This window comes from Daphnia pulex, chromosome 6 (genome assembly GCF_021134715.1).
Source record: "Daphnia pulex isolate KAP4 chromosome 6, ASM2113471v1".
In the NCBI taxonomy this organism is placed as follows: Eukaryota; Metazoa; Arthropoda; class Branchiopoda; order Diplostraca; family Daphniidae; genus Daphnia; species Daphnia pulex.
In genome coordinates, this window is record NC_060022.1 from 6,823,199 (window position 1) to 6,964,684 (window position 141,486).

The following is a 141,486-nucleotide window of genomic DNA, read 5'->3' on the forward strand; positions in this document are numbered from 1 at the left end:
CAACAAACAACAGAACATAGTAGCGAACTCCAAAAATTGCACGTGTTTCTAGTCGAGCAAAACCTTGCATAAATATCTAGTAGGGGAGCAGACATATATACACTTTTGTATATAGTAAAAAGCCGTCCATATCAAATGGATAACCGACATTTTTTCCCTTTTCAACTGCGAAGGCAACGAGAGAGAGAGAGAGCCTGGCGAACATCTTATTCTTTTAGTTTTTTTCTTCTATACTTTATGCCGAGTATAGAAGGAGAGCGGGCTCGTTTCAGATCTGCAGGAAGAGAGGCGCGTGTATAGAAGAGCCGAAGCCGAGCGCGCATAAAGAGTGGACGTGCCTGTTCAATCGTCGCAGGGCTTTAAAGACTGAATTCGCCTTTTCTTTATGCGCTCCTTTTTCCTCCCCTCTCTCTGATGCTAGCTGCCCCCCTTTTTTTTTCTTAGCAAGAATAAGGAGATAGACGACGGCTAAAGGAGTAAAGGGACTTCCGAGTCCGTACTAGACTACTTCGTGCTTTTAATGCAACATAAGGCTAGACTACATTTATACACATATTTTTTTTCTATCCCCCTTTTTTTTATTTATTTTTTGATATTTATTTTGTCTGTGTCTGCGTGTGTGCCTCGACTGGTTCGACCACGCAAGCAGCACAACCGATCGATTTTTTTCTTTTTATTCTTTTTTCTGTATAAATAGGTCGAGGCTGTTGACGGACGCCGCTACACGCTATGGGCCGCCAGTGGCGCCGGCAATATCAATAAACCAAGATTACGCGAGTGACCGAGTTGAATTTTCAAATTTCAAATAAAGTTGGGCATTTCCTACCTATGTAAAAGAAGATTACCCAAAGAAATCGTCAGTGCATATAACTCCCGATGAATTTGAACATGCGACTGTATACCGGTGCTGGTACAGCATTAGTAGAGAAAAACATAATAGGTCATAGGTGGAAGAAGAAGAAGCGTACGGTATTATAGGTGCGGAATAATACACGTATGCGTTATGGCGTGGGTGTAACATATAACGGAGCCACAGAATAATAAATCATGATGCGTGGTGTGTGTCACACATAAGCGATTGGAAATCAGCTGATGCAATCTGACACTGTATAATGGTTTTTGAAAAAGTCTCGTTTGGATTGCGTCGTCGTCGTCGTTGCTTTTCCTATTATCTCTGGTCTAGAGGCGACCGCTTAAAAAGTCGGAAGAAAAGCCCGACCGGAAAGAGCCGAAAAATTAAAAAGTGTATAGGAATCTAATTAGCGACTACAGCTGCGGATCTAAGCTGCTGTTGACTGCATCAATAATGTTCCTTAGTATATAGATGGCAGTGGGGCTGACAAAGCCAGCCAAATCATATCACAGGTCTTTTCTCTTATATAAAAAAAGCTGCCAGGTTCCTGCCAGGTTCCTGCCTGGTGTGACATCGTCGTCATCATCGTTGTTCTGGGGCCAGTTGCTGTCCTGGCCTCCAGTCTCTCCTTGAGACTCAGCCTCTGCCTCCCTTAACACCCATTGCACGCGCCAACTATATAAGGTCCTTGTCACAGTGTGACTTTTTTCGCCCGACTTTATCTACGCGATCACCTCTCGCTAAATCCTTCCTTCACACGAGCACTCTGGGATTGCGCTTTTTTTCTTTCTTCTTCTTTCTTTCTTTCGACTTTTTTTGATTTTTTCGTCGTTGTCGCCTTTTTTTCCACTGCACCGGGATTCAACGCACCATCAATTTTTGCATGCATGTTTTAAGAAAATATCTCTTCTTCTCGAGAGCTTTTACCAATAAGCGGCGTCGGCGGCGTGATGCTCAGCCGAGTTAGACACCGCGGTAATAGTTATAGGTTGAATCAGGGGGGCTTCTTTATCTTCAAAGTTCAAATAAGAAAACACGAACGAGCTGCCGTGTGTGCTAAAATGCTATATACTAACCACAATTGCAGAAGAAATAATATTTGTCGGCGGTAGGCCTCCTAATAGTTGTTTGTTGGAGCGCTTCTAGCAGCTTTATGTATCTTCGTATAATAGTATATGTATCCGCCTTATAGCAGGGGAAGCCGTCCATACTGGCATACTGTAATTAACGACGTCAATTTATCTTTTTTTTTTCTATTTTCAGTCTAAACGAACACGACGGGTAAAAAATCGGGAAAGTTACATAATAAGTGGAGACAGAATTTCAATTTCCTAGTTGCCCATGGTCAGGACTCGATTTTTAAAATGCGTCATTTGTATGCCTTTTCCATATTAAAAATTGGATTAGTTAATGTCAATTAACTTGGTGACTTTAAAGGTAATGGCGTATTGAGGAGGAAAAAAAGGGACTAGAGGAGAAGCTCTAGCGCAAAGATGTAAAAGAGGGTCGAGAGTGAGGAGGAGGAGGTGACGAGTGATGGGAGGCTGGCAGCTATGCCTGTGATCTATTTCTCTTCTATTCGGCACTGGCTAAGGATCTCTCAATTTCCCTGGAAAAGATTATTTTCTCTCCCCTCTTTTTTTTTCCTTCCTCCTTTTTTCCCATTTTATTTTGACATATCCGACCGGCCATTGGTGCGCGCTGTGTATCTCTCTCGTGCCACCCTCGCATTGACTGGCCTATACTATACTCTTTACTATGCGGATGGTAAAAGTCTTCTTCTTCTCTTTCACCCCCGCTCTCTTCACTCTCCTCCTCCTCCTCCCACCCTGCCTCCCCCGGCCGACATCCCATCCACTTCATCCGCCCAAACACATTTGGCAGCAGCAGCCCCTCCTCTGACATATTGGTCCCCTCTCGTCTCGTCTAGATCCTTTTGCGCCCGATCCCGTCGCCATGGATACAGCCTCTTCCGTATCCATCCACCAACTTAGACTTATATACATCCACCATATACTCTCCATCTATGGATTCTCGTCCACAACGAAATATACGCCGCGCGTACACGCAGCCCAATGGCTTCGGCTGGATTTGCTACTTTTTCCCCCCATTTTTTTTTCCTTTTTTTCCTTTTTTCTTCCCTGCCTCCCTAGGGTTTCATCTCTCCATTTGATTTCAACAGAAAAGAAGAAGAAGAAGAAGAAGAGGGAAAAATGTTAAATTCGCTTTGATTAAATACCCTCCACCCAAATACTTTTTTTCCCCTTTAAAGAAACGAATATTTATAAATGTACATGTTTCCTCCTGACTGGATAGAAGAAGAAGAAGAAAAAAAGGCTATCCGAACATTATAAAAGAGGGGGGGGTAGGAGGAGGAGAAGACTGTGTTGTTGTGGTTGTTGTTGTGGAAGTCTAGAGAGAAATCGAGGACGTGCAACATCCAAGTAGCATGTATCTAGGAGCTTTGCATCGCATTATAACAAGAAAAAAAAAATAAATTCAAAATATTAGATTTTTTGAAATAAAGAATAAGAAGAAAAAGGGAAATATGGCGGGGGGAGAGACTGGCTAGTGGGGGGGTGTGGTGCAGGCACGTTCGACCATTTTCAACAAGAGCTTTTAAGGGTTCTGAAATCAAAAAAGAAAAGAAAAAAGGGAAACAAAATAGACATAATAAGACGGCAAGGCAACTGTCAGCGACATGATCCGATTCGCTTCTGCCCTTCCAACGACGGTCTCTTATAATCTTCTTTTCTTCGCCGGAGAGAATATAGAAGAAGAAGAAGAGGGGAAAAAGAAGAACTGCAATAAATAGATGGACGAAAAACATCATCGGGAGAGAAAAAAGTACAATCAACTCTAGTGCAGTAGATTCACGCCCGTTTGGCCGGGGGGCCTACATTTCGTGGAAATCATCTCACCATATCGTCAATGGGCGACTGTCAATATTTTATTAAACCCAAGCCAAACCGCGCTCGTGTGTGTGTGCATTGTGTAATTCCTGTAGCTGCTTCGTTAAAGGCACACACATCCATCGGGCTGATGAACCAATAGGGACTCCAGCAAAAAGGCAGAGTTGATGTAACGGTATAGAGAGAGAAATGAACCCATCGACTAGGCTCTAAGGTTTTTGTGATTGTTTCTCCAACGAGTTTGTGGGTTACCGTGGCGACGCGCCGACTGACTTGTTCAGACTCTTAATGCCTATATACCCCAGTATACCCTATCCGTACGTTCCGGCCGAATCTGATTTCGTGGATGGATATTATTCTTCGATTGGCTGTTATGGTTTTTGTGGAGCACGGCGACGGATGGCTCGGCGGCTGACGATTCGATTCCGCAAGATCTGCGTAATTGGCCATGATTATACGCATCCTCCTCTTACAGCCAGAAGAAAACAGACAGAGACAGACGTCAACTACGTACGCCTTTGTGGAGATGGAAAGAAAATAGGGCAATTTGAAACTCGTCGGCTTTGTAGACGTCATTAATGTAATCCTATTCACTGCTGGCTACATATTCAATGGTGCCATTCCGGCCCAAAAGCTCCTCCTGCTTCTCTGTAGAAGCTAGACGACATGTAACATGGCTGGTGTTGTTGTTGTCGGCCTTGTGGGACGCAATGTCAGCGGACAGTTCAAACTTCTGACTCGCCGGCGCTGCCCTGCACGGACCCTCGTTAGACGCATAGACATCCGTTCGGCCGCATTATCTTCATTTGCAGCAGCAGCACAATGCACTTTATTCTCTCCAAACTGCTGATGCTGCGGGCTAATCCTTGTCGGTCGGCCATGGACGGCGTGCAGCCGAGGTGAGGATGAGGTCTGCGAAAGCCGTTTCCGTGTGGTTCCCTGAATTACTGAGGCAAGAAAAACCATCGCAAAAGGCTTTTGTCATCGGCGCAAGTAATTGACCAGCAGCCAAACGCACTTAAGACATTCCCTCGTTTCTTTGCACTTTATCCTGTGTGCATAATGACGCAGTAAGTTGTATAGCGGTACTACATGATAGACACCAACTTTTGATTGCTTCAATAATCAATATACGCGCGCTCTGTTCACTCACCGTTAATCAGTTACTAGTTAATGCCAAATCTCTGTGATTCTATTGGCGGAAAATAGCTTCGGAATAATAACAGCCATACTTATGACCACTGTAATCATTGATTTGCTGGTATTGTCTGACCAATAAGACATGATCGTTGATTGCTTTGAAAAGAAATCTAAGTGGGTATTGCTCAATTCGAAAGATTGATATCATCTTGATTGCTGCGCTGTCTCTTTTTGCGGAAGAAATGGCTCAACTATGTGCCAAGTGGCTACACTATTTTTATCGAGTTCTTTTTTACTGTGTGTATATGCCGTCGTTTCAATGTGTGGAATAAGTTGGAGAAGGAGCAAAAGAAGCGTTGTGGGCGTCAAGGATATGGCGATCAATAATTCAGCCGGCCAAAAGACCCACAGAGGCTTCCATTTTTCACGTGATCTCCCATTTTTTTTTTTTTTTTTGCCTCCCTCCCAACCTTTCAGCGGCCATTTCATACAAGTTCAATTCCTCTTCTATACTAGAGAGTTGCCTTTGGAATCGCCCGCAGACCCAGAGGACCAGCTCTGTTGAAATGGGAGAATTCAAAGAAATAATAATTGGTGCACGATGCTGCGAATGATTTCATGCGATCCGTTTCCAATTTCGTTAATACATATTTTTATATGCACATTTTTTTTTCCAAGGAAAAAAGTTGGTATATATAAGAGTGAGTGGACAATGTCTGGTCCAGACAGGCGCATGCGCTTTCTTATCCGGCATTTTTCCCCCAATAGATTCTTCCGGTGGAGCCAGTATGGCGCAGCTCGCAACGCCTCCCCTTTCATCCCCCCCCCCCACACGTAAGGGCAAGGAGAAAACTCGGGAGGGATTGACCTCAAAACTTGTTACATACGATACAATGTATATGCTATCTTTTTCTTTCGATACATCGTTCCTTATGGTACACATAAAACAAGTATTACATATTGTACTCTCTATTTATATGTCGCATTGGTCCATCAATTATTCCAGGCCGTAACCCTTTCTCTTTTGCCTGTTGTCTCATCAATTTACCCTAAAACAGGTGAATTATTACAAGTAAATCCTGTAAACCCAGAACGAACCCCCCAAAAAATGGAAACGAATATTTCTAATCAGCTGTTGATGTTATTATAACCGCGCGAGTTATCGAGAAAAGCATAGCATTAATTGTTCAAGTGTGTCAGGCCAAAAATAGAACCTTCAATACTCATCTAAATATAACTTCATTAAAAAAATCAATGAAATAGACCTATAATTATAACTTGTTCACCTCATCAACGAGTCATAAAGCGGAAACTTTACTGATAAATAATAAAAAAGCGATTCTTTTCGTCTTCCGATAACGGGTTCTTATACTATTCTTTAATCTAACTACGGTAATCATCTATTACTTGAGAAAAAAAGGTGTAAGAAGCTGTTGCCTTACCATGAAATGATGCGCTGATTGTCGGACGAGGTTTCTCGGCTGGTTATCCCCCCCAAAAAAAACTTTCTGCGCATGACACTGTAGCAGAAGACGAGTTGAAACGGCGTGCATGACGACGGCGTGGGTTAATACGCACACGGGGAACACATCGGGAGTCACAGGGCGGCAACACAGAGACCAACACTGGCTGGGGAAATGATGCGGCTGGCGCTCACTCATTAGACTCACCGTCGACTGTCGAGTCGTCAGGACGCGTCGAGACGACTTCCTCTCTTCATCAGACGCTGGAACCCTTTTGATTGCGAAGACTTTGCTGCCTTTGCTCCCAAAACGCCATCACACAAACCGGCGACCTCCCCAGCCCACAAGGTGGTCTCGCTCATTGTCTGAGCACGGTAGTACAGACCTTGCATATGCAACCTCACCGTGGCTGCTCTACACATAACTCTAATATAACTTGAATCGCATCGCAGAGCTAAGGCAATCCCCTCCCTGTAGGACGCGGCGGGGAGAAAAAGGGAGGGCGAAATGAGTACCGGAATGGTTGGATGCTTTCACGAGCACAGCCCAGCCCAGCCGCCCGGAGGATTGCGTATTACGCCTTCCCTTCTTTTTTTTTTATTTTCCAATCTCTTCTCTCTCTCTCTCTCTCTCTCTCTCCATGTTGGATATATCCTACACATCGTATATCTATCAATATATGATGTACGTATAGGTATATGTATAGTCATATAAAGAGAAGACATCTTTGCATGATAATGGATCATGTTTAATGAAACTCGAACCCTCTGCTGCGCTGCCTCATATGCTGCTGGTTGTATTTTTTGATGAAATGAAAACGCTTCAAAATCAAAAAGAGAGGGGGAGAAGTTTTTTTGTGTGTGTGTGTTATTGAAGGAAAGGAAGGAAGAAGAAGAATGTATGAGAACACAAGAGGGTCCCCCATATATGCACGTAACCCTTTTTAACAAAATCTTTCCCCCCCCCCCTGTCCTTACCGTTGACTAAATATACAAGACCGGTAGAAGAGCGTCTCTACTGCCTCCCTAGGTCTACAATATCCACAATGAAAAATTGAAAAGGAAAAAAGGAAAAAAAAAAAAATTGGACAAAAAAAGGGGGGTTATCTTTGTGTGTGTCGTCATGATGAAAGAGAGGGTTATATCTGCCGGCTTGTTGTATAGACCCCAGGTTGATCGAAGAAGAAAAGGTGAGCACCCAGAGAAGAAGACGAAAAAAAAAATTGCTGTGGGAGAATTTTTTTATTTTTTTTATCGAGGGGGCACCGGGCACCCCATGTACATAGTAGCCCGGCCTGTCTCTCTTCATCTCATCCTTCTTCTGTTCGATAGGTTTGTTGTATAGTTGAATTAACGGCACCACCTCATAGCCTTTACCTCTGTGTGCTCACATTCAGGAAATAAACCCACGATCACAAAAGCGGAAACGATCATCCGTAATTGAAATTGACGTACAAAAAATGTCTCACACAGATCGAAACATTATTTATTTTTATCCTTGTTTGCAATCAGGAACATATAAAATACGCTTATTCTACTTTTACAGCTAATTGCAAAAACAAAGTGTTCGTTAGAGTTTGTTCCGTATAGTTATTAGTCACCGCCACCTACGACAACGTCCATCGTTGGCGCCGCCGTGATGTCAGAAGGATGGAAAATGGTCCCCATAGCGATCCAGCCGTTCAGTATGTATAGTCTATACGTTGGCATTAATCGCCACCTATTATACAACGCCAGGAAGTTGTTGTGGCGCCCTAACGAAAGGACTCGACAGCGCCGAGAATGAGCAGGAAGTGATGAATAGAAGCGATGAATAGCCAGACGAGTGTTAATTCTCGTTCTTTACTAGTTTCAGCTATTCGATGGAAGGGAAACTTGTACGAGAGGGGAAAGAAGAAGAAGAAGGCGCATCATCATTTGGGAGAAAGAGAGAGAGAGAAAAAATGATTCGGCTGAGGGTACTTTGCTGATGGGTGGGAACAATGAGGCCCAAGAACGACGATCTCTACTATATAGGGCTACTTAATAGATGAGCTAGAGCCTGCCTGCTTGATGGGTAATACGAGACGAATCAAACGGCATTCATCAACGATGGTCCACTCTCTTTTTCGACAGCCTGAATGCATATGTCCGCCTATAAAGGCAAGGATATGAGGACTCGCAGCGTGTTACCAACCTCTTGACATTCACACGTGTTCCGAATAGACCCGGAACCGCCTTGTTTTTCCTCCTTTCCCCATTTGGATATCTAGCTGTTATATAATACAATCAGGGCCCTGCTCACACGTCGTACAGTCTGATGTATATGCACATCAATAGGCCTACTACTTATTAACAGATCCCTCAATTGAAAGTTCATGAACTGCTGTGTCTCTACATGAACTGGAGCTTTTTTTGTTCACATGTGAAAAGCAACCGAGTTCCCATTGTGCAACTCTTTTATTTTTTTTCTAATGGTACTTGAACCACCCAAACTTGGACTGGAAATAAATTTCCTGAAACAGATGGGTGCAGCACGCCTGCTCTATATTCTCCAGCAAAGGGATTCCCCCAATATCTATTTCTTTTCTATCACTAAACGGCTGAAGAGGCGACGGGATCCGCCGCTAAACTTTCAAAAAATTTAAAAACACTTTTTCACGCTCTCGTGAGTTTTCGATGGGCCGATGTAATATTTCTGTTCAGCTGTACATTCACTCATACCGTTGTGGAATTACTCAATATAAAATGAAAGCAACATAAAATTTAAAAAAATGTCTGATTCAGTTTTGTTTTTTGTTTGATTGGAGTGAAGTATTTCAAACAAATATGTGTTATTTAATGCTCTCCCGGTAAACATTTAATTTTGGATATCGTCTACTACGCTAATACCACAAAAAATTCGATCGCTAACACTATTCACTGTTTTTATACCTATACTGGCTATACGGCTATATATTGTGAAATTGATAAGATGACTGTTATGATTTTCATCGCCGGTCTAATCGTCTCTCGGCAAGGGCCAGTCATGTGTGTTGCAGACGCGCGTGTTGTCACTCTCGATTCGTTTTTTCCCCCCTTCAGACAAGTGACTGCGAGAAACCGGTTGGTTCGCGTTGGTTATCCCAGCGAAAACAAAAACTCTAATAGGATTGTTGTAGCACTACCTGACATGTATGGTGAACTGTCAAGAAGAAGAAGGTTGGGTGCAGCAGACAGGAGGGCAAGAGCCGACCTGATCTACCGAGCCGTTCAAATGTCGCATAGCAAAAGCATCCCGCGATGTCAGCTTATTGATAGCACCACAGAAACATCGGTAGGGAAAAAGACACCGAGACAATGTTCTCTAAGCAACAACTGTAAACTGTACAAATACAGTCACGCGCATCTACAATCGCAACGTTGCTCACAGTCAATATCCAGCAAACCGAGTTGAAGTTTGATTCAGAACACAACTTTTTAGCCGCATTTAATGTAATAAAAACAAAACTTTGAGTGTACGAATTCCAGTATCTAAAAACAAACAAAAACTATAAGAACAAAAAAATCAGCCAACATCGAAAGTAATTATAAATCAATGAATAAAAGGCCTTGTCATTTTTGGAAATCAGAAATAATATTTTGATCCTATATACGTTTGAAGAAACGTGCAGTTTAACTTTTTTTTAACATATTTCTAATTAACACAACGCTCTTGTGTTCATATGCATGTTCACATGCTTCCATTTCGGTTGAATCTTCTATTGCGGCTTCCTCTCCGCTCCGCTTTCTTTTATTTTGGATTTCATCGATATGACGAGTGTTTATTCTGTAATTAAAAATATATTGGCCATACTTGCACCGCCCTGTTAGAGAGAGGAATAGGGATTGACAAAGCTTGACATTTCCGCATCTTTTTCCTCACCGCTATTCACCCCTTTGGAGCCCGGCAAACTAAGTTTGAATAAAGGGAATCGGAGATATGTATTTTCCAGTTAAGAGAATGCGGGCTGTTAGAAGACCGTTCAAGAGTTGGCGGCTTTGGCGCTAACTTTGATTCGCGTATACAGCCCTTGACGGTCTTGTATGGAAAGGGGGAAAGTGTAATGAGCCGCAAAGTTAGCAAATAGAGTGGATTGAGTTGGCTGATTATTGGTCCGATAGGGACATGTCTGTGCTCACTCTGTAATATAGGTGCCGTAAGAAGATGTAGGAAAGAAATTCTTGTTAGTGTTGAAACAAAAGAGTCACTACCGTTATCATTGCTGATGGAATCTTTTATATAGTGTATGATCTTATAACTCTGCTTTCAAGTTGTCAAAATGGTAGGGAAAGAAGACGCTCAAGCTCCTCTTGGTGTGCGTGTATAACTGTACATCTCTCTCCTCTCTCTATACATATGTGAATGCAGATTGTAGACTGTTTGCTGTTCTGTTTGTATACAGCGTGTACTGTACTAGTAGTGGATACCTTGTTGGTCTTTTATATATGCCATGACATCTCGCTTTCCCTTCCCGTCACTGCTTGAGATAACACAATGCCAATTTTTGACTTTCTTTTGATATGTTGTGACAGAAGAGACTCTCTTCCGCCTCCTCTTTCATCACCACTACAACACCACTATCCTCAACTTACAGCATTGCCCTATTTATCTCGACTGCATCAAGTCATGTTTGTTAAGTCGCGCTTGATTTTTCAAATTCTAAAGTATTCAGCGAATACAAAGATCTGGAAATTGAACCTTCACATTTTACCAGTCTAATATTTGGGGCAATAGTTTGAATTTCTGAATTTTCTTTTGTATTATCATAGAGATGATATCTTGTTTAAAAATGATTATTTTCCCCTTTAAACCTGCTATACATTGTCTTGTGTCGGATTTGGCACGGCAATCACATGGTTCGATTATAGTCTATTGGCCTTTGGCAATATATCCTGCTTTGAAACCGGCTGAACACGCGTTTTTCGGTTCCAAAGTACGCCATCAAGTATTCTTTTTATGCTATTGGGTACGTTGGTTATGGTTGGCGGGTTTTTCGAAACCGTGTCGTGTAAACATAAAAAAATGGCGATCATTGTCATGTGTGATGATAAATATGGAGGCTGCACGTCTTGTTTAGAGAGGTAAACTGGCTTTGAAACGAGCCCCGTCCTATCCATGTACATAGTATCTTATTACGACAAATAAAATCACGCAATCCGAGATTCGGTACGCGACCCTCGTTGCGTCGTTCCAGATAGCACGGCGCACCCGGTGCGACGTTTTTCCAGCGCGCTGCAATACGTGCCATAGTAGTACGCGTACATTGTGTCACGGCTGTGCATATGACGTTATACCGAGTTGTGAGTGCGATCAGAGAGTCGCCCACTCGATTTTCAAACGAGAAGAAAAGAGAAAAAAAGAGAAAAAAAAGAAGAGAAAAAAGTTGAACGCACAAAACGCCGCCTATAGTTTTTTTGGGCACGCCTTTGATACGGTTGGTTCAATTGGCATGTGGCAGGCGGGCGGCGTCATCCTTTGGCTCTATTTGGGATTTTCTTTTTCTCTAACCCCTCTGGTTCTTTTATCTTCTTTCGCCATCTTCAAAGTGACGTGTTCCGTCATGGCACTTTCTTATTGAAACACTGCCGTGTGGTGATGCAGTCAAAAGCAGTCGTGCACTGGCAGATCGCAATCGGATGGAGATGATGAAAAGAGACGCGACGACCTCTCTTCACTCAGGAAAGAAATCATTCGCCAGTTCAATGCAGGATATTAGACTTATATATATATCGACGCGCGTACAGCAACATCCTCTGCCACTTTTCTTTCGTTTTTCTTTTTCTTTTGGGGCTCTCCTTTGCTACCCGCTCAAATTTAATAAATAATACAAGGGATCCAAGGCAAAGAAACTAGAAAAGAGGAATCGGAAAAGAAGAAGGAGGAGGAGGGGGAAAAAAATGATTAAAATCACCCAGCCAATGCAATGTGCCCATGTGGCAACCAAGCAGAAATAAAAATCCCTCAATCACATATCTACGCTATCAAATAGGAAAATATACATAAATATAAGCTTCTTTTTTTTTCTTCTTCTTCTTCTTCTTTGAGTTCCGAATCTCTTCCTCACCCTTCTTCCTCTCTCCTATAAGGTTGTTGGGTTACGCATTCTTCCGGCTCTTGTGTGACTCTCTTCCGCGCTTTACTCGGTCACGAACGATCGACCAACACCGAGCGCGGTCGTCCAATTACTACATTTGACGTAGCCGACCGAATTGTTCTTAATGTTTCAGTAATTCTCTCATACCTTCTCCTGTTCTCCTGTTTCTTTTTTCCTTTTGAAAAATAAAGGAAAGAACTTTAAGTTGAGAGTGCAACGCGTGACATAACGACTGGGACGGACTGCTGGATGGTATATCTATCAAAGAGGAACGACGAATTCGACATAATGGGCGAGAAGGTTTTCAGAGAACACGTGTATATATAGCCTCTATAATTTAACGATGGATGTATCTATTGAGTTAATAGAGGCGGCTGCTGCTGGGAATGAAAGCAGCAGCTTTGATAGGGACACAAAACTGCTGTCGACGAGCGTTTTCACCTGCAAATGCAAATTCGAAGCCATTGAGACTTTTACTTGGATGAGATAATGCTGCAGATGTTTCAGCTGATGTAACCCTCTCGATTCTTTCCGGGGAGGTTATCCTCTCCATCTCGTGCCGTGCCTAGTATTATGTTTATGTATGAATCGAAAGAGAAAAGAAACGTAGGCCTATTTAAATTCGATTTTTTTATGTCAACTTTTTCAATCTTGTGTAGGCTCACATGCAAACGACAGAACCCCCTCCCCATGCGTCGGTCTATTCAAATGCCGGCGAACAATGAGCGGCAGCACGACTCTCTCCCGGTGTTGTTCCCCTTGCCTTACGCTTGTAGCCCTCTAGCAGCACAAGGATATGCAAGGCTATATAGGCCTCTCCTCCTGGCTCTACACACGGGGTTAGAAGGATTGAAGCTGCTCTAGCTCAGGATAGACGATGGAAACTCCATTGTAACTTGTTATATAATAGGTCATTGAAGAATTATGCATGATTTTTTTTTTTACGCTACGACCGTTACGACTTTACGCATTTGAATTTTTGGATCAAACCATTTTAGATCGCAGCCAATTCAAATAACCAGCTGTTGCTACAATTTCAGCACGGTATAATCATTTTTTTTCATGAGTTACAGAATGCGTCGATGGAATAAATTTTTTGTAACGGGTTGCTTCAGTTAAATACCTGCCGGACGCGTTTTGATTCTACTTCTTTTTAGTGTATCTTGATTGTCGCAGACTAATTGAGCGTTCGAGACTCGTGAGGAAAGCGTACAACACTTACCCATGCGACATAATCTAGACATTTAGCTGCAGAAGCCTATCTGCTCGTCGTCAGCCAGGATCTTATATAACAGCTCATAGGCTGGCGCATAGGCCTCCATCTATTATAGAAGAGGCTATATGCTCTTCAGTCTTTCCATCTTCATTCCACAGTGCAACTATATGGAAAGGCATATAGGCCTTTCCACAGGGAAGTGATGGGGCTAGTCGTTCAATCAGGGAGAGGGTAGGGGCAGTCTTATTCGATTAAAAAAAAAAGACCGAACGAAAGTAGAGATCGTTTGAATTTAGTGAAAAATTCAATAGAGCCAGAGGGGGTCCTCCATTGGCAAATGCATATAGCCTGGCAGCACGTCAAGGGTTATCTTTGCGTTAGCCCATAGATATAGTATGTACATACTACTGTGCAGTGCAGTGTGCGGCAGGCAGTCAGTCTATAGGGGAGGGATGATGATTTTAATGACTATTTGGTCTGTCGGGTAGCCATTGGAAAATAGACGCTACCACCGGGGTCTTGTCTACGTGTTAACTTCGCCCCATCGAGATTGCTCCCCCTCTGCTCTCCTATATACATCACGGCTCTCTTTTCTTTCACTCTTTTTTTTTTCTTTTTCTTTTTCTTTCTCTTTTACCCTCCCGTCAGGCCTTCGCTTTCATAATTTTTTTTCTTTTTAGACTCTCGTCCCTACCCCGTTTCTTTCAACCCTTTTGTCCGGCCATGACATTTTTCATTTCACGTCGGAAGCGAAACAATGAGCCATAGACCCAGAGGCAGCAGCAGCAGTTAACTCTCCCTGGGTGCGCTCCACGAAATGAAAATAAGTGTCGACGAAAAAAAAAAAGAAAAAGAAAAAAAAAAAACATTTATTTATCTGATTACTATTCGACGATTTTTTTTTCTTTTCCAATTCTTGTCAAAAATGATATGCTGCAGCAGGCGTGGGTAAACATGGCTTTTTCTGTGTGCTAACTGCGCACTCTGTATATTTTGAGGCTGGTATAGACCATACAAGTACTTATATACGTATAGAATATAATTCGAATTGGCTGTGTACATTATTTGGCGTTAGATTTTTTGACTTTCGAATAAGAAACCTAATTCATGCAGTGACGGTGGGTGAGGTGCTGCTGGCGCTGATTGAATCCATCCCATCGATCCGATCCTGACATTCGCCGTATTTGACAAAAGAATTCCGGCAAACTTTGCGGTTGACGAGAAAAACAAACAGCGCACGAGCGAATTACCGCGCGCGCCTCGCGCATCATCGCCGTTTCACCGCATCATATTGCACGGTGTTTGGAAACCAATTGAAACGGAGGTGCACCACATTGATACACAGCAGTAGGCGTGCAATTTTGTTTATTAAAAAAGAAAAGAATAGAAAAAGAAAGTAGAAATAACTTCCATCAGACACATGACAACAGACAAAATGTCGCCAATCCGAGAAAAACAAAATTTTTCAACTGGCGATTTTGAATATAATGAAAAGGAAATGCATCAAGCGAGTGACTATGAGTCACCGCTGGCGCTAGTGGTGCGATCTAGACTGTATCTAGAAGTGAGAAATATAAGAAACGAGCCAACGAGGGCGTAGGTAATGAGCCAATTCATTAATCATTGCAATCATTGACACAGACGGCTGTAAGAGTAATTCCTTTTTGGATATATAAAGGAGTAAGCCAGACTGGCGACTGAACTGGTAGCTCAAGCGTGATGAAGGAGGCCGTGCAATGCTTGCGCTTCTGTATATACATGTTGAATTGATCGATGATTGGTAGCCCTCTCGCTCTTTCGTGGGTCTTCCATTTTTCCCTTCTCGCTGTGTTGATCGATTTTGACGTCCAATCGGCACAACACGAAAGCAGAGCCAGTCTCACTCTAGCTGTGTGTGTGTGCCAGTGAAAGAGGAGAAAATCTACATTTTTTGAACGACCAAGGCTCTAATCTCGGCCCAACCAGGCGCCTCTCGTCAACGTTAGCACTGTTCCCTTTTTTTTTCACGCAACGACTTTCCATTTGCAGCCAACAAATATCTTCACATTTCGCAGAGAATTTTCTTTTGGTCATTTGATCGCGGCATTCGTTTGCCACTAAATCTGCTTGTCATCATTGTCGTTGTTCCGATCCGCCTATATCCTGCTAAAAAATAGTTACGCCATCGCTTGGCTGGATAGGGCCTGTATACACTCTTGTCATTTAGGTCTCTATTCATCACGAGTTGGATGTTTTCCTCTCACGTGACTCGAACAGGAACGAGGAAAAAAAAAGGGTTTTCAGAAGTGTTGGTACACGCGTTTTAACTGGTGAGGTCGTCGAAGAAGATATGGTAGAAAAAGCTCAAGCATTGTTTGAATATCGACGCCTTTCTTCGCTGATAATTGGCACATGTGTACAATTGTACAGTATAATGCAGAAGACTGCAGGTCTCGTTTTTCATTTGCGTCGTTTGGCTCTCAATTCTGCCAGGCATTTGGAAATTAAAAAAGAAAAAAAAAGAGAAGCTCTGATAGCTTATATAAATACAAGTTGGCGTCATTATGCTGAGCGTATCGATCGCGTTTTTACGCTTCTTCATTGTTTGAATTGGGTAGACACGCTCGGTATCGGTGTGTTGATCAATTTTTTGGCCCGCAATTTTCCTTTGACGTTTTCAATATTGTAATAAGTTTCCATTATTCTGGGCCGCTGTGCATTCGGTGACGAGTCTATACGCAGTTGTGTGTCCACGACGCGGTTCTAACTTTTCACACGCCACCGGCCTCCGCCAAGACTATTTCTCTATCTGATTTGATGCTAGAACGTTTTATTTCCCTTTATTGTCAATCACGTGCGCTTTTTCAATTTTTTCCAATCACGGTATGTCAACAGCTTAGATCTGTTTGAAATGAGATAAGAATCGCCACGACGCAGCCGACGAAATGCAATTAACGGCTGACTTGACAAAATCTCACCCCCCGTTCGACAATAAGGCTCCCATGGTTTTTCTTTTATTCAATATCCTACGAATTTCTTTTTTCTACATCTCGTCAAAATATTCCCTTGAATATTCCGAATCCAACCGAAGAACAAGTATTTTCTGCCAGTCTTTTTGTTAACAAAGAGGAAGTTGGTTGGCTAGCCCCAAAGCTTCTTTGATACTCCATACACAGCAGGCCTAGCCTATATAGATACACATATAAATACTGCGCAGCATATAGTACACGAGGCCGCGAACAGCGTCTATACTTTTTCTCTTTTTCTTTTGCTAGAGATAACCAGAAATAAACAAGGAACAGTATAGTGGCAGCATAGGCAGAGTTTTCTTTAGCCTCCTTTAGCGCAGATAGATAGATGCCGAGGGAAGTAAGAGTCACTACTCACCAGCATCCCAGCACATCTAACAGCAAAAGCAACTCTCTCTCTCTCCCTTTTTAGAAGAAATAAAATAAAAAAAAAGAGGAGAGAAATGTACAAGTCTGGTTAAAAGTATCGAAAAGAGAGATATGGAGAGTATATAGAGAATTGCCAACGGCAAACTCGTGGAATCAACCGAATTAAATTGTGTGTTTCAAACCAAAGGGATGGCATAGAGTGGGTGAAAAAGAAGGAACAACTCCATCCCCTAGCCACCGGATCCATGGCATATTCTCCGTTGTGTCGAAGGACACAGTATATATAGAAAGAAAGTAAATAAATAAATAACGAAAAAGAAAAGAAAAGAAAAAATAACACTGGAAAAGGAGAAAACGACTAGATGCTGGAGCAATGTAAATATAAAGTTTTCTTTCTCGACATGTTTGCTAGGGCCTGGTTAATTCAACAAGGCGTGGCTGAGATCCTCCTGTTTCTTTTTCTGACAGCTCTTCTCTCTCTACTCTCTTTTCCCCCCCCCCCAGTTTTCTAGCAAAAACTTATTTTTGTGGGTGATCAAACTAACGCATCTTTTTTTTCTTTTTCCTCGCTGTGTATGTGTGCGTACAGCAGCCTTTTATTTTGCCTACACCGCGTCTCTTATTCTCGCCCCCTTTTCCCGTTTCTATCGGCGTTTTTCTTTTTTTTTTCTCTTCCATCAATAAAAGTTTTTTGTTGTTGTTGTAGGTTGAATTACAACCCATCTCCACCCCGTTGTTGTATCCATACCGATAAATAACAAGCTCTTCCTCCATACCTCTAAGCGATCCAGCGCCGCGGAATAGATTTCCTGGCACGGGGAAAAAAACATTTTTGTTTCTTTTATTTGGGTTGTTGTTGAGTTGTTCCATTCTTCGCCGTCGATCGAGTGTCGGATCATATGGCCATTTATTGCGATGACAGCTTTTTTAATCTCCTTGAGCTGTGTACTGGAGTAATCTAATACACACACACTATGTGGCTAATGATGGAAAGATTGCTTACGCACGCGACACACGTCTAGCCTTTGTTTAGACATGTACCTGCTGTGCTTATTAAAATGGGCGCGATTTTTGGGTTTATTTCACTTTAATATTTTGACAGATATTCAAAACTATATTGAAAAGAACAAAACAAAATGTTTTGACTAGAAGTCTGATCTGAAATCAAGAGAGTGTGTCGACTGTTGCACTGGTATATAGTATCGTCTGGTTCCATCTCCTGTCAAATGTAAATATAGTAGGCTGGTTGTCTGGGCGGGCGGATGGGGGGGTTTGTTGGAAAGAAGAAAAAAAAAAAAGATCCCGCCTCCCCCACATGACAAGGGCAACATTGTGTGCTGAGCTGGCTGGCCTGGTGGCACATGCTGTGTATATACTAACATATATAGCGAGAGCCGGCCACCACCCCCCCCCTCTGGAATAAAGTAACGGAATAAGCGACCAATAGCAACCGAGTCTGTTGGGCCAATGGAACTGTATCTTTCCATTCTTTATCTCTTTGCCGACCCGGTTGGACTATCCTGGTCAACGTCGTATCCGGACTGGCCGCCTAGTCAAGCGGAAAGGCCCTTTGGTCCCCGTCCAAAATCACAACTCGTTCGGCCATGCGTCGTAAAGCACGAAAGGGTCGGTATATTATACTGCACTCAAAATGTTACGTAAACACACACATATTGATGGCATGATGACAGCATAGCGCCTCACTGTGTATAACATTTGTACATTTGATAAAATGGTCAAATCTGCCAAGAATATAGGACTCGTGCGCATCATCTTCAGTGCGGTTTGCGTGAACTTCTGAATTAGTTTAACGCCGTTTCGTCATCACTGCATAACTCCATAACATATTTTGACTGATGAATAGAATTTGCTGTGAAAAGTGTGGAATCTGTAGAAATGACGCAATGTGTATGTTGAAAAAAGTAGGGGGTCGTTCATGACATGCACTCGCAATTGTAACCGATGTTATTACATTAGACGATTGCACACGATTAAAAAAAGCTGTTGTAGGGCTGTTGATTCACTCGTCTGAAGGCTGATTGGCTCCCCCCCCCATATTTCTCGTGACTTTTCCTTCTTTTTAGAAAAAGGTGTAGGCAACCCTGCAAGTTTTCTCAATGATGCCTTCCATTTCATCTACAAGTTAAATATCATATATATGTCATACTTAATTTACTTTTGCTAGGATACCCTGTCGAAGTTCATAAGCGCTGGTAACCTATTGCTTTTCCCTTTGCAACAGTTCAATTTTATTTGATGCATTTGATAGCTTTTTTACCTCGTCTTTACAATGAGACTTTTTCATTCGTTTCGCTTGGCTAGACTTACTACGTTTTCTGATTATGCGACTGTCTGCTGCCACCACTTGGGTGTACTGCATCGTCGGTTTGGGCTATTTCTTGGGTTTCACGGAACAGTTTCCCATCCCGGCGTCATTTTTCCCGATTGCGCATTTAGTTGATTTACGATAATCACCTTACAAGCGAACGGGGAATGGTATTAATGCGAAGAATAAGCTCAATTTAGTTGGACTGGCAGGGGGTCATCGGTGGTGGGCTTGTGAACCCGCACGGACGGCACGTGGTGGGTTGTGCTAGAGTTCCCGGCGCTCGCCAAGTCTGCGTCTATAACCCGATGCTGAGTCATCATTAGCGCGTCCATTAGGGCCATTCATAAAATTGCAGACGGATGGCAATAATAAGGAGTGGGGGTCCCATTTCGTTTAGACTAGCGGACTTTCTCCAGTCTCTCGCAATATGTAGACGGACTGTGCCATCTTTTCCACGTCCTAAAGAAAAGGGGCATAAGCATTTATATCCATTCAAATTTTTACTTTTTGAGTTTGCATGTAGGCTTATGCTTGGGCTCATGCGGTAAAAAAAGAAGTATACAATAGAGGGCGGCCAAATATTTCATATCCATATTCTGTAGACTAGACTACGGTCTATACGGGCATATGATGAGATGGAGACGGAATGGCGGAATAAGACTTGTAGCCCCAAAGGGGTCCGTGGTTCTTCTAGGTCAGATAACAGTTTGGAAAAAAGGGGAAGAGAGGGGAATGAAAAAAGAAAAAATAAATTCAAAAATGCCGCTCCCAATTAAATTCGGCGATCAACTTTTGAAACGCGTCGGACACGCCGCGCACTCGATGCGGGGCCGTGCGGGGCGAGAGTGGGGGATTTTAATGGGGGGCACGGAGGGAACGGGAGTAAAAAGAGAGGGAGAGATGAGACAGAGAAATCATCAGTTAAAAGCCTATAGTACTAGATACTCGAAAAGGAAGAGCGATGATAAGGGTTTACAAATAAATATTGCACACGCAGTTTTTCCCTCACAGTCTTAGATGTGCGAGGTGGGGCCGCTCAGGCCTATGGGTGGCGTCGTCATCCGCACCGACGTGCGGAGGGTGAGGCCGACGAGGACGGTAGGGAGGAGGAAAAAAAGAAATAAGGGGAGGGCGACCGAGCGTCGATAATTGTATCTCGTATGCAAATGACGGGCACCGGTGAAAGACTTCAATCCCTCTGCTGCTGCTGCTGCTGCTGCTGCTGCTGCTGCACTCTATACACTATGTTGTCTGCGTGTGTTGCCGGCCATTTCCTTATTGGACCTACACTTCTCTATGGATTCTTTTTGTCGATCCATCTAGCAACCCAGCACCCCTTCATTCTCCCTCACGAAACTCTCGATAGAATTTGTTTTTCAAACTTTATTTTATTTTTATTTTGTGTGTGTAGATTTCAAAAGTAGGCTCGTTGAAAAAAAAGGGGCGAACTGGCAAGGGAGAGAGACGGGAAGAAGAGGGTGGATGGCAGATCAGGAAACTCGACGTCATTAAGCTTTTTTTTTCTTCCTTTTCCTATATCCCCCCTCCGCTTTTTTTCGGTAGACATGTATGTATATATAGCCTATATAGAAAGAGAGGCTCGACCCTGTCGCCCAGCATTTTCTGCCCGGCCCAACTTTGAAAACTTTCCTTATTTTTCTGTTTCGTGTGCTGCTGTTCCTTCTCGCATCAATAAGTCACAAGTTTTTTTCTTTGCCTTCTTCTTCTTCTTCTTCTTTTCTGTTTGGTCTTTTCCATTCGGCTGCCGCTGTGAGTAGGAACCCAGATTACACCAACGACGGAGAAAAGAAAGTTAAAATGTGAAGGATGAATTAAACAGTGGACGCCTTGGGTATATCTTAAGTTCAGCTAGACTCATCGTCGTAATAAATATGGTTGAACGCATCATAGACATTATTTTCATGAACTGACATCTAGTGAGTTGCATTCCGAATTTTTCTTTCGGCTCAATCTTACTGCGACGTGCAAATCAGCAAAACCAATCCATCATTTAATTTGTTATCATTTTTTCTTACTGGTGCTATACGTTTGGTCATTATATGTGATTGATTAACGAATTCACAAACGCTCTTAATTTTTTGTTTGCTTTCCATCATTCCTTTTACTAGTCACAATGGCAAATTGGCTACCTATGATGTTTCCTATGTAAAAAAAAATGCAAGAATGCTAAATACAGATGTTACGCTTATAAAATAATATGACAATTAGGTTTTTAGCGGAAAAAATGACTACTGCTGAGATTTATTCAAGCAAAGAGAATACGATCAACACTTGTGTATACCACAATTTTTTTTAAATTCAGTGCTTGTATATCGAGACTTAATTGACTTAAGTATGAATAAGTCTATTCTTTTCTCAACTGAAGGAATAAAAAAAAAATTCCCGTTTCGGATTTTCAGGGAATTTAAAGTTTGCTTCAATTTGTTTAATTTTGTAATTATATTCAATTATATATTTAATATTTACTTTGCGGCTTGCGCACTAAAATTTTTATCGTTTTTTGCTCATGGGAAATTCCTGAACGTTATAGGTAGTGTTGAGGTGAACGCTAGATGGCACAGGAATAGGTGATAGAAATTTAAAAAAATACCGATTTCACAAGTTTCCTATTTTCGACAGAGATTGGTTTGAAGGCCTAAGGAGGCAAAGACCACCAGTTGGCAGTTGCCCAACAGAGATTTAAATCGAGAAAGCGGCTGTCTGCATGCTTGACTTTTTCCGTTTTTTATGGATAAGATGTGTAAATCTGACTAGCCTTAAACCATTGGAAAACTGATCTCCATGACTTGATTTTTTCCCAAGGAGAACTCAAGCAATATGCTTTGTCCATGGTTTCGAAATTAAAATTCCCATTCCAAGCACTACATTCTTCAGTCATCCAGTTTTTAGCCCTTCATTTTACTTACAGCCAACTCAGCTATGACGAATAACTACGACAATGTCAAAATCACTGGCGATTAAAATCAGAAACCCCTTTTTTCTAGCGATTTTTTTTTTTGACTTTGTGGTCACCATTCTTTTTCTTTAGTTTTGTAATCTTGACGTGAGATCAAACCATAAATATGACCAAATTGCAATGAATATTTTACCATTTTCTTCTTGACAAACTCCCGGTAAATTTTTGCAAGAATTCGTGAAAAATTTCATCTCATCTTGAAAAATTAAAACGGTGTAGCCTAGACTTTATCTTTTTGGCCGTTTATATTTTTCAAAAAAGATTAATTTTTTATTGAGAGAGCGATTTTTGAAATTTTTCTAATTGATTTTGACAACCAACACCATGAAATAAACCGGTGTAAGTCGGTGGGTTACATGTTTATGTGTTTATGCCAACAAGCTATAAAATATGTTTTACTTTTTCACGCTAGGGTTACCTTCAAGGCGTGCGTGTAACGTACGTCAACTTCAACTGGCCGATGATGAATTCAAAATGAAGTGGCTTGTGCCCAGCTTGTAGCCATAAATATAGCGACGCGAAACTTTCCAACTCATCTTCACGAGATGTATTCAAACTTGATTATAATTTTTCTTATTTTCATCTAATTAGAATTTTCCCCACATTTGAAAAGCACATTTGAAGCTGTAAATTTGATCCGTAATAAGGTTTCCATATTGAAAAATTTTGCGATCTGTGGATATTTGTATAGTCTGCTATTTAACTTGATAGTAAACTAGATAGTTACGTGGAAATAAAATTTCAGCAAATGAATAGACTTTGGATTGGAGTTGTGTTTAATTGTTTCTTTACGGTGTACCAATATAATAGAAAGGTCGTATTGTGCGATCATTTTGCGTCAATACCATCCAAATTTGCAATGCGGTTTTCACGTTAGTGGGAAAGTTAGGCATAACTCGATGCGGAGAGGGTTTGACACAGAAAAATTTTACATCCCTCCAGCGTATTCCAGTAGTAACAGGCTGAATTTCTGTCTTGCTTGTTATTGATATTTCCTATTTTAAGAGTATTACTATTATTATTATTATTATTATAATTTTTTTTTTAAGTTTGAAAGCTAAATCAATCGTAATTTTCAAAAGGAGAATCTCATAGCATCACCCCCACAGGAAGCCAATATATGGAATGGTCGCATACTCCGATTCAGATCATCTAAAAGTAATAGAATAACTCACATTTTGCGATAAACTCCTTGATTTTTTCCTGATTCTTTTTTTCTTAATAGGGTGTTTCGTCAACAATGCAAGGTGTCCTGAATGATTACTGAAAAACCCGCGATGCCACCCTTAATTTCTTTAATTCATCATGTTTTTAAGGACTCGATTGTTGGATACCGAATTCAATATATTATTCTAATGCCACCATATCAAGGTTGATTTAGAGACTTTTGAGTGACTGGAGATAAATTGGATTGGAGTTCTAAAAGAAGTTCCTAAAAAATTACTCAGGCAAGATTCACATTTATTCTATGACGTCATATTGGGTAGGTGGGTGTGTGGTAGAGATATATGAGTATAGAAAGTATGAGTTGAGGTTGAGGCGGGGATTCAGCCCAAAAAACTTTAAATTAATTGTAGTCCAAGATCTTTTTTTGTTGGACTCCCAGCCGAATCGTCTCATCACAGTTTATTAACCCCATCTCTCACCTTTTCAAAGAAAAAGGTTTTTGATCAAGTGCCAAAAAGGAACCTCAAGCTTCGCCGGCATTTTCTTGATTTAATTCTCTTCTCAACTCACCGCGGTTAGACTCCACCTCTCCGGAGTCCGGACCATCTTTGAATCATTGGAACTCATCATCAATCATATACATGAGCAAGTTGCAAGTTTATTTTTTTAATTTGAAATCCAATTGAAGAAATACTTAGCAAATAGATTTATTTGGGCTGTCTTATTTTTTTTTGAAATTTTGCTCGAGCAAACGCTTGATTTATTTTGAAGTAGTCTTACCAATCTTGATGTGGTATAATTGACTACATATATTTAACGGTAAATGTCGTTAATTGACTTTGTTCTTCACTTAGTTCACTCAATATTGCGTTAATTTCCAATCTCACATTTAACCACTAGTTGTAGTTTAACGCTAGCTTGCATCATTAGACATCGGTAAACCAGGAAAATTGTTACTCTTCTTGTTACCTATTCGTATTTTCCATAAATTAACGGACCATTTTATTACTTAATAAGTATTCTCTAAGTTGAAATTGAGAAATGTGAAAGCTGTGTGACGTACGGTTAACCTACAAAATGTTGTCGAGAGAAAATGCTGTAACCATATGCTCAAAAGATAAAAACTAAAAAGGAAAAAAAAATCTTTTCCTATAACGCTCATTTTTCCACTGCAGTTACTGATGTAAAAGCTGCTAATACATTAGAAAGTTGGACTGTCGAAACGACAGGAGTCGGGAGAGAAAGTTTTGATATTTTGAAGTTTAAGGCCGAGGGTTTGGCGTTTTGCATACATGCGTACATGCGATTTGTTTTGTTTTTTGTTGCAACACCTAAGGCATATAGTACTTGTGTGATCCGCTTGGTGGCTCCTACCAATCTTGTAGAGTATTTTAATGAAGGATGATTAGTCTGCTGTTACTTTGAAGTTTTTCAAAAATATAGAATTGTTGATAATAAGTGAGTAAAAACGTATTCTATACAGTTCAGAAAGTATAGGATTCACTGAAAACGAAGATTTCGACCCATCAACATGTGGCATGAAGCACGAAAACAGGAGCGTCTCCTGAAGTCTATGTATGTGCAAATGGCATTAGATGTCCTTGGCTTTCTAATTCTGAGCTCTTTTTCAATTTAAGGATGGTAGATCACCGAAGGCGAGCTGAAAGGCGTCGAGAATATTATGAGAAAACAGTCAGTCAACAATATAACAAGCTTAATAATTTTATTTTTTCCACCCACAAAATTTAAAAAAAAAATTAATGCTACAATTTTTAGAAAGGAGATCCTGCCCAATTCCTTCAAGTTCATGGTCGCCCCATGAAAATTCATGTTGATCCAGCAATAGCAGCTATAGCGGACAGTCCTGCTACAATGTATAATGAGGGCTCTAAATATCTTGGATCTCTGTACCTATTAACTTTGCCCAAAAAACTTACTTTTACAGGATGCCTTGGCAAGGACAACCAGAAATCTTGATTGACCGGTTTGATGTTAGAGCACATCTAGATGTTATTCCTTGTCGCCCCCAAAAAGATGACAGCGACACTGATCAGGATCCTGGTGAGGAGGTGTGGGAAGAAAGACAAGCGAGCTATGAAAGATACAGAATCCTTGTACAAAATGAATTTATTGGAGGTAAGACATCTCTCAAAGTTCTTAAGATACATTTAGAAAATAAAATCAGTTGACTGAAATCACTCAGTGGTTTGTATGGACAATAATTTACATTTTTCAAAACATGCCAAGATTATGCCTTATTGTAAACTGTATTAAACTGAATAGCTTATGCATTCTCTTCACGAAATTGTGAATATGGTAAGACCGATCCTCTCCTGGTGTTTCCTCCAAATAGTGACCGGGAATAGGCGCCCCTTCAGTTAATGTTGCTGTCACAAGAAGTAGAATGATGAATTTTGCTATTAGTGCACTCTGAAAAGAAAAGGGTGAATAACTTGAATATCCAGACTAAATTTTATAATAAATATTTATTACCTTAATCCGGAATGGACAAGAAGGACAAGCTTCCCTGATCTCCATTAAAAAGCTCTATGTTTTCACCATCAATCGCAAAGAACAGCAAATAAGTTTATTGTTCGATCTCTGTATTTTAGTCTGTTTTTCTCCACTTTCCTGGAGAACAGAAGCTGTCATCACCATTGAAGTTTAAAAGAACAGGTTATGCCGCGATACCCCCAGAACTGAGATTGACGAAAAACAGATTCCGTAGATCTTCTTTAGAAAGTAGGAATGATAATGCCACACTGGAATCCGTTCTTGATTATTTCTTTTCGTTTCGTCCTTTTTTTTCTTGGCACTAAAATCGCGCTCTCTCTGACTAACGAGACAGTTGGCGTTTTCACTGTGCAAGGCCGCTTAAACTTCAACCACGCTGCTCGCTTTCTTGAAGACGAATGCATGCGAACGGTACCTCCGTGTTTGACAAAACCCTTTTCTCCTTCAGCCTTGTCGATTGCGAGAGATAGCAATAATGAATGTTGACCTAGACAGAATATATGTAAGAACTTGTAAGGCCTGGAGGACTTTTTACTTTTGTTTTCTATGCTTTCTTTTCATTAACTAGTTTTTTGTGTAATATGCATTTTTAGTTTCAGAGGAAAAGTTTCTACATCAAATATTGCTTGAAGAGCAATTCGGACCAGTTCAAAAGTTAGGTGAAGAGGAAAAGAAAAAAATGCTTGCGCCGAAGAAAGCGGCCATTGGGTTCACTTATGACGATTCCACGCCATCCTCGTCAGCCGCAGCATCAACTTCGCATAATATTCCCGTGGTTCCTCCCGAAGCGACTGAAGAAGAAGAATCCGATAGCGACATTGATTTGGGTAATATTAGTCAAATACAATCAAATAATCGAAAATATCTGTGAAGACATTGATGATCTCGTAGATTTATCAATTGCTGTCGATAAATTGACAACTGAGCAAATGCACGAAGTCAACAAATGTGCACTTCACTATGGGTTAGGCCGGCAGGACTTCATGTCACTACTCACTCGTGATTTGGATGAGCAAGAGTCATTACGAATCGCTAAAGAGGAAGAACAAGAACGGGCCATGTATTCTGTAATATTGTAAAAATATTTCAGGTTTAGTTTCTAATAACTAACTATTAGACAAAAAATCCTAGGGGAGAAAAGCAAGGAAAGAGCGACGGGCGTTTAGAGAGCAAAAGCTGCAAGCATTGCTTATGAATCGATGTCTGAGTCCTCCAAGGTAAAATCACCCTGCATAATTTTACGTTCATATTTTTGAACAATTTGTTTTTTCCTTTCTTATTCAACATTCTTGTTTGCTTCGTTTTCTTTCGTGATGTTTTTAGTTACGCTACACGAGCTAGCCCAACTTACGATGGACAACTTCGCCGCTCGAAATCAGTGTCCAAGTCACGTTCTCCTTCACCCTTCGAAGGTGGAATCAAATTTATCACATCTTTTGGTGACGAAGATTCGGATCCAGGAGGGAAAACAATTAGCTCTCGGTCTCCGAACAAAACTCGCGATAAAGATTTACCAAATAAGCGGCCATTTGCCTCCACAACTTTTTTGGCTCGAGACAGGGGTGGTCGTCCTTTAAACAGTGGTCGTGACACAACTAAAGTAAATGACAAACGACATTCCCGTTCGGGAGATCATCGTGCCAGATCCCCATCACCTTCCATTTCTAGATCCAGAAAAGATAAAAAATCCGGATCTTACTACAAAAATGAGCGTTCTAGGTCTCGCTCTCGCCGAAGATCACGTTCACGTCATCGTTCCTCACGTTCGCGCTCAAGATCTCGTCGTCGTTCTCGTCATTCAAGATCACGCTCTCGGTCGTATTCGCCGCGAAGTAGCAGACGGCAAAGGAATCGCTCTCCGCCTCGGTACAAAATTAATTTCACGATTAAATTCCTTCGTAAAATTTGAATATTAATTTTTAATTTTTAGTGAGCGCAGTCGAAGAAAATCGTCATCGTCTTCATCAAGCTCATCGTCCTCACGGTCCTCATCATCTCGTCAGTCAATCCGTCGTTCCTCTTCTCCCATTCGTCCACCTCCGTCATATGCCTCACTTGCTCGAGAAACACGCCATTTTAGTCCACCCCAAATATCTAACCCATTACCTGCTCCTCCTGTACGTCGCTATTATGGTCGAAAAAAGAGCGACTCTGATTCGTCTCTCTCGGACAGAGAGTCTACGTCGCCATCCAAACCTACAGCTTCTAATTCAGCATCAAAGTATCTTATCATTTCCTTATGTTAATCTGAAGAGCTGTACACTATATTTCTTTTTCAGGCCTTCAACTCCATCAGTGACAGGTTCTAGTGGTAGAGGCACTGGTGCAACCAAAGTCAGTAAGATATCAATATTTGCAGTGTCAGAATCTATTGTTAAGGAGTATTTTTCGTGTTACTTGTAAATGTTGCAAAGACAGTTAGATTTATTAAGTTATTTAAAAGAAAAGTCCTGCCTTTTTACTAATTTTAGTCATTCGAGTTCACGTGCCTTTTTGAAAGATGTTAATATCCACGCAATATTTTAAAATAGAATACAATGACGCCACAGGAACGACTAAAGCGCAAGATGCAAGCAGCTCTCAACAAACAATGTACGTTGTTATTGCTAGATAAAGCTTTCCATGACTAGATTGATATGTTGATATTGTTACAGACAAGGCGGATAAACGGGCTGAAAAGGAAAAACTACAAAAAGTAGAACAGGAAAGGTAAAATTTGGGCATTAACAATATTCGTTAATGTACATTTAAACACTTATTTTCCGTTCAATAATAAAAACAAACTTTGTTAAACAAATACAGAATGAATCGCGAGGAAGAAATGCGCGAGCTTGCTTTACGCTTACGTCGAAAGTAAATGCTGTACCATAACAAATATTTTCGCTTAAAAGCTAACAATTTTGTTCTTTTAATTCTTTAGAGAGCGTATGCGACGCCATGCTGCGCAGGGAGAATCGGGTTCTTCTAGCCCATCTTCTCGTTCACCGTCACGCTCACCTTCGCGTACGCCGTCGTAAAAGTTAGTTTTACCTCAAGCGTTTATTGGAGGGAGATTTTTTGTCCTAACTTTTGAATTGCATCCGTCGTGGAAAGACAGATCAATATCTGGAAATATCTGGAAAAATACACTTATTACCTTATATATGTCGAGTTAATGAAGTGAAAAAGGATAAAAATTATAACAATGAAGTCTATTTTTCGATTACAAGAAGACAACATTATGGACGACGGTTATTCAATACTCTAAAATATTGTGAGCATAACTCTTGAAAATAAGAGAAACACAAATACATAAATTTCCTATACAGCCATCCTCGAATATATTCTATTGAGTGGCATGTTGAAATAAACACCAATGATGAACAATTAAAAGCTCAGTTGAACAAAACGAGAAGATATGATTGCAATGCAGAAACGTATACAACGCAGTATTTTTAACAATAACTTCTCAATAAGGCTTAACTGCGGAAATGCCTTGACACATTTAAAAATCAGGTATGTAACACAACTTTTACACGATAAACATTATTAACGCGACTAGGTGATCGGTACAAAGTGCATTCAACAATTTCAAAATCTTAAGCAACTGCCAAAATTTGAACAAGGCCACCAAATTTTCACATTCGTAGTTTCAGAACATTTTTCTGCGATTCACATAAATAGGCATTTAGTTTTAGATTTCGTGCCGAGCCAGGCTGTAATTGGCAACAGGAGAACCCATCGAGTGCCGTGAATTACGCGCGCATCGGTCTTCGTAAAGCGACATTCGCCCTCGTGAATGGGCTGGTCTACTTGTGTGCTCTACTTCCGTGAAGTGAGTGCTAGGTCTTGGTTGAGGCACAAAGGTGCTGAGCGTTCGGGTGTAGTTGGCGTTGGAATAGTTGCGAGGATGATTGCTTCTACAAGGTAATCTGGATGACACTGTACTATCAGAGGCTTCAGTGACGGCAGTGTTTAGACTATGTAAGCTGTGACTGACGACATTATCGTTGATCACCGTTACGTCCTCGTTGCTGTTGCTTCTTCTACCGGAGTCGCCATTACCGCTATCTTTGCTACTTGAGTGTTCTGAATCCGAATTATTATCGGCAAGATACGTGTAGAGTTGCCCAGTAGATCCGACACTTTCCTTGTATGCCAAAATCTCCAAATCAGGCGGATACAACGTAGTAGGAATACTGTCGATATCGATATTAATATCCGGGTCGTCAGTATCCGTAGCCATGAACTCTACTCCAGGAAACGGTAAACTTGGCGTTGCATGCAGTGGCTGGGTCTGTAGAGTTGATGACGGCAAAGAAAGTGCATTGATTCTTGCTCTCTTGCGCGTCTGGTGGATGATGATGACCCAGACTATTGAAGTGCCCACCACGCAGCAGACAACAGCGATTATAATAATTCCAATCGTGGCCGATTCATCTTCTCTATCGCCAGATGCAAGTGATGTTGGAATAACTGTCAACATGGTCGAGTCTCTCTCAACTCCAAGAGGATTGGACATTTCACATTCGTATCGCCCCGCATCCGATGTCTTTGTGTGAACGATTATCAAAAGTTGGCTATCAGCTGTAAAAAAATGTCTCTCAGTGGCCACTAACGGTCCACCATCTTTAGTCCAGTTAAGACGAGGTTTAGGAGAACCAGACGCCATACATTCCAAGACTGTTGTCTCACCCGTTACAATCTCCCTGTCTTCCATTTGTTTAACAAATGACGGGGTTTCTGTAAAAATAAATAAATAATATTAAAATCAATATACAAATACAAAAATAATAACAAATTTATAGAAAACATTGAAGCGAAAATCAAATATTTACCAAGAACGGTCAGCGTAGCGTTGGCAACGATAACGCCCGCTACATTTTGAGCCGTACAGGAGTAAACACCCATGTCAGCTGCCTTAACGTTAACAATGAAAAAGACATCATCATTAGACATCACATGCATACGACGCTCGCGTGCTGCAGGAAAGTCATCTCCGCCATCCTTTTTCCAAGCAACTTCCGGAGGAGGGGATCCTTCGGCATGACACTCTAGTCGAGCAGTGTTCCCTGCTTTGACTCGAATATCAACTGGTGTTTTGGTGAATGTAGGGAAGACTAAATAAGGACAGATATGAATTAAATTAATAACTGATAAATTCCACCATTAACATTTCCTTGTACCATGAACGGTTATTTTAGCCCGAGAAGAGTACGTGGAACCAAAATCATTGGTAACAACGCATTGGTAACGTCCGGCATCTTCGTCCGAAATGTTTTGAAGTAGAAGCTCTGATGTCATTAGGTTTGTGCGTCCATCCGGTGATCGAGCTAGCGTCATCACCTGGCTTCCTTTGTAAACCAGATTGTCTTTTTTCCAGATGGCACTCATGGGTGAGGCCGCCGACGTAGATTCAGCCTTGCACGTTAGTGTAACATTTTCTTCCTTCAGGGCAACTTTGGTGATCGGTTCTTCAGTGATGAAGGGTTTTGGAAAGTCATCTGTTGTTTAATAAATAGAAGTATTAGGTCAATACGATGACAATTTTTTTAGCTAAAAATATTTACTAACCACAAGTAAAATTGTGAACAGGAACTTGCTGAACGACTAATCCAACCAGCTTTTCAGGGTGTCCGCACTTAAGATCTACCATTGAAGCAAGTCCACCATTAACATCCAACCAAGCTGGAAGCCACTTTAGCTGGCAATCACAAAGAAGGCTGCTACTATTGACTCGTAAATCTTCGAGCGACGGTAGCTCAGAGAACGCTCCGTCTTGAATAGTTGCAATGGCGTTATCCTGTAGGTCGAGAACCTTGAGACCTTGCATTCCAACAAAGGCTTTGCGAGCCACTGATTTAATGCGGTTGGCAGCCAAACCCAATTTAGTCACTTGGCTTAACTCAGTGAACGTTCCATTTGTGTCTTCGATGGTCCAGGAAATTTCATTGTAATTCAGTTCACTGCAAATAAAAATTTTAACATTGATTTTTGGTTTCAAAATGAATGTTATTATCAAAATCAATCTTATCATACAGTGTTTGTAACACCGGTAGATGAGCAAAGGCCCCCTCCTCCACATACGAGATCTTGTTATGATCGAGAATTAGTTGTCGAAGCTTTGGCAGTTTGGTCAACGAGGATTTTTCGACGGCTACCAAGTCATTGTGTGTCAAATCCCTAGATTAAATAATAAAAATAAAACATTTTTATACAATGCGAAAAACTAAAACGTGAACGTTAAGCAGCACATTGAATAGAAACCAATAATCGTTTAATTTACAAGCAAAATCTTAACATTTATTGCGGGCGACCACTTTTGTCAGTTGTGAAACACCATCACAGTTTCTAACACCAATTTGTATAAGTAAAGGTAGCCTTCTCAATCTTATTCATAAAAGGGTGCTTACTGCTAAATGGTACACTCACTATAAACCCTTAAAAGGGGTGGGTGAGTGGGGTATGGCCATCAAGACATACCTAGCACATAATATTTGGACTTGGGACAGTTGATGTAACATCGACGTCCCCCCACTCCCCAAACGAAATATAATCATATGATGCTCAGATACTTTAATATTTATAAATTACATATTCGTGAAAACATTACTGAAAATAAAATGTAAATCCCAAATGCACAGTTAAAATTAGAGTTATCCAATATAAATCCCCAAACTAGAGTTTATCGTTGCGTTCAAATCAATAAGTTGTTAATATTTTTCGACTGAAGGGGCAAATTGGATAGGGTTTAGGATAATTTCGTTACTTACAATTCCCACATTTGTTGACAAAACTCCCAAGCGTCCTTGTCAATGGTTGAGATATGATTGTTGCTTAAGCTTAACTGTTGCATGGAATTCAACCCGTACAGCCAAGCTTTAGTCACTGTCGTGATGTTGTTGAAATCCAGTTGCCTTTAAAAATAGGGAAATTATTATTATTTGTTGCGCTTCCTGACTAACGAAATGAACAATAAATTGAAAATAAAAAATGTAAAATTACAATTGCTGGATTGAAGAGAGTCCGAAAAAAGCACCATCAAAGAGTTGATTTATTTCGTTTCGTCGGAGGCGGAGAGCAGTCAACGATGAGAGGCCATCAAATGTCAGTCCTTCAATTTTTGTTAGTCGGTTCCGATTTAATTCACTGTTATTAATAAAGGAGCAAAAAATAATTGATTCAGCTGGGATTCTTTTCCTCTGCGATCTCGTCTGTATCGGATCATGCGATATGACGAATGATTTAATCTTCAAACTCACAGAAATTTAAGGGCAGAAAGTCTCTTAAACAGCTCTTTGGGAAGAGAGGATATCCTGTTACGGGCTAATTTCAAGTCGACGAGTGCTGTCAGATTGTAAAGGCATCCTTTATCCAGATGTTGAATTCGATTGTTGCTCAAATTTCTAAACGAGAAAGATACCATGATAATATAACACATTATATAATGAGAACGCTTTCATAATGAGTCAAACGTATGCCACTAAGGTCGAATAACTATTTAAATAATAATTCAGTTCAGAATCTAAGAATGTAAACCTCTAGCAACATGAATCAAGAAAAATGAAGCGTTAATTTGACTACACACATAAAATCCCTTGATAGAGCAAACCCCGCCAACTAAATCACGCGCGATTTTCGTCCTCGAACAGAACGTAATCTTTGTTGGCAGCTAACAGACGGCATTGTTGTTTCCAAAATAGTTGCAGTATTGAAAGCAATTCAGACCTAGGCTTGTGTGAAAGCTAACACATTTTCCAATTTTAAGATCCTTCACTTTTCCACGCTAAGAAGCTAGTCTAATAACTTTTTCCATTTCTATGATGATACTCAGAGAAATAAACGTAGAGGATATTGTTTTTTTAACTTCCATCTGTGTTCAGTGAACTACATTAAGTAGGCTTTAGCTAAGATTTAGTAAGCTACATACTTAGTAAGCTTGCATGACTTTGCACACTGTGTTTCTCATGAATAATTAAACTGATAGAAAGAAAGTATAAGTAATTCGGTTGTGCAGAATCACTTTCAATGTCTTAAACATGACCAATAGACGAAAACGGGGAATATTATAAAATATTAGTTGAAAGGGAAACTCTTGTCCATCACGTAAACACATTAATAAAACAGATTGCAGTTAATAGGCGTAATTTTAATTCTAGACGATATCTTTATCATTGGAAAGGACATTGACAGTTATTTATGTTTACTGACAAAATATTCATCAATTGCGAACAGTGCGAAAGTAACTTACAAAACTTGAAGTCGGCTACCATTGGAGAATATTCCGGCTGGAATTTCAGAGATTTTGTTGTGACTCAGATCAAGATTTTTAAGATTTTTAGTTCGAGTCAGCCACGTTCCGTTCAGTGACAAAATCTCGTTGTGCGCCCTAAAAAGGGAGAAAAAAAAAACAACTGTAAATTTGAATTCCTACAAAAGAACATTACCTCACAAAAATGAGACTGAGCAATACTTACAAATTTATCGACGAAAGATTTGCTAAGGGGCCTAGGTCAGGGATATCCGTCAACTCGTTGTGATTCAATTTCCTGTTTTTACAAACACGAAAAGAACATAAATAACAAACAAATACAAAAGAAAAACACATAAGTTGTTTTAATGTCCCGTGCAAAGAGGCGATTTCCTTGACACGCACGAGTAATATTAACAATAAAAGGCAGGACAGAATGTTAAGAAGAAATTAGACAAATTTTGAAATCAAGAGAATGACAAGGGCATTCAGATTTTCTAAACGATGCTTGTGATGGACGCAAAGCCCATGAAAGAATTTACCACTCCATAAGACTGCCAAAGGCATTCCAAAATCACGCATGCATACAAAAGTTCTTTTCTATGCATTCTGCGAGCAAAACATTAGAGGCGCACCTTTCAAGTCTTAACACTCTTTAAAAAAGACAGTTAATCAACAGACAATGTGAAAGGTAATTTGTGTGAATGAATGTGAATTTTATCTCAATAACTTTCAAAATGTCTTTGAACCTTCCCTATATCTATATTCGTTTAAAGTAGATAATAAGAATGACACTGGTTTGTTATTGTCGACAACGAAACCCAAAGGACTTAAAAGACCTTTAAAAAAAAAATTGAAATCTAAAAGGAGAAATGACACAAGAGTACTTACAATTCATTGAGGTGAACTGATGAAGCAAGCGATCCGGGCACGATTAATTTTATTTTATTATTGCTGAGATCCCTGATAAAATAAATAAATAACCATTGGGTGAATCACAGAGTATTGAAAACAATTTTAAATTCAATTAAATTAACACGGTTTAAAAAAACCTAGTGGAACGAAAAATGTAGTTTATCGTTACCAGGTATAGGCGGAAACCAACGCTAGAGACCTAGTGGCCGCAGGGATACACTAACTATATGCGCCAAAATGTGCCTTATATGTGTAGGCCTATCGAAGTGCTTATAATTGCTACAGACAAACGGATATACATCTCTTCACCTTTTCCAAGAAAGATCTGAAAGAAATTTACTAGTTGTTTTCCCTATTGATCACTCACATTTTCTAGAGGCGGCCAACGATGAAAACGACTACCTCAAGAGACAAGACACATATGCAGGATCCTTAGTGCCGAGCAAATCATGGTCAAAACGTTAAAGAAAAAACGATTTTACCCCGGATAGTCATCAATTGATTGTCTTGGACCAGTAAAACGGAAACAATCTATTACGACGGAACGTATTCACAGTCGAGCATGAAACAAAAATGGCAGTAAAGGGGGTCACTCACTCCATTTCATTCGAGATGCAGTTCAAACGGCATTTGAATTTGACTTAATTAGAACGAGTGGATTTTCCCATTGCAGTTGAGGAGTGGGGATCAAATTCAAGCGAAACTTCGTTCGCAGCGGAAATTCGAGAGATAAATAACTTAACTTAGCATTTAACAATGTAGTATTTTAGTTTCTAGACATCGTAAAAAACATAGGAATCAAGTGGCATGTGTGTATGCATCTAGCGAATCCCTTACCAACAACCACTAAGTCCCTCGATTCAGAATCATATTCTCTCTTCTGGAAAAGTCATTTCCTCGAGCCCTTCGACCAGAACATTTTCCCCAAAAGAAAAACAGAAAGAGAGTTCGGTAGGCAGGGGGAAAGGTGTTGGAATGCTTGTATCTCATCATTTTAAACATGGGGGAGAAATAAGAGGAGGTGAGGGTAAAAATTATAAGCATTAGACACCTACTATGCATTCAAGTTTCATTTCTGTGTTGGTGGTAGGGTGGGTTCTCCCCTCTTCTGCCTCCCCTCCTTAAAAAAAAGGACCCAACATTTTCTCTTTTGTGTACAAGTTCTAAAAGAGGGAAGGGGGGAAAAGAAAACCTTAAGGAAGCGCCAAATCTTAAAAAAAAAAAAAAAAAAGGACGACGAGGCCACTCAGGGTCTCTGTTCTTCTACTACAACCCCAAAAGGTGCGGGGCTTCGGACACCACAGGGGAGCACCTTTTAACCCCTCCCTTCACAATCCCCTATCTCTTTTTTCTTTCTTTGTATTTACTTCCTAGGCAAAGCAAATGTACGTTCTTCATCTTTTCACTATTTCAGAGACATCTATGACGAATGTTTTGTTAAAAAAACCTCGAATACTGAAGATACTATAGAAAATAACTTAAATTATTTTTCAAAGTATAATTCTAAGCTTCCAATAAACTTGTTTAGAAATATTTATTGATTATGTTTCAAGTTACTTACAATTGTCGAAGATTCTTGAGATGGCCAAAATGGTTGGAGCTAAATGTGTTAATGAGGTTTTCCTGTAGCTCCCTAAAATAAAAGTTGTTTAGTAATAAAGACTGAATAATCCAAAATGTCAACACTGATAGACCACAACAATAGCTTAGGTAATAGTCACTTGCAAAAAATACAACTAGAAACAACTTTGTTTCTTGTAGTTTAACACACAGAGAATGTATAAATGTACTTACAAAATTTCAGTCCAGAGAGGCAAATCTTTGGGTATTTTGGTAAGCCCTTGCTTGCTACAGTCAACAAGCGTACCAAGGCAAGAACAATTGACCGGACAGGAATTGGGCTGAGCCACTGAGAGGGAAGCACATAGGGAAAGCCACATAAAGAGGAAACACCAAACGTTAGTTTTTTCGTTTAAAAACCACGTCACTTTTGGCCAAATAGCCATCTTCTAGTCTGCTCTGTTCTTTTCTTCTCTCGAGGAGGGGAGCGTTTTCTTCGAATACCAAATGATGGCGAGGAGAGTGAGTCAGGGAAGAAAAACTTGACTCAAACAATTTTTTATAGTCACACACTACACTGAAAATCCATCCACAAAGTATACATCGATGTGCACGATGTAAAATGTTATTCTACTTTAGTATGTGCGTATGTTTCGCAGACGAAATGTCAAGGTAAACTGTTGAGAGTTTTGACTAACGTCAAAAGATACTAGGCGCGTCCATTTTGGTCTCACTGTACTGCTAAAAGTTAAGGCCTGCCCAAGCCCATGGCTATGAAACGCCGTCTGGCGGCAAACGATTAGTTCCTATATTGGCCGCAATATAATTACATTAATACACATGGTCTCTGCTGGCGCTCTAGGACCTACCGTGCTAATACTGCAAGTCTAAGTTACAATTGGTGTAATATACAATGGCGCACATGCATTCATGATTCAACAGTCAACACAGATGCGGCTCAGTCTACTCCTCTAAAGTCTAAATTAACTAAGTAAAGTAAACAATAATAAAACCAGATTGCAGACGAATTGTGTTATTTATTATTATTATATATTTTTAAAATTTAATTTTACTAGACAAAAAGCTTTGAGACTAATAATTGATCGTGTGGCATTATATTTTAAGGATGGACTATCCACTCTAAAGGATGAGTCTGTGTTAACAACGGCGAGTTTCGCGATGAGATTTTTCGCATAGCTCCGCATCATTAATTAAGTTATTAGAAGAATAAAGCTACATACTTTATTGTTTGCAAATTTTGTTGATTAAAATAGTCATTCTATATCAAAGTTATTAACTAAGAATCCACGCATTTCTATTAATATTTTAATTTTCCTGCCTTCTTGTTATTTGCGTTGCTATCGAATTATTTATTTTTTGGACAAAAGATAAAAATTCTCACGGCTACAAATAAAACTCATCCAAATAAGTCTTTCAAAGCGGACGGAAAGCAGTGCCTTTATTTTCAAAGGAAAAAAGAAATACCAGGGAGAAATTGTCATTTTATGTTGCAGACATCGGAAAGAAGAGCCCGAGTTAATGGGAGTAAAATAGCGACACAGTAACACAATTGATCCTGAAAATTCTGTCTGCATAAATCATAGAAGATTCGCTGGGACGAGGGGGTTTACTGTGGCCAGGTGTTTCTGCCATTGAATCTGTTCAATACGCCCTGCAGTATACTACACAGAACAGTAAAAAAAAAATAAAAAAAGATAGGGAATGAATAAGGGGGATTCGTTTCAAGAATAAAAGGTTTTTTTTCTGAAGTGGGGTGGAGGGGGGGGGGGGAGGGGTACTACTGAAAAACTGGAAAAAAGAAGAACTGAACTCAAACCCGTACCACCAATACGCTCTCACCCACCTGCGATCAGGTGTACTACCTACTCGCATCTAACACAGAAAGAATGACTTCTTTCAAATAGGCTACTCCTTTTTTGTTCAATTGAAGCTAAATTCAGTTCAAACCGTGTCAGATTTTAGTCTTTGAATTTGTTAGGTTAGGGTTTGTCGTCGCAAATAAAAGGCTGAATTTTAATTGAAGATGTATATGTAAAGTTTACGAGTTACAAGTTACAAGTTTACAAGTTTTTAAAACTCCCAATCCATAACATAAAAAGGGATGTAAAATAACTTCTAAATAAAAATAGACATGATCAAATTCTATCAAAATCTCCCTCCCCTCCCCCATGGCGTTAAAGTTCTTCGTCGGACCTGTTCAATTGCTTAAAAGAGCCCTAGAGTTTTCACCGAAACAGGTGTGAAACTGAACCTATTCACACCTTCGGCCATTCTTTCGAATAAAGACTGCCTTTTTTATCTTTCCGAATTCTCAGTTTGTGCCGACGTTTATTTCGTTGAATTCGAAATGCCCATTGGTAGAAAAGAAGAAGTATTTTTAACCCCAATGATTTGTATTCCATTCCGTCCTTGTCCTTCTGCAGAGTGGTGGGTCCTTATACTGTACTGTATGCTCTGGAGATGTCCATTCTATTGTTAAATGCACAATACGCGAAGGAACTCAAGAGAAGAAGAATGAAAAAACTTAAAGGCGGAAGGGCCGCCTACATTTTCGATCCCTTAGGTACCAAATTCATTTTGCGTGCTAGTGACCAGAGGATGAAAAAAGACATTGATACTATATAACTTTTGGCTTTTATTAACGGAAAATAATACTACGAAAGACATAAAAATAAAATAAAGGGTGTTTAAAACTTTATTAAAAACTGCTAGTAACCTAACGAACAAAAAAAAAAAAAAAAGAAAACAAAAAACGAGCAAAAAAGAAATAAAACAACAACAAAAAAAAAGAACTTAAGTAATTAGTAGCGCAACTTCAATTTTTTGAACACGACCAACGTCACCAACCTTTTTTTGATCAAAATTGTAATAAACCGAATTCATTCAATTCTATTGTGTGATTTAAAGTGTTATAAATCAAATAAGTGTTGCGTGCAGGAATAAAAAAAAAATCCCATCTAAATTTGTACTACTTCCAAGACAAGCGCAAATGACCATAGGGGTTATCATTTGTCTCAATCACATACTGTAGTTTGAAATCATTTTTTGGTAATAAAAGTGTGCTGAAATGACGGGGGAAATGCCTGGAGACATCTTATACCTTAATCGCGAACTATTTTTTTTCTTCTTTTCGCATCAGTATTATTTAATTTTTTATGTAAGAAGAAGATTGACGTTTCATTTCTATTACCAACATTACAAACAGAAACAGAACAAGACTGTATAGTGTATACGTTGGGAGTGTGCTGGCCAAAATAGAACACTGGAGGGGACGGGCACAGAAGAGTCAAGGGAAAAAAAAACAAGAAATAATAGTTGTATTTAGATGTTCCCCGAGATTTGATTTCCTCTTTAGTTCGTATCTAGTAGAATTCTAAGCCCAATACTACTTCATTTAGGGTGACAAGGAGTCGTGAAGATAGCTACTAGGTCGAGATTTCGCGATTGGCGTTGAGGAAGTAGGAGTCATTGGTGTTCGGGTTACTTCCGAGTTTTTAGTTGTCATTAAACCGATGGGCACAGGAAGAGGTTTGATGACACGCGGACCTGAGGGAGCACCTCTGCGAGTTTTCTTTACGGACCCTTCCGATTTAGATTTTCGATTTCCTTGGTGAGCAGGACCAACCGGTCTTAAGCGGGGTCTTCCAGGGCGACGTTTTACTGTTGGGCTAGCTGAAATGTCTTGCACCGTTGCATGCGCTTCCTCTCCTGGTAGGTCAAGAATTTTGAATTCACTAGTTTGTATGATACTACAATTTTGACTAATACCATTATTGCTAGATATGTCTGATAAACGATTTGCTTCTGGGCTCAAAAAGCCGACTTCATTCTCCAACGCAGGTTTAGTGGTCTCACGACCAGTCCCGGACGACGAGGCCATAACTCTAGAACGTTTACCAGATCCTGGTGGACGTCCTCGTCTGCCTCCTCGATTGGGTCGGGGTCGTTGACGACCCGGAATTAGAGGTGTAAATCGTCCAACACCTAAATTACCGAAACTTGGTTAGTCTTTCTCGTTATAATGTAAGAGTTCGTAATAAATTGCCTGATGAATCCACTAGTCCACTATCATCGACCACCAATGATCCATCATTAGACGTTTCATCAAAACGAAATCCACTTTGAGACGAATGCTAGAAAAATACAACTATTTAGGGAGGTTTTCAATAATCGGATTATAAGTTTAATCAACAAACCTCAGTTAAAGTTGGACTTGCGGCCGGAGTGTATTCGGTGGGTGTAGCACTGCCAAGACAAGTGCGTTTGGCTTCCGGCATCTTTTAATCATAATAAAAAACAATTAACAAACAATAGAAAATTTCGATAACCAAATTATGCAAGAAATCGTACCACCGAAGTTGAACTTCCCATGTGCTTCCGCTTTCGTTCAGCTTCACGTTCTAATTCTTGTTGTTTCCGTTCTGCTTGCCGTAGGCGATCTACATATATTATTACATTACGAACGTCATGTTTAGGTAAGGAACATGATTTCATTCTCGAGACTTATGAAAGACGTACATTTTCTTTCGATTTCTTCATCATCCAGAAGTAAAGAAACAACCTCAGTCGGTTTTAAAGTATCTGGTTTGAAATTGCCGCCGGAAATTACAATCTTTTGAATTTTGCTCTTTTCTCGAGCACGTTGTAAAATGCGCTCTTCAATTGTGCCTTTACAAATTAACCTATAGACCGTCACCTGAATGAAGAAACACGCGAATTAAGGTATAAAAATTATTACCCAAATAAAAAAAAAACTATATGTTCACGTGCCTGCTTTGTTTGTCCTAGACGATGAGCACGATCCATAGCCTGCTGATCCACGGTAGGATTCCAGTCACTATCATAGAAAATAACCTGGAAAGTGGTAACACTATTAGTTAAAGAAAGACTTGTGGTTAAAAGTAAAATACCGTGTCAGCCGCCGTCAAATTGATGCCAAGACCTCCTGCACGAGTACTTAACAAGAAGACAAAAATGTCGGACCTAGGTTTGAAACATAAATATACATACAATAAATTTAAATCAAGTTTAAGTGCACTCAGCCACCCGCATTACAAAACAGCAAACCACATAAATACGTCCCCCCTTAAACAATAAAAATAAAAATAAAAAAAAACAAACAAACAAAACCTGGTCTGAAAATCGGCGACCATGTCTCGGCGATCAGATATCTTTGAGGACCCATCTAACCGCATGTATGTCCACTTGCGATGCCACATATATTCCTGGAGAAAAGAAAACATTCCTTAGGAAACATACCAGGTGAAAGTTTAATTTTGTGTACACACCTCAAGCAAGTCAATGATTCGGGTCATCTGCGAATAAATTAATACTCGGTGGCCTTCACTTTTGAGTCGGCGTAGCAGGGCATCAAGAACTTGTAACTTGCCTGCATCACAAATTAATGTTTCCTTGTCTGCAACAATTTGTAATAATTCATTACTGCAATGATCAGAAGAAAATTTTGCTTGTAGTGTCGGATTTTACCTGGAAGTATCACATTGGACCAGCCCTGCTTTGGCTTAGCAACTTCGAGTCCGCCAACACAGGACGATTGGAAAATTGAGGGTGTTGCTTCACGAACTTCAGCTGATCCACAGAGGATCAGATTCTTTCCTTCAGCGCTAGCGCAATGAGAGAACTTTTCTAGCCAGTAGGCTGCGCTTCTGTCGCTACAAACAACAGGAGAGCCGCGGCAACTCACCTACGCAAGCATTGTTACACATGTCCTAAGGGATACAATTATTAATAATGATAATACCTTCAAAATGGGCAAGGACAAAAGATTTGGCATGTTCGTCCACAAACACTTTAAGGTTTGTGTTGGCCGAGACACGAACGGAAATTCGGAAGCACCAGCAGTTTTAGCTTTGCGGTTTCGTAAAATCCGATGCTCAATTGTTTCTGGCATATTTGAAAGCCGGTGATCCAAGTGGGCATAGCCTGTTCCGATAGATGTTGTGAAAACAAATGACGAGAGGATGTTGCTGGATTTCACAGAAGCTGAAGATAATGCATTAAGAGGCTGAATGAGTAAATGAGGTTTTACTCCATCCTTCCAAATTTGGTTATGGAGCTGGATTGCTTCACATTCCAAAACAGTGCGACCATATTTCAAACTGTAAAAGTTTTAAAGAAATGTAAACAACTGACAACAATCAGAAGAATATCAGAAATTACCTTGACAGAATTCCATTATTCATAATGGAAAAAAGTTCGAAGGGAGAAAGCCCCATCAAACGGCTAAACGATACAAAACTTTCAACCAGCAATGAGCCATTCGTAATTTGCGATTCAGACGGGAATAAAGACCGGTGGGAATATTCTTGACTCCAAATAAAAAAACGACCTAATAACAAATGACGGCGGCTGGGGAAAGCTGTGTGTAGAAGCCCTTGGCGAAACAGGAATTTGGGTAAATCGTACGATGCAGGTTGAAAGAAAAAAGGGGATTTTGCCTCTCTTCTTTCAAATAGCTCAGGATGGTTGCAAACCTGTGAATGGAAACAATCATGTCAGGTAATATCATATAAAAGATATTAAGATAACATAAATAAAATATAAGATAATATAAAATGTATTAAGATAAAGATTTATACCTTTCTGAACTGCATAACAAGATTCATAAGCGTCGTCGTGGCGTTTTGAGCAGTGGCGGATGACCCGCCCGAATACAGCAAATCATCTATACTGATTTTTCTTTTAAGTGCTAAGAAAATACGAAATCATTGATGAAGCAAGTGAAAAAACAAAAAAAAAAAAACATTGTCTTGAGGAAATACCTTGATACAACATTCGCTGTCGGTTGGTTAGTGGGCAATACATCATAATCTCAATTTTGTCCGAAAGTTCATTTTCAACGTCTTTTTTAACACGACGTAGCATAAACGGCTTAAGAATCATATGCAAACGAGACAAATGTTTTTCATCGATGCCCGTTTTGTTTTCAGCATGAGACTCAATGTCTTTAGAAAACCATTCGTTGAACTCCTCGTGTGAGTCAAATAAAGTAGGCATGATGAAATGAAGTAAAGCCCACAGTTCAGCCATGCTATTTTGAATCGGCGTACCAGATAAAAGAAGTCTGTTGCGACAGTTAAAACCCAGAAGCATTTTCCAGCGGGTACTAGAAGCACTCTTGATGGCCTGTGCTTCGTCCAATATCATATATTGCCATTTGATTCGATTGAAATATTTATAATCTGTCACGATTAGCTGGTAGGATGTTACAACTACGTGAAAGCTGGCATCTGGAGTATGCAAATTTCTGGTATCCCAAAATTTCCGAAGGATTTTTCTTTCCTGGGGGCTTCCCCAATAAGGGATAACTTTAAAGTCTGGGACGAAACGTGCTAATTCTTGCTGCCAATTATGTAGTGTTGAGGCTGGTGAAATGATCAGAAACGGACCCCAGATTCCATATTGTTCGGTAATGTGAGCCAAGAAAGCGATCGACTGTACTGTTTTACCCAACCCCATTTCGTCGGCAAGAATGCCATTTATGCCTTCGTCGTACAGGTTTGCGATCCAATTCATACCCTTTAACTGATACGATTTTAAAGATCCTTGAAATATTTTTGGTTGCGCATGCTCCGGACGTGCTGTAAAACGTTAAGTATGCATTAATTAAGGTTTCATCACTCATTTTGTTATTTTATTTTTTTACTTACCATGAACTTCGTTCGAGGTTAATACTTCTAATTCCTCTTGGTCATCGAACTGTTGCGTCTGTTGTTGATGTACGTGAAATGCTGTGTTGACATTGTTCATTACACGCTGTTTGGTGGCTTCGCAGTCGTAATCATCTAAATATGCTAATTGCGGATTGACTTCTTCATCAAGGTGGCCGAGAATCAAATCGTGTTGAGCAGCTGCATCAGGGTTTCCTGATATTTTAAAAAATTCGAAAATGATGTTCGATTACTTAGAAATTTGAAAAGGCCAGCGTGACAACAATGTAAATTACCAAGTTTTTTGGCCATAAAATGGGCGTACAGTTCCGTTTGTGTTATCAGGAAGTTGAGCTTCCGCTGCTGTCTCCTTGCTTCCATCAACTCCACATCGAGCTTGCGCTGTTCTTCTGCTTCCTTTTCTGCTTGGCGACGTTGAACCTGTAATTTTTGAGTAATAAAATTTCAATATTTATCTGAAAATATTCACTTGTTGTGCAAACCTTTTCAACTCTGTCATAACGCTTCCAGTAAGCTTGCATTTCACGTGTGAGTCTTTTGGCACGCCACACAATTTCTTTCATGGCTTTCTGAGACTGCATGGCACGCAAACGGCATACACGCATGCAGCCAGTTGCAGCGCGTTTACAAGAAACCAATTCTTCTTTGTGGTTATTAATGCGAGCTTTCGATGCCTACCGAAAATTGTTTTAATTTCAAGATTACATAAGTTCAATCAATACTAAGGGAAAAGTTTGTGATTACCTTGCTTATCTCTTTCTTGCAAATTAGCAACCATAATTTACGTCGTTGAGCGATCAGGGCCTTAACTGAAGGTGGGCCCTTCTCTTTCTTTAACTTTCCTTTCTTTTCAACTTTTTCCTTCTTTAATCGATCTTTTTTCTTCTTTCCTTTAGGTGAGGGATGAGGGGACGGACTAAGTGGTGTAGGAGAATGCGATAGAACAGGAGAAGGGGATTGAAGTCCACTACCAGTCTCCATCACGTTACGAAATAATCCTCCGGGTTCATCCACGTCTGATTCAAAACTAAAATCAGCAGTTTCAGAGAAGTCAACAGGCTCTTTTTTAACCACTATAAGAGAAGATTTCACGACGGTATCCGAGGATGCTTCTTTTGGTTCAAAATTCGAGAGCACAGGAGTCCCAGGTTCCAACTTAACATTTAAGATTTTCATGTCTGCTTCATTTTTATCATCTTTAGTTTTCTTCTTTCTCCTTCTGACCAGTTTAGTCTCTTTGGGAATTATCTTATCTGTTTTTTCACGACCAGATTTCAATTCTTCACTTTTCAATACAGAAGATTTATGTTCGGGATATATGTCTCTCTTTGAAAGTAGACCTGCTGAGTAATACATGAATTGTCGATTTTTTGTTGATGAGTAAAATTTGGCTTGATATTTCTTTCTCAAACGATGTAGATAGAGCAATTCATGTATTCCTTCTTCAGCCTGGGCTTCAGGATCAGACTCATTGGAACTTGAATCACTAAGAAGAACATCTTTTAACCAAGCTCTTTCTTTCCCAATTTGTTCAAAGTTGTATAAACGAAACTTATTTGTTATTCTATCTGTAAAATATGGTATAAAATATTAAGACTTTATTTTCACAATTAAAAAAGACAATTTTAACAAAAAACAAACCAGATTTTGAAACAGGCAATCCATGCAGGAACTGTACATCTTCAGGTATCTTAACAGCAGGATCACAAAAACTGTCAGATGAGTCATCTTCATCCCTGTAAGAATTCATAATTTCGTCAAGCCATTATTGCCAGTAGTAATAAATTAAGTACCTTCGCAAAACGTCTTGTACTTGATCCAGAAAGGGTTCTAATCGCAAACTTCTTTCGAGTCTTTGAATATGAACCGGTTTGGCTAAGTGCTGATCCAAGTTGGAGTCAGCCATAGTACGTTTTTTAGCCGAATTAACAATTTCTCGAACACGGTGCGGTCTTCACAAGAAAATTTTTTACACCATTACCTGCCATCAACGTGCGTTATTTCGACGAATTTAAAGCACTATGAACGCAAGTTTAGAGTTTAGGCAACGATTTTACAATTTTCGTTTTGTTGGGAGCAGACATTTTGACACAGACGTTGTCAAATGTTTGAGTGCGCAATCCCCATCTGATGGGATGATTCAAGATCCCCCCCCACAAAAAAACCCAGAAATTTCATACAGAAATTTCATACAGAAATTTCATTCATACAGCCCGGAGCTAAATGGGTGAATTTTTTACATGTGTTAAAAAAGTTTTTTTTTTTTTTTTTTTTTTATTTTTTTTTACATTGGTTTGCCGTTTGCTGGCACGCCGAAACCGACACAAAAAAAAATGTAAAAAAAAAAAAAAAAGTTTCACCGCAACGCCATCTAGCTACCGTTCGGGCTTGCCCGCGGACCCAGCGATACGACCCGGCTGCCCCGGCGCCCGTCCCGTAAAAAAAATACCTCAGTGGTTTCAAAAAACCTCAGTGGTGGTTACACATTTCCTGTTTTTTTTCCCTTTAACCCGGGCAGTGGCCTGGTATTCATGGCCCGTGTTTCAGCCCTAACCTCGAGTACGTCTTTTTTATAAAAAAAAAAAGAAAAAAAAATCTCAAACCTTGTAACCTGAATCTGTACGGGAAGAATCAAACAAATTTTGACATAGAATCAAAATAAAATACTTTTGAGAATTTGTTTTTAGGGTAATTTTATTTTTTACTGAATGTATTTATCACCGAAACTAAAAACAATGATTCACAACAATATGAACATTTTACAAGTTGTAAAACAAATAACATTCCTATATGTGAATAAAAAATAAACAAATCAATTTGAAAATACAGCACACATTGAAAGAAGTAAATGTAAAAGATATTTCATGAAAATTTAGTTTGTTAACTTCAGCCTGCTTTTCAAGAAAGAACTGATTCCATTAAGACATAATAATTTATCAGTCAGAATCCAATTCCTCAGCATTACCAAAGTATTCACTAACATTGTTTGATATAAGGCTATCATCATGCTTGGCTATCATATTGATAATCTCAGGATCCCTGGAAAGAGCTAAGGCTTTGTTCCCTTCACAATTTAAAATGTTTGTTTTTGCTCCACTTGAAAGTAGCAAACTAACAGCTTCAATTCTACCTTTCCAAGCAGCAGCATGAAGTGCAGTGTCTCCTAATTTATTCTATGTATATATAAACAAATATCTATTAGATTATAAAATAAATAATAAAATTAGGTAAATTAATTACTTGAGCATTTAAATCAATTTTTTCTGATTGCAGTAATAGTTGCATGCAAGAAATATGTCCTCCATGGGCTGCCCAGAACAAGGCTGTATTACCTGCTTTATCGAGTTGCTTAAAAAAAAATAATGAAACTTCAGCATCAGTTATAACTCCTAAATGGAGCTAATTAACTTGCATTCACAGACACTCCATTGAGAATTGCCTCTTCTAAAAATAAGACATTCCCACGCCGACATGCATCATGAAGGGGCATTGTTATCAACTCAGCATTTTCTTCAACTGACAGAAAATGAAACAGAAAATGTGTTGATTGTTTCCTTAATAACACTTTTCAATGGATAACAATATTTGATTCAAGTTACCATAATTGCAGGGAATTAATCCAGTACAGGTACCACACTTAGCCTTTAGCCAGTTAGGGTCTGAGGAGGATTCCATGACATATAACAACTCTCCTTCTTCAAATGACAGTTCATCAGGCTAGGAATATGAGCATGTTAATTAAGATTATTTCTGAAGCCTTAATTGTTAGAATTGTATAGCAAAAAAATAAAACTTACATGCTGTGCCGTATAGGCGTATAATGCTTTAACGACTTTCACTTGCCCTGTCATGACATTTCAATATTATTGACACATTGACAGAGGAGGCAGGGAAAACTTTTTTAACTGTAAATTGAAGTGTTGAATATTACTAATACCTGGTTTTGGAGGTTTCGGAGGAGGTACATTCATTTTTAATTCAAAGAAAATATACTTTTAAGTATTCACAAGATTTATTTCAATTTAGGTTTTTTCCAAAGTAAAATGGTTTTTCATACGTCCATAAGGCCATGAAGGGGGAATGATAAGGAAGGATAAGGCACGACTGGGGTTTTTTTCATAGAGGGCGAACCTAGCGGAATTTTTTCACTGGCAGACCAAAACACCAAACTGCTTTTCGGCGCGGATAAGAGGATTGCATTGCATGTTGTAAACTTCCTCCCGATTGGCGATTGCATAGAAGTCTAGAACTAATTATTAGGAAATAACAAAACCGCATGCTCAACCTTTTTCGATGCATAATTAGTGGTACAGATTGTTTGCTTATCTCCTGGCAAGTAAGCAACGTAGGCAGTAGGCAATGCAAGTATAAATATTCATTTCTTGAATTCTTTTCAACAATTTTATCTTTCCTTCGTCGTATCGCAGCTTTTCCTGCATTTTATATATCAGAGTGAAAAAATTACATCTGACAAATTTGCTTGTAGCCTATTATATGTATATATTTACTTATAATAGTGCAAAGGGTTTTAGTTTTAATACCGCAAGTGGAAAAATAAATCGACTTATCGAGAAGCTTCCTTTCGCTTCCAATTTCGCACAGCAGCCAACCATATAACCCTGTTTTTTGAAAGCCTTGCCTTTCGTCAGTGGTATGGAGTATGGACTATGGAGAGATGGTTTCCAGCATCCATTTTTAAAAATTTCCCATAAGGGGCCGTCTGCTCATTTTACTAAAAGGTCGAGTTGACTGTTTATATGTCGCAACTCGCAACGTCCTAGATGGCGTTGATTCAACTCGACCTCCATACAAAATCGCTAGTAAAAAAGTAGCAAAGTAGCTTGCCGTCGAATCCCCTTATGGGAAATTTAACATGGTCATTGGCATCCATCTTTCCATACCCTTGCTTTCGTTTATTGTTTAGTTTATTTCCTGAAGAGGCCTTTATCTGTTTGCGAGCATGGCGACATGCGATTGGCTCGAGTCTTGTGTTGGCGAGAGGAGAGATAATATATTAAGGAATTATATAAAATAAATTATTATTAATATTAACTAATTTAAGCTTAGTAATAGCTTAGTTAAGTTAGAGCACAAGTTCGTAATCCAGTGGCCGTCTGAGACAGCATTTTCAAATTTGGAATTGGAACATTTTCCACGAATGGGAATGGAGAAATCAGGCTCTGTCCCTAAACTGCGAAAGCGAAACGCGAAACGCGAAACGCCTAAAATGCGGAAAGGCTGTGCGAAACGGACCAAAATTTTTGGACCGTTTCGCGGGACCAAATGCCGGAGGGCATACTAAAATGCGAAACCTCAAAATGCGAAACGAAAATGTTTTCTTTTCCCCACCAGAGTGCAAATTGACGGATGAGGCCCGTTTAGGCCGCCATGTTTCATGACTCATAGTATATGTAATGTGAATGTATGTATGGATATGAATGTGTGTACTGTGTACACTATATATTAACGAATATTACTTTTCGCTAGAGTTTTGAAAATAAAATGTTTGTATTTCATGGGAAAACAGTCTTATCAAATTAAATTTATTTAGTCGACTCGATTACTCTTGTTTCTTCAAGAGCACGGGGGTCCCTCGGATGAGCTCTTGAATGAGAAATCTCCAATTAAGTCTTTGTGGAATAGAGGCGGAAGAAGCTTTCAGCACGTTTTAGCTGGGTGGCATTTTCAATAAATTTTAATCGAATAGCTATATATATTTAGACGCCGGGCTGCTATCGGCTGATAGTTTTTTCCATTTGACTTGGTCAGCCGATTTTCCTCGGCGAACAACTGTTGAGAGAAATTCCGGCTAAGAGAAACAGATTGATCGAATGACATAGAGAACGTCGACGACGTAACAATGTGTTAATGTACCCCGCTGGGCGCTGTGGGATTATTTTTGTTTAAGACATTGAAAGGGGGGAGCAATCAAATTTTATACACGGAAAATTTAGTTCGAACTGATTCCCGGTAGAGGGATTTTCCCGTGTATGCTTATGGAATCGCGATTGCTCGGATAACTTACTTGATACGCCCCTTGACGAGTAGATTTTTGTGACGCAAGTATGTTAATGGCGTCGTCTGTTGACGTTCTGTTGACATTTCGCACCCACCGATTTCGCATTTTAGTACGGACCCAAGGCCTAAAATGCGAAACAGGGTCCCAACTTTTGGGTCCGTTTCGCACAGCTTTTCCGCATTTTAGGCGTTTCGCGTTTCGCGTTTCGCTTTCGCAGTTTAGGGACAGCCGAGAAATCAGATATGTTTATGAACGCACCCTTAAAACAAATGAAGGCAGTAATGCAGTATACGTTCACTCGCACGTGGTCTTTGTGTCTTCTGCTTCAACATTCTGTCGTTAGTTGGTTCAGAATTTCAAGCTTAAATCTCGAAGTGCCTGCTAACAATTTTTAAGCTTTTACACTTTCATGATGGCGAAAAGAAAGAAGAGCACCATCATGCCGGAATCGAAAGATAACAAAATTGAAGAAACTGCATTGCCATTGGTGCGAACATCAGACGAGCCTGTGACGAAAAAGGTATATGCTAATCTAAAAATCAGTGACAATTTTTTTAATTCATGCTTAAATCAAATAGGCGAAATGGGTGAACAAACAAAGAGTTCTTGTCTTTGCTGCACGTGGAATAACACAAAGAGATAGGCACTTGATGGTTGACTTGCGTGATATGATGCCTCACTCCAAAACAGAAAGTAAATTTGAGAGAAAGGACCCTCTATTTGTCATCAATGAAGTAACATTTTCTTTTCAATTTCATAAATTAAGTACTAATATTCAAATAACATCTTCATGTAGATTTGTGAAATGAAGAATTGTAGTAAATGCATATTTTTTGAAGGAAGGAAAAAACAAGATTTGTTTCTTTGGCTTGCAGATGTTCCAAAAGGGCCTAGTGCTAAATTTTATATTGAAAATGGTCAGTTTATTAAAGTAATAATATGATCAGTACTAAATTTATTATTTTTTACTAGTGCACACAATGAAAGAATTGAAAATGACTGGAAATTGCTTAAAGGGCACAAGACCATTGCTATCGTTTGACTCCAGTTTTGACACACATCCACATTGGTCTCTATTAAAGGAACTCATGACACAGGCAAGGTTTTATTTATATTTTCTTCAGGATGACATAATTTTTTTTTATTTTAAAATTTTAAGATCTTTTCAACTCCTAAAAATCATCCCAAAAGTCAACCATTCTTTGACCATGTTTTCACTTTTACGATAATTGAAAATCGGATCTGGTTTCGAAACTTTCAAATTCTTGAAGAGGATGGTCAGCTTGCGGAAATAGGTATTTTTATTTTTTTTCCCTTTGGTTTCTAAGATTGTTGTTTAAAATGATTCGAATGTATAGGGCCACGATTTGTGTTGAATCCCATCAAAGTTTTCGATGGGAGTTTTGGCGGAGAAACTATTTGGGAAAATTCTAGTTATGTTACGCCAAATGCGGTATTTTTAAATAATCCTTTTCCACTTACAACACATCCTATCAAGTTTCTTCTTTAGTATCGCCGAATGCTGAACTTACAAACAGGATTGAAGTATCGTCAGAAAATTGAGCAAAAGTTGTCGCTGGCAGCAAGACAACCGACAGGAGATCTATGCGATTTGGACCCGCTTGATGAAGAGGTTTTTGAGGACAAAAATGCAGCTAAAATTGTTAAAGAAGTTGCGAGCAATCGTGGTGAAGGTGGGAAAAAAAAGAAAAAAGAGAAGAAAAAGAAGATGAAGAACCCAAAAGCAACTGGCAAGAAAAGAGCTGGAGCTATTTTTAATGAAATCTTGGGTGATTCTGGCGATGAATAACTGTTGTCTTGTAAACGACGTACTGAATACAAACCGTTCTGACGCTGATATTTTCTTGAGTTCCCCTTTTAAATAACAAAGACAATAAATTGTTTAGGTTAAGTAATTTTTATTTCATTTTATTAGAAATAAACATGAAATGATTACAATAAAAAAAAACAGACAACTTAAAATGTCTTCACTTAGTGAACTGAAATCAGAAGTTTTTTATGTCTTAAGCGAGTCATTATGTGATTGGTCTGATTTCCCACTCAAGCACAGATAAAGAAGTGGTCTTGATATGTGACTCCTGTGTGTTTGTCTTTGGATTAACTCATGGTGCATGGTGGAAACAGTCTATAAATTTATTTGACATATAAGACAGACCATATAGACTGGGTGGAAAGGTGGATTGGCACTGCATCACTATACACAGGACTGCAGGACAGCGAGGACTGGGCTGGGACTAAGTGAGTTTACACTTGAAAAATTAAAATACCTGGTATCTGGTAACCTGGACCTGGAGTACATTAGTAATGGGTTGGACATTTGGCAATGCTGTTATTGACTGTTGGATTTTTCCTACACAGTTAGTTGATTGAGTAGTTCACAGTTTGTATTTTTTGTTAACATCATGGACTCTTATGAAGATATATTTGAACGAAAGAAATCAGCAGTAAAATTTAAAGAGGTATTTTTCAGACTGTTTGATTTTAATTTTCTATACATGACTGTGTTTTCAATTCCACCAGGGTTTGATTCACGAATTGATGAAATTGTATACAACGAATCATAAGACAAAAATAGGGAATGAAGGACTCACTGCCGTCAATGAAATTATGCTTAAATTTCTCAACGAAATTGTTTGGCGTGCCATGAATCAAGCTCACAATGAAGGACTAAATAACGTCAATTTGGACCACATAGAAAAAATTCTTCCTCAGCTTGTAGGATTAAAGAAAATAAAACATTTTAACAGAATAATAACTTTTATTTCAAGTTGCTTGATTTTGCATAGGAAGTGATTACGGTCGCTAGAACTGGGCTTCTCCATCTTCAAGGTTGTCTTCGTCATCCAAATAACCTTCACCATTATCAAAATAATTACTAGCGTAATCTGTTCCTTCATCTATTTCTTCCTCAACATCATCTTCAATTTCCACTTTCTCATCATCTGATTTATCTTGATCGTCTTCATCTTCTTTTCCATCTATCATTAAAACGTTTTATAAATTTGTGGAAATTAGAATAAAATTTGCATAGGAAACCTCCAACCCCTTCTCCTTCACTTTCATTTGTTTCTTTCTTTTCAAGCTTGGCAAAAATTTTATCAGGGTCTTCAAATTTCTTCCTTTTAGCATTCAGAGTGACATTTGACTTGCCAGTTGTTAACCTCTTATTGACTAATATCTTAAGTTCAGAAGGCATTCGATTCCAGAGAACAGGTAGCTCTTTTTCAAAATATTTGCTATTGATTCTTCCAAAATAATAAATGTGAGAATAAACTATAATCATTAACTATTCACCTACTTTTTGGAGTATTGCTGAATTTATTTGATCTCATTTGTTGTATTCAAGTGAAACGATGAGCTCCTCATTCTTGTGTTCAAATCTTTTTGGGTAACCAGTATATACTCATACTCCACATCTTTAATTAATGGAAGAGTCCTGTTTTCTAACAGAGAAATTGGAAAAAAATTAAGAACTTTACACTGTTTCACAAATAGTGTAAATAATTTAATTACTAGAGAGGGGAATAGTGGAGGAGGTTGAGTAACAGAAACTGGACCTGCTTCACCTCTACCAAATCCCAATTGCTCAATGTTGAAGGAAACCGCATTTCCTCTCCCTCGTCCTCTTCCAACCATGAGAAGTTTATGAGTAATTGAATAATTGACTTTCAAGAAACGTAACAGATGTAAACTGTGTTCAAAATCTATGGTCACACGACTAAGATTAGAGTCGAGGACTTTACAGTTTCGTCTGCAATATTTTACGTATGCTGAGTTGCCAGGTCTGGAAAAGGTTAAATCTCTCAACAGCTTCAGAGCTATAGAATACTGGTAGGAGTGGTAGCGCCACTGCCATGTTAACTCCTCCTCTCGGAAATTTTTTGGGCTGAAGCCAACTTTACGAATCGATAGTGAAAATCGGAACTAAGATATCGATCTCGCTCCTTGCAACTCCTCCACTTTTCTCTCCATTCCTATACCCTACTTTCATATCAGAACCGGAAAAGCGAGAGCGGACTCCGAGATGGATGTTCAGAATTTATTATTTGATTTGCTGGAGATTTAGTTGCAGAAGCCGCAGCCAGACCCGGATACGGCAGCAAATGTCAAAATACTCGAAACAGCTAAAGACGGAAGAAACATGATCTGCCATTCGAACTTGCCGCTCCTTTTGACTGATTGGGAGGGGGTTCTTCTTTCCTGGCAACAGGTAGCCACACTAATTTCTAACGTTGAAACAGCCAAAGCCATTCGTGACTATCATATCAAACTAAAAATCAACATTTTTGTTGATTATAGTTTCGTGCATCCACGTCCAAAAAAAAGATCGTTCCGTTTTTCTTTCATATTTTATCGCTCTCATTTTCGAAACTTGTAAACGAAAACGAAAGTCAAGCAGACGACACTAATATTCTAATTAGTTTAAGATATCGATCGAATTTGCGTTCCTACTTCCTAGTTCCTAGTCTTCCTACTGAATACTGAATGGATTGGATAGTGAATTTTTCTAACTTTCTACTCTCTGTAAATTCAGTTGAGAATATTTCTGTCAATTTCATTTTCGATATGCTCAAACATAAGACGGATTTCTTTGTAGCTATATTATGATGCGTTCATGCGTAATAGAAAAGCGAAGGAACTGAGAAGGGGGTGGGGTGTATTATTTGCTGGGTAAATCAAACAATATGAGCCCTGAATGTCAGAAATGTGTATCGCATTGTGAAACTACGTCTTTTGCGCCAAAAGGCCTGAGTACGACTTGAAAATATTATTATTTCCTTGGTTAAATTGAAGCAAAAAAAGATACATACGTTCAATTGTCTATGTATAAGGATGCAAGGATAGAATGGCAGAGGGAAATGACGCGATAGTATCGTGTCACGACCTTCATTTTTCTCACACTCTCTTGCCATCAAAGCCATTCGACTGATTCCCCCACTAGCCCTATAAAGAACTTTTGCACCAAGTGACCTTATCATCATATTTGTGTTTCTCAGGCTCCCTTTTTTTATTCGTCTTGCTATCTATCGAATTTCTGGGGTTTATAAATTAGAGAATCTAATATGTTTCTGTTTTTCATTAAAATATAAGCACCGACTTCCCTCTGAACTCTGTCTCATAGTATCTCCGTTCTTCTTTTTCATCCGCATGACGTAATAACATATCAGAGGTCAGCATCAACTTTCATCTTTGACAATCTCTTATCTTTTTCTTTATTTGGTCCAACATTTAAAGGCGGGGACCGCCGACGTATATCAAACATCAGACATCACAGAGACGTGATTGATGTTGTATACCGCATATTAGCTACTGCTGCTACTCTACTACTAGTCGGTAGTTTCGATCATTAAAACGGTATAGAGTTTATGGACTCTAGACACATATCACTGTACTACACTATACTTTCTTGTTTTTGTTTTTTTATATACCCTCGAGTTCATCTTTTAACTCATTTCGGTGCCTCTATGACTTTGTCTGAGATAAAACGCGACTCGTTTTTCCCACAGATTGATAAGGAATTTAATATTAATTACGATTAAATAAGAATAAATAATAAAGATAGCTATTACACACAGGATATTATTTTATCAGAAAGTTTATTCGATGTTATGAAATTAATTATATGAAAAGTATTGATGTTCAAAGTGGTTTTTTCGTTAGGGTGATCTTGAAATTCGGACGACGCCACGTTGGATTTACCACAACTTGCCTCCTTACCAAGTTTGTAAAGTATTTCGACTGGGCAGTAGAACGCCAGATGGTTCCTGGTAAAGGAAGGTCAATTCTAGATTTTAGATTGATATAAAAATCACGAATTGTTTTTGCTGTATCAACACTAGAGATCAAGTAGCAAACCTTTTCCCAAGAAAGAAGCGTGGTTTCCCAATCGCTCAATATCAGCGGCAAGTTTGCATGGCAAACAATGTTGCGCCCGTCCTTGGCTGTTTCGATGATCTGCACATTTGTTGCCATGTCTGGGTGTTGCGGTTGTAGCAACCATTCTTCGAGTAAGTCAAAAAACAAGTTTTGGCAATCGATTTCTGAGTTCGTTCTGATTGCGCCTTTTCGTCTAAGATGTTCAGACCGCAGAGCTGGTCCTAGGTTTTTGACCATACACTTGTAGAGTGCCAGCTTTATCCTGATGGCTTTTAAATACTGTGCCCTGGTTAGATCGCTTTGTTTTTTAAGTCCTTGATGCACGAAGTCTGGTTTAGTGAAAGATTCAAGAACGATATCCATTGGTGTCTTGGAGCCAGAGATGAGCTGGTCGTAGATTTGCTGGACGGTTGCAGCTGTGGCGTGCGCATCAATCATTTTTAAAAGTTCGATCCACGATAATAAATAGGACGCCCAGTTTAAAGCAACTTCATCAAAATACCCATGAGCCACAGCTACTCTTCCCTTTTGAGACATCTCCAAGTGTGTCAAATCCGACGGTTCATTCTTTGTAAACTCTCTAAGAAACGCTGTGTTGAAAAAGGGAAACATGACCATGCTTTGAAAATATTCTAAATTCTATGTTTTCAAAACGGAAACACAAAGTTTAAAAAATGGAGTAAATTTCTTTTTCTCATTTTTACCTTCGCGCCACTTTTGACATTAAACCTAATAAACGCCCCTCATTAAACGACACATGATTTAACTAAACATTGCGTTAAGAAAAGGTAAAAATGTTAACTTTTTGCATCTCTTTGGCGGGATGTAAAAAACAAACATTTTGAAACATCAACAAATGAAATAAGTATATATCGCGTGAATTGGTTTGATAATCAAGTTTATTGCAAACCTTATCTTTAGTTTGAATACATCCTAGCAGAAAATTATCAACGGCTTGTTTCCTCCAAATTTCACACAGCGGCGGTAGAATAATTATTCAACATATTTAATAAAAGGCCCATGCCACTCATTTGATATGGCTGCGATGGGTATTGAACTCGGGACTCCCGGGTCCCAGTCCGATGCTGATCCACTGTGCTATTCTAGATGTATATAGAGTCCTTCACAATCATGGCATATTAGACGATGGGCGTTGGGACCATTGAAAATTTTTCCGAATATCCAAACATCACTTCCAATTCGCTTCGTAGCACCCATCACACACACCACACAAATGAATTAAAAAACATTATGTGAGCCATTTGGCGACACACTCGATGCATAGATATGCTTAGTCAACTATATCGACGGACAAACTAGATGTATAGGCCATTTCACGCACCGTGCCTATGCACGTTACGTATGTTTAGGCAATACGCATACATATAGCATACGAAAGAAACAGTACCTAATGAAAAGCTTTTTTTACACTAATTGTATTAAAGTATGTTGACTGATAGTACTTTTGGGACTTAAAGTACTTAATCTCTTGAATCGTAGTTATTTGAAAAAGTTGTTTATGGCTTTCTTGAAACTATGTTTGGAATTGTCCCCTCAATGAATTTTTTTTATCTAATAAAATGAATATAAAGAGGATGCAGAGGATTAGATTTTTACCAAATTAAGTATAAATGCATTAGCTGCAAATTAAGGTATTCAACTTTAAAGTTAATTCATTTATTTATGTAGATAAAATTTTGTAAGAATTTCGAGAAATATGCAAATAAGGGGAGGGATAACAAGGCCATGGCTTCCAGCATAGCCTGGGGTTCTTTCGGGGCGGTTAGGTTAAAAACAAAAAGAAAACAAATGTGTTTGGTTGGGGGGAATCATTTTTGTTTCGAAAAAAATTTCTAAACATCGTGTGTCGGAGGAGGTGACAAACAAGTCATGTTTAGATATAGCAAAACATTAGTTTCCTTTTAGAACACAGCGTTTCTTAGAGAGAAAAACGTCGAATCGGCCGTTCTACGATCGACGAGAGTTTTGATGAATTCATAGGAATCAACGACTATTGACTTGGGGTCATTCAGTAATTTTTTGGTTACAAAGTTCCATAAGGCGGGACCCAAGTGAAGCGACAGAATGCAAAACAAGACATAACACATGTCTATTGCGGCATTTTCTTCATACATCGACATCGGGTTAAGCGGCTGGTAAGGCTGGTGATGAACTTTCCTTTTTCGAATCAATTTGAGCCTTTGCGTTATGGTAAGTGGCTTGAGGTGTTTTCTTGCTTTTTTATAATTACCCATGATGCGAGGTTTATAACGAGGTTTATATTAATTCTTAGATAACAGAAATCATATAATTTAAAGCATCACATGATCAATATGGTGTACTCCCCTATTATATAACTTCTTAAGTGAGGGCATGGACGTTCGCACTCGTAATTCGCCCCCATACATTTTGATATAACTTCATTTGTAATCGAATAACACTCATGTTAGTTTTATTTTCGTAAATGTTAGTATTTTTCGCAAGTTGTTCAATTATTTTTAACATAATTTGAGTTTATTTCTAAATGTTATAGTCAGTTTTTCTGACTGACACACAGCAGAAAGTACCGAAGTAGACCATTGGCTCACATGCTGATGCAATCGCAGCAGCTTATTTGATTGGACTGCATACGGTGTGCCCAAAAATAAGGTTTATTTAACTTTAAAAATAAGTTTAAAAGTTAAACAATAAAGAACAATATTCAAAATTAATAACCTTTCCGAAAATAAAAATAACATTGGCGTAATTCAGTCATATATGTACGAGTAATAAGTATATAAATGGTAACGATTAACATTAATTGTGTGGAAGCCAGTAAGTGAGTTGGATAAGGCGTCGCAGGGTGCTCGGGGGGCACCTCGGGATCCGAGTTCGAATCTCCTGGTGAGTGTAAAATGCAAAAGTGTAGCTCGTCAATGGAATGGATGGTCGTTGGCTTCTTCGGAAGCGAACGAGGGTGCTCTAGTATCTGTGGAACTATTGCATACGAATCATGGCTCAAAACATACATACAATGTCCGGTATCCGCGGTATATTGCATCATATGTGATAGTCTCCTAGTTGATCAATGGAATCCATGGTAATCCTTGGTCATACTGGCAGCGTTAGGATGGCCGGAACGTAGTTCCAGCCGAGTTGAATCGGATGTTGATGATTGCTAACTTTGATTGGGAGATTCTTCGGAATCCCATTATCGTCTACGTAGGCGATACTAGCGAACACCTCTTGCATTTTCTTCCCCTTTTATTTCTATTCTATAATTAAATTTTTACACACCCGGGGTGTTACATAAGGGACTTGTTTGTTTGTTACGGTTTTTAATAACATAACCTGGACATATTAATAACATAAACTGGATAAACAGTTTTTCATTAATTACGGGAGAACTAATTAAGTAAATGAAATTATTTTTGTTCTGGTCGCACCGCATATTTTTTCTCTAATTTTTAAGACCAAAAAGTCTGAAATGTGTCGTAAAAAGCCCGAGCTATGGAGCGTTACATACATACACTGTAGGCAGCGTACGTACGCCGCAAGGTACCCGAAGGGATTGGAATTTAAATTAAATTTAATTTTACCAATAAATATAAAGTTACGACAAATATGCAGGCATCCGTTATTGGGGTTGCAAGGTTCCCGTTGGAATATTAAAAAAATTAATTAATATCTCAAAGTTTTAAGTAAATATATATGCAGCTTATACTAACTCCGTGCGATTAATTAATGTCTCAAAGTTTTTAGTAATATATATGTAGCAAATAATACAAACACCCTTGCGACTTTGGTGCTGCGGGGCTGGAGCCCCGCCGCCCCACGCCACACGGGGACGGGTCTTTATTTAAAGCTCATATTCTCTAAATATCCATTGAGATATTGAAATCCTGAATCAATATTGAATGAGATATTAGAATCCTGATTTAATATTGAATGCGATATTAATACGCCTCGTGGCGGGGCAATCCGCAAACGGTTGAATTATATGAGCCCCGTCACCCTATGTCGTAATAAATTTTTACTTTGCAGTGACGGTAGAAATTAAGTTTGGTGGAATTGTGCCCATAACTAGGCCTAGTTATCAGCCTAGAGATAAAACTATAGGCAGAAACTTTATAAATGATTGGATTTCTCGTTTAATCCTATCCTATTTCAAGTAACGTTTACTTTTAATATTATTTATCCCTGCCATCTGTGTTATCGTTTGTTTATCCCTCCCATCTGTGTTATCGTCTGCTATAACAGCTACTGAAATTCTGTGAACAAGTAGCAATTTCTCCGTCTGATCAAACGCCTGAATAGATTTCAGCCAAATTTTCAGAAAAGATGTAAAATATCCTCAGCTACGTAGTAGAGTTATTGAAATGTAATAAAAATGTTGATTACAATCAATAATTGTAAAAAACTAGTGCATCCATCTATGTAGTGTTACGAGAACTGCAAAAAGCCATCTGTGTAGTGTTACGAGAACTGAGGGTGCCCATGTAAAAACCATACCAATGTAAACCATACGGCAAACGAAACTTTGACCAGTAACCCTTCGGGTAACATACAGACAAAGTGACATGGCTTTTTTTTCTGCGTATGCGATTATTAGCTTCGCCCTTCGGGCTCGCAATAATCTATAAAACTTTGCACAGTAAACTTCTTATCAATCCATCACATCATTTTAAACACAGAGTATATTCATGGTATATATTAACATTGGTCAAGATGGCAACATTGAGTCAAAAAATAATAATAAAAAAAAGGGCGTCCCTAAACTGCGAAAGCGAAACGCGAAACGCCTAAAATGCGAAACAGCTGTGCGAAACGGACCCAAAAGTTGGGACCCTGTTTCGCATTTTAGTCTTTGGGTCCGTACTAAACTGCGAAATCGGTGTGTGGGAAACGTCGCAGTGTAAAGTGTAAACGTCTTGGTAGCAGACGACAATGGACGCCGTCAACAAACAAATTGTTAAGAGTTTCAAATTTTCGAGACTTCGAGTTTCGCGCACCTTATGGCTGGTCCGCTGGTCTATTTGTGTGTTGACCATGAAATCATGAATACGAAATACCTTGAATGCAATATGCAATAGGTGTTTTTAATTAGAAGATTGGTATAAAAAAATTAATGGAACTTCTCGTTTCCATGTATCAGTATCAATCAGATTAACATTCTTAATTTTAAGGAAAGTTTTAGCTGATTAAATTTTAGCTTGATTTGGAACATGGTAGCTTTGATTTTTAGCTTGATATAAGGCACTCATACTGTTATGGCCGATTCTTTCTTTGTGCACGTACCTACTGGTTGATTTAAATTATTTAATGTAATGTATAATCCCTGGGCCATTACCTAATATTTTATTATTTAAAAATATCACCATAACGTGCTGCTCTATGTCTTTCATTAGTTTAATAATCGTAAAATGCGCATTAAAACATACAGGGGTAGTGGCGAAGAAATCGAATTTGATTGCCCCCCTTCCTCCTTTAATGCCTCATCATAGCGGGAGACAATGAAAAATGGCGGCAATCTCCGTCAATTTGGACCTCTGTGGAGAAAAGGAAAACTTTTTGTTTCGCAAGATGTTTCGCTCTCTAGTATGCCCTCCGGCATTTGGTCCCGCGAAACGGTCCCAAAATTTTGGTCCGTTTCGCACAGCTTTTCCGCATTTTAGGCGTTTCGCGTTTCGCGTTTCGCTTTCGCAGTTTAGGGACGCCCAAAAAAAATCTAGGTTTGGGTTACCATGACAACACCAGGCAAAGCTGCCATTTAGCAAAAAAGCCTCGTCATAAGGAGGTGCATACAGTCCGTTCTAGTTGTTTTCACTTTCCAACAAAGTCGTGAATTCGATTCTTATATTTGAATTACAGGTTCTGCAAGAGCGAAAAGCTGATCATCGCATTCGCATGGCTCAAGAAATTGCACAAAAAGAAAACAAGACATCTCCTACTTCCGCAGACGTTGATGACAATGTCGATTTGATTGCGAGCCCGAAGGGCGAAGCTAATAATCGCATACGCAGAAAAAAAAAGCCATGTCACTTTGTCTGTATGTATGTATGTATGTAACGCTCCATAGCTCGGGCGTTTTACGACACATTTCAGACTTTTTGGTCTTAAAAACTAGACACAAGATATGCGGTACGACCAGAACAAAAATAATTTCATTTACTTAATTAGTTCTCCTGTAATTAATGAAAAACTGCTAAAATAATTGCTAAACGACTAGTGACATCTGGCGGTTGCGACTACAACTTTTTCACTTTCACATCAAATCACCACCAGATGTTATTTATGTTTTGTAGTTATTTGACTAAATGATGGTTATTTTTAAATTCAATTATTGAACTTTATGTGTAAAAATTGGAAAATATGAGTTGATCAAACCAAACGTAAATAACTTGCAAGGATATTGAACTGCGTCAGAAAAATCCCGTTTTAAGACCTAAAAGTCTGTGAAAAAAAGCGTGAATTGTGAACAAGTCCGACTTAACAATAGGCCCTGAATTTGTCATTTAAGACAGTTTTCAACTGGCTTACGACTATCCCTTCGCGGCGAGCTGATAAGCTTGCTTTTCTATCTTAAGTAAATAATACTGATGTCATCAAAAGGCACCATGTTTCTTCGGTCATTTCACGACTGTTTTTTTACCAATGCTGAGAAACCGCGACTGGCCTCCCTTTATTTGTTGATTGAAGCTTCGTAGGACGGTACGCTTCTCAGTGATTTGGACATCCGCGAAAAAGTCGAAACTTTTATGTTTGAGGTGGGTTTTTTCTTCCAGAAATGGAATGTTGTTCCCACCTCCGGAACAATTTTCCCAAAGACTTGTTCAGATATCCAAGATATCACACGTTCCCACACAATCCAAAGTGAGTTTGGAAGAAGCCATGTGCTACACACCACCAAACTTGGTGACTTCTGCTGACGAAGCACCTGTTTATGAGAATCTTCAATTCTACACTTCACCAAAGAAAACATTTTCAAGTATTTCATCAGCTAGTAACATGTGTGTGCCAAGGGAGTCCCTAATTTGCGCGAAGCGTGCCTGCGCGCGCGCGCACTCTAATTTGCGCGCAATAACGTGCGCGCCTTACACACTAATGTGCGCGCTTTTCAAAATTGCGCGCGCACAAAATTTTCAATATTTTTTTTTCTCGTTACTGGGAGTTGTTATAAAAAGCATAGATTACGGTATATTGTGTATCTATTGTGTTAGTGTAATGATAGTTTCAATAAATGAACGCATATAATGTTTACTTTTTATTTCTTTTACACTGCTCGTGTAGTAGGCTATGGGCCTTCAAAATTCACACACACACACACGATTTATTTTAAATTGATCTGTTTAAACTATATGGACATAGCATAGACTAATGATAACATTTGATTATACTGATGAGACATAATCTGCTGGTCAGAACTCTGAACAGCAACGGATAGATTCAAATCGTGGGAAATAGTGTAACAGCGCAAAATTTTGGTTACCCGTCCCTTGATTCTGATTTTTGGTTACCCGTCCCTTGATTCTGAAAACCTCAAGGCTTACAGCAAATATTGCTGCACAACTGCAAAGCCTACGGCTACGGCGACTGGAAAAAAGACTTGACTCTAAGTCAGTTTCAAAGTGCTTTCTTCTGATCAGGATGACTCGTAATTGCGGGCGAAAGTCCGAAAATTACAAATTCTTTAAATTAATTTCTAAACTCGCACTTTTGAGTGAAGCAGTTGTGAAGGTCACACTCTCGTCCTTTTTTAGGCTACATATTTGTAGCTGGTGTACAAATTCGTCTTTGTACACCTTTTGTACACCTTTTGTATATACTGTAAAGGAAAAAACGATTTGTACGCCTCCTTTACAAGTATGCAAATTAGGTTTTTTCGAGTTTTTCACTCTTTAAGCGAAAGGAAGAGACCCAAAAATCTTTTTTTCTCTCTTCGTTTCTTCGTTTCTCTCCCATCCCTAACCGCCCTAATCTCAAGTTCTTTCTTGAAAAGCCGCGCGATGGAAATCCATAATGGCGGCTAAAAACGAAAAATGTTTCTAAGTCCCATCACCGAAATTCAATGGTGCTTTTAGATGAAAACTCGATAAGTTGTTGGCTTAATATATTGTTAGCAAGCTCTTTAATTCAACAATGATTGCAATCAATAGCAATCTTGAAATTAGAAGTTTCTTTCTCTGCCCTAAGAATTAATTGGTATTACAAGCTTCCCAACTTGATATCAATAGCTGGTGGCACAGCGGATAAATACTGGCTTGTAAATCTGAGGTTCCGGGTTCGACTCCCGATAAAAGCAAATACGTTAATGGCAATTGGTGAAAGACATTAGAAAGCCATAAATTACAGATTGAGAATTAGGAAAATATCAGATTAAATGAAGTAAAGGTTAATAGAGATAAAATAGAGGGAAGCAAAAATTTTTTCCTTTCATTCTTGAAAGTGGGGGATGGGTGAGAAAAACGGTGGTCGCGCGAATTTGATAAAACAAAGACGTTATGACCTCGTGCCGGGTATACAAAAGGTGTACAAAAAAAATATGTACACCTTATGTACACCCGGGTGTACAAGCTTGTACCCACTTTCATTTAACACCAAGTATGTACACCCTTTGTACGCCCAAAAAGGACGAGAGTGCAAGGGAGACTTCGTTTATTTGTACGAAGCGAAGGATGAATAAAAAAAAGAAGGTAAATTCTGATTTTTAATTTAATTTCTGAAAAAGTGGGATAAATATTACAATTTGCATGTAAATGGTTCAGATTGGAGGGCAGACGGCTATCATTTTCGACAGAAAGGTGGAAAGACAAATTGCCCATTTGATGGCAACCAACTTTTCGTTTTTTTGGGCAAAGTAGGAGTGAGGTTGGAGGCCGTAACATAACGTTACTAACAGGTTGTTCAGCCTAATATGTGCACACGAAAAAATGTCGTAAGAAAATAAAATTCTCATCAGTGTACTGTGTGTGTATATTTTCAAAGAGGTTCATACACGAGCAGAGTATAAGAAATTTTGTGCGCGCGCAATTTTGAAAAGCGCGCACATTAGTGTGTAAGGCGCGCACGTTATTGCGCGCAAATTAGAGTGCGCGCGCGCGCAGGCGCGCTTCGCGCAAATTAGGGACTCCCGTGTGCCAACCTATCAGCCAGTTTCCTCCAACCTTGCTGCATTGAAAACTGATGCCCAGTTGGCCACACAACAGCCCTTTGAGCCAAGTCAGTTTCCCCCACCTTCTACATCGATGAAATGCAAATCTTTCACACAAGCATATCCAGCACCACAAATCATCAAGCCATCTCCTCAAAGGTTTTCCCAACCTACTCCTACCTATCAACAAACTCAAAACGCTTCAAGCACTACTACAACTGGATATGAAAAGTCACCTCAGCGATTCATCAAACCAGGAATGACAACTGATTCAAGCATTCAACAGATGAGTCCAGCTGGTTCCTCCCCTAAAATGCCCTTTGCAACTCTTCCTTCAAAAAAGGTTTGTACCTTCTTAGCATTTTGTTTGTGTTTGTTTAATAATTTTTTTAAAGTTTATTTTCAGGAAACTTCTGATGCTGAGAAAAAATTTGAATCTTTCATGAAAGAAATAGAAGAAGAAATGGAGAATCAAGAACAAGATGGGGAATTTTTTGGTAATGAATACATTTAATTTAGCAAAAATTTCACTTCCTAAAGGTTCTTATTATTTGTATTGGAACAATCGCGCACCAATACAATAGGTGTCAAGACAAGACAAAATCAACCTAGTCCTAAATCGCCTAGTCAAAAAATACAGAGTGATAGAGATAGGGAAGAGGAAGAAATATGGTGTTGCTCATTTTCAATCTCGCCAACTAGTGACTGCTGCGTTAACTAGTAAATATCTAGGCCAGTCTGGGCGAGTTATTTTTAATGTAGGGGGTGGAGAACCAGGATTTTGGATCCCGTCTACGTATAAGCGCTAGTGTCGGCCACATTTTTCGGCTGGTTTTCATCTCTCATCTGTGTAAATCAATCAAATCTATGGATTCTGTTCTATCTTTCCATTATTATTTCCACGTCGGACGTTCGGCTAATTTTGAGTTTGAAATCGTTAAGATGGTTCTGTCGTTTTGTTGTTGTCACCTTTTCTGAAGACAAATTAACGGCGATTCTATTGTGGCCTTTGGTTGGTTGCTGTTGGTGTCAAAATTCCTAGTAAATGATGTCAAGTTTGCCTAGAAGAAAAGCTGCTGAGAATCTTCTTAATAAAATTCACCAAAAGCAGGTATGAATTCCTGTTTCATAAATTTCAACCAATCTAAGTTACTTGTTTATCTGATTGTGTGAAGACCATGTGGTTTTGTGAATTTGCTTTTTGTAAATTGTGGTCTTCTTTGTTTCCCCCCAAATCTCCATAATGGCTCATTATCATATTGTTTACACTTTTGCTGTTTTTAGCTGACTGGAAAGTGGGAAAACTACAACTATGGACAGGGTAAAGCTTCACTCTTTGGACGCCTGAATGAAAGGCTAATCTTTCAACTAGACAAAGTAATTCCCATGTCAGCCTTAGAATCAGGGTAAAATCTCTACATTTTTAAATAACACAAAAATTAACTAATATCCGAATTTTTGAACAGACATATTCTTGGGTTTTCAAAATGTGCTCAATTTTTGTAGACATACACACATTCAATGGAGCTGGAAGTAAATCTGCTGACTGTTGTCCACAAGTAAATATTCAACTAAAAATAGCAGCTTTGCACCCTATTGTGTTGTCTAACTATTTTAAAACAAAAGAGGTACAAGCTACATTGGTGGAATTTTGTGCCTTACAAACAGGCCAGCAAGGTTGCAGAGGTTACTTTATTCAGCGATCAAGGAGTGTCCCTAGCTCTGCAAATAGTGTTGTGCTATTGGCCAGGTGATTCTACTCGTTTACTAGTCCATGGAAGCAGGTAACATTTTTTTGTTTGTAAAAATTTTTGCTCTTCTCATACTCTATCATTTACATATTTTGGTTCATTAGCATCCGGCCTGAAGGAGAAAGTCGTGAGTGTTATCTAACCAATGTCAAATAACAGCACAAAAAATATATCCTACTGGTTGAATACTACTTGGTGGAATGAAGTTGTTTTTTTCTTCTTTATTCAGATTCTTTATTACAAACTCATTTCACGATCAAGAACAAAATTGTTAGAGCCGAAGAATTGACAGGCATTTCTGCTGACACGGTATCTTTTAAAATGAACTTCAGGGCAATTGAACATACTTTGACACAACAATAAAATTGAGTACGCGATGCGAAATTTCAAACGACACGCAAGGATAAAAGAAACGCCACATGATACCGAGAGATTTGACCAACGTTTCAGCATCCGTAATACATGTTCACGATCTCCACCTAATTTTCCGCCACCTCGGCCTTCTCTGCTGACTTTCGTTGAACAAACTAATTCTTTTTTTACTTCTGCTTCTTTTTTCGAGGTACCGGACAATCTTTGATGTAATGTTTACGTGAGTCACAATTACGACATTTTCCTTTTGGTTTTTTGGTTCCAGTTTTTCTTTTCTTTCTTTTCCCGTTTTCTTGAAGGGAAGATTCCGGACGGGGAGGGTCAGGATCATTTCTAGGTAATGGAGGTGTTTGTCCTATCGAATTGCTTGCAGAACTGCTGTCGATCATGTTTTTGCCAGTCTCTAGATTTTGTTGTTCTACTTTCGGTAAAAGCAAACCGTATTTAGTAGCCTTTGCTTCGGTACAGTACTTTGCAATCACTTTAAGTGCCTCTTCCTTTTCCAATTCAGGAAATTCTACTTCAGAAAACGTTTTGTCAACTGATGGAATTTTGAAATCTGCCTTCATTTGTAAGACGACAGAGTCAGGTTCATCTCTACCCTCTTCTTGGATTTTCTTGTTTTCGCGAACTTTCGCCTCTTCTTCTGTTGGAACAATTACAACTGCTTTGCGTTTGAATCCAGAAAAATTATTCATTTTCTTCTTCAGTGCTACAAGGTAGATGTTTGTTAGATCAAGGATATAGTTCCTACGCCGTCTGGCAGCAATTCTGATCAAGATATTCAGACAGTGAATGCACTTATCGAAAAATGGGTAAAACCTAAACGAGAGCGGAAATAAATCACTATTAAGTTTCTAAATTAATAAAATAAGCGAAAATAAGACTAATTTTAACATACTTTTTTCCAGTGTAGTTTTTCCGACGAGGTAATCCATTTACCTTCATTTTAACGAGTAATGCATTCGTGCCCAAAATATTGATTTTTAGATCGGGATTTTCAGCAGAGAATTTGTTGGCAAAAGTTGTTTTCCCGGCATAGGGTAGACCACACATTGCGATTATCTGACAATCAGCCCTAGTAGCAGGTCTGAAAGCTCCTCGGATACGTTTTTCGACTGGAATTTTGCTAGCCCACTTGTAGCCTTCCGTAGGTGGGAACCAAGGTTCTTCTTTTTGGCCAAAATTAACTTCAAATCGACAACTTTTGGTCAAGATGTGGGGGAACAGTGCTCGGCCATTCAATTCCTCTCGGGGCAGAGAGAATGCTACGCCTTGATTCTTTTTCTTCTGAAGCGTCCTAGAAATAAAAAAAACCCTATATTTAATCCATCGTAACGTGAGTAAACTTGAATGTTTACCAGATAAACACCAACCACGTCGTTCAATTTGAAAGGCACCCCGTAGTCTTTGAATTCACAGTTCTGAGATATTTTTGCCGTACCTCCATAGCCGTAAGAAAATGGATCTTCGCCTAATACAAAAAAAATATTTAGTCACTACGCTAACATGGCAATAAAAATATTTTTTGATTTTACCCAATTGATAAGAAGTAGAGTCGACCGACCATCCAACACAAACAATGTGGCGATTGGGCTCTGATTCTTCTAGATAAGAAACTGCTAAATTTTCCGTAACCTGGAAATAATAAACAAATAGTCGTACATTGATAATGAAATTTTTCAATTAATATCATTTGTACCTTCACTTCATAGCAAACTTTTCCGTTTTCAAAGCCATACGTTGCGCGAGCACCAGCATACATGTAAGCAAATACAGCTTCAGTTAGCGGAGCGCCACTAACGAAATCAGTTTTGTTTATGGTTAAGTTGAGATCTGAATTATACCAGTCGAGCACGACCAAACTTCCATCACATTCGGGCTCATCTTCTGTAAATTCATTTACATTGGCTGGATTCGGTGATCTACAAATATGAAAAATACAATTAAATATGCAATACATAAATTTAAAAGAGGCACAAAAAAATCACAGTTACCTATTTCGTTGCCTTTCGTCTCCTCTATCTGCTACTTCAGGGGTATCTTCTTCCAGTCCCTGTTTTCCCAGTCCCATTTCACGTCTTCTCCTTTCCTCCACTATCTGTCTCTGCTCCACGGAAAATGGTTTGGTTAGCCTAAGTGGCACGGGTTTCCCTTTAAACCTGTAAAATTAAACTATGAATTAAACTAACAAATTTCTACATGATTACAAAGCTAACTTACCCTTCCAAAAACTCTCTGATGCGATTGGGACAGCCATCGCAATCACCATCATATACCCAGGTTGTTTTTCTGTAATCCTCCCACTTTACTAAATACCATGTATCCCCGAATTGACTTTTTCTAAAACATAAAAATAAAGAATTACATTATATAAAAAAATACATAACTTAAAATAAAGTTACCCAATGCCAATAATTTTTTCGACCGCATATCTCTTTCGTTTATCCATGGTCGGCGAAACTTGCTCATAAAAGGGAACGAAACGATCAAACTGTTCCGAAAACGGCCAAAAAGAGAAACGGCAAATAAATAAAAATGAAAATTACATTTAAAGAAGGAAAAAAAAACCAGGAAGGAGAGAAAAGTTAAAACTGCGTAATAAAAGTAGCGCTCCGATCAATCGAATAATACAACAAAAAGAAAAATTCACGAAAAAAGACAAGAGCCCATTTGTTTGTCCCATCTCTTTTCCGTCCAGACCGTCGAAAAGGGCCAGGCAAGGCCAGCCCCTCCGACTCCCTTTAACACACACACGCAACACACACGCTCACGATAAATAGCGATGACGTCTCGAACCTGTCAACACGTCACATGTCCCACCAGCTACAACCATCCCACTTGAACATTTTATCCGGCCCCCAAGTTGTCACCCGATCTTTCATTTTACGTTTTTGACTGACTTCAGTGACTTGGCAGCAGCAGCAGCAGTTCCGGGTTCTTTTTCTCCTATTATAATTGAATTTATAAATTGACTAGTCTTTTCTATAGCCATTGACAGAACGTTTAACTAACTAGACCGGACAATGTCTGTTCGTTCCCAAGCCGCAAAAGAGAAAGAAAAAGAGAAAAAAAAGAAAAAAACGAATTTTCATTTTTCTAACGAAAAACAGAACTGTCCAGCGGCCGGCCGGCTGTCAGGTCTTTGAAAAAATAAACGCTTGATAAGTGTCATCCACATATCTACAGTCTTCCATCTCGATTCAAGCGACTGGCCCATGGCAGTAGCAGCAGCAGCCGAGAAGCAGCCCGCATTACATTATTATGCGCAACTCCGGTTTCTCGCCCAGCTTAACCACTGGTTAATATCTGTGTTTGTCCAGCGTGTATGTATGTGTGTGTACATATCCAGCAATTCCCTTTCAAATAATAAAAAAATCCCCCTCCCCCCCTGGAAGAAAAAAAAAGTAATAACAATAAAAAATCATCAAAAAAGAAAAAGGAGTGGCAATAAGTAAGTGTACGATTAAAAATCGTGATGCAATCATTCCGGTTTGAAATTGCGTGAAACGAAGTTAAACGAACAAAACGAAATTTTCAAAAAAGTTTTAAACAGCAACTGCAACGGAAGATGAAGAAGAGCTTTCGCCCCGGGGGCTTCAGACATTTTTTACCAGACTCGAAGAAAGTCAAGGTCGACATGACGTTGAGAGAAATGAACATTCTAATAGACACATGTCGGTGCTTTCTTTCTGTCTAACCTCTTCATCTTTCCATCTTGGGTGATTGAAATAAAAAGTGGCCTAACTGGATTAACAATCAACATTTTACACACACACACACACACAAACTTAACATGTGCTCCCCCCTTTACCCACCCAGAATTTTTTTCTACGTACACCTGCTGGTTTTTAACCGATGAAACAATAACGATTTGTCCTACTAATAAAATCTTCAATAACGCTTGGTCTCTTCTCGCATAAAAATCCGTGCAGAAAACTCATCAACTCGACTACGACATTTGCCTACGCATTTCACAAAATATAAAAAGGGGCCCTTTTTTTCTTTTCTTTCTTCTTCTTTTTATCGACAGCAAATTCTTTCGAGTACAACAACAACTACAATCCGTCGCCCCTTTGAAACTCTTCCTGGACTGCAATGCCGGATCGATGGATGGATAATTATTAATAAATTGAACATTTGTTTTTGTTTTCTTTTGTGGTTCTTCCTGAACGAAAAAGCCGTGGACCGAGTTTAAAAAAAAAAGGAGAGAGGAAGGTAAGGGGGGGGGATTATATCGGCATGCGAAAAATATTTAACTTTTTAACGAAGATAGAAAAGGTGGAAAATGTCCCCCCCGCCGCGTTGATGTCGCTATCTCTCTCGTGAGAAATATCAAAAAATACCGACTGTATAACACAACCGACACTCCCCGTTAGGTGCCATATTTGAAAAACACGGAACCACTTATTTTATGATGACGAAACTGTTGTCGACTTGCTACGGTGGATTCAAGGAAGAACAAGACAAACAAACAACAAAAGAAAAAGAGCCAGACTTACCGGCCGATAAGAGGAATTCAATCATTTGCTTCAGGTCGCGACTGAGGATGCGGTGTTTTTCTGCTTCGCAGCCGTCGTAGACGTAGTCCGTGACGTCGTAGACGTCCAGCGCGGCGTAGACGGCACAGCCCAGTCCCTCGACCAACTATTGAAAATGGACATAAAAAAAAGAATTATTTCAAGGTCGCATTCGCAATTGGTAAACCAAGAAAAAAAAGTAGAGCAGAACGACCTGGAGGTCCCCAAAACAGAATAAACAAGGAAAAAAGATCGAGAATTCAAGGTGAAAAAGTGATTCAATTGTGTATGAATGAAATGAATAATGAATGGAATGAAACGCGCCATTTCTGAAGATTCCGAGGTCACAACACAAGCGAAAAGAGAGCGAAACGACCAAAAAATAGAAAATAAAACAAAAAGAAGAGAAAAAAAGACACTAAACATGTTTAAACTAACGTCAAAACCACCACCGACGGGGCCAAGCACGCAAACCATAGCAACACAGGATTATCCCCATCATTTCACGGCTAAAATTCGAAAATGTTGAAATGGCTGTTGCCGTTGTTTCTTTTTTCCGATGAAACAATAACGACTTGCGTGTGATCTAGTCATCCCCAATCAAAAATCAACGTTCCAAATAGATTTTGTTTTTCTTTCTCTTTTTTTTCTTTCAGAAATTTTTGTTTTCGCCGTTTTCCGTTTTAGCTAGTTACGTCACCCCTCAAACTAGCACCAATAGTCAACAAACAAAAAACAAAAAAAAATCCCGACCTATTTCGTTTGAAATTCACCCGTGTCGTGTCTTGCCTTGGCATAAAAATAAATTAAAAATTTTCAACAACAAAAAAAAAGTCGTCGTCAAGTCGGAAAACGAGAAACAACATTTCAAATGGCACAAACGAATGAAATCAAAGAGAAAAAATTTAGAAAAACTTTTGAATAGGGGGGGGGGCGGATCCGGTCCTTCCTCCCGAAATGATTATTGTGACAGAATCACGCTCCTTCGAGCGCCCATTATGCTAATATTTGACTTGGCGGATAACAAATGAGGTGAAACATGAAACACTCCCGAAAGAAAAAGAGTTCCCACCTCCTTCCTCCCTCCTGTTTCTTTCGGTTCTCACGATTCATTTATCAGCTTGAAACGTGTCGGATCAAAAGGGGGAAATAGGGAAAAAATTCAAAAGATTTACCCGATCGAAACACGCAGTGACAATAAATACGATCATTTAGGAAATCCAGGCGCAATTGAATGACATCGATCAGTATCTACTTATTGGCTTCGGAATGAAAAATAAGATTTCGATGGGACTCGGAAGTTAGTAATTTACCAGCACATTAACAAATCAAATATTTTCAGAGACATCTAGATTAATCAATCAAATTATTAAGAAAGATTAATCATGATTCTTTAAAACGACAATTAAAATAAAATATGGAACACAAAATTTATACTGGCAATAAATTACCAATTCCAAACAAAAGAGATCGATAACGCATATCGGATCAGAATATCAGATTTCGATGAGACCCTGATTAACCATGTTAAAGATAGTCTTATCAAAAATTTGCAAGCAAATTATTTGAATACACACATCAATTAGTGTGGCGCAAAACAAAATACGTGCAACAACCTGATGTTCCAACGCAGGAACTTGACACAGTGCCTCGTCATTTTTAGAGTCTCCGAAATAAAACGCGATTGATTCTTCGACACGCCAGACACGAATTTCGTTCCCTTTTTGGGCTTGTAATTCAAATAAAAAAAAATTTCCTTTATTTCCTGGAATGGACTGGAAATATAGACTCATAATACAGTCCCCTCCATAAGTATGGGATCACCCCGCGCCGTTCCATAAGGCGGCGTGTATTTTTCATATGGGTTTTTCGGGTGGCAAAAAATCGAAAAAATGACATAAATTCACCAAACTTGGGATTTATGTCATTTTACGTTTTTTCTATTGTCTGAATTTTTTTCAGAATTTTTCCCATATTTTTTATGCCTAGAAAAGTGGCGCACAAAGTATCGGATCACTCCGACGCCGGCCGTGTTGTCTTATGGCGCAAATGGGCTTTTCATATTGCTTTTTATATAATTAATTTTCTAGAAGGAATTTTTATTTTCAAACCGTGTATACTATACCCTTTTATAAATTTACTGTCAGTTTTTCATGATGATATGAATTATTTTCGAATTTTCCCAGATTTATTCGTTTCCCGAGTTTCTGAAATAAGACACTGCAGAAGACTTCATTTACGGTTTACAACCTCTATCAGCTGGCGTAGGCCAGAAAATTAGTGTCGTTTCTATACACCACTGGCGCTCTGCTTCCTTTTTTACTTAAGGGGCGTATAGAAACGACACTAATTTTCCGGCCTACGGCAGGCGATAGAGGTTGCAAACCCTAAATGAACTCTTCTGTAGTCTCTTATTTTAGCAACTGGGGAAATTAATAAATCTGGGAAAATTCGGAAATGGTTCCGATCATAATGGAAATCTTACAGTTAATTTATAAAAGGGAAATGTAAAAAGGGTTTGAATATAAAAATTCCTTCTTAAAAATTAAATATATAAAAAGCAATATGAAAAGCCCATTTGCGCCATAAGACAACACGGCCGGCGTCGGAGTGATCCGATACTTTGTGCGCCACTTTTCTAGGCATAAAAAATAGGGGAAAAAATCTGAAAAAAATTCAGACAATAGAAAAAACGTAAAATGACATAAATCCCAAGTTTGGTGAATTTATGTCATTTTTTCGATTTTTGCCACCCGAAAAACCCATATGAAAAATACACGCCGCCTTATGGAACGGCGCGGGGTGATCCCATACTTATGGAGGGGACTGTATTTCCAATTAAATTTGCTACACAGCCATTAGTCCCAGATAGGACCAATAGACGTGCCATTAAATGTTGGATCAGGAAGTTATTCCACCGCGGAATCCTACTAGAAATGAACTACAGGCAACGCCAGGTCGGCCGATAAAAGGAAAGTGGCCAGTTCACAATGAAAACAAATACGGAAGGCCAAGAGATAAATGAAGATGGGAATCATAATACTGCACCGTAAGTAAGTAGACCGACATGTATACCACATGAATGACAAAGAATAACTGACCTTGGAATGAAGCCCTAACGACCAGCACCGGCGAATTACCAGCCTCGACAGCCTCGTGATCCTGTAACTGCTGTTTGCATCTGCTATTCTCGTTCTACTTTCAGGTGCTCCATTCTGTCTCGACAGCCGGCAATGAATATCTGCAACCATTTGAAATAAAATATGGATATTGAAATGACAGTGAAATATGCGGAAAAAAGTACAAATGCCAAAATATGGAACATATCTTAAGGGCAGAGATCACAAGAATTTTCGTGAAAATAACAGAAAACGATTTGACTATTTTTTACCAACAATTTAGTCAAACTAATCAAGAAACGTCGTTGACTCTGCAATGGACACTTAGTTTACGAAAAGGGGATGAAATTTGGCTTCAGATAAAATTTATTACGACTGGCGCGAATCTCTACGATAATCCTAATGACAATTGGACCCACTTTACGGGATACATTTTGGAAGAAGAAATAATATTTTAAAAGTGTTGTAGGTAGGAAAATAAATCAACTTTTGATCACGAATTCACAATAAAATAACTGGTCAATGGACTTGTGTATGTGTGTGGCGGCCAATTCTTTCGCGTACCTCCCGACACAGTCGTGCAAAATATTCGATTGGATTTCGTGATTGACTGAAGCTTGAAAACACTTACCTTATTCGATAACTGTCCGGGAGACAACACGCACTCAAAAGTGAAGAAGGTAACAAAAAACTAAAGTAAACAGCACTGTGTGTGTATGTTGTTTCACGATTAAACACAGCCAAGAATGGACAGCAACACGACTCTCTTCTCAGATCCTAGATTTTACTAAGTGTAGAAAGTAACAAAAAACTAAAGTAAACAGCACTATGTGTCTGTTATGTTGTTTCACGATTAAACACAGCCAAGAATGGACAACAACACGTCTCTCTTCTCAGATCCCTTTACAACAAGTGCCAGAGACCGACTCCGATACGAGGGAGCCACCATCGTGTCTGGAGTGGTGGCGCTGATGTCGTTGCTCGTCAATGGGAAATTTTTAATTTTTTTTATGACTTCTTTTAAAAGTTTACTTTATGTACTAAAGAAATTGACTCTTGTAATATAAATTGACTGTAGCAACCAATTATTTACTTTCTCTCGCCGTCTCGCGTGTGCCTGATTTTGCCACTTCCGACCTACCAAAGTTTCAGCCATTTCTCAGCAACGCAAAAAATTCGAAATATTTGCTGAGCTGAGCGTAAACTTGTATACAAGATGTATCTGGGTTTGTTAAGTAGAATAACTGTAGGTTTGTTTTGGAATTTGTTTATCAATCATTGTTTGATAATTTGTTTGTCAACTTTAAAATACATACTTGGCAACGCAGCTTATTTGTTTGTGTACTCATGGCGTCGACTGCAATGCAATTGTAATGCCCCGCGGAGCCTATTGGCCCCGCCCCTTCAGCGATGGCCACCACCCACCGTCTACGTCACAGCCGTGACGTCACCACCGACAGCACGTCACACCCCGTGACGTCCACGCTCCCCGCTGACCCGGCGAAATCCCGGCCCAGCTCCACCGGCTAGCTGGTCCAGCTACACCAGCTCGCTGGTCCAGCCACACCAGCTCGCTGGTCCAGCCACACCAGCTCGCTGGTCCAGCTCCACCAAGAAGATGATCCCGCTGGATCATCAATAACTCCCTATATCAACCTGTACTCTCTCACTCTCTCCCCCCCCTTCTTGCTGTACTCCCTTGGGACTCACACGTCTAATACAAGTTACTCTTTCCAGCTACCTCGTCTTCATCATTGTCTCCGTAAGGAACCCCACCTTACAATTGGCGACCTTGCCTCTTCGGACCTGGACCTCAACAAGGTAAGACGAATGAATTCGATTGTACATACTTTGTTGCTAAATTAAAACAAATGATATAGTATAGTATAGTCACAGTTTGTAAACATGAAAATTTTTAAAGCGGACAGATGACAGAATTAGTTTAAAATGTAACAGATTTACTTTTAAGTTTAAAATATATTAGGCACCAAAAGTCGTTCTGTTTGTAAATACTACACACCAATTTTTTCTCGCATTTACATTTGTTTTTTGCGTATGTCTGGTTGCCTTAATTTTAAGTTAATTAAGTTTATATGATGTAATAAACACAGGAGCTTCCGTTAGGGCAGTTTCAGAATATTTCTTCAATAGATGAAAAAAAGATGTAAAACAAATAAGACAAATAATAATGATAATCTTCGCAGCATATGCGGCGACAGTATAGATATTTTAGAAGCATACAAATTAAAGATCAGCTTACTGAGAAACCCGTTGGGTGACTTATTAAATGAAAAGGAATTTTTTTTTATTTTAGCAAACACAGGGAACTCAAGTTATGCCTATTCGCCCCTATTCAACTAGTGAATGCCACCGTGGCAAACACTAACGATAAGGAGGAAAATATCGCATTAAAAGTTGAAAACCCGTTTTTATTTTAAGTTTTTTTTTTCTCTTTTTTAAAGCACAAGGTGTAGACAGAATGATAGCTCTCGTTCCCTTACTTTATAGTGCAATTATTAGAAACCCATATTAGTAAAAAGCTAGAATTTGACGCAGTAATAAATAATCGTCAGTAAGGAGATTTTGTTTTTGTTAGCAAAGAAACCATCAGGTGAAATGACTCAAGTTACGACTATTTACATCTTGTTCAATTGCTAAACGCTGCGAATAAAGGGTAAAATATTTCGTCAAAATTTGAAACATGGTACCAAATTTATTTTCATGTAGTAGGCCTATAAATATATTTTGTTATTTTTTCTGTTTTATTCTGAGGTTGGTAAATAAACAGTTAAAATTCATACAAACGCATATTTTTTTTTATCCGTTATTTTTGCAGTAAATTAATCTTAGTAAAGATAAAAAGTATAGCAGGCGAGAAATTTTATTTTCCTAATAAGGCGTAAAATAAATAAAAAAAAAAGTAATCAGCGTGCGGGTTGTTGGGCTCCTTGTCTCCCATACTCGGACTGCAGCCGGGTACGGAGAACGGGATGCCACAAAAGTAAAGCCACATCGCGATAATTAAAAACTTTCTGGAAGGAAAATTCAGTCAATGGCGGACACATAGGCCTACTTGTAAAGCAGAAACCGAGCGAACAAAACAACAAGAAAATATTACTAACAGACGAATACGAGATTTCACGGGACGCGAATTCGAGACGCAAAAGACTAATACGGAGAACTATGGAAATTAAGAATGTGAGCAACGAGAGCATACCTGACACCGCAAATAAGAAGAAAGCGAAGTTAAAGATCGCCAGGGTAGTATAGAAATTTAAAAAGAGGATTATAAAGCGAACGGAACAAAGCAATACCAATCGTAACAGGACGGAAAGAAGAATCTAGAGGGGGCCCCGAAAAATTATGTTAAACAATTAAGCAAAGAGAAACGAATCCACGGCTAGGATAATATAAAATGATAAAGCGCACAAAGAGTAAAATATTTTTATAAGGTAGGCTACACAATTTACTACAGTTAACGGAGAATAATAGAAAAGCCGTCCAAAAGTAACAGGGATTAAACCACGTAATACAATTAAAGGAATTTTTGTTCGGGAGGGGAAATAAAAGAAAAAAGAAACTTTCAGCAAATGAATCTCAGAACCTAATACACAGAATTTAGACAGATTAAATAGGCAGAAATACGAATACGAAAGAAGACGAATAAAAACGAAAAAAAAACAAACAGTAAATATTGAAAAGATACAGTAAGTCTGCTCGTACATAAAAGTAGTCAAGTCTGGCCAGACACATAGACTACTGTAAAATTTGAAGTAAGGTAAAGAAAAGAAAGAATTTTGAATCAAAAAGGAAAAAAAACGATATTTAGACGAACAATAGCGAAAGAAATAGCTCAGGAAGAAATATTTGATTGAACCAGGCGACACGAATAAAAACACGCGAAAAAGCGGCGAAACAAGAAATAAAAGGATACGAGAATAAAGCCAATAGCAAACGAACAAACGAAACTAGCTAGATGATATAAGAGCGATTTACAAATATACGAAACAAGTAAGATAGGAAAACGCGAGTTGGGAAAGCAACAAAAACGAATACAAAAAAGGAGCGGTTAGAACGACATAAAAATTAAACGAATTGAAAAATTAGACTTATAAAGTTTACGAAAAAAATTTTTGGAAGAATCTGTACGTATAACAGATCCCCCTTGAACCGATTCCTTCCCCAGAATAGGAGAGGATAAATGAAAGGCAACGTCAGCTAACGGGTGACGGCAAAAAGCGGATGGTAGTGCAAGAAAAAGGAATGAGGAATGCCAAGAGCCCAAGGCCAACTAGGCCCGTAGGCTATGTCAATGCAGAACTACTGTCGGATTGCCAGTAGCCTAGCTGTACATTTTGTTAAAATCTTTATTATCATTTTGATAAATTAAAAAAAAAAAACGCACTATAGGGTAGTGGGATGGATTCGTTTATAGAAAATTATGTTTTTTGTTGGGACCCCAACATTTTCCCGGTAGTAATTTTATTTTGTTTTCCATTTTGCATTGACTCATTTTTTTTGTATGGGGGCGCAAAACGAAAGGAAAAGAGATAGAATACGAATACCAATAGCACTTTGAACGACGGGGAAATGCAAAAGCCGTCGGGGAACAAAGCGCACCTCTACTTTCGTGGGGAACAGAATTTGTTTGATAAGAAATTTTTTTTTTGTAGTTTAAAAGTTGCCTGGAAACTAGAGCATTATTTGAAACAATCCCATACTTATAGACCACACACTTATACCTTAGTATTAGCAATAAAATTTTTAAAAAAGGGGGGTGTAGAAAATTGAAGCGAACGTAAAACAAACACGAAGTTTTTTTTTCTCCCGGTAAAAGAATTCAAGTATTAAAACAAGCCCACTATTACATAAAATAAACACCCATTCACTTAATCTGAACAGTCCAAGTCAAAATATTTCACCATGTAACCTTGTAAACATTGGCGAACGTTTTCCCCTCTTCTCCCCGATCCATTTTAATTCCATGGGGTCGAATTCCAGTGAAAATATTTCGAAAAAAAAACCCACTTTAACAAACCCAAGATATGCCTCTTTAATAGTAACAATTTTTTAACAGAATCCGAAAGGAAAATTTTTAATCTCTCACCCACATTGCCCCCAAATATTGATTTTTTTTTGTCGCGACATTTCGAATCCAGCGTACATTTTATGTTTTCATTATGAGACATTTTTCAAATTCCCCGATTACAATTATTTTTTTCCCCTCTCCACAAATCGTCTATTCTTCCGCTGTCGTATATTTTTTTGTTGTTGTTGTTTGTTGTTTGAATTTTTTATGTATTTTTTTGACGAATGTGTCCGTTGAAAATCCAATCTGAACTAGCAAGTGCAGAAATATTATATAATAAATAATCAAGAAAACTAAGAACCTTAATCAATATTTTTTTTCAAAATATTAGCTTGACTTTCCATCTGGGTTAACCAACTTGGGCAATACTTGTTGAACATGAATGCAACCATTCAATGTCTCAATTTAACTGTTCCTGAGCTTTATGATGCTTTGAAAGAATTTAAAGGAGGTAAATATCTGAGATGTTATTTGAGAATTAAAATTAATTCTTTCTTCCTGTCTTTCAGAGGTCAGTTTAAGTGGTGGAATTTTAGCTGGATCTGTTACTGCAGCACTTCGTGATTTGTGCTCAGCTATGGATAGAGGGAATGGGTCATCAATTCCACCTTTCATTCTTCTTCAAGTTCTTCATATGGCATTCCCACTTTTTGCAGAGAAGTCTTCCCATGGAGGGGTTCAACAACAGGTATCAGCATAATGTTAGTGTCTTAATATTGTTATTTGTATTTTAATTTATTTAATTTTTTCAACAGGATGCTAATGTAACGGATCAGGTTGCACCCAATTGTTAATTGATTAATGATGTCATTCTGACTCATATGGGTGAGCTCTGCAGGTGTTCCAAACGTGCTGATTGAACGTTTGGCGTCTTTTGAGGACTCGTATGGAGGATCCATGAGTTCATAGTGCGTGACTTTATTATAATTGCATTTCCGTATACGTGTCATTAAATGTAACCTAATCATTTCTAGAACTGCGTAGTTAGACGTCAACTACGTGGCAATAGAAATGTTTGGGTATAAAAGCTGATGTTTTAAGTTAGTATTGGCATTGCTATTCCGAGACCAGACCTGAGCTGGATAACAACGAGTTCCCAAACAACTGTGAAAACATGCTTGTACCTGTCTCCCTTGAGGTAAGTGATTTATTGACATTTTCAAAGTGAAATTTCACCAAAACTATTTGTATTTAATAGAAGGATTTGAAGATTGCGACAAGAATGTGCGAGAAGAATGGAAAAAGTTGGTGGTGGAGCTTTATAGATGGATTGGACAAGCTCTAAAACCTAAATTGTCTGCCCTTAAACCAATCCAAGTAATTTGTTGTTGTTTTATCCATTTGAACAAATTAATAAAGTATAATTTTTCTGCCAGGTTACTGAATTGGAAGCTGAATTTGAAAGCTGGGCAACGAAAAACCCCAACAAACCCGATTCTTGTGTTCACAACAAGATCTCAAAGCTAAAATGGAAGCTCGAATGACGGAAGGAAATGATGCAAATGAAGGTAACAACATTCTTTTATTGTAAGAGAGTTTAGATAACATTATTATTTGTAGAAGAGGTTGATGGAGCCGAAGCTATTCCGGACATTGATCCTTACGAATTACTGGAACCCGTCGATATTTTATCTCAGTTACCGAAAGATTTCTACGATAAATGTGAAGCCAAAAAATGGCAAGAAAGGAAAGAGGCAGTGGACGTGGTAGAACAATTAGTAGCAAATCCAAAGCTTCAAAATGGAGACTAAGGGGATTTAGTCAGGGCCTTGAAAAAGGTAGTAGATTTCATTGGTTTTGTATATTGTATTGTAATAATGTGTTTTTTCTTTTCAGATCATCGCCAAAGACTCAAATGTAATGGTTATTGCCGTTGCCGGCAAATGCATGACCGGTCTGGCTAACGGATTGAAAAAGAAATTTTCATCCTATGCTTTAGCTTGCATACCAACAATTTTAGAAAAGTTTAAGGAGAAGAAACAGAACGTTGTAACTGCTATGCGTGAGGCAATCGATGCAATCTATCCCAGTGTAAGCGTGCATTACAATAACGTTAAATTAAAACACACCAAATTCATAATTATAATTTGCAGACGACGATTGAAGCTATTCAAGAAGATGTCTTAGCTGGATTAGAGAACAAAAATCCACCGGTCAAAGTTTAAACTGCAGCTTTCTTGGGTCGATGCTTTTCAAAATGTAATGCAACAGTATTAAACAAAAAACTTCTAAAGGCCTATTGTCCAGCTCTGATCAAAACTTTAAACGAGTCGGGTAATATTTCATAAATATCTTCTGTAACTGTTAGAGCTTAAAGAATGTATGTATTTTTCATCACTAGATCCTGGTGTATGCCCTTGGCACGGCTATGAAAGTCGTCGGCGAAAAAGTAATCATGCCTTTCCTTCCAGACTTAGAAGCCATGAAAATGGCAAAAATCAAGGAATGTTGTGAAAAGGCTGTCGTTTGCGGTAAATCTTCTGGTCCAGCTAAACCCAAAGCTGCTGTTGCAAATGATGTAAAGGAAGCTACTGCTAAGCCTGCTGAGGCAGCACAAAAGAAACCTGGGGCTGTCATTAAGAAACCGACACCAGCAGCATCTGGAAGTGGCCCGCCGAAGAAAACTGCAGGAAAACCAGTGGCAAAAAAACCAGTTGGAGCGGGTGCCAAAGTCGAAGAAAAATTGGAAAAAGAGCTTTCACCAGAAGAAGTAGAAGAGAAAGCTGCTGCCATTTTACCTCCGGAAGTCATAACTGGAATTACAGATGCCAATTGGAAGACTAGATTGGGTGCTATGGAGTCTTTGATGCAGGTATTAGATTTGTTTTTCGGTCTTGTTTTAAATTAATTAATTAATTAATATTTTTTTAGACAATCCAAACACTCGATAGAGTTGACATACCTACACCCCGATGTGATATCACATGATATCACCCGGATGTCATTTATTCCATGTCGTTCAACCGCGACGGCTCCCTGCTGGCCACCACCTGCAAGGACAAGCAGTTGCGCATCATCGAGCCGAGAACGGCTCACTTGTGGAAGATGTTGAGCGAGGGCGGAATGGAATTGAAATGGAGTCCTTTCCGTTTCCCCCACTGTCAAATCAGTCGCTCCAATTAGGATATGATTGAAATGCTGACCAAACTAGTCCAGGAGGCTGGACTGAGTAACGTCACCGAACGCAGTTCTGCTAGTCTCTTGTTCACCGTCCGATCCATTTGCGAGTTATACATTTCCGCCGAGCCTGAATACCATCGCGACGCCCTAGAGAAACTCCCTTTCCACGCTGCTGTGGCGTTAGAGAGGAGGAGAACGGCCGCCGGCGTTCAAGTGCTGTCTCTGCTAATGGAAATTAAAAATGTTATCGCTAGATGGCCACATCTTAGACAAGAATCTTAAGATTGACGTTAAAAAAAATATTCGGCAATGCTGTTCAATTACCGAAAATCAAAGAATGATTGTCTAGTGCGACTTTTTAATGGCCGCCCTGTATCACTTCTCACATTTTCTCTATCTCAAGTAACTATTGTAAGTGTTTAAATTATTACGTTGTGGTAATGAGAGAATTCTAAAATATTTTGAAAATGTAGGTTGCTGAAGTACTGGCTACTCAGTCGAACAAAATTCTCACTGCAGCAACAACAAGAGAACTACAATAGCCCAAGCTGGGGGTATGAAAAACCCGTTCATACTCCAGCAACAACCATCCCAGCAACATTATCCACAACATCTTCCTCAACAACCGCAGCCAACACACCCTACCATGCCTCTTGCAGAGTCGCAACAGCCACAAGAACATAAGCAACAACAACAAATTCATCCGCAGCAAATCCAAGAGCAGCCTCCGAAACAGTACCCAGTACCACAACAGGCTGCACAACCCCATTTGTCGGTATACAACCACCAAGAGTTCACCAACGCGATAGCTTCAACGCATTCACACAAAGGAAAAGAAACTGACAAATCTACGTTCCAACCCCAACCAATCGTATCTCAGCAGACAGCGAATAGCCAACCGTTCAATGCGTCCGTTAAAGCAGATCCCATCGCTACGTCGTCCATGAATAATTCCTTACAGCAAAATATTTGGTACGTAATTTCGTGTAATCTTTGGTGGTCTTGTACCTTGTATTAATCATCTTGTTCCATCAGGTTGTCCAGGAATCATATTAGTGGGTGGCCGTCCTATAAAGAAGACTCGGATTCTGACAGTGGAAGAAAAGGAAGTGTAGTTGTGAAACCAGTGGAACCAGTGAAGGAATAAAAGCCAATTGTAGAGGAGAGTAAACCCAAAGTGAAAGTGCGGAAAGAAGACAAAGATAGAGAGACTCCTCGTAAAAGAAAATCCACCGGCGGTTAGGTGACAACACCGAACAACGTCTAACCAGCACTGATGGAAGTCGTCTTTGACGTGCACACCGCAGCCTTCAGCTTTTCTCTTGTAACGGATCTGGTCACGGAAAATATGACTTGTCTCTTGCAATGGTTTGTTGAAAATGAGCCCGTTCCTGCACACCCACTCGTCCGTTTACTCACCAAGTTCTTCGAAGCAGCAATTTTTTGGAATGTAGCGAAATTTACAGCGAAGATTACTGACACACAGCAAAACTTAAGCCACAAAGACCGAGAATTCAATGCATTAGCCGTTGAACTGTGGAGCAAATTTGCGAGTGCTCTGATTGCTAAGAGCCACGTCATTCATTTGCCTAATGCCCACTTGCAATCACTTCTACTTCCTCTTATCTGGTCTCGTATCAAGTCAGACGAGGGCGCTTCCTCCCGTGCTCTAGAATCTTATCAACATGGGCGAAAAAAGATTCTTTAGTCTTAGAAAAAGTTCTGAATCCTCGAGGATTAGAAGAAGTTGATGTCGAGGAATCCACAAACCATTCTGTGCTATCAGCTCTTCGCTCAGAGTTATCTTCGCATTCAAAGGAAATTTCTTCGTGGATCAACCGCTGGACAGCATCTTGGATTAAACTCACTGACATTGCAGAGGTAAAACAATAATTATGCTTAAGTCCTTATTATTCTATTCATCTATATAATTTCCAATGTTTTATTTATAGAATAAGAAGAAATGTACGGATTTGTTCGTGAATTTTCTGTCTATGGTAATCGAGGAGCTGAAAGTAGAGGGGAACCCCGATTCATTGTTGACGCAAGTGAAATCGAGTCTTCAAGGAAACACTCTTTCAAAAGATGCTTCGGACATTCTATCTGGAACATTTGATCATGCGGCTACTGCTTTTAAGACAACAAATGTTCTGAAGTTGCGCAAGCATAATAATATTTGTAAACTGTTTTCAACTCTTGTTCAACGTAACCTTTTCCCGAGAAACAAGCAAAAGCCCAAAGCCCTCGACGATTTTGTTGTCATTCATACATCCCGAAAAGGTATTTACTTCAGTGTTTCATTTCAGTGTTTTTCTTCTTTTAAAAATGAACTTTTTTTTCAGAAAAAGCGTGTGCTGACGGAGCACCAGAAAGAGGTGATGCGATCCAAGAGACGATCGACCTGTGGTGTACCCGCCATGTATAACGACTTATCGCAGAGTAGTCAAACCACAGATTCAATGGATACTCAATCCGTAAGTGAATTCTCAGTTTCTGCTGCTGCTTCCAGTTTATCTGTTCTGAAAGAAGAAGACGCACTTCTTGAACCTCCGGTGATTTTGAAACAAACGGAAGTTTTGAACGAATTGCCCGATAATGGAAACCAAATTATTGGTATGATTATTTTATTTTTCTTTACGCGTGCCCTTACCCTCCTCTAAACCATTTTTCTATTCAAGGTCATGCAAAACAGATGATCCAGCTACTCTTAGTGAAATGTTACAGGTAGATTTGAAGTTAAGAAGCATAGTCAGCGTTCAAGTGGATAAATTGCCATCCAGCCGATCACTTCGTCGATCCTTGCCTTCTTCAGCCACGACGTCCAAATCTCCTTCATCAACAGAAGAGTAAAATCCAATCATAAGTTCAAACATCTTATTCCGTTGTTCTTTTCCAAATAGATGTATGGAAGTATTTTAACGTCCGGGACCAAATTCAAGAAAAAGGGGATATAAAAAGGCTGTTGCTGTTGAGAAAGAAGAAGAATATCGCGTAATTGCAACCACTTTGGAGCCACGAATTGATGAAAGTCATACAAAGAAAATGGATTGGCCGATACTCAACCAACTCGAACTTCCACCTCGTGTTCCAGCTCATCTCATAAAACTTCGCCTCTGGAACCTTCTCCTACAGCTGTTGACAAGCAAGAGGATTATACTCCGCCTCTGGAACTCTCTCCTACTGGAGTTGACAAGCAAGAGGATTCTCCGGCGATCCGCGGAAAGTTCAGTATAATATTCATATTATACTTTTTATGCCGGTATGTCAGCTCAGGTCCTGCCATAGCCCTATTATTGACTGAGTGGTGGAACGATTGGTGGCCATCTAATAGTGGTCGCCATGTTCTCACCACTCTATTAATGACTGGGCGGCGGGATGAAGGGCTGACTGCCGGTCGGACAGTTTGGTATGTCAGCTCAGGTCCTGCCATAGCCCTATTATTGACTGAGTGGTGGAACGATTGGTGGCCATGTAATAGTGTTCGCCATGTTCTCACCACTCTATTAATGACTGGGCGGCGGGATGAAGGGCTGACTGCCGGTCAGACAGTTCGTGGTTGGTATGTCAGCTCAGGTCCTGCCATAGCCCTATTATTGACTGAGTGGTGGAACGATTGGTGGCCATCTAATAGTGGTCGCCATGTTCTCACCACTCTATTAATGACTGGGCGGCGGGATGAATGGCTGACTGCCGGTCGGACAGTTTGGTATGTCAGCTCAGGTCCTGCCATAGCCCTATTATTGACTGAGTGGTGGAACGATTGGTGGCTATGTAATAGTGGTCGCCATGTTCTCACCACTCTATTAATGACTGGGCGGCGGGATGAAGGGCTGACTGCCGGTCAGACAGTTCGTGGTTGGTATGTCAGCTCAGGTCCTGCCATAGCCCTATTATTGACTGAGTGGTGGAACGATTGGTGGCCATCTAATAGTGGTCGCCATGTTCTCACCACTCTATTAATGACTGGGCGGCGGGATGAAGGGCTGACTGCCGGTCGGACAGTTTGGTATGTCAGCTCAGGTCCTGCCATAGCCCTATTATTGACTGAGTGGTGGAACGATTGGTGGCCATGTAATAGTGGTCGCCATGTTCTCACCACTCTATTAATGACTGGGCGGCGGGATTAAGGGCTGACTGCCGGTCAGACAGTTCGTGGTTGGTATGTCAGCTCAGGTCCTGCCATAGCCCTATTATTGACTGAGTGGTGGAACGATTGGTGGCCATCTAATAGTGGTCGCCATGTTCTCACCACTCTATTAATGACTGGGCGGCGGGATGAAGGGCTGACTGCCGGTCGGACAGTTTGGTATGTCAGCTCAGGTCCTGCCATAGCCCTATTATTGACTGAGTGGTGGAACGATTGGTGGCCATGTAATAGTGGTCGCCATGTTCTCACCACTCTATTAATGACTGGGCGGCGGGATGAAGGGCTGACTGCCGGTCAGACAGTTCGTGGTTGGTATGTCAGCTCAGGTCCTGCCATAGCCCTATTATTGACTGAGTGGTGGAACGATTGGTGGCCATGTAATAGTGGTCGCCCTGTTCTCACCACTCTATTAATGACTGGGCGGCTGGATGAAGGGCTGACTGCCGGTCAGACAGTTTGGTGTGTCAGCTCAGGTCCTGCCATAGCCCTATTATTGACTGAGTGGTGGAACGATTGGTGGCCATGTAATAGTGTTCGCCATGTTCTCACCACTCTATTAATGACTGGGCGGCGGGATGAAGGGCTGACTGCCAATTTTGACGTGTCCGAAAATTTGAAAAATTAGTAACCCTGCTGTTTACCTGTTACTAATTTTTTTTAAATTTTTTTAGGCACCTGTCATGAGTCATGCCCGGCGTTTGGAACAATGGCGTTCCGCCTACTCCGTATCAATTCCGTACGACTGCCTCTTCTCTTAACTCTTACTAGTATGTGTTTTTTTATTGTGTGTCTCTTTCTTTATCTTTCTTTCCACCTGTTCTTTTCTATGTGTTTGTCTGTGTTTGGTCGTTTTTTGCTACCCGACGGCATTTGCAGTTGGCACAGTCATTATAAAAGCGACAGTTGCAGTGTGCTGCTCGCCCAGAAATATATATTTTCAATGGCCCTTCTATACTCTATTACTGGTAGTATTCCCTTTATTAATGGTTGTTCTTCTCCGTAGACGTCGTTTAATGTTTAATTCTTATTTATTTTTATTCGAGTGAAACAGACTGTGATTAGTTGCTGGATGCGACAAAAGGTCTTTCGTGCGTCTATTTCTCATTTTGTCAAAGTCGTAGGAAAAAGCACAGAAAAAAAAACAAATAGATGTTTAGTGAGTGTGTGTGTCTGTGTGACTCATCTCGTTTGAATTTCCCACAAATTTAACCGGTGGGGGGGAATGGTGGCAGGTTGTATATTTCGCATCTGGGCTTTTTCCTTCTTTTACGTCACAACAGAAGGTATAAATAAAAAAAAACTGCTCCTTTGCTAATGTAAAAATGTAAACTCTTTTAATGTAACGCTTCTTTATTATATTATCGCGCTTATCGTTATTGATAAATGATGGATATTTATTTTGCCAGGTTGTAACACATTTTACATGTATAATATTTAGTTGTTATGATTTCTCCAGGCGCCTTTTTTTCACATTTTCGGTGACAAAGAAGTAGGCAAGATTGGCACTGTATTCCACCATCCTCCTTCTTGCTTTCCTTCTTGCAATGACAGTGGAAAGTGTTGATCTGTTTCTTCGTTTCAACTGTAAGTAAAAAGTATTTAAAATGGAATTATTCGTTTTCAGTTGAAATTATTACCCATTTGTAGGACTGACGCCCATGCATCTTCATCAAACAACTTCCGGAATTCTTCCAACTTTTACTCAGGATTTTGGACTGCACTGCTGACTTGCGCAGGCATCTGAAAGACCATCTCTTCAGTTACAATGAGCTTCGAAAGAAGTATTTCTTCGGCTTTTTCCCGTCCGATAAACCAAGTCAGGAATACTGCAATAAAAAAAATAATTATTGCGTGTTGGTGAGTAAAAGGAATCAATGATTTTACTTAGTTTTTGATCTGCCTTTTTTTTTCGAATGGCTTAGGCTTTAGCGGTCTGGTTCCTTTCGGTCGCCCAGCTCGAGTATCGAGTCGGTGTTGGGGAGCATAAGCATCAAGTCGTCTTCTACACTTGGTATTTTTTGCGCCCGGGTCTCATCAGAACTACTTTGCTGGTCATCTGCAGCTTCTGATGGAGGTTCTATTGGGCCATAAGAGTTGTCCAAGTTGATTGATGACATTCGGGCGTCTGTATCTGCCGTAGCTCGAACTACTGGATCTGCCGGAGCTTGAACGACCGGATCTGCCGGAGCTCGAACGACTGGAACTGACGGAGCTTGAACGACTGGAGCTGCCGGAGCTCGAACTACTGGATCTGCCGGAGCTTGAACGACTGGAGCTGCCGGAGCTTGAACGACCGGATCTGCCGGAGCTCGAACAACTGGAGCTGCCGAAGCATGAACGACCGGATCCGCCGGAGCTCGAACGACCGGATCTGCTGGAGCTCGAACGACTGGATCTGCCGGAGTTTTATATTAGGTAAAATTTAAATATTTAACTGTTAAAAAGATCTCATACCCCCAATTATTAGATGTATAGGCTCATTCCGTCGGATGCATGACTTGACCTGTTCCAGTACTTGGAGGTATCCCTCGAAGGCAGGCAAGGGTTTATTTTGAAGTTCGTTAGCCAAGCTTTTGGCTAATTGAAGTGCTCTGCTGTACATGTCTTCTCGAGTGACCTGATCTCGATTTCTTCGTTGTTGAATTACGACCGGTGACCAAGCTTCGGGGTGTTCGTCTTGTGAATCCTCGTCCTAAACATAAACAGAAACGAAGTTATTAAAGGTAATAAGATAATTAACATTTTCGTATGTTATGTTCGTTCTGTATGTTTCATGTACTACCAGGTAACTTGTATCCAATTCATCTTCCAATGAAGTAGGTTCGATTGAACTACAAAGCGTACGATTACGTCCTCTACCATACGGATTCCACCTTGGCTGTGATGCTATTTGAATTATTATCAATTTAGATTAAATTATATCAAATAAATTGAAATGATTTACCTCTAAAAACAGTTTTCATAATAGCGGAAATTTGACTTCCGATGAATTGCGAGTCCCAGGGATTACTGCGGTTTGAAAGGAAATTGTAGAGTTCTTTCCCACTAACCCTGTGGAAATTTGGGATCACGTAGGCAGCGTTCCTATTCAACGATACTCCGACAAAAATAAAAAACAGTTTTTCCAGGCAGATTCCCATGGCAATCCATTCTTCTAAGAACTCAATCTGTGAAATGAATTTTTGGTTATTTTTTTTTTTGAGGACTACACCACTATCTATGACAATACAAACAGCCTTAACTAGAAAAAACAAATTATTTTTGAATTACCAAATGTTTTGGATAGCATGGTAGTGCATCTGGATGGTTCGCTGCAATAACAAAAATTGTTGAAGAGTTTCGAATAGTGGTACACACGAGTGCAGTCAAGGCTGCGTATGGTATGCGAGACCTTGAATTCTTGTCCTCTTTGGCGTCAGAAGTCATGTTTTTGAAGGAGGTTGCTGCTGTAGAAATTGCAGTCAACCTCGAAGAAAAGATTATCGACGGCTCAAGAAAGGTGCTATAGCAAAATGAAAATAGGTAATTAAGTAAATAAAATATCTCAGAGATGTAATAGACGCAGTAACTAACCTGAGTTTATGAGCACAAATTTCTTCGGTTTCCTTTAATGCGCTCTCTGTAATGTAGCCTTTGCCACTAAGTCGCGCAAGAACAAACATATAAGTTCTTTCAAGGGTTGGCCATTTATACTCTGGTGGAATCGGTTCTATTGGACGTTTTTCTCATGATCAGGGAGACACAGAGCTCGAATAATATTGCTATGAATGATATCTTTCGGACACCCGTTCCCACAGTAGAAATATTGTGGTCTTCCTTCTTCATCTAAAAAATATAAGAACCGATTCTAATTTTTACAATCTTTAATCAATAAAGGATAAATATATCACACACAGACAAAATTGGATTGCTCTAAAAAACGGCCTTCACAATCGACTATAATGAGAAGAAGAAGAAAAGAGAGTGACGCGCATCTTTTCTCCCATGTCTTTGACGGGTAGACAATGGAAGCCCAACAGTGGATATTCTTTGCGACAAACGACATTAAATTAAAAGCGAATCGCCATTTTTATTTGTTGGTAAACAGAAAATGGCGTGTGTAATCCGCAAGAATGATGTAATTACTGAAAAGACCATGAAGAGGACCCATTCACTTTTTTTTTAGTTTCGGTTCTTTCCTAATTTTGTCGACGTAATTTACGATTGGTATAATATCTGTCGCCGATATTTTTATTGCGTGTGTAGCGAGGCGCAGATCCTCCGACGCTACCGACGCGAGAGCAAAACCGGAGGCTATATAGTGAAAGTGATGTAATAAGCTTTGAGATCTAGGTAAAACGTCGTCTTCATTTTTCAACAAAAACAGCCGGACCCATATAATCGCTCGTTTATTTCTCCATAAATTTTTCTTCCATCCACAAATCCATCACACCGGGGCGAAGTAAGGCGAAATTTAAATATTGAAAAGGTGATGAATCATTTTCTTTTTTGAAGTTTCAATGAAAAGGAAAACACGACGAGCAAGGTTACACGGATGATGTCATCGCCGCGACTGATTTGTCCATCATAAACAACGGGTATTGATGGAGATGTGCATCGTCATTATTTCGTGCTGTCGATTTTCGGCTCAGCGTAAAATATGAATCGTCTTTTATACAACCGACCGTGAAATTTTCCACCTTTTTTTCAAGCATTTATTGAAGATTTGAAAGTAGAACAACCTTCAGATTGTGAATAGAGTCGACAGATCAAATAGATGCGGCCCATGTTCCGGTTGAATTACCATTCGATGAGATGGAATTAAGTCGTTAACTGACCGCCAAATCGTTTACCATTTGAAAGATGACACGACAAAAATAAAAACCGATTCAAATAACAATTTGCTCCCATTCTAATCCCTGACACAATCCCACTCCAACAACGAGCGTCGATCTAGCACTAGCTAGAATAGTAACAAAACAAAATGGCGCGGCTGAAAAAAAAGAAAAACACACGAGAGCGTGGACTGGACATGCGGTCATCAGCACAGATCTTCAAGCAATTGGAGTCACCGACCAGAGGGTGAATGTTAGACATCCTTCCCCCCCCCCATTTTTCAGAAAAACGAAACACATTTTCAATAAGAAAAAGATGACGTCACATACCCAAGTCCTTGCTGGCCTTTTGCCCTGGCAAAACAATTCGACAAAATTTGCACTGGCGAAGATTTTCAAATTTGTGCCAATCTTCGATTTCTTTTGTTGAAGGCACAGTATTTATGGGTTGGTCATCATAGTATCCTGGCAAGGCTGATATTTCAACTACCCCAAGTTGCCTTTCAAGTAGTTCTATTTCATCTCCTAATTCATCTAAATATAATTAAAGGTAATATTTTTCTATTAAAAAAATGTATATGAATAATTCTAGAACAAGTAATTAATCTATACAAATTGAAATATCGAACTGAAATTAAACTAAATTTACCTAAAACAGCATTTACACCGGCCATTTCACCTAAATATATCACTCAACGATAGTAAACTGAGAGAACTAGAAGTGAGAACAGCAAAGAAGTGTAAACAACATTTTTTTGAAAGCCTATTTTTTGGAGGTTGTAGGGAGTCTAAGTCATTAGCGCCATCTTGGAGTCACCTTCATACTTAGTTTCGTTTTCAGTCACCATTTTTAGGTCTAGCCAGGTCTAGCCGTCTAGCCAACGTTTGTCTAAAGTTGTTGTGATTTTTGAGTTTTTTGCTGTTTTGGAAGGCACTGAAGCATTGGATAACTATACTCTGCACCTACCCTTGGAGCTTACCAGAGAGGCATTAGAACCAGTGATCAGGTTTGTTAGTTTTTAAATAACTTTTTCCCTATAAAATTAAGTATCGAAAGTGTAATGTTTCTGTTTTTTGTGCAGGTTCGTGTATACAGGTCAACTTGATATTGGTGAAGGCTCAGTTCCAACCCTAGTGTCAACTGCCCAATTTCTTGACATGCCTCTCCTTGAACAGTTACTTCAGACTCATGCTCTTTAGTTCATATTATACCCAGTTAGAGCTAATTATTCAGTATCACCAGCAGCAAAGAAAATGAACGGGGCAACACCAAGAGAAGAGCTTCTACCCGCAGGGCCTAGTCGAATAGATCTTGAGGTAAAAATTGTAACCTTTAAAGCAGATTTTTCAACCTTATGTTTGTTTGTTTACACTTTAGGTTGGAGATTCTGCTTGTGAGTTTGGATCTCTTCCTAAACTGTCAGAGTTATTAATGGATACCCCATCCACTCCAATGAATCCACCATTATTGCCTTTGGTACGAAAAGGTAGCAATACTCCTGTGGTCAAACGAGATCTTAAGAAGGCAGAAAAAACATTTGATGAACTGAAGAAGACAATCACGCCTTCTGCGATTCGCCGACCAATCACCAATACTGGATGCACAAAACCACCCGAGGCCCAAAGGTTACGAGAAGAGGATATTGAAAGTTTCAAGGAATTGCTCGCCGAACAAAAGAGAAGGACAGAAATGGCAGCCGAACAGGGAGAACCCTGGTAGCACACTTACATCCATCGTCTATCATATAGATGTCTTAATGTCTAAATCAAATCTGATCTATCTGCAACCTAAATTGGATATCACATGGATACTCAATTTACTACGGCCTTATGCTATCTTCGTATAGATGTCCTATAGATCTACGTTTCTTATACGAACACGGACATCCATTTGTGTCTAGAAATTAGACGCTTAACAGACAGACGTAACATGACGTCTATGAGATGTCCAAATTATCTGTCCACAGGATAGATGAGGAAGACAAGGACTTTACATTTTCATAATTTTAACTGCTAGTATTAATTTAAAGCCGTTGAACAAAACACAGTTAAAAAGTAATATAGAGTGGTGTAGTGGGTAGAGCACTGGAGTACCACTCCAAAGAACGTGGTTTCGCGCCCATCGAGAAACGTTTCTTTTTTTCTTTTTGCTTAAATTTAAGTCTTTTGAAGACGGCTGTAAGCCGTACCCATTTGGATGTCTTACAGCGCGACATTAGTATAGACATAGGCAATCCTATGGACGTCGGGTTAAGACATCTCACTCGGCTGCAAAAGATGGGCGACGTACATCCTATAGATAGAGGCGTGCTACCAGGGAAGACACAACGGCAACTTACGATGCTGCTGCTGATATTGGCTTGGACAATTGGGGAGAAGAAAACGAGGATGAAGAAGTAGATTCCCTTAACGAAGTATAATGTTTTTATTGCTTCAAAGGTTTGTTTTTTGACGAGTTGATTTAAATGTTGCTTCTTGTTTAGGGATGTAAAGATGACTCCCTCAAAGGGCAACACAAATCTATCTTGAAAACGGAGGCTTTTATCACCAGCAGTAGAAGGAAAGCGAGTCCACTTCATGGTGAATGAAGAATCTGGTGCTAATGCATCAGTTATGGACACATCTATTATAGAAGAAGAAGTTGACAATGAAGAAAGAAATATGGAACAACTGATGGCTGCAGCAGAATCTGCTGGTGGAGCTGCCTCAGCTTCACCAGATAAAGATTCATCTACTATAACGATTTTTAACGAAAATTCCGAGGTTTGTTTACAAAAATGTTTTCTGGTTCGTACCGATTAAAAAGCATAAATCTTTTTTTTAAGGTTTTACTTCGTGAGGTGGTGTCTAGTAATACATCGTCTTCTACATCGTCTAATACAAGCCTTCGATACTGCGTCAACATAATGCAGCCGCTGCGGGAGGAAGGAAAAGTGGAGCTTCGGGTTTGGGTTCGAGTGGTGCTATTGCAGTTAATAAACGCGTTTCGCCTTTTGACAACGTGACTGGTCCATGGATCTGCTATGATTGTCTGCAAACTACTGAAGACGGTCAAAGTGCAGCTCTGAGCCTCAAAACTTATTTTAAGTATCGGTGTCATCTGATCCAAACTCATGGTTTCAAATCCGATTCTCAGGTATGTAACCTATTCTCACCTTGTTTTAATATTTTATTCGCATATAAACATATTCTCCTTGCTAAACGAAATAGGCATGCGAATATTGTGGCCACCGAGCCGTAAAGCGCAATCATATGTTGTTTCATTTGTTTACTGTTCATGGAGTTCCACCGCCGGCTCACACTAAATTCCCGCAATGTGAAGAGTGCGACTATGTGGCCCTAACAGCCTTTTTCATGCGCAAACATTTACAAAAACATCAGGAACGTTCAGAAAATCAGTGCAGAGTTTGTAGCGAGCCTTTTGTTTCTCAGCAGGTCCGTTTGTATTTATTTTTGACTTAACCACTTTTCTTTTTTCTAAAAAATGTCTTTATTTTCAGAACCTGCAACATCACCTTCATGGCACTGGCCATTTATGTGGCCACGTGCGTAATAATCCCTGTCCTGCCGAAGGATGTAATCGTGAGTTTGATCGTGGTATGAATCTTAAGGCGCATATCAGGACTTGCCATAAAGATTTGGCCAAACAAATGGACGAAGACGGTTGGCCGGTAAGGTTAGAGGCTTCTGTAGTGCCAGACAGTGTTCACGAACCAGTCGTAGAAGAAGATGATGGTCAAATGGGGCAAGAAGTGTTGTTAGAGGCGCAATCTGTGGAGCAGAATGAGGCTGGGGAGATGACGTGGGTAACCACTAGAGACCAAGTAGTGCAACTAGCCCATCCCATAGTCTCCAATAAGGAAAACAATGGTCCGGGCAACAACGAAATCATTACCATGTTCCAGCATGGCAAAAAAAACCGGCTGCTCAGCAACAGCAGCATCATTACCCGAGCAATTTCAACATGCCACCTCAGCAGCAACAACATCCGCAGTACACGGCGACGATGGCCGTGATGTCAGCGCCGATGCCACAACAACCCGCGCCACCCATGTCAAAGAAACAGTCGCCTCTCTTGAATACACAGACGGTCGACCAGCAGCAACAACAGATTCAACACCAACAAGACCAGCAGCAACAACAGCAGAACATGATGAATTATCCGATGCAGAACAATCGCCCGGCCGACATGAATCAACAGCCGCAAATGATGCCGACAAGTCTAGCACCTAACCACTTCCAACAGACTGACATGAACTACTCATTACACGTTATGCAACAACTACCTCCTCAACAGCAGCAGCAACAACAATCACAATCTCAGCAGCAGCAACAACAACTCTTGAACCAGGTGACGACCACGGACAAAACCATTCCTGGCACTAACGTTCATCCGCATTACATCGTTAAACGAGTAAAAGGCCGGATAAGAATTCCGACAGTAACGCAACCAATTGATCTCACATTTTTCAAAAAACGCAAACGTAACCCATTTTTGCTGTTAACTTATTACAGCTGCATCGATTAAAAAAAAAAATTTTATTTCTTTCAGGTATTAGAAATAGTTACTGGTGCAAAATATGCAAGAAAATGTTTCGCTCGCCATATTCACACTTTCGACGTCATTCAAGTACGATTCTTACGTACGATTTTTGTAAATGCAGCAATAACAATTTTTTTTAATAGTCATGGCAGAATTTATCTGTTGTCATTGTGGTAAAAAATTCAGAAATGTGACACATTTAAGACGTCATAAAGCTTACGTACTTTTGGATATCGTTCTATTAACATTAACTTAATTCTCCCTCTCTCTTCATTGACTAATTCTCCCTCTTCTCCCCGTTCTTCCCTCAAATAAGTCTAGAGTCATGCTGCGTTGCCAGATAAATCGGCTAAATAAAACAGATGTGAAAGAGCCCTATAGTGCCTTCACAATACTTTTCTAATGAATTCAACCTGTTCTCACTCAAGACTTCCTATATGTTGTATTTCAACATATAGGAAAATATTTCAACAATTCATTTCAACATATATATTAAGATAGAAAAGCAAGCTTATCAGCTCGCCGCGAAGGGATAGTCGTAAGCCAGTTGCAAACTGTCTTAAATGACAAAATCAGGACCTATTGTTAAGTCGGACTTATTCACGATTCACTCTTTACTTCACAGACTTTTTGGTCTTAAAACGGGATTTTTCTGTCACAGTTCAATATCCTTGCAAGTTATTTACGTTTGGTTTGCTCAACTCATATTTTCCAATTTTTACAAATAAAGTTCAATAATTGAATTGAAAAATAACCATCTTTTAGTCAAATAAATACAAAACATCCATGCAAATCTGGTTGTTGAGTCAAGGTTGGGTCATCAATTATTGCGTTATCACGACGATGCTATGGACATCTGGTGGTGATTAATTTTTACCTAAATTGAAAAAGTTGTAGTCGCAACCTCCAGATGTCACTAGTCGTTAATCAATTATTTTAACAGTTTTTCATTAATTACGGGAGAACTAATTAAGTAAATAAAATTATTTTTGTTCTGGTCGCACCGCATATTTTTTGTGTAATTTTTAAGACCAAAAAGTCCAAAATCTGTCGTAAAACTCCCGAGCTATGGTGCGGGACATACATACATACATACATACATACAAAGTGACATGGTTTTTATTTTTCTGCGTATGCGATTAAGATAGAAAAGCAAGCTTATCAGCTCGCCGCGAAGGGATAGTCGTAAGCCAGTTGAAAACTGTCTTAAATGACAAATTCAGGGCCTATTGTTAAGTCGGACTTATTCACAATTCAAACTTTTCTTCACAGACTTTTTTGTTTTAAAACGGGATTTTTCCGTCACAGTTAATATCCTTGCAAGTTATTTACGTTTAGTTTGCTCAACTCATATTTTCCAATTTTTACAAATAAAGTTCAATAATTGAATTTAAAAATACCCATCTTTTAGTCAAATAACTGTAAAACATAAATGCAAATCTGGTTGTTGCGTCATGGTTGGGACGTCAAAGATTGCGTCATCACGACGATACTATGGACATCTGGTGGTGAGTTATTTTGACCTGCAACCGCCAGATGTCACTAGTCGTTAATCAGTTATTTTAACAGTTTTTCATTAATTACGGGGGAACTAATTAAGTAAATGGAATTATTTTTGTTCTGGTCGCACCGCATATTTTTTGTGTAATTTTTAAGACCAAAAAGTCCGAAATCTGTCGTAAAACGCCCGAGTTATGGAGCGGGACATACATACATACATACATACATACAAAGTGACATGGATTTTAATTTTCTGCGTATGCGATTATTAGCTTCGCCCTTCGGGCTCGCAATTAGCTTCGCCCTTCGGGCTCGCAATAAGGCCTTTACATTCCACTATCCTTTGATCTCAAGGACAGAGCAATAGATCCCTGGTCGGTTCACGGCTGTGTTGGCTTCCCTATCCCGGTTTCAGGGTAAACGTATCCCCGATTTACAGACATTTTAGGGCGGAGCTTGTCAGAAGTTGTGAAGTGGAAAAATGAAACAGCGCCATCTAGTGATAAGACGTTGACTTTCTAATACTACTTTCGGCGGCCATTTTTGTGTAATATGTGAATACGTTCGCCATCATCGTGTATTACGTGAATGAAGCCTAACCATAATTTCTGTAAAAATGGTTGGCAGATGTGCTGTTCCTGGTTGTAAATCAACATATTTCAAAGGAAATCAAAAAGAAAACGAGGATACCCTGTTTGCAATTCCTAAAACTTCATTATCAAAATGGCGAGAACTAATTCCATGTAGTAATTTGACGAGCACATATTTGCTCCCGTCATTTTAACGAAGGTGACTTTCAAACAGGGATTGAAATTTTGAACGTGTTCCATCCTTACAAACGGTGGACTCTTAATGCTGGAGCAATGCCCTGGAAACCAACATTTTCTGTTAAATGGTAGTAATATTGTATGTTCTGTACAATCTGTAATGCAAAGAAACCGAACCATTTTCATTTTAGATACATCTAGTCAACAAGTAATGCAAAATGTTGATGTTTTCAAATGGAGAAATAACGTAAGTGGTATTTTTACATATGTTTATTTTGTTTAATAAGATAGAAAAGCAAGCTTATCAGCTCGCCGCGAAGGGATAGTCGTAAGCCAGTTGAAAACTGTCTTAAATGACAAAATCAGGACCTATTGTTAAGTCGGACTTATTCACAATTCACACTTTTCTTCACAGACTTTTTGGTTTCAAAACGGGATTTTTCTGTCACAGTCCAATATCCTTGAAAGTTATTTACGTTTAGTTTGCTCAACTCATATGTTCCTATTTTTACAAATAAAGCTCAATAATTGAATTTAAAAATAACCATCTTTTAGTCAAATAACTGTAAAACTTAAATGCATATCTGGTTGTTGCGTCATGGTTGGGCCATCAAAGATTGCGCCATCACGGCGATGCTATAGACATCTGGTGGTGATTTATTTTGATCTAAAATGAAAAAGTTGTAGTCGCAACCGCCAGATGTCACTAGTCGTTAATCAATTATTTTAACAGTTTTTCATTAATTACGGGAGAACTAATCAAGAAAATGGAATTATTTTTGTTCTGGTCGCACCGCATATTTTTTGTGTAATTTCCAAGACCAAAAAGTCTGAAATCTGTCGTAAAACGGCCGAGTTATGGAGCGGGACATACATACATACATACAAAGTGACATGGTTTTTATTTTTCTGCGTATGCGATTATTAGCTTCGCCCTTCGGGCTCGCAATTAATTCTTAGATAACAGAAATCATATAATTTAAAGCATCACATGATCAATATGGTGTACTCCCCTATTATAAGATAGAAAAGCAAGCTTATCAGCTCGCCGCGAAGGGATAATCGTAAGCCAGTTGAAAACTGTCTTAAATGACAAATTCAGGGCCTATTGTTAACTCGGACTTATTCACAATTCACACTTTTCTTCACAGACTTTTTGGTCTTAAAACGGGATTTTTCTGTCACAGTTCAATATCCTTGCAAGTTATTTTGCTTAACTCTTATTTTCCAATTTTTACACATAAAGTTCAATAATTGAATTTATAAATAACCATCTTTTAGTCAAATAACTGCAAAACATAAATGCAAATCTGGTTGTTGCGTCATGGTTGGGACATCAATGATTGCGTCATCACGGCGATGCTATGGACATCTGGTGGTGATTAATTTTGACCCAAATTGAAAAAGTTGTAGTCGCCACCGCAAGATGTCACTAGTCGTTAATCAATTATTTTAACAGTTTTTCATTAATTACGGGAGAACTAATCAAGTAAATGAAATTATTTTTGTTCTGGTCGCACCGCATATTTTTTCTCTAATTTTTAAGACCAAAAAGTCTGAAATGTGTCGTAAAAAGCCCGAGCTATATAGCGTTACATACATACATACATACAGACAAAGTGACATGGCTTTTTTTTTCTGCGTATGCGATTATTAGCTTCGCCCTTCGGGCTCGCAATAACTTCTTAAGTGAGGGCATGGACGTTCGCACTCGTAATTCGCCCCCATACATTTTGATATAACTTCATTTGTAATCGAATAACACTCATGTTAGTTTTATTTTCGTAAATGTTAGTATTTTTCGCAAGTTGTTCAATTATTTTTAACATAATTTGCGTTTATTTTTAAATGTTATAGTCAGTTTTTCTGACTGACACACAGCAGAAAGTACCGAAGTAGACCATTGGCTCACATGCTGATGCAATCGCAGCAGCTTATTTGATTGGACTGCATACGGTGTGCCCAAAAATAAGGTTTATTTAACTTTAAAAATAAGTTTAAAAGTTAAACAATAAAGAACAATATTCAAAATTAATAACCTTTCCGAAAATAAAAATAACATTGGCGTAATTCAGTCATATATGTACGAGTAATAAGTATATAAATGGTAACGATTAACATTAATTGTGTGGAAGCCAGTAGGTGAGTTGGATAAGGCGTCGCAGGGTGCTCGGGGGGCACCTCGGGATCCGAGTTCGAACCTCCTGGTGAGTGTAAAATGCAGAAGTGTAGCTCGTCAATGGAATGGATGGTCGTTGGCTTCTTCGGAAGCGAACGAGGGTGCTCTAGTATCTGTGGAACTATTGCATACGAATCATGGCTCAAAACATACATACAATGTCCGGTATCCGCGGTATATTGCATCATATGTGATAGTCTCCTAGTTGATCAATGGAATCCATGGTAATCCTTGGTCATACTGGCAGCGTTAGGATGGCCGGAACGTAGTTCCAGCCGAGTTGAATCGGATGTTGATGATTGCTAACTTTGATTGGGAGATTCTTCGGAATCCCATTATCGTCTACGTAGGCGATACTAGCGAACACCTCTTGCATTTTCTTCCCCTTTTATTTCTATTCTATAATTAAATTTTTACACACCCGGGGTGTTACATAAGGGACTTAAGTATTGTCCGCTAAAATGAAATAATGTTAATGCAAAAAATGACGCGTTAAGATTATTTTTTTGCAGTTAATTTTCTGCAGTTTAGCTGAACGTTTTCAACAGGTGATGTGCCAGCAAAAGAGAACATAACAGGTATATAGGCTCTTCCTACAGCATATTGGTAGACAGATGGACTGCGTTAGTGGAAATCCATGCAGCAAAGCAATGCAATGCAGAGACGTTACTAGCTACACAGGTATGGCCTATAGACTAATGGAGCACTAATTTTTTTGTTTTTTCTAATTTCTTTTTCTAATTTAGACTAATTTTCTAATTTCTCTATATCGCATCCAGATACTGTATGTCCGAGCCCCACATATTACATGATGGGCCGGACCGACCAGCGACACAACACCCAGGACATACGTCGTCGTCGCATGTGCAGCCACCTGTATTTATTTGGCTCAAGCACACTCGCTTCACCATGTTATGAACAATGGGTGCAGCCTTGGTTGCATTCTATTTGTGCGTTATGTAGTCTGCTCTTCTGCTTAGTGTGTAGTAGTAGATCCGCGAGCTCAGTATATACATATCAACCCTTTAGACGCATATCCGGTTTGAGTTTGCCGGCCATTTCGTCCACTCGACAATAAAGGCCTATATTATAGAGATAGACACTACACGGCTGCGCATGTTATCCATCAATAGCCTATATACACTATACTATTCAGCGGTTGACGTTAGAGAATCTCGGGACTATATAGTCGTTGCTGATACAACACAGTCATCGACCTTTTATTTCTAATTTTCTTTTCGCGATAGGATCTCTCTGATGGGCAGACGTCGCTTACATTTGCTTTCACTTCATTTGACGGGCACGGCCTTGATGTAAAAAGTCCGAGATACAGACCGATACAACAGGCCGAAGACTAAGCACACGGATGAAACAAACAAACAAAATAAAAACAATCAACCTAAATAAAGAATTAGTATATAATAAAAAAATGATTCAGTAAAAGCTTCTTGTTTTGTTCGGATTGTCAGTCTTTTTTTTTTTTTTTTTTTTTAATTATTATTATAATGGAACTATTTGGTTTATATTCAAGCTCTCAGCATAGTCATATGCCATTTTTATTCTGAGTAGGCTATTTACCTGCCAAACAGCATGGAGTGGAGAGCATGCACAGCAGCGGTAACATACTTAATTTCCAGTATGTTAGTAGGTTAAAAGTACTGAATTTGTCAAGTAGGGCTTTTTTCATACTTAATTTGGAAAATTTCCTACTTGAAATATTTTTAACGTACTTACAACTCATTTTCATACTTGCAAGCACTATCTTTTTTAAATATCAAGTAGTTTAGGGAGTTGTAAGTATGTTCAACTATTTGTAAGTATTGTAAATTTGTAAGTATATTGGACGAACATACTTATACCTATTTTTCATACTTATTTTCGTCGTATACATACTCAAACAGCTAATAAGATACTTGTACTTTGTAGGCCTACTTGTACTTTTGCTCACTTTTGAAATTTGATTGAGCTTAGCCTATATATATCGACTACTGGATTCAACTTGTTAGTCGACGAGGCTAGTGATCCCACGTCCATTGAAGATGTGGTTGTTGCTAGTAGTAACACAACTGATGGCGTCAGGGCTGGTCTTGAACAATCATCAGCTGAAGATAGGCATGATTTTGATCACGAACAACAACCCCAACATTTTGGCCAGCAAAATTTGGTTCCTGCTGCTCATCGTGAAATTGAATCCCTCCTTTTCACTCATGGTGCTGCGTTTAGTGAATTTGAATGGGAGGCTGGCTTGCTATCTTATGTTGCGACAAAGATATTTCCTGACCTACGAGGCCCTGCTCTTTGTTTCTCAGTCCATCCATGAGCATTATTCAAGAAATATGGCCATCGTTCAGGTAGAACTCTAGAATACATGTAAACTACTTGTTTAAGGAATATAACTCCTTTTTTTTCATTAATTGTAGGAATAATTTGCTTCCCTATTTATATCTACTGAAGGAACTGGTAGTACCGAGTTTAAAGCAGCTTTCCTGTAAATCATTTTTGTGAAAAAAAATGAATAAGGGCACATGCTCGCCGCTTTAGGAGAGAAAATTGAATATAATGTTTGGACATAAAAATCTCTAAGTCCTAAACCCCCCCCCCCCCCGTTGATTCATAACGGTTATTTAATTAGTTAAATCATGTCAAGAATGGCACAGCGGATCAGCATCTAACTGTGATGCGAGAGACCCGTGTCTGATTCCTACAGAAGGCTTTTCTTTTATTCAAGTAAGTATGTTGGAGGCACATACTTACATGCTTACTCGTTACTTACAAAATGTAAGTATGAAAAAACTATTTAAGTATGTTAAGCTCGTAAGTAGTTTCGTCTTGTAAGTAATCCTGGCCCACTAAAGTATGTTAAGGTAAGTATTCTACCGCTGCTGTGTGGAAATTGGAAAGCTGCAACACCAAAGTTGACATGACGATAACCACACTTTTGTAATTTTATTTTCAACATTTTTGTTGATTATAGTTTCGTGCATCCACGTCCGAAAAAGTGATCGTTCCGTTTTTCTTTCATATTTTATCGCTCTCATTTTTGAAACTTGTAAACGAAAACGAAAGTCAAGCAGACGACACTAATATTCTAATTAGTTTAAGATATCGATCGAATTTGCGTTCCTACTTTCTAGTTCCTAGTCTTCCTACTGAATACTGAATGGATTGGATAGTGAATTTTTCTAACTTTCTACTCTTTGTAAATTCAGTTGAGAATATTTCTGTCAATTTCATTTCGATATGCTCAAACATAAGACGGATTTCTTTGTAGCTATATTATGATGCGTTCATGCGTAATAGAAAAGCGAAGGAACTGAGAAGGGGGTGGGGTGTATTATTTGCTGGGTAAATCAAACAATATGAGCCCTGAATGTCAGAAATGTGTATCGCATTGTGAAACTGCGTCTTTTGCGCCAAAAGGCCTGAGTACGACTTGAAAATATTATTATTTCCTTGGTTAAATTGAAGCAAAAAAAGATACATACGTTCAATTGTCTATGTATAAGGATGCAAGGATAGAATGGCAGAGGGAAATGACGCGATAGTATCGTGTCACGACCTTCATTTTTCTCACACTCTCTTGCCATCAAAGCCATTCGACTGATTCCCCCACTAGCCCTATAAAGAACCTTTGCACCAAGTGACCTTATCATCATATTTGTGTATCTCAGGCTCCCTTTTTTTATTCGTCTTGCTATCTATCGAATTTCTGGGGTTTATAAATTAGAGAATCTAATATGTTTCTGTTTTTCATTAAAATATAAGCACCGACTTCCCTCTGAACTCTGTCTCATAGTATCTCCGTTCTTCTTTTTCATCCGCATGACGTAATAACATATCAGAGGTCAGCATCAACTTTCATCTTTGACAATCTCTTATCTTTTTCTTTATTTGGTCCAACATTTAAAGGCGGGGACCGCCGACGTATCAAACATCAGACATCACAGAGACGTGATTGATGTTGTATACCGCATATTAGCTACTGCTGCTACTCTACTACTAGTCGGTAGTTTCGATCATTAAAACGGTATAGAGTTTATGGACTCTAGACACATATCACTGTACTACACTATACTTTCTTGTTTTTGTTTTTTTATACCCTCGAGTTCATCTTTTAACTCATTTCGGTGCCTCTATGTCTTTGTCTGAGATAAAACGCGACTCGTTTTTCCCACAGATTGATAAGGAATTTAATATTAATTACGATTAAATAAGAATAAATAATTGCGAGCCCGAAGGGCGAAGCTAATAATCGCATACGCAGAAAAATAAAAACCATGTCACTTTGTATGTATGTATGTATGTATGTATGTCCCGCACCATAGCTCGGGAGTTTTACGACAGATTTTGGACTTTTTGGTCTTAAAAATTACACAAAAAATATGCGGTGCGACCAGAACAAAAATAATTTTATTTACTTAATTAGTTCTCCCGTAATTAATGAAAAACTGTTAAAATAATTGATTAACGACTAGTGACATCTGGAGGTTGCGACTACAACTTTTTCAATTTAGGTAAAAATTAATCACCACCAGATGTCCATAGCATCGTCGTGATAACGCAATAATTGATGACCCAACCTTGACTCAACAACCAGATTTGCATGGATGTTTTGTAGTTATTTGACTAAAAGATGGTTATTTTTCAATTCAATTATTGAACTTTATTTGTAAAAATTGGAAAATATGAGTTGAGCAAACCAAACGTAAATAACTTGCAAGGATATTGAACTCTGATAGAAAAATCCCGTTTTAAGACCAAAAAGTCTGTGAAGTAAAGAGTGAATCGTGAATAAGTCCGACTTAACAATAGGTCCTGATTTTGTCATTTAAGACAGTTTGCAACTGGCTTACGACTATCCCTTCGCGGCGAGCTGATAAGCTTGCTTTTCTATCTTAAAGATAGCTATTACACACAGGATATTATTTTATCAGAAAGTTTATTCGATGTTATGAAATTAATTATATGAAAAGTATTGATGTTCAAAGTGGTTTTTTCGTTAGGGTGATCTTGAAATTCGGACGACGCCACGTTGGATTTACCACAACTTGCCTCCTTACCAAGTTTGTAAAGTATTTCGACTGGGCAGTAGAACGCCAGATGGTTCCTGGTAAAGGAAGGTCAATTCTAGATTTTAGATTGATATAAAAATCACGAATTGTTTTTGCTGTATCAACACTAGAGATCAAGTAGCAAACCTTTTCCCAAGAAAGAAGCGTGATTTCCCAATCGCTCAATATCAGCGGCAAGTTTGCATGGCAAACAATGTTGCGCCCGTCCTTGGCTGTTTCGATGATCTGCACATTTGTTGCCATGTCTGGGTGTTGCGGTTGTAGCAACCATTCTTCGAGTAAGTCAAAAAACAAGTTTTGGCAATCGATTTCTGAGTTCGTTCTGATTGCGCCTTTTCGTCTAAGATGTTCAGACCGCAGAGCTGGTCCTAGGTTTTTGACCATACACTTGAAGAGTGCCAGCTTTATTCTGATGGCTTTTAAATACTGTGCCCTGGTTAGATCGCTTTGTTTTTTAAGTCCTTGATGCACGAAGTCTGGTTTAGTGAAAGATTCAAGAACGATATCCATTGGTGTCTTGGAGCCAGAGATGAGCTGGTCGTAGATTTGCTGGACGGTTGCAGCTGTGGCGTGCGCATCAATCATTTTTAAAAGTTCGATCCACGATAATAAATAGGACGCCCAGTTTAAAGCAACTTCATCAAAATACCCATGAGCCACAGCTACTCTTCCCTTTTGAGACATCTCCAAGTGTGTCAAATCCGACGGTTCATTCTTTGTAAAAAACGTCGAATCGGCCGTTCTACGATCGATGAGAGTTTTGATGAATTCATAGGAATCAACGACTATTGACTTGGGGTCATTCAGTAATTTTTTGGTTACAAAGTTCCATAAGGCGGGTCCCAAGTGAAGCGACAGAATGCAAAACAAGACATAACACATGTCTATTGCGGCATTTTCTTCATACATCGACATCGGGTTAAGCGGCTGGTAAGGCTGGTGATGAACTTTCCTTTTTCGAATCAATTTGAGCCTTTGCGTTATGGTAAGTGGCTTGAGGTGTTTTCTTGCTTTTTTATAATTACCAATGATGCGAGGTTTATAACGAGGTTTATATTAATTCTTAGATAACAGAAATCATATAATTTAAAGCATCACATGATCAATATGGTGTATACTCCCCTATTATATAACTTCTTAAGTGAGGGCATGGACGTTCGCACTCGTAATTCGCCCCCATACATTTTGATATAACTTCATTTGTAATCGAATAACACTCATGTTAGTTTTATTTTCGTAAATGTTAGTATTTTTCGCAAGTTGTAACTTTAAAAATAAGTTTAAAAGTTAAACAATAAAGAACAATATTCAAAATTAATAACCTTTCCGAAATAAAAATAACATTGGCGTAATTCAGTCATATATGTACGAGTAATAAGTATATAAATGGTAACGATTAACATTAATTGTGTGGAAGCCAGTAGGTGAGTTGGATAAGGCGTCGCAGGGTGCTCGGGGGGCACCTCGGGATCCGAGTTCGAATCTCCTGGTGAGTGTAAAATGCAAAAGTGTAGCTCGTCAATGGAATGGATGGTCGTTGGCTTCTTCGGAAGCGAACGAGGGTGCTCTAGTATCTGTGGAACTATTGCATACGAATCATGGCTCAAAACATACATACAATGTCCGGTATCCGCGGTATATTGCATCATATGTGATAGTCTCCTAGTTGATCAATGGAATCCATGGTAATCCTTGGTCATACTGGCAGCGTTAGGATGGCCGGAACGTAGTTCCAGCCGAGTTGAATCGGATGTTGATGATTGCTAACTTTGATTGGGAGATTCTTCGGAATCCCATTATCGTCTACGTAGGCGATACTAGCGAACACCTCTTGCATTTTCTTCCCCTTTTATTTCTATTCTATTTTTTTTTTTTTTTTTTTTTTTTATATATAAAAGGGCGCGGGTCGCAGGCAGCGACTATAGCCCGGGTGTATTTCGGTTTTGAGTTTTTCTGCCTGAGCAGCATATATACAATCTGTACAAAGGTGAGATTCAGAGAGGTGTTAGGGCAGGATGGTTTAGTTCAGCTAGGTGGTTGATTGACTGGGGTGGATGAGTGGGGTGGTTGGGAGCAGATGAATAATGATTCTGATTATTTCTGATAATGATTCTGATTTCTGACCGGCCTCTCCTCTTGCCCTCCCCACCGGCCCGGAGCCGCATATTTTGGTGCGACCGTCCGGAGCGGCGGAAAAGACCTTCCAAAGCATACCACCGTTTATGGGTGCAGAATTGAAAGTAGAGAAGAGGCGGGAGATGACAGTACGACACACGCCTCCCCTCTTGCCGTCCCCGCCGGCCCGGAGCCGCACATTTTGGTGCGGCCGCCCGGAGCGGCGGGAAACGGCCCCTCAAGACATACCACCGTTTATAGGTGCAGAATCGAGGGTAGAGGGGAGGCGGGACTGATGATAGAAACGAGTTTAAAAAAAAAAAGAAGATAAGAACTTAAAGTCAAAAGAGAGAGAAAAATAATAATAAAAAAAAAGAAACATCAAATCGACACAAAAAAAGAGAGTGATGAACAGGCGAAGCAGGGAGAGGGGGTAGTCCCTCTTTAAGAGTTTATTTGTGGCTTGGCTAGCCGACGGGACTGCTTGATGAACTTGATCATGATTGTCCATAGCGTTTCAGATTGGCTGATGGCGGAGAGTGATGGTGGCCAGTCCGTTGTGGCTAGAGTGAAGTCTGTTCTTTGTGGGTTAAAGATCGGGCAGGAGAAAAGGAAGTGTTGGACCGTTTCGATGGGAGCTCCACATAAGCACGCTGGGTGCTGGATGAGTTTCATGCGGTGAAGATGGCCGTTTAGGCGAGAGTGGCCTGTCAGGATCTGGATTGTTAAGTGATTGATGTCTCTGCCGCGTAGAATGTTTGTAGAATATATGTCCGGGAAGAAAAGCCTGGTGATAGCACCTGTATGGGAGGTTTGCCATTCTGTGTTCCATTTTGGGAGAGAGTGAGACCGGATCTTGGCTCTAATGGCTTTATTTGAGAAGGTCGGAGAAATGGGCATGGGGCTATAGGAAATAGCTAGCGACTGAATGGGCTGGATCGTCTGGATGGGCTCCATGGCCCAAAAACTGGCCAGTTTAGGCCCCTCTGCCTCAGGGTCTATTCCATAGAATATGTCGGCCTGCGACTGAATATTCAGGAGAAGGAGGAGGCTTGACGCGTCGGTTTGATCTAGCCTTCGAGATGAGAGAGCGAAAGAGAGGCTTGATAGACTCGTGAGGAAAATTTCGAGTCGGGTGTAGCTGGAAGATAGGTCGGTTGCCAGTTTTAGAGCTTCGTTGATCGCGAGCGAGTTGGCTTGATGTCTGTCGATGCAGTGCGGCAGCGTGAGATTAGCGATCGATTTGACCGAATCATGGTCGGCAGCGACTATACCATATCCGTAACCTTCCCTGTTTTTAGATGGGGAGACAATAGGGTAGATGCGGACGTATCCTTCACGCCAAGAGTTAAGAGAAATAGGATCTAAGCTACTTAGACGATGGATTTTTATGTTGTATGACCAAGGTGGGATAGAGGGATAGACAGGCTTGGAAGTTTGATTCGGCGAAGGTATGGATAATATGTCTGGAAAAACGCTGGTTATGAAGGAGATCGATGAGGAGGGGAAAGTTTCGGACTCCCGCTTTGATAGAAGCCGGAAGGCGGCGAGTTCCGTAAAGATTAGATCTATGGGAAGGAGATTTGAGAGGACAAGCAGAGCGTCGTTTGGGGCGGATTTGAAAGCCTTAGTGAGGAGAAGAGAGATTTGACGCTGAAACGATCTTGCTTTCCTCTTGCCGTTTTTGGTACGTAGAACAGAGATCCATACAGCACAGTTATATGATACAATTGGCTCGATTGCGGCTTGGTAGAGAAAGCGAAGGCGATTTTTATCAAAACCCCATGTGAGGCGAAGACAGCAGCTAATTGAGAAAAGAGCGCGTTTGGCCGCGGAGCATTTGTGAATTAAGTGGGGTAGCCATTTTAGGTTAGAGTCAATTAAGAGGCCGAGAAAAGTGGTTTGTTGGGAGGGGGAATTTTTAGATCCCCTATTGACAGAGATAGGTGGGAGACGGGGATCCGTTTTTTTGAAAACAGCATAAACACAGTTTTGGATGCGTTGAGCGACAGCTTGACTTCCGAAAATTTTTGGCTCACTCTTTCCACGGCAGTCTGAAGTTGATTCGTGGCCATGCCTGGGTCTTTGTGTTGAGTTGCGAGGTTTATGTCGTCCGCATAGCCTGTGATGTGGGCATGAAATGGAAAAGAGCTGCGTATGATGTCGTCCACCAAGAGATTCCATAGCAGAGGTGACAAGACACCTCCTTGCGGGCAACCGAGAGTTACTGGTCTCTCTAGGCTAGCGTCGTTTGCTGACAGTGTTGCTGTACGTTCGGCAAGGAAACTGGAGACGATTGAGCAGAGATAGTGGGGGCACTTGCGCTTTATTAGCATCGCAATGATGGCGGGATGCCAGGCGGAGTCCAAAGCGCTCTTTATATCTAAGAAAGCCGATGCCGTGTATAATTTATCCGTGAAGCCGTTTTCTATGAACGAAACTAGCGAAAGCGTCGCCGACTCAGTCGATTTGCCCTCTCGAAATCCATGTTGATTTTGACTGAGCCAGTTACGCGAGGAAGCCAACCAATTTAGGCGGTTCAGTAAAATGTTTTCAAGAAGTTTGCTAGAATTTGAAATGAGACTAATGGGTCTAAGGCTCTGAAGGAGAGAATAGTCCTGTTTGTTTTGCTTGCCAAGAATCGAGACTTTGACAGATTTCCAGGGAGTCGGGAAGTAACATAGGGAGAGGCAGGCATCGAAAACGGGACGGAGGCGCGCACGAATCAGCGGCATAGAGAGAAGAAGTAGACCAGCTGATACATTATCGGATCCGGCCGCCGCTTTGGGATTGAGGGACGAGACTGCTTTCTCAAATTCCCATTCTGCGATGGGCGGGATTGAGATGTGGTCAGGTTTTGCTAAATACTCTGTTACTAAGTGCTCGGTGCGTTGGTGACATGGCTCTGAAATTGTGGTTATAGGGAAGAAATGGTTGGCACAGTGCATTAAGATATCTGTTGGGTTTGTGATTTTTTGGTCGTTTATGGTGAGGAAAGCAGGGCCCCCTGTCGATTTGGATTTTCCGCTGGCGGATTTTATTGCCGCAAATAATTCAGTCGGAGACGAGTTTTTCCGAATCTCTTGCCATGCTAGGGATTTGGCTCTTCGTATCTCCCTCTGATACACTGCCGAGCAGCTTCGACTGATCTGTTTGTCGTGGTCATTCCGTGAAATGGACCACGTTTTGTAGGCCTTGCGTGCCTTTGTGCGTAACGCGCAGAGCTCCCGAGACCACCATGGCATCGACCGATTTGCCGTTTTTCTTACGACTGGCAGTGCGGCTGCTTTGGCGCATTTTACTATAGCCGCAGAGTTTTGCTCTATTTCTACAAGGATGTTGGGGACGGACGGATGAGAAATTGTCGGAGAGTGGGTATTGAGCTCGAGGGGGAGAAGAGACAGGTATCGCTGTTTGTTGATGTTAGTTAGTTTAGGGACCTTCTCGCTGTTGCTTCCTCTTTTTTTGGGTGATTTGGTGATGGTTGTGAGAATTTCGAAATAGATGAAAGGATGATCTGAGAGAGAAGGAAGTGGCAGGAATCGCCAGTTTGAGAGTTTGATGAGGTCGCCATATACAGTTAGATCGACAAAACTTGTGCCGGCTGGCTTAAAGTCAAGGTCCGCTTTTTCGATGTTTGCTATGTTGAGGTTGCGTCGGTGAACGGCAAGTTCAAGCTCTTCACCCCTACTGTCTGTAGTCGGGCTGAACCAGAGCTGGTTATGGGCATTTGTGTCCATCGAGAACAGAGAAAGCGAATTTGTCTCCGACGAGAACAGTTGCTCTATTACGGCTTCGAAATTTGGGAGGGACGGCCTGAGGTATACGGAGAAGAGCTTTATGGAACCTGATTTCGTGCTGATTTCTATGCCAGCTGTGAAATTATTTGAGAGAGGGAGCAGCGACGTGGCTCTGGGAATGGAGGAGTCTCGCGTGAGAATCGCGGCTCCAAATGCGTGATCATTTTTAGAGAGAAGATGGTGGGAGGAGTAGCCCGGTGGGATATTTGCTATTTGTGGTGGGTCAGCTGTTAACGCATACGGCTCCTGTAATAACGCTATGTCTATGTCAAAGTCAAGAAGGATTTGCGAGAGAGAGAGGGATGCCAGTTTTGAATGTCGTAGATTAATCTGGAGACAGCGGAGGCTACTCTTTGGAGTGGAGAATTTGGATGGTGCTACCATTTACGGTTGAGAAATTCTCGGTAGCGAGCGACGGCTCTGACTTGCTCTGGGCAGCCACGGTGGCCGGCTGGGTGCGGGCCACCACAGTTTGCACAGATTGGGTCGTTGTCTGGTACTGGACACTCGGATGTGCGGTGGCTTCCTGAACATTTGCCGCATTTTGGGTGTTGGGCTCTGCAAATCATTTGGGTGTGGCCGTATCCCTGGCATTTAAAGCAGCGCCTTACCTCTCTGTTTAAATCGATGTCGACTATACGCAGGGCCTTGTCGAAAAAAGCAGCTCTTTTTTTGTCTAGAGCTGCTTTTTTGGCCCGCTCGGATTTCAAAAGAATTTTTACGTGTCCCAGGTTAGTCCCTTGCTTTCGAAATATGGTCTTAATGTCGTGAATCTGTCCGCGAAAAGTTTTGTTTCGGTGCTCTAGTTCCTGTCGCAGCGCATCTAAATCTGAGACCTCAGCAAACAAAATGACCACAGGGTGTAATGACTCTATCTTCCTAACGCCTTTGAACATGTCCTTAAACTTTGGGTTGTCTTGAAATAGCTTGGCTGCCCTGGCGGCATCGGCCGCATCATCAAACGTGATGAATTCTTGGTTGTCTCTGTGTCTTACGCGGTGGGGAATTAGGCCGGTGGTTTCTGAATTTAAAAGAGTTTCAAGGGCGGATACCGAGAGTGGTTGATTTGGCTTCCTTCCGTCGGCGTAATCGGCAACCACAACGGAGGCCGTGCCCTCCCGAGCAACGTCTGCGTAAGAAGGCTTTGTTTGGGCAGAGAGAAAAGCTTCGAGAGCTCTGTCGGCCACAGTAACTTTTAAGCTGGTAATTTCGGCCTGGAGCTTTCCTAGATTGCAGTCTCGCTCAGTTTTGGTCTGAGACAACTCTGCTGTCAGCTGATCAATTTCTTCGATTAAAACTGATTCAGAGTTGTCGTATTCCTCTTCTGTGGCATCTGATATCTCGCACTGTTCACAGAGGAGAGTAATGCAAGAGTTTAGTTTCGTAATGAGTTCAGGCTTACCCAAGGCCTCCAGGTTTAGATTTGATTGGTCGGCCAGGAAGGCATTGGCAGCTTGCCTTGCATTTTTCCCCTTTTTTGACAATTGCTGCTGTAAAGTGTCGGGGGAACGAGCGTTCATATTTCTTTTCTTCGAGTGGACGCTGGGCGACTGTGAGACAAAAGTATGAGATAAGTTCATAGTGGATGTGGAGTTACCAGGGTGGAGTCTGCACTGATTGCTGCAGTACGTGCGGTTTGAGTTGGTGTACTCCGTGTTACAGGTTTTGCATATTTTGACAGTTGTTATTGTCCCGGGCGAGATTCCGATTGTCGACACCTGTGACGCCTGGGAGGCGCCACCGTCGTCGACTATGTCCATGACAGGCCTGTGGCCGGGAGTACAGGGAGCGTAATTTTATAATATCCAGGTGGGCTAGAGTAGGGCAGGTTGATACACAATTGACGACGATGTGATGATTGCTGATTTTGTGAAAGTTTGTTGATGAACGGTATAGAACTATATGAGAAAAATCGAAAAAACTTGGGAGCCGGTTGACAGTCGTGACTAGTGCTTGACAGCAGACGACGTACGATGACCATTCTAGAATTAAATTTTTACACACCCGGGGTGTTACATAAGGGACTTGTTTGTTTGTTACGGTTTTTTCCTGTGTTTTATATTACATCACCCGCGCGCGCTATTTGTCCTTTTTTTTCCTTTTCTGGCTCGGCTCAAGCGCATTGAAAGCCTTTAATTCCCTGGTAGCACGCCTCTATCTATAGGATGTACGTCGCCCATCTTTTGCAGCCGAGTGAGATGTCTTAACCCGACGTCCATAGGATTGCCTATGTCTATACTAATGTCGCGCTGTAAGACATCCAAATGGGTACGGCTTACAGCTGTCTTCAAAAGACTTAAATTTAAGCAAAAAGAAAAAAAGAAACGTTTCTCGATGGGCGCGAAACCACGTTCTTTGGAGTGGTACTCCAGTGCTCTACCCACTTCACCACTCTATATTACATTTTAACTGTGTTTTGTTCAACGGCTTTAAATTAATACTAGCAGTTAAAATTATGAAAATGTAAAGTCCTTGTCTTCCTCATCTATCCTGTGGACAGATAATTTGGACATCTCATAGACGTCATGTTACGTCTGTCTGTTAAGCGTCTAATTTCTAGACACAAATGGATGTCCGTGTTCGTATAAGAAACGTAGATCTATAGGACATCTATACGAAGATAGCATAAGGCCGTAGTAAATTGAGTATCCATGTGATATCCAATTTAGGTTGCAGATAGATCAGATTTGATTTAGACATTAAGACATCTATATGATAGACGATGGATGTAAGTGTGCTACCAGGGTTCTGGCCAAGCGGATTATATTTTTATATAGACGCGGTTGTGTATTATTTACAACTCGCTGTGTATTTGATTTCTGGCGCTGCCCACGCGCATAATATGAGGAGGAATTAGGTGGCAGGTAAAGACGACAGGAGAGATTCCACATGAAATTTTGTCTTTGGTTTTATAAATATTAGAAAATCAAATCTGTTTTTCATTAAAATACATAAGCATCGACTTCCATCTGAACTCTGCTATTTAGTTTCGTATCTCCGTTCTTCTTCTTCTTCTTTTTCATCCGCTCCACAAGGAAACGGAATAGTTTTATCGAGAGCCATATAGACGTTATTATTATTAAGGAAAGTAAATGGAGCGCGTTGCCGAGCACCGGAAGCGAAAAAGAAGAGACCAAAAGGCGATCAAGTGAAAAGCACAGGGAATCCTGTCGTCCCTTGCATGTATATGTCTGTACAGCTGTCTTGTTTCTCTCCAGTCGTTTTTCTTATTCCTTCGATTTTTCTGCCGTATTCTTTTATTCCTTTCGCTTTTTCCCGCTTTTTCCCTACATAGTCATCACAGTCGCGGTGTGATGACCGAGTAGCTGTTTCATTTCCCCAAGGTGGTGGATAATTGCGAGCCCGAAGGGCGAAGCTAATAATCGCATACGCAGAAAAATAAAAACCATGTCACTTTGTCTGTCTGTCTGTCTGCCTGTCTGTCTGTGTGTATGTAACGCTCCATAGCTCGGGTGTTTCACGACAGATTTTGGACTTTTTGGTCTTAAAATTTAGACAAAAAATATGCGATGCGACCAGAACAAAAATAATTTCATTTGCTTAATTAGTTCTCCCGTAATTAATGAAAAGTTGCTATAAACATTGCATAGCGACTAGTGACATCTGGCGGTTGAACTACAGCTTTTTCACTTTAGGTCGAAATAAATCACCACCAGATGTCCAAAGCATCGCCGTTATGACGCAATAATTAATGTCCCAACCATGACGCAATAACCAGATTTCATTTATATTTTGCAGTTATTTGACTAAAAGATGGTTATTTTTAGATTGAATTATTGAACTTTGTGTGTAAAAATTCGAAAATATGAGTTAAATAAAAAATGAGATAATATGAGTTAAAATAAAATCTCCTGTTCACGGCACCCCTTCACACTGCAACGCGACGCAAAGGGGTCGGCTTGACCCATACGTTTGGATCAGAATAAGGTCTATACAGCGCCCAACAGCCATCCCTTCCGCTCCATTCCGCACGTCGGCACTTGTTGTTTGGATATGTCAATGGATATTCAATTATCTCTTATCGCGTCCGGGTTTATTTCTCTCTTCGCAACTGTTTAGTCTAAATGGAAAACTTTAATCCCTTTCATTCGCTCCCCGATGCGTTTTCGTTGCCGTGCAAAATAACGGAGGGTGTAGTAATAAGCCTTGCAAGAGACCCGGCACATTCAACCGGCTCACGTGTTTCGCATCGTGATCTCAGCAGCAGCACCGGCGGGATGAAAACATTTCCAGGAAAGCAATAGGTGATATACGTGCATAGCTCGGCTCAGTGTGCAGCAGGTATTACTATATACCAAACGGATAAGTTTCGCAATATCGTTCCCATTTCTCTATCGCTCTTCTGCGGTAGGAAATAAACAATGGACCACCCGGGTTGTACGGAGAAATATGAAATCACTTTTCCTTTTGTATAATAGATCTGATGCCGATAGCTGGTCTGATGAGATCCGATGGTCTCCTCGGTGCAACCGACTGCAGCTGCAGCCCATCAATTGCTGAAGAAAGTGGAGGTTGAAGAGTAGTATGCTGCCCTTCGCTACATACACATGGAGAGGTGGTTCCCAATGAGCAATGACAGTGTTCAATTTCCCATAAGGGGATTCGACGGGAAGCTACTTTTTTACTAACGACTTTTGCATGGAGGCATAGGGAGGTCTCTCCGACGGTGGCGCCATCTAGGCTCTCGCGGCATATGGACATACCGACAGACCTTTTTGTAAAAAAAGCGGACAACCCCTTAGGGGAAATTTAACATGGAGACTGGAAACCATCTCTCCATGCCCATGATACAAGCGCCAAAGAAATATATATCCGTCCGCATTCTCTATTGGCAACTCCGCAGCGACTGCTGCACTGTTGGCTGGGATATCGTCCTGTTCACTTTACCTGCCACCTAATTCCTCATCATATTTGGCGTGGGCAGCGCCGGGTAGTACCAGAAATCAAATACACAGCGAGTTGTAAATAATACACAACCGCGTCTATATAAAAATATAATCCGCTTGGCCAGAATTAAAGGCTTTCAATGCGCTTGAGCCGAGCCAGAAAAGGAAAAAAAAGGACAAATAGCGCGCGCGGGTGATGTAATATAAAACACAGGAAAAAACCGTAACAAACAAACAAGTCCCTTATGTAACACCCCGGGTGTGTAAAAATTTAATTATAGAATAGAAATAAAAGGGGAAGAAAATGCAAGAGGTGTTCGCTAGTATCGCCTACGTAGACGATAATGGGATTCCGAAGAATCTCCCAATCAAAGTTAGCAATCATCAACATCCGATTCAACTCGGCTGGAACTACGTTCCGGCCATCCTAACGCTGCCAGTATGACCAAGGATTACCATGGATTCCATTGATCAACTAGGAGACTATCACATATGATGCAATATACCGCGGATACCGGACATTGTATGTATGTTTTGAGCCATGATTCGTATGCAATAGTTCCACAGATACTAGAGCACCCTCGTTCGCTTCCGAAGAAGCCAACGACCATCCATTCCATTGACGAGCTACACTTCTGCATTTTACACTCACCAGGAGGTTCGAACTCGGATCCCGAGGTGCCCCCCGAGCACCCTGCGACGCCTTATCCAACTCACCTACTGGCTTCCACACAATTAATGTTAATCGTTACCATTTATATACTTATTACTCGTACATATATGACTGAATTACGCCAATGTTATTTTTATTTTCGGAAAGGTTATTAATTTTGAATATTGTTCTTTATTGTTTAACTTTTAAACTTATTTTTAAAGTTAAATAAACCTTATTTTTGGGCACACCGTATGCAGTCCAATCAAATAAGCTGCTGCGATTGCATCAGCATGTGAGCCAATGGTCTACTTCGGTACTTTCTGCTGTGTGTCAGTCAGAAAAACTGACTATAACATTTAGAAATAAACTCAAATTATGTTAAAAATAATTGAACAACTTGCGAAAAATACTAACATTTACGAAAATAAAACTAACATGAGTGTTATTCGATTACAAATGAAGTTATATCAAAATGTATGGGGGCGAATTACGAGTGCGAACGTCCATGCCCTCACTTAAGAAGTTATTGCGAGCCCGAAGGGCGAAGCTAATAATCGCATACGCAGAAAAAAAAAAGCCATGTCGCTTTGTCTGTATGTATGTATGTATGTAACGCTCCATAGCTCGGGCGTTTTACGACACATTTCAGACTTTTTGGTCTTAAAAACTAGACAAAAAATATGCGGTGAGACCAGTACAAAAATAATTTTATTTACTTAATTAGTTCTCCTGTAATTAATGAAAAACTGCTAAAATAATTGCTTAACGACTAGTGACATCTGGCGGTTGCGACTACAACTTTTTCACTTTAGATCAAAATAAATCACCACCAGATGTCCATAGCATCGCCGTGATGACGCAATAATTGATGACCCAACCTAGACGCAACAACCAGATATGCATTTATGTTTTGTAGTTATTTGACTAAAAGATGGTTATTTATAAATTCAATTATTGAACTTTATGTGTAAAAATTGGAAAATAAGAGTTAAGCAAAATAACTTGCAAGGATATTGAACTGTGACAGAAAAATCCCGTTTTAAGACCAAAAAGTCTGTGAAGAAAAGTGTGAATTGTGAATAAGTCCGACTTAATCATAGGCCTTGAATTTAAATAAATAAAGAATTATTAGTTCTTGAATAATTGCGAGCCCGAAGGGCGAAGCTAATAATCGCATACGCAGAAAAAAAAAGCCATGTCACTTTGTCTGTATGTATGTATGTATGTAACGCTTCATAGCTCGGGCGTTTTACGACACATTTCAGACTTTTTGGTCTTAAAAACTAGACAAAAAATATGCGGTGAGACCAGTACAAAAATAATTTTATTTACTTAATTAGTTCTCCTGTAATTAATGAAAAACTGCTAAAATAATTGCTTAACGACTAGTGACATCTGGCGGTTGCGACTACAACTTTTTCACTTTAGATCAAAATAAATCACCACCAGATGTCCATAGCATCGCCTTGATGACGCAATAATTGATGACCCAACCTAGACGCAACAACCAGATATGCATTTATGTTTTGTAGTTATTTGACTAAAAGATGGTTATTTTTAAATTCAATTATTGAACTTTATGTGTAAAAATTGGAAAATATGAGTTGATCAAACCAAACGTAAATAACTTGCAAGGATATGCTTTTTTTCTTCTGCGTATGCGGTGATTAGCTTCGCCCTTCGGGCTCGCAATAAACGGTCTGAAAATTTTCTAAGTCCGATTGCACATTGCTTGTGTACTTATAAAGCTATAAAATCGTAAAAAAAGAGTAAAAAACAGCAATTAAGTATTATTTTTCAAGCTTTAATTATTTTAAAATTAATAGAAAAAAACATGAAAAAATAAGTCACGAATATGGGAATCGAACCTTAATCCTTTAGAGTCGCAGACCGGGACTCTAGCCACTGTGGCAACCAGATTATATCATATGTCGTAAATTTCAAAAACATATACTATTTTTCAGACGAATTTACAAAAGAAATTAGTACCTTGGTTCATAGAGGGCACCAAAGAAGTGCGACCAGCCCTGCAATTGGCTGTTAAGAATTTCGACTTTTCCACTAAGCTCCGCCTCTTGTCCGGAAACTGGCTTCATTCGAGATAGCCGATTCCAACAAAAGTTCCCCCACCATACTAATACACCATGGCCGTGGGGACAATCTGTTTCCTTAAAATTGGAAGCTTAAATTTTAAAAAAATACTTATTTAAATATTAAAGAAAATGCTTAATTACATTCAATTCTCTTATCTTTCTATTAACTTAATGTGTTTAAGTCTTAAATTTAAAAATGAAATTTTCAATGTTGAACGCTAAACGGCTAAAGTAGAAGTCTATCGCTGAAATTTGAAGTCTCAAGTATGTGAATTCGGTGTCTACTAGCGCCACCTATCAGTGAAAATACATACTCAAAAGGGCAATAGCTGTATTTAGGTATTGTTCACTATTTCGTTATCTACAAATGAAGTTATATCAAAATGTATGGGGGCGAATTACGAGTGCGAACGTCCATGCCCTCACTTAAGAAGTTATATAATAGGGGAGTACAACATATTGATCATGTGATGCTTTAAATTATATGATTTCTGTTATCTAAGAATTAATATAAACCTCGTTATAAACCTCGCATCATGGGTAATTATAAAAAAGCAAGAAAACACCTCAAGCCACTTACCATAACGCAAAGGCTCAAATTGATTCGAAAAGTGTCGCAAGTGTCGCTTCACTTGGGACCCGCCTTATGGAACTTTGTAACCAAAAAATTACTGAATGACCCCAAGTCAATAGTCGTTGATTCCTATGAATTCATCAAAACTCTCATCGATCGTAGAACGGCCGATTCGACGTTTTTTACAAAGAATGAACCGTCGGATTTGACACACTTGGAGATGTCTCAAAAGGGAAGAGTAGCTGTGGCTCATGGGTATTTTGATGAAGTTGCTTTAAACTGGGCGTCCTATTTATTATCGTGGATCGAACTTTTAAAAATGATTGATGCGCACGCCACAGCTGCAACCGTCCAGCAAATCTACGACCAGCTCATCTCTGGCTCCAAGACACCAATGGATATCGTTCTTGAATCTTTCACTAAACCAGACTTCGTGCATCAAGGACTTAAAAAACAAAGCGATCTAACCAGGGCACAGTATTTAAAAGCCATCAGGATAAAGCTGGCACTCTACAAGTGTATGGTCAAAAACCTAGGACCAGCTCTGCGGTCTGTAGACGAAAAGGCGCAATCAGAACGAACTCAGAAATCGATTGCCAAAACTTGTTTTTTGACTTACTCGAAGAATGGTTGCTACAACCGCAACACCCAGACATGGCAACAAATGTGCAGATCATCGAAACAGCCAAGGACGGGCGCAACATTGTTTGCCATGCAAACTTGCCGCTGATATTGAGCGATTGGGAAACCACGCTTCTTTCTTGGGAAAAGGTTTGCTACTTGATCTCTAGTGTTGATACAGCAAAAACAATTCGTGATTTTTATATCAATCTAAAATCTAGAATTGACCTTCCTTTACCAGGAACCATCTGGCGTTCTACTGCCCAGTCGAAATACTTTACAAACTTGGTAAGGAGGCAAGTTGTGGTAAATCCAACGTGGCGTCGTCCGAATTTCAAGATCACCCTAACGAAAAAACCACTTGAACATCAATACTTTTCATATAATTAATTTCATAACATCGAATAAACTTTCTGATAAAATAATATCCTGTGTGTAATAGCTATCTTTATTATTTATTCTTATTTAATCGTAATTAATATTAAATTCCTTCGGGGGTTGGCAACTCAAAATTTGGGTGTACGAGGATTCAGAATCTCAGAGATTCCGAGAGATTCTAGAGATTCTGAGAGATTCTACGAGATTTCTGCGAGATTCTGAATCCAGTTTTCCCCAAAATTCCGCTAGGGGCGCCACTAGTCCTTTGCCCAGTGTCTGTACAGAAGTATGCACTATGTTACGTAGTGGGCGTAGCTCCGTTTTGGCATGCTCTATACAGCTTATAGACATGTAGATCGTATTATCTTTAAGATAATTAATGATAGGAAAAGGTGCTAAATAGGTTTTGTAGTTTCAAGTAAGATGAAGTAATCTGATAGTTAGAAATTTGATAGGTTTGAATTAAAAGTCCAGATTATTAATTTTGAAATAAAATATACGGGGAAAATTAACTTTAATTGCTGGGAATTAATGGCATATTATCAATAAAGTTTTTTTAACCATAAATTTTTCCCACCCCATCCTCCATTCATAAGCAGATGAAAAAATTTGTACGCCACCCAGCGGTGGGAAAAAGGAGGGAAAATTAAAGAAGATTTAGCGCAACCCATATTTTTACATTTTGCAGTATTTCTAGTGCATTTTTTTACAATTGGAGCTTTTCAAAGACCAAATTCACAAAATATCTGGAATTTTAGACGGTTTTGGGGTAGTTTAAAGTTAAAAAAGGGGGTAAATTTAGTGAGATTCTGGAGATTCTACGAGATTCTATGGGATTCTACGGGATTCTGTGAGATTCTGAAGATTCTACGAGATTCTGAAGATTCTATGAGATTCTGAAGATTCTGGAAAGATTCTTAAGATTCTGACAAGATTCTGGCTAGGGTGTACGAGGATTCTGGGGAGTTGCCAACCCCCGAATTCCTTATCAATCTGTGGGAAAAACGAGTCGCGTTTTATCTCAGACAAAGTCATAGAGGCACCGAAATGAGTTAAAAGATGAACTCGAGGGTATAAAAAAACAAAAACAAGAAAGTATAGTGTAGTACAGTGATATGTGTCTAGAGTCCATAAACTCTATACCGTTTTAATGATCGAAACTACCGACTAGTAGTAGAGTAGCAGCAGTAGCTAATATGCGGTATACAACATCAATCACGTCTCTGTGATGTCTGATGTTTGATACGTCGGCGGTTCCCGCCTTTAAATGTTGGACCAAATAAAGAAAAAGATAAGAGATTGTCAAAGATGAAAGTTGATGCTGACCTCTGATATGTTATTACGTCATGCGGATGAAAAAGAAGAACGGAGATACTATGAGACAGAGTTCAGAGGGAAGTCGGTGCTTATATTTTAATGAAAAACAGAAACATATTAGATTCTCTAATTTATAAACCCCAGAAATTCGATAGATAGCAAGACGAATAAAAAAAGGGAGCCTGAGATACACAAATATGATGATAAGGTCACTTGGTGCAAAGGTTCTTTATAGGGCTAGTGGGGGAATCAGTCGAATGGCTTTGATGGCAAGAGAGTGTGAGAAAAATGAAGGTCGTGACACGATACTATCGCGTCATTTCCCTCTGCCATTCTATCCTTGCATCCTTATACATAGACAATTGAACGTATGTATCTTTTTTTGCTTCAATTTAACCAAGGAAATAATAATATTTTCAAGTCGTACTCAGGCCTTTTGGCGCAAAAGACGTAGTTTCACAATGCGATACACATTTCTGACATTCAGGGCTCATATTGTTTGATTTACCCAGCAAATAATACACCCCACCCCCTTCTCAGTTCCTTCGCTTTTCTATTACGCATGAACGCATCATAATATAGCTACAAAGAAATCCGTCTTATGTTTGAGCATATCGAAAATGAAATTGACAGAAATATTCTCAACTGAATTTACAAAGAGTAGAAAGTTAGAAAAATTCACTATCCAATCCATTCAGTATTCAGTAGGAAGACTAGGAACTAGAAAGTAGGAACGCAAATTCGATCGATATCTTAAACTAATTAGAATATTAGTGTCGTCTGCTTGACTTTCGTTTTCGTTTACAAGTTTCAAAAATGAGAGCGATAAAATATGAAAGAAAAACGGAACGATCACTTTTTCGGACGTGGATGCACGAAACTATAATCAACAAAAATGTTGAAAATAAAATTACAAAAGTGTGGTTATCGTCATGTCAACTTTGGTGTTGCAGCTTTCCAATTTCCATGCTCTCCACTCCATGCTGTTTGGCAGGTAAATAGCCTACTCAGAATAAAAATGGCATATGACTATGAGAGCTTGAATAGAAGAGTTTAACATGTTAAAAGTTTGTGAATTAATTGTTAAGTAACAATTGTTACTTATTCCTGATATGACCAGCATTATTTATCCCCTTGTCGATGCATGACAGTTTATTTGCACTTCTCCTCTGTGCAGAATCTGAGGCCTGAGCCAGCCATCGTATTAACAGCATAGTTCGCCTGGGCTTCCAGTCAGATGATTTGACTGATGACCTCCTGTCATCAGCAAAAATCACAGTATCATCGCTTATTAGGTAATAATTTTCATTAACCTGCATGTGACCAGCAGCCAGATTTTCTAATGATGCAAGACATCATTATGGCATGGAAACCTTCAATCCTCCTGTTTATTAACACCCCTGGTTTGAATTGTCTTATTTTCAACTTTTCCTTGCTTTTTATTGTTGTTTTTTTGTTATTGTTATTGTTATGGTGAATTTTTTTTTAGATAAACAGCATCCCGTTTAATTGAAGAAACTTCCAGTGTCGACCGAGTTAAGGATGTCTTCAATTAACCTTCAATTCTCTTCAATTCACGATGAGGACACCCTTTTAACCTATCCCGTCTGGTGGAATCAAATTTTCTAATTTCTGTGGATTGACTTGTGGATTCCTGGCTGTATTTCCCAGGCTTAAAGGTAGGACAAATTGATCTCTATTCTTCCTTTTTGACAATTTTTTTGGGGGTTGATTTTAAATCGTTGCGGTCTTGCGGAGTCACGTGAAGTATGTTTATTCCTGAACTGGGCGGTTGACTGCAACTGTTTTCTCTCTCCGTTTTTGTTTTTCTCAGTCAAGGTTCCATTAAATAGCTCACGTGTAGACCGACTGCAGTTCAGGCCTGTTTTTATGCTTCGCAACTTTGTCTGTGGGTAGACAATCAAATTCAGAAACATTTGAACTTGAAACGCTTGAAGCAAAGTGCAACTTGTACAATATTTTAGACGGTCTTGCCACCACACCGTGCCGGTTTGGTTTCCTGGTTATTTGACTAAATTTTATCTATCCTATCGTTTGCATTCGATTTGCCATCAGTTGATGCGAATCAACTTGACATATCTTATAACAATGTCAGTATCTAGATAGAAAAGCAAGTTTATCAGCTCGCCGCGAAGGGATAGTCGTAAGCCAGTTGAAAACTGTCTTAAATGACAAATTCAGGGCCTATTGTTAAGTCGGACTTATTCACAATTCATACTTTTCTTCATAGACTTTTTGGTCTTAAAACTGGATTTTTCCGTCACAGTTCATTATCCTTGCAAGTTATTTTCGTTTAGTTTGCTCGACTCATATGATCCCATTTTTACAAATATAAGTTCAATAATTGAATTTAAAAATAACCATCTTTTAGTCAAATAACTGCAAAACATAAATGCAAATCTGGTTGTTGCGTCATGGTTGGGACATCAAAGATTGCGTCATCACAGCGATGCTATGGACATCTGGTGGTGATTAATTTTGACCCAAATTGAAAAAGTTGTAGTCGCCACCGCAAGATGTCACTAGTCGTTAATCAATTATTTTAACAGTTTTTCATTAATTACGGGAGAACTAATCAAGTAAATGAAATTATTTTTGTTCTGGTCGCACCGCATATTTTTTGTCTAATTTTTAAGACCAAAAAGTCCGAAATCTGTCATGAAACACCCGAGCTATGGAGCGTTACATACACACAGACAGACAGGCAGACAGACATACAGACAAAGTGACATGGTTTTTTTTTCTGCGTATGCGATTAATATAGAAAAGCAAGCTTATCAGCTCGCCGCGAAGGGATAGTCGTAAGCCAGTAGATAACTGTCTTAAATGACAAATTCAGGACCTATGATTAAGTCGGACTTATTCACAATTCACACTTTCCTTCACAGACTTTCTGGTCTTAAAACGGGATTTTTCCGTCACAGTTCAATATCCTTGCAAGTTATTTAAGTTTAGTTTGCTCAACTCATATGTTCCTATTTTTACAAATAAAGTCCAATAATTGAATTTAAAAATAACCATCTTTTAGTTTAAAAACTGCAAAACTTAAATACAAATCTGGTTATTGCGTCATGGTTGGGTCATCAGAGATTGCGCCATCACGGCGATGCTATGGTCATCTGGTGGGGATTTATTTGGGCGGCATATATTCGTAATATTATTTTACTCATGTTTAACCATACATTACGAATATATTTCAATAAAAAATATTCGACGAAAAGGATTATTTTTAAACTTAACACGTTTAGTAAATGACAAGCTTACACATGTAGTGGAAACTGAAATTTAAACCTAAGGTGAAAAGTTGTAGTCGCCACCGCCAGATGCCACTAGTCGTAAAACAATTATTTTAACAGTTTTTGTTAATTACGGGAAAACTAATTAAGTTAATGAAATTATTTTTGTTCTGGTCGCACCGCATATTTTTTTTCTAATTTTTAAGACCAAAAAGTCCGAAATATGTCGTGAAACACCCGAGCTATGGAGCGTTACATACATACAGACAGACAGACAGACAAAGTGACATGGTTTTTTTTTTCTGCGTATGCGATTATTAGCTTCGCCCTTCGGGCTCGCAATTAGACACACACACCCGTCGTGGCGCTTATAGCTAAGGAGCAGGGCACAGGCAAGCAGGCTTCACTTCCAGAGAAAAAAATCAATGGAAGGGCTCGCCATATAAGTGGCGGTACCAGTATTCTATAGCTCTGACAGCTTGGTAGAACCAGGGGCATGGAGAGGTGGTTCCTAATGACAGTGTTCAATTTCCCATAAGGGGATTCGACGGGAAGCTACTTTTTTACTAACGAATTTTACATGGAGGCATAGGGAGGTCTCTCCGACGGTGGCGCCATCTAGGCTCTCGCAGCATATGGACATACCGAGACACCTTTTAGTAAAAAAAGCGGACAAACCCTTATGGGAAATTTAACATGGAGACTGGAAACCATCTCTCCATGCCCATGGTAGAACCATTTATATGGAAAGGCCTTCCATCGCCTTTTCCTCCTGGAAGTGTTCTGGCTGGAGACCTTAGTTACAGAGCCACAGCGGGTGTGTTGGGAAACTCAAACTTCTTTTTCATTGTAGCAGTGAAAAAGGAGCACCACAAATACTTGCAGTTTTCGGTGGGGGGAGCTCGTTTTCGAATTTAACTGCATGGCTTTTGGCCTCGCTCCCGCTCCTAGTGTTTTTACTAAAATCCTTAAGACGGTCATGTTTTTTTGCGTCGAAAGGACATCCGACTTGTAATCTACCTGGGCGACATTCTGATATTGAACGAGTCCAAAGGGAGACTGTTAACCGACGTTAATACCGTTCTTGACCTCCTCCAATCGCTGGGCTTCCTAATTAATTGGGGAAAGTCAATTATCGCCCCAACTCAGGTGATCGAATACTAAGGCGTAATCGTCGACTCGAATGATCCATCCTTTTCTCTCCCGTGTTAAAAAGTGGCAGCAGTTAAGAAAATGTGCGAGGTGGCTTTATCCGAAGGCAGAGTTTCATTACGGACGATAGCCTCAATACAAGGCAACTTTGCTTGGGCGATCCCAGCCATCCCATTTGCACAGTCACACTATCGCAGCCTCCAGCGATTCTATATTTTATTTTCAATGCGCAGCGGGTTAACTTTAACCTGGAAACAAAAGATTGTTTATCGCCAAGCGCCACACTGGACCTCAGTTGGTGGCCAATATAAAAAAGGCGAACGGGAAAATTATTTTCCGCGTGACCCGGTTCTTGAGATCTTCTCGGATGCGTCGCTGACAGGATGGGGGGCGGTGTGCAATGGGGTTACAACGCGGGGCCCCTGGACCTTGCCAGATCTAAACAAACGCATTAACGAATTAGAACTCTTAGGTGCGTTCTTTGCAATCCAAACCTTCTCAGCCACAGCGTTGAACACTGCGATTCGGATTTTTCTCGATAATTCGACAGCTGTCAGCTATGTAAATAAATGCGGAGGAATGAAGTCAGCCGCTCTCACGACCACGACCAAGGCTATTTCGGCTTGGTGCGAGCAGAGGAGTATTTCGGTCGAAGCAGTTAACGTTGGTGAACTGAACGTTATTGCCGATCGCGAATCTAGGGCAGAGGCCGATACTAGCGATTGGCGATTGGACGCGGCCATTTTTTCTCGAATTTCGGAAATATGGAACAGTCAACTATCCAGGTTTATCGCATGGGGATCCCAACCAGGCGCCGTCGCGACCAACGCGTTATCAGTTTGTTAGAAAAAAATTTAAGGGCTACGCGTTTCCCCCTTTCCCCTAATTTTTAGATGCCTTAAAAAACTCCGACGGGAAAAAGCGTCAATTGTATTAATTTGCCCCGTCTGGACAGGTCAGCCCTGGTTTTCGGTTTTATTGGAGCACGCTTGTGACGTTCCTCGGCTCCTACGATCGTCACTCGCGCTCTTAACATCAACAAGGAGCGAACCTCATCCGCTGCTCTAATCCGGCGCGCTGAATTTAGCCGCCTGGAAGCTCTCAGGAGATCGTACGATCTGCAAGGCTTTTCGCAGCAGGCTATTGAACTTTTCCTGGCCGTAAGCCACAACAACACCAATTCCGCATATGAATCAGCCTAGAGCAATTGGTTCGATTGGTGTGTGGAGCGGAATATCGATCCCTTGCGTAGCGATTTAGCCTTAATTTCAGCCTATCTCGCCCATCTACATGCGTCCGGTAAATCGTACAGTTCTATAAATTTACATCAATTAATGCTTTCTACAACCCTGCCGTCCATTGAGGGTATACCAGTGGGCCAGCACCCGCTCGTAATCAAATTATTAAGAGGATGCTACAATCGTAACCCACCAAAACCCTGATAAAATTCCACTTGGGATCCAAGCTGCGTTTTTCGCTTTATGTCCTCGCTGGGCAACCATGAGTTCCTCCCTCTGCCCACCTTGTCCGGAAAATTAGTTACCCTTCATGCTCTCGCTACCCTGCTAAGAGTGTCTGAGTTAGCCTCAATTACCTTTTCGTCGGTCATGTTATCGGAAAATACATTTAAATTCTCCCTTTCTAAGCCTCTCAAGGCACAACGGAACGGACCGTTGCAATCTTTCACGTTGTCAGCATGTCCGGATTCCAATACTTGTCCGGTATCTGCACTTCGCTTTTATGCAAATCGCACGAGTGTTAATAGGCCGCCAATTCAAGATAGCATGTTGTTTATCTCCCTCGTTGCCCCTTTTCGCGCCCTGAAGGGCAACACAGTCAGCAGATATATTAAGACGTTTCTTAAGATTCCAAGCATAAACTTCACGTAGAATGATTTAGCCAACATTCCGTTTCTTCCCTCTGCCGATAACTCAACTCCACCGATGGAGCCTAATTTTGCGTCGTCGCATCATTGGCCGAAACTGAATAAGGCTTAAGAGAAAATGGCTAAATACGCGTACGGAATCACGGCAAAGATCCGAGACGTAAATCATTCCGAATCACTGGAACTTTTAGTGCATCAAGAAAGTTTAAAGGGAGACATCCAGGGTTGTGTCACTCAATATTTTTACGGGCGCGTACACTTTTAGTCGGCATGGGCTAAGCATGGAAGCCCGCACACAAGTAAACGAGCAGCATATGCAGCAGCTCCCTTCGTTCAGAAACGGTGACTTTAACGCACTCTTTAATTTAGCCGCTGCAGTACGCGACGCCGTGTCAAGCGTAGACGAAAGCCGCGTCATGATGTTCAACACCGTCGCCAACTTACTTCATACCAAATTGCCGATCAACTTGCAAACGGACTAGGGAAAATAGGATTATGGCTTAGACAGAATGGCCACATTAAAAGATTTTGACCGATAACTCAACTCCACCGGTGGAGCCTAATTTTGCCTCGTCGCATCATTGGAGGAAACTGAATAAGGCTTAACCCTTTTTCGACGCCAAAGTTTTTTTTGCCGTGCTTGACTGAAATTAAAAGTACAGATTGCTGAGGACGTCTCAAACCACTCAATTAAAAAGAAATAAAAAATTCCTTTTTTTACTGTACTTTTATTGCTTTTTTGTTTTTTGTCCCGTCAGGAAAGTCCCGACCGGCACTTCAGTCACCGAAAAACGGCCAAATTTCCAAGCGACTGCCGTCCGCCGGGATAAAAAAATGTCCCGACAGTTACACACAGCAGCCACTTTTGTCCCGTCAGACGGCTCGCACTTAAAGTCTTAGGGGTTTCAGCGAGTAGAACGCGAAAGATGAAAACAAAAATGATCCGACACTTCGGAAATTCTTCGTCTTTTCTCTTTCTCATTTTTCTCGGCCAAAAACGGAATCAAAATGAATCCATTTGAAACGGCGGAAGGAAAGGAGCTTGTCCACGAAGGAATAAACTATTGAACCGGACACTTCTGGTTTATTTTCGCTTATTCCAAACAGCTTATCCCCAAAGGATCCGTTTCGACGGTTTGGACTGCGATCTCTTCTTCAGGATCGACAGCAAGTACCGTTTCAGCAGCAGCCTTTGTTGGATCGAGTATCCGATCATCGTGAAATTCCAAAAAGCAGTTTCTTTTCTTGGACAGACAAAGAAAAATTTTGCACATACTGCACTGAGAGAATGGTCGAGATTCCTTCGTATGACCATTGGGTCTTCTCTCGGTCGTGGCTTGGCACCATTCGCATCGTCCTCTATTCTCAACGAAAATAGGATGATGGATTCCGACCTGACTGTAGCGTATTTCATCTGGCTCGCTCAGTTTATCTTTCCTTCTTTTGGCACCGGGCTCTGCCGAAAGTGGAATCTCTTTCATTCATCTTGCTTCTGGAGCATCTTCTTTGTGGGCTTTATCAGCATTCAGCCCGTAAAATAAAAGAGAAGTAGCCACGCTTCGCTTGAATTCCAAAAGACTGAGATATCTTTTGTCCTTCAGGAAGGTTTTTCCTTTCTTGTCTTTTATCGTCTGGAAAGAAATTAAACAGAAAATTATTGAAGCTTGGCACTCTGTCAATAAAATTTCTGAACTTACAACCAAATCGCAGTAAGTAATCCAGCTTTTCACCATACATGTTTCCATGAGGGAGTAAAAGAGACGGTGCCACCATTTTTTTTATTTGCGGTCTCTCTCGTAGTAGGAACGCAGCTGGTTCGCCGTGTCTACACCGCCCATGTTATCGACGTAATCGAAAATAGCTTTTGGACAAGACTTTGTTTTGAACGAACCATCGCGCTGCTTCCTTTGCACCTTGACAGCCTCTGAGCCGTGGAAGTTGGAAGCGACCCGAAAAGGCTTAGTGTCCTTCCAGATGAAAACACCCTTTCTTCCCGTTCCTGGTTCACCGCTAAACTTGGCCACAAATTCGTCCTGCGGAAGGTTCGATTCGTTGACCGTAAAAATGGGTTGCCCCACTCTGGTTTTAAGAATCGTTCCAACCGCATTGATTTTGTCGAGTTCGTCCAGGAGGGCGATGCTCGTGAAGAAGCGATCAAAGGCTACTACATGTCCGTTCTTTGCCAAGGGCTTGCAAAGATCAAGAACTACTCCTTCCACCATCGTAAAGTTGGAATCCTTGAGCGTTTCACCAATTCGAGCTCCATGATAGATCTCAAAATTATAGGTGTAGCCTCTACTACAGCATCGACTCCAGATTTTGAAACCGCTTTTGATGGGTTTGCCCTTCATCGTTTGCCGAAGCATGGATCGACCTTTAAGTTTCACCATGGATTCGTCTATACTGTGCCACCTGGGAGGCAGGCGACACTCATTAAATTGCTTATTGAGTACGTCCACCAACGATCGGATCTTATAAATAGGATCCTTTCGCACCTTCAACTGTTTATCCTTGTCTAATTCACCATGATCAGCGCAAGCCGAGTGTTTTGAAATGAATTTAAAACGCTCACGTGTCATTGCTTGATGAACGATTCCAATGCCGTAACCAGTATCCGGCTGCCTTTCCCAATACATCGACAGCTCCTGCAAACGATGATAACCCATCAAGAACTGTATTCCGAGGAACGCAACAAGTTCATATCTGTCGACTAAACCTCCAGGAAGCATTTCGCTAGACTGCCTCCCTTCTGGTCTGCCTCCAAATCTCCTAGATGGTGGATTGCCCTTTTCAACGTAATTCCAGGAGTCTCGGACCCGTTTATTTGTCTTTTCTGGCAAAAGATCAAAAGTTTGGTGTCCGCCAAGCATAGACCAAAAGATGTGGAGAGGAGTATCACCCGGATGGAACTTAGAAAATACGGGGCCCACAGGTTCCTCTGGAGTAAACGAGTAGGAATACTGCCGGTACTGTGGCCCCTGATTCTCATCATCATTCTCTTCGTAATCTTCTTCCACATCGGTCCAATAGCTCACTCCCTTTCAATGCTTTTTGATGACTTTATGGTGTGCGATTAATTTATCATCGGCCTTTTGTTGCATTCTAAGCTTCACCGCATCTGAATTGACCTTTTTAGGGGCCATGGATGGATGTCCTTTAGAACTAGGAGGGCCACGATGTCTCAATTTCGCATTGGTCAGTCCGATTTTTTTCGAGCGAAGTAACGAGTCACTTCGTCGTCGGTAACTTGACCGTCAGAAGAGCACCCTACCTTGGCGGTTGACCAGGTCATTCTTCTCCTTTTTTCAGGTGGCGAGGAACCACCTTCAAGATCAGCATCTTGTTCTTTATTTTTTGTTGCCTTCGTCGAACCATCCGGATTAAAAGCCAGGCGTTCCAACCTGTTGGTCACTTTTTTCAAATTGACCGCTGTTTTAGCTTTAACCGGAGGTTCTTCGTTGGCAGTCTCTCTTTCTTTTTCGGCAATTGGTTCCTCCTCATCAGCCGGCCCCTGATCAAGAACCGGTTCCCTTTCAGTCGCCAGCTCCTGACCAGGCTCCTCAACCGGCTCCTCGGAGACAACCGATTCCTCTACATTATTTTGAGCCTCAGTATCGATGGACGGCTCTTTATTCCCAGCTTCTCGTTCATTTGCCTCTTTTAATTGCTGCCTTTTTAATACAGCTGCGGCGGCGGCTTTCTTGGCTGAATTTTTAACGGCTCTCGACTTAGTATATCTTGCGTCTCTCTTTTTATTTTTCGCCATTTTTAATCAATCTGAAAATACAGAATCGAAAAAAAGGCACGATTAGTCTTTGTGAATTCGGCAAAAGGATAACGAATTGCCTTACGTCCTAAGCCTTATATGACGGTCTTATTTTATCATGCAGGGGAAAAGCATGCACATGCAGGAGTTACCAGGGCTAATTCTTATCCAGCGCCTTTCACCGCCTTTCAGAGTTTCCTCACGAGACAGCAGTAATCAACGCACGGATAAGAAAGTACAAGAGGCTTTGTGTAAAATTTAATTACACGGGCACTAATAGTGCCTCGAAGACTTCAAAATCAATTCAAAAGAACCGTTGGACGGAAAGGAGCTCAGCTACGATGGAAATGAAACTACAACTAACGCCGAACCGGACAACTTCCCATTCTGCGTCTTCGTTCGATTTCCCAAAGTTCCCCGTCGATACCAAAGTTTTTGCGTCGAAGCTACTAAAGAAATTTCGCGCTTTCTCTTCGCCTCTTTCGCCTTCCCTTCGATATCTATCCAACCATCGCTCGATCCCATTTCTTTCGACCGCGCCTGTCTGGCTGGTCAGCTCTACTTCTTTGTTTTTTTGTTTTTTTTTTAATGACACAAATAAAACCTCACAATTTCTGACATCTCTTCCGGGATTTGCAAATTGCAGCCGCCTGGAGGGACATATCTGGCGGAGACTTAAAAGTCCCGACGGTTCGCGATCAAAAGGTTCTCGTGTAGACTTCGATCGGAGCCGCCTGACGTGCCAGAAATGTCCCTACACCAAAACCTCGTAAAACACGAGAATGGCTCGTACGAATCGTTTGAAACTCTTACCCTCGATCAACCGATGGACGATTGTCATATTCTGAAAAGGCGATTCAATTTTGTAGGCAGATCATTGAGAAAACAGCTTACGTTTGAGGCACTTTGTCTGGTTTTAATTTCTCGTTTCTGCCTACTAAGGCCCGCAAATTTTTTTTGTCCCGACGGTAGATAAAGGGTTAAGAGAAAATGGCTAAATACGCGTACAGAATCACGGCAAAGATCCGAGACGTAAATCAGCCCGAATCACTGAAACTTTTAGGGCTTCAAGAAAGTTTAAAGGGAGACATCCAGCGTTGTGTCACTCATATTTTTACGGGCGCGTACACTTTTAGTCGGCATGGGCTAAGCATGAAAGCCCGCACCTGATCATACAAGTATACGTCCAGCAGCAGCTCCCTTCGTTCAGAAACGGTAACTTTAACGCACTCTTTAATTTAGCCGCTGCAGTACGCGACACCGTGTCCAGCGTAGACGAAAGCCGCGTCATGATGTTCAACACCGTCGCCAACTTACTTCATACCAAATTGCCGATCAACTTGCAAATGGACTGGGGAAAATAGGCTTATGGCTTAGACAGGATGGCCACATTAAAAGATTTTGACGAATGGATTAATCGCGTGCTCAGCGCAGAAGAACTTCGTGGCAGAAAGATTTCGTCATCCAACGTAATAACCGCTGCTAAAACTCCCGTTCAGCCTTCAAATAGCAACCGTAAGTTGGGCAGCTACGCACCCGGAAGTGGCAACTACAATAACCGCGGACCGACCGTCCACGCAGGATTCTTATCAAACATTACCACCCTTCCTGACTGCCTGGCCTGCAAAAAAGTCCGGCCCACAGGTTGGAAATGTGCAATGTGTTTAAACGAATGTTGGTGAACGCCCGCGCATCACTGTGTGCCACTAACAACCACTGCTTCAAGTGTCTCGTCCGCGGTCAGTATGGACGAAAGTGCGACTCCACTGAATCGAAATGCAAGGAGGACCAGGGCCCGCATCATTCGCTGCTTCACGGAACCGAACGACAGTTACCTGCCTCATCGTGAAACCAAGGTAAAAACCCTACTGTATTAATGGTCAGGGCTCCAACAGCCAATATCCGCCCAGTCCTATAAGCTATTGTCAAGCTTGTAGTAGAAGGTAAAAATTAAGCACAAACAACCTTCGCGATTCTAGACCAGAGCAGCGAAGCTACTCTCATATCGCGAAAATTAGTGGATTTTCCAAAACTACAAGGTCCTTCGGCCAAAATTTGCTTAGGCTCGTTTAACTACTCAGTGTTAATGGATTCAAACATCGTGACATTTAAACTCTAATCATTCGACGTTCGCGAAGCGTTGTTTTCCCCAACATAATACTTTCTTAACGCAAAATAAACTGGCCTCACATCAAGAAACGATGGGATCATTTGGCCGAAATCGACTTGCCTGCCATATTATCTTCGAAAGTGAAAATTCCTGTGGGAATGAACATGTTACCAGCTCTTCGAACGCTTACCACTGCTGATGGTGAAACCGGCCCTACCGCTTTGCAAACGTGCTTTAGATGGGCTGTAGTGGGCAAAATACCGTTGTGTCTAGTCGCCGGACCGAGCAACAAAAGCAGAGTAAACTTAGGTTTCGTCCGGCAAGAAACCTTTCTATCAGAAGTAGTTGACTGTTTCCAATCAACTGAAACCTTCGGCGTTATGGCAAAAGCCGGAACACGAATACAGCGGCCAACGGAGACGAACAGATGTTGAGCATCTTACAGCTATCAATAAAATCATCCCAAAAAACAGAGGATAGGCAGTTTCCCGTTTCTGTGGCCTCGAGCGCCGAATGTTAGAGCCACATATGCACGAAACCGCCGCAAAACACGTAGCCATTGTCGAGAATCTTTTATCGTCAGGAACCGTGGTCACCGTCAGCTGGTTGGACATAAACAAGCCGAAAGGTATGATTTTGTACCTACCTCCCTTCTACGTCGTTAACCCGAATGGGATGACCTGGTAATGTCACCCCCTCCCCCAAAAACATAGATACGCCAGTTGGTCTCAGTATTTGGACGAGAATACACCCGTATCTCTCATCTCATTTATTTTACTTCATTCCACCGTACAAACCCGCAAAAATTCGAGTTGTCTTCGACTGCACTGTGCTTTACAGAGGTGTTTCACTTAACCACTTTCTTTTGCGTGGCCCGCCGCTCATCCCGTTGCTAGTCGGCGTCCTTCTCCGCGCTCATCAGTTTCTCGTCGCACTCACCGCTGACATCACTACGTTTTACCACAGAGTTGGTGTGGCCGAAAACATCAGTCCTTATACAACGATTTGTCTACCGCAATTTTGGCAGTAACTCACCGATCACAACCTTCTAATCCACAACCTAGTATTTGGAGCTGTTTGTTCCTTCTCTGGTGCAATATTTACTGTACAGCATGCAGTCAACGGTGTCCACCCGTTTCGGCACTTTTTTCGGCACTTTCGATTTTGGCGTTTTCGGCACCCATATAAAACGCTTGGTCCCCTCCTTGTATTTAAAATCTCCTCGTTCATTAAAAATCTTTCCGTTTCGGCACAAATTATGTCTTTTTCGGCACCAATCTGTGTCCGTTTCGGCACAAAAACAAAAAATTATATTTCAAGTCATCTAGGGGGATTTTCATTTCCTCCATCAAATCCACCACGTCTACCTCTGCCTAGCTCGCACAACCCGCCCAGAATCACCACTAACCTCATCATCAACTCCTCCAGAAAAGTTTGGGAATGCGTTTTTGCATGGTTAGTTATAAAATATGCATCTTAGTTAAAAAATGAATTTCCTCTAATAAATTGTATTACATAAAAGATTCAAACCCGGATGTCCCGCACTCAAGCTGAATACTATGCTTACACGCCAAGAACTCAGTTCAATTCTAAAGAAGTACGAGAATCTGAAATCTGAAATTGACGATATATCGTCATCCCTAATGATAATGAGCAAATAAACTTTATGAATAAACAAGATTCCTTCGGTAATATCCTTCAGGGATAATCTAATAAATAATATTTCTAAGTCCTTGCCAAAGAAAACAAATTCAGATTTTGTTTAAAAAATGAGAAAAAACTCATATTTTTTACAGAATCTAGGCATTCCATCTATTTCGTTTTAAAAATATAGAAAAAAACAAGGAAAAATGATTAAAAGTGGATAATGACCTGCACAGAATAGAACATAATACTTCTTTTATGAGAATCCACCGCTGTACCCACTAGGCTGCCAATTGCTTACTCACTATGAATCGTGGTGGAAACAATGGGAAGATTTTGCGGAAAACAGAAATTGAAAATCATACTTTCGTAAAATGGCAACGCATGTGGCATAGGTATAATTGCCACAGGCAGCTGAGGGTTGGTGGGTGGATCGAACAAAATTGACTCCCAGGGTGAATCACAGCTCTGTGGCCGTAACTGAAGAAGGCTTTGCACAATATATTATAACACGACACCTAGTGTCGTATTGTTTACGAATTTTGGGGGCGGTGCCGAAACAGACAATAATAGTGCCGAAACGGACAAAAGTGGCTATACATCGAAATACCAATACTTAGGACCACCTCTGGTGGCGGTGCCGAAAAATACAATCGCAGTGCCGAAACAGAAAAAATTTGTGCCGAAACGGACAAAATTCAAAGTGCCGAAAAAAGTGCCGAAACGGGTGGCAACCCAGTCAACACAATCGTACAATTTCCACAGGTCACTCCGCGACTTATTCGAAACTAACGACGAAGCAATAAAATTCGCAAAACAAGTTTCGCAGTCGTCCGCCGGATTTAGTCTGACAAGCTTCGCAACGTCATTCCGGCAAGTCTTGGGCACCATCCCAGAAATTCAGCGAGCTTCACACACCGGTGACTTGAATAAAGACACGCTACATGTGGAATACCTTTTCGGTATGGTGTGGGATCTTAACTTAGACTCTTATGGCATCAAGATAAAATCGATGCCAACGGTTACTACCAAACGAGAATTGTTGTCCGTAATTTCTCTCATGTTCGATCCTCTCGGCATTTGTCTTTCAGCCATTCCCGGTGCAAAACTGTATTTCAACAAACGCAAAAACAGGAGAAAGCTACACTGGTTGGTGGGACCAGCCTTTGCCAATCGAAATTTTGTCAAAGTGGCAGCAATTGACCACCAGCTTCGAAAAATTGCTTCTTTCTGTTTAACGATGCTTCCGACCCGCCGACTTTTCCCTCGTAGGCTCCGATTTTGTGTTAGTGATTTTTGCCGATGCTTTGCCCGTCGCCTTCGGAGCGTTCGCCTACCTACGCGTACGCTACGGCGATAAATTCATGTCAGCTTCGTCATGGCCAAAGGTCGCCTTGTCCCCCCCCTCAAGCCGACAACTATCCCTCGACTGGAGTTGAAAGCGGCAGTTTTAGCCGCAAACCTGTCCCTAATCGTGAAACAGGAGCTTCGACTTTTGTTTTCCTCAGTTGAGTTTCATACGAACTAACAAATTGTTTTATATCAGCTTCACACCTCTCACCCCGGTCGCCCATTATCAATCAATCCGGCCCAATATGAATCATTCCAAAAGACTTTGGGCCAAATTGCCGCTGAATTTGAGGATCAGATGTTCTATTCGACGTGTCGTAGACTCCGCCACCATTCGATCAGCAAAGCATTAAGACTAAAGAAATAAAGGCGGTCAACGTGCAACAGCTGCACGTTGCTACAAGTTCTTGCCGACCGTTGTCATCCGCTTTGTCTAAACTCAACACCTGAAACATTCAACTTAACACTCTCAAACGAGAAGCTGCTCCTCTGCTGCGCTGTGACTCCACGTTGAATGGTAATTGCCCTATTCTGGTGTGGAACACACGCTGAATGTTGTTCGTGAGCAGTTTTACCTCCCACAAGGGCGCAGGGCCATCCGGCGTACACTTGCACAGTGTACCAAATGCAAGATGCTGCGTTCTATGCCTCAGGCGCCACGAATGGCTAGCTGGCCAAAGGAACGTCTCGTGCACTCCTTGCGCGTCTTCACTAATGTGGACCTCGACTGCTTCGGACCCTTTAAAATTGTGATTGGAAGGCGATGAGTGAAGCGGTGGGGACTACTGATAACGTACCTCCCGAGCCGTACATTTAAAAGTGTTGGACACGATGGACGCCGATTCGTTCATCATGGCTTCATCTCTTTGCGAGGTCACCCTAGGGTGATTTACAGTGACAACGGCACCAATATCACGGCAAGGAAAGAAAAATCAGGCAAGAGATTGAAAATCTCAATTCGACGCCGGTGGCAGCAGAATTTATCAACCACGGGATCACTTGGAAATTCTCCCCACCGTCTGAGCCGCATTTTGGTGGTATTTGGGAGCATCTGATGAATAGCAGAAGGGGCGATTGACTGATAGGGAGCGTTACGAAAGTGTTGCCCAGAGGCGACGAAGGTGGTGTCCACGCGGCAACCGTGAAAACTAAACGTTCTGAACTAACTCACTCGGTTGTCAAACTTTGCTTTATTTCAGGTTCTCGCGAGTAATTCCATCGTCTGCCGGCCCGTACTGGGGTGAACCGTCACCAGGAGGCGAGTTGGCGGGCAAAACGCAGGAAGAAATTGGAAAGAGCAGACGACGACAGATCATTCACGTGTAAAAGGATTCAGAGTCGAGAATGTAATTTTTCGTTAGTGTCTTTCTCAAGCAATAAAACCTGGAAATTCCGCCTCTTCAACCCGTATTGGTCATTAATACTTTCTCAGGCAGAGTAGCCATATTTTACAAGTCTAGCTGTCACTCGAATTTTTATTCCAAGCGGCTCTAGTGCTGCAATGATGATTAAAGGGATGATATATACATAGGTGTTGGCATCAGTTTTATCTTAGAGGATTCTTTTTTTTAAGGCTCTTTATTATTGCAAGTCTTTGATTCAATGAAAAGTTATTCTTCTTGATGCACTAAATTAGCCAGTGTCCCATTGGCTTAGCTAACTCCTCAGAAAAAAATGAAGCCGTTGGAAAGCAGAAGCAGCAACATTAGATAATTCCACTGACAACTTCTTGTTTATGGCAAGATTGACAGGAGACACTATTTCGTTCCACTTTTGGGAGGGTCACTGTCCAATTCTTCATCTATCTTTACCTTTTTGTGGATTTGTGGAGCATGTGAATTCCTTTCTTCTTCCCAAAGCAACTCTTCTTCTCCCTGTTATAACAATAATAGCTGTCTCATCTCTTGCCTTTTTCGCTCTGGTCATGTTTCTGCAGTCTCTTATTTTAAGTGTGTCAATTTCACACAACAAGCATTCTTATTCTTGTCCATCTTCTCTGAGGTTTGGGAGGACCAGAAGATTCTTTGAAACTTCCTCTTCCTCCATGAAATTTGTTGATCCTGGCTCTCTTTACTTGATGGAGGTACTTTCCTCCATCTGAACGGTTGTCAACAGGATAAAACGATGGTTTCGGTTTATCTGTGATAGACAAATTTGTTTGTTGAGTATAAATGACGTTTAACAGAAAAAAATATATGTATAGAAATAACTGCGATTCCTTCATCGTGTCAGTCTGTTGCACTGAAGCAGAGAGAGCCGTGTCTTCCTTAGCTGGTTTCAGATAGTTGCTGGTAATGATGGTCTCTTCTGCCTTCAATATACTTGTAAGGTTGTTAACGGTTCCTTCAGCTTCAGGTACCAGAGTCCAGTTTGACCGTACTCTGGCTTAAGGCTCAGGAAGGGAAGATGTAATGATGTTGATGATGTGCAGTTCTGCAATGGGCTGCCAATTTTGTGTAGCTTGTTGGTAAAAGCCAGGACTCCATTGATGTGACACAAGTTTTTTCCAGGATCATGTTTGAAGGTATATAAGCTTGTCAGACAGTTGGCTGTGAGATCAGCCGCAGAGGATGCATACTGGGTCAAAATCCAGCCACATTTCTCTTCCAGTTGCTAAACCATAAATGTTTTTCTTTTGACTGGGTTCGTTATAGTTTCTACTTGTTACGTCTCTTTTCTTTCATCTCTTTTCTTCCATCGGTCAATTGAGTCTGAGAAGAAAGAGGAAAGAAAAAAAATTATTGAGAAAAGCAGAGCAAGGCTTAGAGTGTATAAAAATGAAGGATATATAATCTTCACTGTGAGTTTGAGTGTGTTGACAACTAGCAAACTATGTAAGGGCCTTATGCATTCAAAAAAGAAGCTTGAGTGTGTTCACTTCAAGCATACTATGTTACGGTCTCAAATAATAAAATATGAGTAGCATGCGATCACTGTTCTAATTCAATCACTTGAAACAACCCATGCGGGTTTTTTATTTACCTCAGTCGTGCTGTGTGCTGGTTGTTATTTTCTTCCAAAACTCGTCGACCGATTCGTGAAAAAAATTACAGAGAAGATTGAAATATTCCAATCCAGTCTTAATGCTTACGCTCCTCCGTGGTCTCCTGAGCCACCGTCTACCACTTCGGCTTTCAATGAGTACGCTCCGTAAGAGATCATGTCTTTCATTGCCTTTTGTCCAACACTTCACCTTCCATTCAATGCCCACGCACTTGCACAAAGAAATTTACCCCATTTTCGCTCTGTCTCCAATGACATGTATCCAGAATATATAAAGCTTGCTTTTATTACACAACTTAAAAATCGAGTTTTCAATCCTCAGGCTGACAAAAATTGCCATCCTATTTCTCTCCTTTCTTT

General features: G+C 40.1%; 9 protein-coding genes, 5 long non-coding RNA genes and 1 other non-coding gene across 36 annotated transcripts; 8 read left to right on the forward strand and 7 right to left on the reverse strand.

Moving 5' to 3' along the window:
* Positions 1-24,814: 24,814 nt before the first annotated feature.
* LOC124196513 (CLK4-associating serine/arginine rich protein-like) lies at positions 24,815-29,184 on the forward strand. Of its 2 annotated transcripts, XM_046591632.1 has the most exons (14): positions 24,815-25,103; positions 25,166-25,220; positions 25,305-25,402; positions 25,474-25,664; positions 26,636-26,869; positions 26,934-27,109; positions 27,174-27,259; positions 27,366-27,908; positions 27,973-28,263; positions 28,322-28,376; positions 28,574-28,634; positions 28,697-28,751; positions 28,845-28,895; positions 28,963-29,184. In XM_046591632.1, exons 1-14 carry the CDS (start codon positions 25,060-25,062, stop codon positions 29,057-29,059), a joined length of 2,037 nt encoding a protein of 678 aa, XP_046447588.1. In that variant the 5' UTR covers positions 24,815-25,059; the 3' UTR covers positions 29,060-29,184. The 2 variants fall into 2 exon arrangements, with proteins under 2 accessions (XP_046447588.1, XP_046447589.1); XM_046591633.1 differs by lacking the exons at positions 28,845-28,895; positions 28,963-29,184 and having other exon boundaries at positions 24,887-25,103; positions 28,322-28,380; positions 28,697-28,731.
* Positions 25,638-26,474, reverse strand: LOC124196514. 2 transcript variants are annotated; one of them, XR_006875750.1, is made up of 3 exons: positions 26,220-26,452; positions 26,022-26,159; positions 25,638-25,958 (listed from the first exon to the last, which is right to left on the reverse strand). It is a non-coding gene; the product is annotated as an uncharacterized LOC124196514 (long non-coding RNA). The 2 variants fall into 2 exon arrangements; XR_006875749.1 differs by having other exon boundaries at positions 26,022-26,474.
* A 34-nt stretch (positions 29,185-29,218) lies between the features above and the next one.
* LOC124196512 (leucine-rich repeats and immunoglobulin-like domains protein 3) lies at positions 29,219-37,528 on the reverse strand. Its single transcript, XM_046591631.1, has 13 exons — positions 36,982-37,528; positions 36,749-36,820; positions 35,164-35,235; positions 34,499-34,570; positions 34,273-34,410; positions 33,284-33,427; positions 33,027-33,170; positions 32,795-32,938; positions 32,061-32,204; positions 31,596-31,987; positions 31,208-31,525; positions 30,860-31,141; positions 29,219-30,764 (listed from the first exon to the last, which is right to left on the reverse strand). Exons 1-13 carry the CDS (start codon positions 37,191-37,193, stop codon positions 29,716-29,718), a joined length of 3,183 nt encoding a protein of 1,060 aa, XP_046447587.1. The 5' UTR covers positions 37,194-37,528; the 3' UTR covers positions 29,219-29,715.
* On the forward strand, positions 32,420-32,555 carry LOC124196552. Its single transcript, XR_006875753.1, has one exon. It is a non-coding gene; the product is annotated as a U11 spliceosomal RNA (small nuclear RNA).
* A 2,409-nt stretch (positions 37,529-39,937) lies between the features above and the next one.
* LOC124196539 (chromatin-remodeling ATPase INO80-like) lies at positions 39,938-46,575 on the reverse strand. Its single transcript, XM_046591671.1, has 21 exons — positions 46,253-46,575; positions 46,101-46,195; positions 45,204-46,027; positions 44,942-45,133; positions 44,735-44,879; positions 44,439-44,654; positions 43,551-44,369; positions 43,368-43,477; positions 42,949-43,262; positions 42,530-42,887; positions 42,256-42,472; positions 42,057-42,184; positions 41,899-41,993; positions 41,679-41,751; positions 41,539-41,622; positions 41,287-41,464; positions 41,119-41,207; positions 40,965-41,045; positions 40,814-40,901; positions 40,537-40,752; positions 39,938-40,476 (listed from the first exon to the last, which is right to left on the reverse strand). Exons 1-21 carry the CDS (start codon positions 46,363-46,365, stop codon positions 40,163-40,165), a joined length of 4,749 nt encoding a protein of 1,582 aa, XP_046447627.1. The 5' UTR covers positions 46,366-46,575; the 3' UTR covers positions 39,938-40,162.
* Positions 46,576-47,151: 576 nt separating this feature from the next.
* On the reverse strand, positions 47,152-48,585 carry LOC124196540 (osteoclast-stimulating factor 1-like). Its single transcript, XM_046591672.1, has 6 exons — positions 48,397-48,585; positions 48,257-48,303; positions 48,059-48,176; positions 47,872-47,975; positions 47,700-47,807; positions 47,152-47,632 (listed from the first exon to the last, which is right to left on the reverse strand). Exons 1-6 carry the CDS (start codon positions 48,428-48,430, stop codon positions 47,396-47,398), a joined length of 648 nt encoding a protein of 215 aa, XP_046447628.1. The 5' UTR covers positions 48,431-48,585; the 3' UTR covers positions 47,152-47,395.
* A 1,363-nt stretch (positions 48,586-49,948) lies between these two features.
* On the reverse strand, positions 49,949-50,717 carry LOC124195392. Its single transcript, XR_006875173.1, has 2 exons — positions 50,334-50,717; positions 49,949-50,268 (listed from the first exon to the last, which is right to left on the reverse strand). It is a non-coding gene; the product is annotated as an uncharacterized LOC124195392 (long non-coding RNA).
* A 33-nt stretch (positions 50,718-50,750) lies between these two features.
* Positions 50,751-52,336, forward strand: LOC124195388 (ribosome biogenesis protein BRX1 homolog). Its single transcript, XM_046589759.1, has 7 exons — positions 50,751-50,998; positions 51,057-51,212; positions 51,275-51,395; positions 51,451-51,575; positions 51,638-51,773; positions 51,837-51,931; positions 51,989-52,336. Exons 1-7 carry the CDS (start codon positions 50,888-50,890, stop codon positions 52,286-52,288), a joined length of 1,044 nt encoding a protein of 347 aa, XP_046445715.1. The 5' UTR covers positions 50,751-50,887; the 3' UTR covers positions 52,289-52,336.
* Positions 52,337-52,521: 185 nt separating this feature from the next.
* On the forward strand, positions 52,522-53,541 carry LOC124195391 (centromere protein X-like). Its single transcript, XM_046589765.1, has 3 exons — positions 52,522-52,958; positions 53,020-53,214; positions 53,268-53,541. Exons 1-3 carry the CDS (start codon positions 52,902-52,904, stop codon positions 53,283-53,285), a joined length of 270 nt encoding a protein of 89 aa, XP_046445721.1. The 5' UTR covers positions 52,522-52,901; the 3' UTR covers positions 53,286-53,541.
* On the reverse strand, positions 53,238-54,385 carry LOC124195389 (DNA-directed RNA polymerase III subunit RPC7-like). Of its 10 annotated transcripts, none has more exons than XM_046589763.1 (5): positions 54,013-54,385; positions 53,916-53,935; positions 53,798-53,879; positions 53,536-53,718; positions 53,238-53,477 (listed from the first exon to the last, which is right to left on the reverse strand). In XM_046589763.1, the coding sequence occupies exons 3-5, from the start codon at positions 53,829-53,831 to the stop codon at positions 53,302-53,304; spliced, it is 393 nt and encodes a 130-aa protein (XP_046445719.1). In that variant the 5' UTR covers positions 53,832-53,879; positions 53,916-53,935; positions 54,013-54,385; the 3' UTR covers positions 53,238-53,301. The 10 variants fall into 10 exon arrangements, 5 of the variants coding, with proteins under 5 accessions (XP_046445719.1, XP_046445717.1, XP_046445718.1 ...); XM_046589761.1 differs by having other exon boundaries at positions 53,916-53,942; positions 54,013-54,384; XR_006875171.1 differs by having other exon boundaries at positions 53,536-53,735; positions 53,798-53,942; positions 54,013-54,380.
* Positions 54,386-65,492: 11,107 nt separating this feature from the next.
* On the forward strand, positions 65,493-67,468 carry LOC124195522. Its single transcript, XR_006875253.1, has 6 exons — positions 65,493-65,849; positions 65,913-66,617; positions 66,791-66,912; positions 66,973-67,065; positions 67,135-67,290; positions 67,362-67,468. It is a non-coding gene; the product is annotated as an uncharacterized LOC124195522 (long non-coding RNA).
* Positions 67,469-67,796: 328 nt separating this feature from the next.
* On the reverse strand, positions 67,797-72,626 carry LOC124196167 (heterogeneous nuclear ribonucleoprotein U-like protein 1). Its single transcript, XM_046590980.1, has 11 exons — positions 72,588-72,626; positions 72,132-72,276; positions 70,035-70,092; positions 69,853-69,972; positions 69,627-69,791; positions 69,332-69,554; positions 69,168-69,267; positions 68,991-69,103; positions 68,531-68,919; positions 67,943-68,451; positions 67,797-67,831 (listed from the first exon to the last, which is right to left on the reverse strand). The coding sequence occupies exons 1-11, from the start codon at positions 72,624-72,626 to the stop codon at positions 67,797-67,799; spliced, it is 1,896 nt and encodes a 631-aa protein (XP_046446936.1).
* Positions 72,627-81,409: 8,783 nt separating this feature from the next.
* LOC124195484 lies at positions 81,410-90,577 on the forward strand. 11 transcript variants are annotated; one of them, XR_006875224.1, is made up of 21 exons: positions 81,419-81,495; positions 81,556-81,674; positions 81,734-81,865; positions 81,918-82,135; positions 82,194-82,388; positions 82,451-82,631; positions 82,699-83,169; positions 83,229-83,888; positions 83,951-84,449; positions 84,513-85,358; positions 85,430-85,757; positions 85,820-86,090; positions 86,156-86,323; positions 86,378-86,705; positions 88,296-88,391; positions 89,081-89,208; positions 89,272-89,481; positions 89,547-89,698; positions 89,765-90,039; positions 90,100-90,347; positions 90,410-90,577. It is a non-coding gene; the product is annotated as an uncharacterized LOC124195484 (long non-coding RNA). The 11 variants fall into 11 exon arrangements; XR_006875221.1 differs by having other exon boundaries at positions 81,410-81,495; positions 86,156-86,705; XR_006875218.1 differs by having other exon boundaries at positions 86,156-86,736; positions 90,092-90,347.
* Positions 90,578-93,677: 3,100 nt separating this feature from the next.
* On the forward strand, positions 93,678-94,158 carry LOC124196168. The gene is made up of 2 exons (XM_046590982.1): positions 93,678-93,755; positions 93,817-94,158. The coding sequence occupies exons 1-2, from the start codon at positions 93,693-93,695 to the stop codon at positions 94,156-94,158; spliced, it is 405 nt and encodes a 134-aa protein (XP_046446938.1). The 5' UTR covers positions 93,678-93,692.
* A 4,916-nt stretch (positions 94,159-99,074) lies between these two features.
* On the forward strand, positions 99,075-99,495 carry LOC124195455. Its single transcript, XR_006875198.1, has 3 exons — positions 99,075-99,224; positions 99,286-99,376; positions 99,440-99,495. It is a non-coding gene; the product is annotated as an uncharacterized LOC124195455 (long non-coding RNA).
* Positions 99,496-141,486: the final 41,991 nt, after the last annotated feature.

Excerpts from the sequence above, each read along its gene's own strand:
- LOC124195389 (XM_046589764.1), bottom strand. The coding sequence starts at position 53,782 with ATGATTATAGTTTATTCTCACATTTATTATTTTGGAAGAATCAATAGC. Across the intron at positions 53,478-53,535 it reads TGAAGGAGAAGGGGTTGGAG|ATGGAAAAGAAGATGAAGAC; the intron begins GTTTCCTATGCA and ends TTTTAATGATAG.
- LOC124196512 (XM_046591631.1), bottom strand. The coding sequence starts at position 37,193 with ATGGCTATTTGGCCAAAAGTGACGTGGTTTTTAAACGAAAAAACTAAC. Across the intron at positions 34,411-34,498 it reads AATCTTTCGTCGATAAATTT|GGCGCACAACGAGATTTTGT; the intron begins GTAAGTATTGCT and ends CTCCCTTTTTAG. Across the intron at positions 33,171-33,283 it reads CTTTCTGCCCTTAAATTTCT|TGAATTAAATCGGAACCGAC; the intron begins GTGAGTTTGAAG and ends TATTAATAACAG.
- LOC124195391 (XM_046589765.1), top strand. The coding sequence starts at position 52,902 with ATGGACTCTTATGAAGATATATTTGAACGAAAGAAATCAGCAGTAAAA. Across the intron at positions 52,959-53,019 it reads CAGCAGTAAAATTTAAAGAG|GGTTTGATTCACGAATTGAT; the intron begins GTATTTTTCAGA and ends CAATTCCACCAG.
- LOC124196539 (XM_046591671.1), bottom strand. The coding sequence starts at position 46,365 with ATGGCTGACTCCAACTTGGATCAGCACTTAGCCAAACCGGTTCATATT. Across the intron at positions 43,478-43,550 it reads ACAGCGAATGTTGTATCAAG|CACTTAAAAGAAAAATCAGT; the intron begins GTATTTCCTCAA and ends GTATTTTCTTAG. Across the intron at positions 41,465-41,538 it reads GTCTAGGACAAACAAAGCAG|GTGACGGTCTATAGGTTAAT; the intron begins GCACGTGAACAT and ends TTCTTCATTCAG.
- LOC124196513 (XM_046591632.1), top strand. The coding sequence starts at position 25,060 with ATGTGGCATGAAGCACGAAAACAGGAGCGTCTCCTGAAGTCTAT. Across the intron at positions 27,260-27,365 it reads CGATGTCTGAGTCCTCCAAG|TTACGCTACACGAGCTAGCC; the intron begins GTAAAATCACCC and ends TGATGTTTTTAG. Across the intron at positions 28,635-28,696 it reads AGCAGCTCTCAACAAACAAT|ACAAGGCGGATAAACGGGCT; the intron begins GTACGTTGTTAT and ends ATATTGTTACAG.
- LOC124196540 (XM_046591672.1), bottom strand. The coding sequence starts at position 48,430 with ATGAATGTACCTCCTCCGAAACCTCCAAAACCAG. Across the intron at positions 48,304-48,396 it reads TCCGAAACCTCCAAAACCAG|GGCAAGTGAAAGTCGTTAAA; the intron begins GTATTAGTAATA and ends ATGTCATGACAG. Across the intron at positions 47,633-47,699 it reads AAATTGATTTAAATGCTCAA|AATAAATTAGGAGACACTGC; the intron begins GTAATTAATTTA and ends ATATATACATAG.
- LOC124196167 (XM_046590980.1), bottom strand. The coding sequence starts at position 72,626 with ATGGTTTGCGTGCTTGGCCCCGTCGGTGGTGGTTTTGAC. Across the intron at positions 72,277-72,587 it reads CCGTCGGTGGTGGTTTTGAC|TTGGTCGAGGGACTGGGCTG; the intron begins GTTAGTTTAAAC and ends CATTTTCAATAG. Across the intron at positions 67,832-67,942 it reads AAATGATCCTGACCCTCCCC|ATTGTCCGGTACCTCGAAAA; the intron begins GTCCGGAATCTT and ends ATTACATCAAAG.
- LOC124196168 (XM_046590982.1), top strand. The coding sequence starts at position 93,693 with ATGAACGGGGCAACACCAAGAGAAGAGCTTCTACCCGCAGGGCCTAGT. Across the intron at positions 93,756-93,816 it reads CTAGTCGAATAGATCTTGAG|GTTGGAGATTCTGCTTGTGA; the intron begins GTAAAAATTGTA and ends TTTACACTTTAG.
- LOC124195388 (XM_046589759.1), top strand. The coding sequence starts at position 50,888 with ATGATGGCGAAAAGAAAGAAGAGCACCATCATGCCGGAATCGAAAGAT. Across the intron at positions 51,396-51,450 it reads TAAATTTTATATTGAAAATG|TGCACACAATGAAAGAATTG; the intron begins GTCAGTTTATTA and ends ATTTTTTACTAG. Across the intron at positions 51,576-51,637 it reads TAAAGGAACTCATGACACAG|ATCTTTTCAACTCCTAAAAA; the intron begins GCAAGGTTTTAT and ends TAAAATTTTAAG.